The sequence below is a fragment of the Pteronotus mesoamericanus genome, unplaced genomic scaffold, assembly GCF_021234165.1.
Source record: "Pteronotus mesoamericanus isolate MK-2021 breed Mesoamerican mustached bat unplaced genomic scaffold, CSHL_Meso_final contig_2, whole genome shotgun sequence".
NCBI classification, from domain to species: domain Eukaryota; kingdom Metazoa; phylum Chordata; class Mammalia; order Chiroptera; family Mormoopidae; genus Pteronotus; species Pteronotus mesoamericanus.
Window position 1 is genome coordinate 17921987 of NW_026555084.1, and position 144179 is coordinate 18066165.

Genomic DNA, 144179 nt, shown 5'->3' on the forward strand with positions numbered 1-144179 from the left:
TGCAGCTGAACTGGAAACCAAAAGCTAATTGCCAAGTGCACCTAATCAAAGACTCCTATGGAAATACAATAAAACCCACAGTTGGGTAAAACCAATCCAAATTAGCAAAAACTGAGAATTCTTACGGAAATTGTTTCATACATTTCAAGAATACCTTGAAATCCCCCAAAGCACTGTCCCTTTAAGCAACTAATTAATGTAGAAGAATAAATAGTTTGTCTTCAACTACATGTATTTGCTTACAATGAATGTACTTTAGTTTTTAAGACACCAGTTTCCTGACAATCCCTGAGACCCTCTCAGGGGGCCCATGAGATCAAAACTATTTCCTAACGATACTAAAACGTAATTTGCCTTTCCCTGCTCTCATCCTTTCATGAGAGTTCAGTGGAGTTTTCCAGAAGCTACCTGGTGAGTGATACTTCAGCAGATTGAATGCAGAAGCAGATAGGAGAATCCAGCTTTATTCTGTTGAGCCAGGCACTTGAGAGATTTGCAAAACCATAAAAACATACCACCTTTCTCACAAAATATTTTGTTTTAAAAAGTGGTTATTTCTTATAAAATATTACTTACTGAGAGACAGGGGTCTACGGAGGATAAATGGTAATGGAGAATACAATTAAAAAAATAAAAAGCAGCAATAGCAAACTAAAAAAATTACTTCAGGTATCGTGGGATGGGTTGATTATTGTTATTTTAAAATAGATTAATATTTTACATTTTTCTCAGATTTAGTTTCAAATAAGGTGAATATTGGTAGATACAAAGAACATAAACCAAAGCTCTTTGGGGTCCTCAAAAAGTTTGAGAACCACTCTTTTAAGCAGCTCTCCTGTTGTTTACAAGATTACGCACTTTCTCTGAACACTGGTTTTATCTTACGTGACTCTTCTTGCATCACTAATCACAAAGAGCGGGCCGAGGATTCGGCGTCCGGCCCGCCCTCGAAGCGCCCAGCAGGCTCCGGCGTCGCCACGCCCGTCCCCGCAGTCCTCGCTTGCTCACCGGGGCAGCCCGTTCCACCCAGCTGGCTCAAAGGCCCGGTTCTATAGGGAGTATAATAACCGCAACCCATCACTTTTCTCATTTGATGAGCGTTTACCATTTGCCCAGCCTGTCGTTTTCATCATCTCATTAATGAGTTAATAAAACGGGCTTAGAACAGTGTCTGGACCGGAGCGAGCCCTCATTAAACGTTAGCGATGATGGTGGTGACGGCTGCCTTACCATAGTCCCCTGGGGGGTCCACTGATGTTATTCCTTGATTCCAGATGAGGAAACTGAGGCACAGGAATGTTACCCGGTCAAGTCCACACAGCTAATAAATCACAGAGCTGGGGTTCTAACCCAATTCCAAGGCTTAAGTCCATGAGGCAAACACTCCCACTGTTCTACGCTGTACGCCCGCGTTTCTTACTCTCCTGCACGGAGGAATCCATCGTTTGAGGTTCTTGTTATATGCAGGTTCTGATCCAGGAGGAGGGCTGGGGTGGGACCTGAGGCTCTGCATTTATAACAAGCCCCCGAGCAATGCCCACGTCGCTGGTCCTTGACCCCCAGTTCAGGAGAAGAGTCTCCCCTCACAGGCATTTTAAACATTTTCATCTATCTGTTCATTTTCCTCTATCTGTACTCAAATATCCTTTTCCTAATTAAAAGTATTTTTAATACTCTGGTTTGTCTTCAGATCATTTAAATCTTTCACCATGTACTAAAAGTATTTTTATCCACATCCCATTCAGCAATAGTCCCTAATCTTTGTTCAACCTGTATTTTCGCTTGTGAATTACACCCACCAGCTGAACGACTGGTATCTTGAACTGCCAGCAGGGGGCGCTGCCTGCTAAGCAATTGTTTGGGCTAAGAAGCAGAGTCTTTAACTAGAGTCCCACAATTGTGTGAACACGTGAACGGGTTATTAAAAATAGATGGTAACTGGAAAAATAAAATTGCGGTGGTGACCAGAAGTATAGTTCTCAAACATAACACAACTGAAATAGCAAGAGACATTATTAAGCATGTCAAAATGAAATAAAAATAAAAACGATTTGGTCTTGGCAGAGGCTTAATGGCAAACAAAAACTGTTGATGAAAAAAAAAGAATAAAATTCAAGACTTGTTTGATTCCAGGAAGTACTAATTCTAAAGGCAAAATATTATGGGGTATTTTATAATATTTATTAATTGCACTTTGAGGAGACCTCTGACTCATCTTCCCTGTAGGTCACCTGCATACACACATCCCCACCCCCCATCAAAGTCTCTTGAGCCACTGCATTACACATATTACACAATAAAAAAGAAAGAGGATTCATTTGTGATGGAACCTAGTAGAATTCCACTCAAAATTACATAATGTATATAATTTTTGTAAACATGCATAAAGAGATCGATGGAACCATTATTTTTATAGTAAGCAGGGCTTACTGGAAGACCCCAGGGAGGGGATGTCTGGGTTCTGGTCAATATCACAGGAGAAATAACCGTACCAGAAGCACGGGCAGTATCCAGCGTACACATTTCCACGACTCACGGGGCTGGTCCCCAACTCCCCATGGCAACTCACCACCTAGCGTTACAGTTATCGGAAAGAAAGTCTATTCTGGAGGCAGGCCAGTGCTTTGGAGCTCAAGTGCCGGAGCCAGACAGCCTGGGTTCGAATTCCAGGCCTCTCACTGACGCGTCTTGTGACCTTAAATCAGTAGCTTCATGCACGGGAATGCTTAAAACTGGTGGGAGAAGACCTTGAAATAGTCACGTGAAGCACTCAAGGACTTAATACGATTCAATTTTCCATGTAATCCCTGTGCCCACGTAACACAGGAATACAAAAGACTGCAGCAAGATTTAACGCCAGTTCAATGATCCCCAGTGTCATTTGGCGTGTATTGGCAAGGATGGCTTTTTCTAAAAAATAATGGCTAAGGCTGGTTCTGAGTAAAGAATATACCGAAGCTTGATGGGAATGGCCTGGCTCAGTAACATGACATCCTAAGGACACCCTTCCTCCCCAATCTCTATCCTGTCCCACGCAAATATAAAAGAGGACGCTCAACAGACATTAAAGATAGCGTAATATGAAAAGAAAAGGTAAACTTACAATCGCATCTAGCAGGATCTTTTCAACATTATATACACATATAAAGAGTATCTGAAATACACAGATAGAGCTATCTGGGGGGTATCGCATCTCATCGATACCCGTGCGGCCTTTTCTGAGAAACCAGAAACTCTCCTGCCTCTGAGCTATGAAACTATCCTCTGGATTCCCCTGTGATTTATAGACCCCAGAGTGTCAGGAAGGAGCCCCGAGGGCCTCGGCAACAAGTGATGTGGGGGAACATCTCGGAAAACAGGCCCCCGGCTCCACCCCACACTGCTTCCAGCACACAGACGTCCCTCTTACCCGTCGCAGGTATTGAGCTCCTGCCTAAGACTTCATAAAAGTGGGAACACCGTTGGCCATAACATTCCCTTGGCACTTGCTTTTACATCTCCAGTGGGATAGTCTTATGTAACATTACGGATGATCTTTTCTCACAGAAGCACATGCTATTTCCCCAAACAGTGGCTTCGGAGACTTGACAGGTCCTTAGTCCCGCTTCCTTGATTTTCCCACGGTTTCTAGGACGGCTTCACAGATCCTTGTTAAATGCCCGAAGAGTTCTTCAGCGAGGACGTCTGTCCTTGGCGGAGTTTATTGCACCCTAACCCACACCCCAGGTAGTTCCATCCAAGTCCAAGACCAAACAGCCTACAAATCCCCCCCGGCGACTCCCGTGACACCTGATGCCCTGTGTCACATTATCTCCCACCACAAAGACACATCCTTTGATAGCAATTAATTGTCAAATACAGTAGACACTCACAAGTAAAGTAACCACATGGGCCTGGGCGAGACTTCAACATCAGATATGGAAGAACGAAGAGCTGTGCTGTCCAATATGCAGCCACCAGCCACGTGGGACCATGGGGCTATTTCCATTTAATCATTCAAATTAAATAAAATGTAAAATTCAGCCTCCAAGTGGTCCTAACCCCATTCGAGGCGGCCGGGCGGTCAGTAGCCCCAGTGCCCAGCGACTCCGTTACTGGGCGGCGCAGCTCTGGAACACTGGCGCCAGCACACGGCGCTCCGTTGGGTAACAGTGACATGGAGACCACCGAGTTGATCATTTCACAAAGTTTCCTTTTTTTCTTTTTTTACTAAATGTATTGGGGTGGCACTGGTTAATAAAGTTATCTAGGTTTCAGGGTACAGTTGTATAATACATCATCTGTCTATTGTATTGTGTGTTCACCACCCGAAATTCATAAAGTTGTCTGAAGAACGCCAGCCTGGGAAAATGCTATGACCCCGGCTACATTAATTTGAAAATTTGTGAACCCCGAACCTCCTGTCTTACAAAGGAGAATATTAATATTCTGAATCTCCAAGACTCAGGCTCTAGCATCAGATAACTCCGAGTTTGAATCCCAGCTCTGCCACCGCATAGGGGTGTGACCGCGAGCAACTGAATCTCAGTTTCCTCATCTGATAAATGGAAAGAGAACGCCTTCGCATTGTCATGAGAACAAAATGAGATAGCCCAAGTAAAAACTTACCAAAGTGCTTTGCAAATACTCAAGTCTCAACAAATGTAAGCTCCGGTAATTATTTTTTAAGGTGCAGAGAAGTCCTAGTCTACCTTGTTTAGTCCAGCATTTCCCAAACTTACTACCATCAAACTGTTTTACAATAAGGGGGAAGACAGTTAACAGCTGCCCGCTACAAGAGGGCTACTCCCTAATCCCAGGAAGCTGTGCCTTTACCTGGCAAAGGGAACCATGGAGATGTGATTAAGATAATGACCTGGAGAGGGGGGATTATCCTGGATTACCCCGCGGGCCCAGTGCAATCACAAGGGTCCTTTATAAGAAGGAGGTGGTAGGGTCAGGGCGGGAGATGTGACGATGGAAGCAGAGGTGGAGGAGCAGAGGCTGTGCTGCTGGCTTTGCAGGCAGGGGAGGAACGTCAGTCGGGGAAAGCGGGAGCCTCCGGGAGCTAGAAAAGGCAGAGAAGTGGGTTCTCCCCTAAAGCCTCCAGACAGAAAGCAGCCGGCCGACACCTTGGTTTTAGAACTGCTGACCCCCAGGACTGTAAGAGGCCTTGTGTTGCTTCCAGCTACTAAATCCACGCTATTTATTACAGCAGCAGCAGAGACAAACACAGGACACCTGAAACCAGCTCTCGGGAGGATCTGGCGGGAAGGGCTGGAGCAGCAGACACCCGGAGTCGGGGTCAGGGGGCACCTAAGTGGCCGACCACCAGCAAGTCGCACCTCTGGGTGCTTCAGTTTCTTCTGCAAAACAATGACGATCATCTCCTCTACCTACATTTTAAAATTTTTATGAGAGTAAATATTATAGACGTATTTTGTGAGACTAACTCAAACTCCTCAATTACAACTACTAAACAAAGGGGTAAAACAATGCCTAAGGAAGCTTTAGGAGAAAAATTTTAGAATTTCCTGAACTTTCAACAAGGATTTGTAATGAGGGACTGAAAGTGTTTTAACAACTTTTTGTTTTTGCTTTAATGCACTCAGCAGAAAAGCTGACCGACAAACATTGTGTACACAGGTTGACATATCTTTAACCTTCCTTCCCTTTCATCCAAACATCTTTCCTTTCAGAGAGTCAGTATATATTTTGTTCTTGGGGAATGATTTTAAACAATTTTTTTAAACTTTTTTCCTCCCAAGAATTACCATGAAGGGCAAAACCTGGAGACCACAAGGGCTGCCTCCCCCATTTGAAAAAGCCAGGCAAAGTCTGAGACTTCGGGATGGCAATTACTCTCTTTCTTAACAAGCCACCAAGCAATCAGGTTCGCCAAGAATCTCTAAACACTTGAGAGCAAGCCTTCGCCTGCGGTCCTGGGGTGTTTGATTCACGTGCGAAGATGCCGCGCCACCTGCTGGACCTGGTAGGCATAGAACCAGCTCCCGCCCGCGCTGAGCCAAGCGCATTACATCTCTACACTCAGGATGGGCCAGCCTGTGAAAAGATGAAACGCCCAAAACCTCTCAACTGGCTACTTTAAATGGGCAAATTGTATGATATGTGAATTATATATCAGTAGAAAATTTTTTTTAAAGAATGGGGAAAAAATTATTCTACAAGGGGATTGTGGCAGTGGAATTTTGATTTGACACCTAGATTTTCCTCTAAATGACGGGACATGTTGTTTAGTAAGGTCCCACAGCAAACGTAACCTACCGAATAGCTGTAGCCAAGAAAGGGTTTATTATGTCCAAAGTATGATTTTAATTGGAGCCCATCTAGATATTTCAGTCCTTTCTGCTCGCTTAGGACAATGTGCCCCCACAAACTAGCACCCACTGCCATTTCTTTTAGGGTGAAATCCACCCCTGCGAGTTCTCTGCAGGGTCTTTGGTTGATCGGGGCCTCTCATTACATTAAAACAAAATTCATAGCTGCCATTACAATTTGCATCACAACAATGTAAACAAAGAACAAATTCTCGCAAAAGAAAAAACAGATAAAAGGAAATAGCACAGTATCAACCGCAGCTGTGTTTTGGTAGGACCATGAGAGATTTTTTTTTTTCCCCCAAGAAAGCTGAAAGTTCTACCTAAGTTGACACAAGGCAGCCACCTCCTCGTGGTCCTGTCGTCCTCCTGTTTTCCAAAGGACCTTTCCACCCCTGTCCAGGGTTTATCCTGCACGCAGCCGAAACGCGAAGTCGCTACAGAGGCAAACCACCCAGGCAGGAAAAAGATGCACAACGGCACGAGGAGCGAAAAGGGCCACTCTGGCCGCGGAGCCTGCTGGAGCCCCGCTGGAGGCCTGCGCCCAAGGAACCGGGCGCCACGCACACTGCCTGAGCACCTGCCACCACACCTGGAAAAGAAAGGCTCCTCCCAGACTATCCAAAAAGTCCCCTCTCAGAGCTCACAGACTCACCTTCTAGGGACAAGGCCTAGCTCCGGCTCTCAGTCGGTGGCCATCAAGTCTGGAAACACACACAAGCGCCCAGCACACGGTTACGGACACGGAATAACAGGGCAAAAGGATCACCCGCTTCCGGACTGGGTGACCACTTTGTAAGAGACAGCAGTCCGCCTCCTTCCATCGTCTTTCCTCCCCTGGCATTAACCGCAGAAACGGGGACGGGGGGTGGGGAAGGGGGTCTGTCTTTGAGGAAGGGCCACTGAAACCCAGCCGGACCTCCTCGGCCCTTACCGTAGCGATGGACGGTCCCTCAGCGAGCACCTGCAGCCTGGAACGACACTCCATCAAACCGGACGCCAAATAACGGGGACACGACACTCAAGAAGGCGCTGCAGCAAAAGGGAGCTCCCCGAAACAGGATAACGGACGTCCAAAAAAGAGCCCAACCAGAGGACCGGAGAAAGGAAGCCTGCACAAGCGAGGTCGCGGGCGCAGAAGGAGACACCAGCCGCGCGTGCGGCCTTCCCGCAGCCTCAGCAGTGCGAGCGAGGGCCGCCGTGGGTGGCGCCGCGCGCTGACGGCCCGCAGCTGGTCCGCGGGGCCGGGCTGCTCGCTGCGCCCCGCCCGGGCGTCACCTGCAACGCGCGGAGCGTGAAAACCTGGAGGTAGAAGGAGGGGTCAGCTCCCAGGGCCTGAAGTAAACCGTGCTAACGCCTCGGATGAGAAGCAGCTGTTTTCTGGGGCGTTGTCCGTACAAGGAGGCTGAATACACAGCGGCGATGAGTTACCGAAAGGCGCCGGCGGAGACCAGCAGGCCGGTGCACGGCGCGGCCTCGGCTCGCATTTCGTTCTCCAAGGCGGCCTTCGCCGGCCTCCTCCTTGCCGACTCTCGGGCTGCTCCGGGGGCACCTCGTCCAAGCATCCTCGGCCAGGAGGCTTGTAGTGTTGTCGTTGACCTTTCTTGGTTGGTCATCTCCTCAACCAGATGGTAGCTCCTCAAAGAAAAGGACTCTCCGCCACCTTGGGCTCCCCGGGGCTGGCCCCGTACTGGCCAAGAGCAGGAAGGGGCCCGGAGCTCTCCATCCCGTGCCAAAGGGCTCAACGCATCGTTGCGCTGAAGTCTACCAACCGCAGGATCGCGGGGCTTCAATAACAGTCAGCCGCCCCCAACTTCCTTAGTAGGGCAGGATGGCAGGCTGCGAGGGACAGGCTGCGGGGTCAGACCCGCGGGGGTCCCTCTCCCAGCTCTTGTCATCTGCTAGGCGTGTGGTCTTCGGATCCACGGGCAAGTTCTTTCACGTCTCTGCCTCAATGTCATCACCTTAGCAGGGGCGTTAATCGTACCCTCTCTGGTTGTCGTGAGAACACTTAGCACAGAGGCTGGCGCTTAGGACGCACTCAATGTATCATGCTCATTACAGGCTATTCTGTACAGGTTATTATATACCCCCTTTTATTGTGCTCCGCAGATGTTGCATCCTTTACAAATTGAAAGCCAAGACCCTCCTCCAGCCAAAAGATGAGGCCTCTCTTTGTGGCGATACTTTGTTGTGGTGGCCTGGAACCGAACCGGCAGTATCTCCGAGGTATGCCTCTGTCCTTCACCCTGCCCTGGAACTGAGCAACTTCGCCGAGTCCTAGTAAGAGATCACACATCTCTCTGCTTTTATCAGAAGCCACTTAAAAGCTTGGCTACCAACTTGCTTGGTCTGGGTTCTTTTGAAAATTAAGCTGGCGGAGGTCCCTTGCAACTTGAAGTTAAAAAAAAAAAAAAAAAAAAGTCTACGGCTCAGCTTTTCCTTTGTTTTATTAGTGCCTCTGAGTTTCCAGGAGCTACCTATTGGCATGATCACTATGGGTGGTGTCCCTGTCAGGAAAAGCAGCCTGGGACCCAGCTGAGGCATATGGGGTGGCGGCTGCACTGTTGCTGGGGTCGCGGCGTGCGTGCGGAAGCCCACTTCCAAGCCCGGGACACCACCAGGCGTCAAAGGCAGCAAATTCCAAGTCCCAGCATCCTCTGTTTCCCTGTCTCCCTGCTGCCTCTTCTGTCCTCCCTTCCTACCTAGTACTATCCTTTTCGGCTTGGTCCTTCTAAGGCACAATCTCTCCCTGGTTCCATAATTTTTTCCCCCCCAATCACAGCCTCAGAACAGAGTAATCCCTCTACTGAAGGCTGCTCAGCATTCTAAGGACAAAGAAATGTGCTCTAACCTACACCAGATCCGCTGGATCAAACCACCCGGGTGATTCTGGTGCATGTGTAAGTTTCGAGGATGTAGTGTTTGCTGCATTACGGACCTCAGTCAAGATTTCAGAAACAGCTGGTTGAAAATAATTGCCTTGATTGGCTCTGGCGACCCCCCAGGAACCTATCCCACTTACATGTTATGCTCTCCTCATTTATCATTTATGGGTGTATTGGGTTTTTTTCTCCATGAGGCTGACACTTTGCTATTAGGTTTGCTAATGAGCAGCCACCATGCGCCCCTGCTGCCTGTCAGTCAGTGCAGCCAATGGATTTTCCGTGCCGCACAGAAGAGCTTAGCAGTCAAGCTCCCTCCACATTTTGTTCTCAGAAAATAAGCAAGGGGAGGGTCCAGAGGTCTCATTTGACTCTGGCGACAGCGTATTTATTTCCTACGCAAAAGAGCCAAGGCCAAAAGACAAAAAGCAGCTAAGCTCTGGAGAGAGGCGAGGATGGAAAAGGCGACGCTGGCAGCCACCTTTGCAGACTCCAACTCCAGCACCATGAACGTGTCCCTTGCTCACCTCCACTTTGCCGGGGGGTACCTGCCCTCTGACTCCAAGGACTGGCGGACCGTAGTCCCAGCTCTCTTGGTGGCTGTCTGCCTGGCGGGCTTCGTGGGGAACCTGTGTGTGACCGGCATCCTCCTTCACAGTGCTTGGAAAGGAAAGCCGTCCCTGATCCACTCCCTGATTCTGAATCTCAGTCTGGCTGACCTCTCTCTCCTGCTGTTTTCTGCACCCGTCCGGGCTACGGCGTACTCCAGGGGTGTTTGGGATCTAGGCTGGTTTGTCTGCAAATCCTCCGACTGGTTCATCCACACGTGCATGGCAGCCAAGAGCCTGACCATCGTTGCAGTGGCCAAAGGGTGTTTCATGTATGCAAGTGACCCAGCCAAGCAAGTAAGTATCCACAACCGCACCATCTGGTCAGTGCTGGTGGCCATCTGGGCTGTGGCTAGCCTGCTGTCCCTGCCAGAATGCTTCTTTAGCACCACAAGGCTTCACGCCGGTGTGGAAATGTGCCTCGTGGACATACCCGCCATGGCCGAAGAGTTCATGTCCGTGTTTGGCAAGCTCTACCCTCTTCTGGTGTTTTGCCTTCCATTCCTCTTTGCCAGCTTTTATTTCTGGAGAGCTTATGGCCAGTGTCAAAAACGAGGAACTAAGACTCAAAATCTGAGAAACCAGATGCGCTCGAAGCGGCTCACGGGGATGTTGGTGAGCATCGCCGTCACCTCTGCTGTGCTGTGGCTCCCGGGATGGATAGCGTGGCTGTGGATGTGGCATCTGAAGGCTGGGATTCCGGCCCCGCCGCAGGGTTTCATAGCCCTGTCTCAGGTCCTGATGTTTTCCATCTCTTCGGCAAATCCTCTCATTTTCCTAGTGATGTCGGAAGAGTTCAAGGAAGGCGTGAAAGGATTATGGAAATGGATGGTAACCAAAAAGCACCCGGCTGCCTTGGAGTCTCAGGAACCACCAGTTGGTAACTCAGAGGCCCTTCCTGACAACGTGCCCTCTCCAGAGTCCCCAGTATCCATTCCAGAAAAAGATAAAGCTGGCTCTCCCTCCTCCAGAAAAGAGAAAGCTGAGAGGGCAGAGATTCCTGTCCTCCCTGACGTAGAGCAGTTTTGGCATGAGAGGGACACAGCCCCTTGTGTGCAAGACAATGACCCTGTCCCCTGGGAACACGACGATCAAGAGACAGGAGACAGGGAAAAATGATTACGTCTCAAAGCAAAACAAATTGTGATTATTGTAGTTACTTGTACTGCTGTTCATCAATATGGCTGACGTCATATAAAACAAAAATTAACCACCTTAGGAATTACAAAAATTGCTTCACAGCCCACATATTCAAAATGTGTAATTTGGTAAGTAGAACACCGTGTTAGGAGCAGTGATTATGTTTCAGAATTAAAAGCAGCAGGCTGCCCAAGGAACTGTCGTGTGATGTTGTGCTGCAAGGGACTAGAAAGCTCGGCTAGTCTGTCATTGCTCTCTGTGGCCGTTTTACCGGCTGCTCTTCAGCCGTGTACATGCCGGCTGGAGGGGAGCTTCTCTGTCAAAAGCTGAATCCCTTTCCCTTTATTTAGTTTCTTCCTGAACCTGCTAGCCCTGACTTCACCTATCGAACTTTATTTCACGTAACTAGAGCTCAAAATCTACGTCCACACAATGAGGTTTTCCCCTTTAACATACTAATGAATAAATTTCAATGAGCTCTCTTCACGTGCTTAAAATAAATTTCCTTGATGAAAAGCTACACAGAATGTCGAAGACTGAAGGTTGCAGGATAAGAAACATCACCTTATTCCAATTCTGGGGTGATTTCAAACCATAGCTATTTTGGCCAAGTTTCAGTAAATTCAAACTTTGCCTTATACCAAAATCTGCTTCACTGAGCTTTTTAATGCCACTTCAGTGAGTCTTCAGTTTCTAAGTCTAAGGATTTGAGCAGCTTATCATGCGTGATGGTCTCTATTCTGACATGGAGAGAGAACTTGAAACACTACCCTCGTATCTCTTCTCAAATACAGGAGTCACTCTCCTGCAAGCAGAGATCAATCTGTTCCTCCCACTGTCCTTTCTCTCAAGATAAATTATAAGCTATGGCTAGTGAGAGAGCTATTAATTACTGAAGGCAATCATCAAATGTAATTAATTGTAAGAGGAGGATAGAAATGAACTTTCTGGTTAAGTAACATTAAAACATACTCCTACCATTTAACTTGAACCCCACTCAACTTTTAAAATGCCTGTTTTTAAGTTATAAAGACAATGGAGAGTAACATAAAGAAAAAAAGGGGGAGGGGGAAGACACAGAAAGAGAAGGAATAAAACTTCGTGTTCCCAAACATATTACCAGCATAGCTTGAGCAGGAATTTGACAGCAAGTTGAAGCACACCCCCATGGACATGATTATGATACACTTCTTCCTCTATTAAATATAATAAAGGCATTTATCCATGGTTCTCGATTACTCTGTAATGGAACCCTGAGGTATTTTTACTGAAGGATTCTCTCAGGGGAAAGAACTGTCTTTAAGGCAAGTGATGAATTATTTGAAATATAATAAAATCATTGTGGATGGAATTTTTATTTTTTTTAAAAAATGTTCAGTCGGTGGATGTTTTGGTTTTTGTTTTTACGAATGGTCATGGTTTAACACAAAAGATAGGGCTGTTTACACTTGGTTCATTAAAAATTTTATTCTAAGGTTCACATGATCAGATCAAGTACAATTTAACCTAGGTATCCAAAATATTGTTTTTGTGTTAAGACTGCATAGTTATACAAACAGATTACCTTTAAAATTGTCTGTGATGAACTATCTGAATTAAAGATTTTTATGTACATTATATGTTGTAAATGTAGATGTAAGATTCCAGTGTTCGATGTTTTAACTTATGAACAAATAAAAACTATTTCACTTCAGGTAGTTTTGGAGATATATAGTCTTGGTCTTGAGTGTTCCTTTCAAAACCATCATTTGACACAATGAGGCATTTTGAGGTCAGACCTTAAACACAAGTCTTAGGGTGAACTGACTCATTTATTTTTAAGTGTTTGCTGATCAGCAGCAGATCAAGATGCAGTACTGAAACAGTGTAGTTACAACCACCCTTCTATTAAGAACTGAATACACAAAGTCCTGACTTGGTCTCCAAAGAAATCTGCACCGAGAATCTGATCTGCAACTTATATGAGCAATCAATCCCAAATACTTTATAACAAAAGCAGGAAATCAAGTATCTCCGAACCATTTTCTTCCCACTTCTCCACTATAAGAAAGGGAATGTAGTGAAGGGGCAAACAATACTATGTGGAATTCAAAATAACAAACCATTCCAGAAATTTCCCCTTTGAAAGGCAGTCATAGTTCTGTAATAGTTGTGTTCCTCTTGTCAAACTCTTCAGTTCCACTCCTCATGAAACTTAAAAATCATTCAAAGAATTTATAAAAATGGATTTCAAAAAGGGAGAAGAGGGAAAAAGAAGAAAAAAATCCTAATTAGCAATTTTACAGGTTAAAACCTTGAAGTGATCAATTCCAGGTCACTACATACAAAATTCCCCTCAATTTTGAGGCACGTAAAATATTTAAGCTAAGTACTAAGTAACATAGATGTGAATGTGTTTGTGTATGTGGGTGATGTGTATCTGTGTGCACATAACAGATCCAGATCTGTTGGTATTCCTTTTTTTTTTTTTTTTTAGGTTTTGTTACAATCACAATGTGTGTAAGATTAACAGAGAAAACAGGTTATCCTATTGACATTTATTTTTCTAAACATTTTATTTATGTGGTGAAACTAGAAACCTATGAAGGAATAAAATAGAAGGGTCTTTTTAAACTGGGAGGTAAAGCTACAAAGAACAACCGGGAACCAAAGGTTAAGTTTCATGGTATGGTGGGCATGGCACTTTTAAAGAGTAGCTTTAAAACATTAACTGTCAATGTTAATGTAAAAGCAAAAACAAGAAAACGAAAATCAGCTTCTTGTTAAAATACAGTAAGATACTGCTAAGAAACTGAGTACCAAAATGGTTCTTTACAAATCCCACCTCTTTTGTACTGTAAATAATTTATTATAGTCAAGCCTTTCAAAAATATGTGATATCTGAGACTTAAAGTCAACTTCTTTTTGGTACCAAATTACATTTGCTGCTGCTTTTAACAGGTTTAAAAGAAGTTTTTATAAACCATGTAACATAATCATATACAATCCACATATATAAAAAGGGTTGGTTTATTGTAGTTCAAATACATAAACTGAACATTCAAACATCTTAAAATTAAACTTTAGAAACAAAAGTTTAACATTCAAACAGGAGTATAGTTTACAGGGAACACCCAGAAAGGCAATCTGTTGTCTAACCCAGAACATTGAGAGAGATCACTGAATGGCGAGCACGTTTAACCAGCAGCTCTCGTCTGGCCAGCATGTTACATGATGACCGTGGTTCCACACCTGAGAAGAAATTACTCCATAAATCTTCTCTTAGGCTAAACAAGACTTGGCCTACAATTCAGAGGGGATAATCAAAGTACATAAGTGAACAAATAAAACTAAAGTGTTCTTTACAGACAAAGGTAAAAGTATGTCCATTATAATAATCTTAACCTCTGGAAGATAAGAATTCAATTTTCAGTGTTTTCTCTTTTACCCGCTTTAAAAAACAAAAACAAAACAAAACAAACCCCAACTTAAGTTTCCTTGGAGTCTGTGGTATTTGTATCTTGCAAGTTCAAACCACAAATACTCCTATGTCTTCAAGGTATAACACTGCTAGAAAGAATGTCACCAAAAGTCACTGACTGCCACACCTCATAGAAGGATGATTTTTTAGCTTCAAGATTTTAGATTTACTAGAGACAGCCTACATTTGAGTATGTATGTCAGTCATGCCACACAAAGAAGAGCATAAATATTCCCAAAGTGTTCTGTCAGCAACTGGTCACGAACGCTTCTCCTTCTGTCCGTCAGATGGTTTTGCGATAGTTTGACTAATGCACATACATGTAAAAACCTGAAAACTGGCTCATGCAAGCATTTTGAATCAACAGATACCCCTGTGGAAGAGTGCGCAGAACTATTTTGTTGACCGTCGGGTGGGCTCTGAGGCCGTGGGAGGCGGGGGCGGCCCCCGGCGGTCCAGGTCGTCCACGTACGCCACGATCAGTTTCCGCCTCTCCTCGGGCACACAGTCTAGTACTAGATACCGTTTGTCATTCTGCAAAATTTTTTCTACATCTTTCAGGTGCTGATCAGATTCCTGGATTAGCTTTTTGGATCTGAAATAAGAAAAGAAGTCCAAGAATTACTGGCTGCTGTTCATAGGTCTTTCAGATATGAGCTGGAAATGTCCATCTACTTCCTAATTGTGTTTCCATTTTTTTTTTTAAGAAAAATTTCACTGCAGTGGTCACCTCTGTAAGTCGCCTCAGCAAAGACTCCAAGGAGTGAAAGGGCCTCAGAAGCTGCATTACCCTCCCACCCCTACTGGCGGTCCCTCCAGATCAGGGCTGAGGGTGGGTGGGTGAGTCTTGCCCGTGCTGTACCTGTTCTGTGGATGAACAGAGGACTTCAGTCTGCGGGGCTGCCAATCCCAGCATCTTTCACAAGCTTTCACTTTCACATCTTTCACTAAATTAACTATAAAAATGTAGAAAGAAGTCTTACTTCACATCTAATTTAAAAGCCCAAGCTGATGCAAAACATTAAGGATCCTGACCAAAAAATCCAATGACAAAATACCTAAAAACCACACCCTCAGCACTATCTATCCTCCCGTGCACATACCCTTCATTAAGATGTTTCAAATTTCTCTTTTATAGGAAGAAAAGCTGGAGCATGAAACAACCAGGGTTTCCTGCATTGATACTAAGCAACGTCACACTGTTCTAATGGCGAACTGTTGGGGCTAGGGCACGACTGGGCATGCTACAGCGAAATCCTGTTTTAAAGCTCTGATTTTATAATTAAAAAATTTCTTTAAAGTATGCAGCAAACTGCTTCCCTCTGAGAAAAAATGTTTTCACTGAGCTTAAACAAGATGATTTCAAGCTTGAGAATGATTCAGCAACACTGAATGGTCTTCAGAGGAGGCAAAGATAATTGATAGTGAAGGATTATTTTAAAAGTCTGTTCATGAAATACAATTCGTATATAGTTGGGGGGCGCTCCTAAAAAAGCAGTGAAGTAAAAACAAAAGTCTGTTTAAAAAAGTGGATGGGTGGGTAACACAAAGAATTGACATCTGGGCCCTTTCTTTAAAAAAAAAAAGAAAAAGAAAAAGAAAAAAAAGTAAGGTAGAGATGGGCTGGCTGTTTTTGGCCTTTGATAAAAGTTGGCTATGGCTGCTTTTTATTCTTAAAAATTAATAATGTCAACATGTGTGTGAATGCAAAGTATGCTCTGGCCATTAGAGTAAGGACTAGTAAAGACAACAACTGTCGACATGAAACATTTCATCGCACACACCTATATGTTATAAATTTGGTCTCTTTCAAAAGCGTCCTGAAGTCAGCTTTGGCAGTGATGTATTTGTCTCTGATGTATTCTTCAAACTCCCGCTGTTTTTTCTAAAGAACAAAAAACAAAACACCAAACCAGTAAGATTGGGGGGAAAAAAATCCACTAATTTAGTACCAATTATTTATAAAACCAATAATTTGTAAGTCATACTGCAAACTAAAACATTCAAAAGAAAAAGTCAATAAAGTACACTTATTTTCTAGTGATAGTTATGATAGATATAAACTCTTTGAGCTAAAAGAAGACTTTATTATCAATTCTAAACAATCAGGAAAGTTAGAAACTGATATTGGGTCTCTCAGCTACCAGTCTACCACTTTAACCCAGCCTTGTATATTCTGTGGTGCTCACATCTGAAACATCACTTAATGAGAATATTAGATCTATGGGTTTTGGACTCTACTAGAGAAACCAACCAGGAAAGGAGAATGGTGGGATAAAATGGACTGCGGTAAGTTTTACTTCTTGACGTCATTCCCTATTTCAGACCCTACCTGAGTCTGTTTCCTACACAGGAGTCAGACAGGACCAAAACAGGGTTCAGCTCACCGACCTCCCACACCCGAGGTTCCTCTATTCCCAAGGCTCAGGAGCGTGTGAGAATTAGAGGTCACACTACGGTGTTCTACACGGAGCTCTACAAGTGGAGCTCTTAAGTCAGGTGCTTTGACAGTCTGGTACCAACTGCCAGCCTAACCACGTCTATCTAGTGGATCCTGGCTATACAATAAATTAAAACTATGGCTTCAGGGAATCTCTAAAATCCCAAAGCACAGGTTTAACCCCAAAGATTAATTTTTAAAAGCTGTAAAATGGATTTTACAGAGACAGAAAGGCAGGGAAGCAGACAGAAACATCAATTTGTTGCTCTGCTTATTTATGCATTCCACTGGTTGCTTCTCGTATGTGCCCTGACTGGGGATTGAACCCATAACCTTGGTGTATCAGAACGATGTTCTAACCAATTGGCCAGGGTCACAAGGATTAATTTTTTTTAAAGTTTCTATTGTGCTGTCTTGTTAATATATCGTGCAAGAAAAGAAAAATATAAACTTAAAATTCAGATTTATTTCCTGTACACTTAAAAGTTATTCACACAAAACCATCAGCTTAATTTTGGTTAACATACTAGTGCTGCTGATGAAGCACCCAATTAATATTTATAAAGTGACCCAAAAAACAAAACAAAACAAAACAAACAAAAAGACAAAATCCTTTTACCCTGTCACTGGAGGAGAACTTAATGCACCGAGGATCTTCCTTAATGATTTTTTTCACTTCTTTCCATGTGGATGTCAAGGTAATCTGTGAAAAGACAAGGTAGTAAGAAACATGAATACAGCACTTTCCCTGAGGGTCAAACCGCAGCACACGTGGTACGTAAGAGCACACACGGGCCTGCAGTCTCCTGTAATGCCAAGTGCAAGTGAGCTAGTTAGGGACAGGGAAGCAGCTCTAACGAGGTTTCTTTGCGTTGGCTTGCCACAAGAGTTATTTCCACGGCCATACTCAAGGCAGCCTAAGACAATCACCTGCAAACCCTGTATCTCCAGGGGCAAAGCCATAACTTTGGAAGGAATCATCACCAAAAAAGAGCAGTTAAACAGGAGCAAAACCTGGACAACAGACTGTACACAGTGACAAACAAGGGGCTATGAACCAAAGTGAAAATGGAGCAAAAGAAGGAATTTATTAAATCTAGTATCAGGAGTGATCAGTGCTTGCACATGCTAAGGACATTCTGAATAGCAGCCACAGGAGCAGATATGAACTTGAAAACCATGAAAAGAAATAAATTTTAAATAGTAAGAATATCACCAACATTTTATTAGAAGTGCCATAACCCATGAATTCCAGTAATGGATCTAAAGACCATGACAGTAAATGTCGTATCAATGTATTGCTTTGTGGAATTAACATAGGTTCATATAGATTAAAATAGGAAAAATAAGAGACCCTTACTGCAGAAGTTTCATCCAGAAGTTGCCTAAAGTGCTCCCTCTTCTTTTTGGTAAGTGCTTCAATGTGTTCATTAAAAAGCTTCTCTTTCTCCTCTCTCTCCAGCAAGGACCCAGACTCCCAGCGGTGATCCTTCCGCAGGGTCCTCCGAGTGTCGGACCACGACACATCTGAAGAACGTACCTAGAACAGAGAACTGCATCTATCACCAGATTTATCTTTCCATACCTCAACAATAAAAGGCTTATTTGTTTAGGAATCATACATTTAATAAAAGAAGCTTCTGGTTACTTCATCTTATTTAAGCAGATAAGTAGTCAAGCAGTCACCGAAAATCCGCTCCTTTAATCCAGAAATCTTACCTCCCAGAGCTCACCTAACCTACTGAGTATGTGTTTAGAGGTGAGGAAGGATGAAGAGATGGTATCTTCCATCAACTATGGTCTCTAATCACTTTAATAGTATTTAGGTACTATATTTAACATCTTACCAACTTCTAATACAAATAAATACAAATAAAACATGAAATACATGTCTTATTGTAGCACCAACACACACACACAACCACACCCACCGCCACAATAAATCTTGAGCTCAAACTGGGACTTATCAACTACAATACATACTAGAAGTGACACTACCAAGTATAAGCAAGAATTGACACAGTGAAGACGACCAGATAACAGACAACCAGACAGATAGAGCTGGTTCCCCGACCAGAAGAAAGGTAAGCTTCACTGCTGGCAGTGGCATTGGCAGTTAAGTCACTGCTGCCAATGCTAAGAAACATGGGGGCTGAAAAGACAGAAAGGTAAGAAAAAAGAAACATAAAAACATTTATTTAACCAACATCTACGAAGCCTCTAAATACATGTCAGGTAAACACTATGCATGGCCCTGGGAATACAAAATAAGTGCTCCCTTCAAAGGGCTCGCACTGTAAGACAGGCACTGTACGCCAACAACCGCAACAACGTGCGGCAAGTGCTGCAGAGGCACACACCGAGCACAAGGGTAACAAAAGCCACTGTGAGATCAGATCTGCCCAGGTGCGCTGGGCTCAGCCTCACAGACAAGGTATTTGAGTGTGTTCTTGGAGAATGAGGACGTCTGCCGCTGTGGCAGGAAGTCTGAAAGCACTGTAGGTGGAGGGGCTGGCAGCAGCAAGACGGGGTCCTTCAAATGTAAGGATGGTTCATTAAAGGGTAGTTCCACAAGGCTAGAGCCTAATTAGGGGCGAGAGAGGACACCGAAGCAGGTACGGCAGTAAGGAGGTGGGGGAGCTAAGGAGACTGACGTCAAAATGCAGGCGGCGGCTCCGAGTGAAGAGGACCACAGCCTTCTCAAGCACCCGGCAGAACCGCAAAATCAGATCTGCCCTTTACATAGATTTCTCTGACTGCAGTAACAGTGAAATTTGGGAGACACAGAGGCAGAGAGAGATGAAGAAACAAGTCCGTCTGTCTGGAGAAGACACAGGGGAAACTGAAAACTGATCAGCAGAAGCAAGGGAAGGAATCTAAAGACCCGACAGAAGTGATACGAAGAGCCCCACTGAGAGAAAAGAAACAGAGGGAAAAATGGCAACAAAACAAGGGAAAAAACCAAGCAGACGAGCAGGGCAGTCCGGGGCATCACCGCAGGGACAACAGAGCCCCCACACTTACCCTGGGTAATGCAGACGGGCTTTTCAAGCAAGGCCCAGGTTATCGCCTGGGACCAGCACCGCCAGGCCTACTTCCCACACCACCTCCACGGGTGCGAAGCGGCCATCAACAGTGACAGCTCCAAAGCGCCAACAAAGGGCCCATTATGTTCAGCACACTTTGTTTCTTACTACGGCCTGGTAAGTTGTGTGATAATTTAGGATGGCTTCCTCAAAATCAAAATAAAAATGTAGCTCTGACACTAAAATATGAAGACTTTTCATTTTTACAAAACATTTCACTTCTGAAAATGTTAAATATCGAGGGGTTTGCCTATGCCCACAGGGCTAATACAAAGTCCTCAATTTTAAAACACTTTATAAGTAACTCACCAAATTGTATCCCTCAATTTAAAGAGTATTAAGATGTTCAGTATGAGGTCAAAAACAGATTTCTAACATCCAGTACTCGACACAAATAGAGTAAAAAAGTCCTACATACCATGTCAGACAGAAGCGCCTTGAAATTCTGGATCGCTTCTTCCCGCTTGTGCTGCTCCCTCTCTCGATCTATTTCTTTTGTTTGTTCTGATCGAGCCTTCTGAACCTCTCTTTCTCGCTCTCGAAGGCTGGCCTCAATGCGGGCTTGTCTTTCAAGCTCCTTTTCTTTTTCTGAATCTAAATTCTGTAAGTGAAATTACATTATCCTTTTTACCAACTGCATCAAAATTTTTCCATAAAATAATTAGGCTTGCCAAATACTAAATTTCAAACCTACTTTTTACCAAGAATACTGTATACTTAGACACCATACCTCATTTCCAATTCAACTACACGTGATTCCTATATTAAGAATATAAAAAAGAAAACTCCCAAACCCCCAAACAGCACCAAGTACCTTTATAATGCAATAAAGGATTTTATTATTCTACAGTTACAGTACAAGTAAACACAATGGTTACCTTGGCTATTTTTTCAATGTACTGTTTGAAAAGGTCTTCTCTCATTGATGAACTATCCACTGCTTTGTAACGTGGATCACCTTCTACTTTGTCTTTTACTTTGCTCCATCGAGACTGACTGTCCAGGTGATGATTAGATAATAGTTCAAAGAAATCTGATTTAATCTACATTTCAAAACAGAATGAAGGAAAAACAGTGAGAAATTCCTCATATCTAAATGTTTACAACTTAAAAAAAAAAAAAAGTTCACTTACCTTAAAGTGAAAATAACTTTTTAAACATACTTAGAGTAAATTTTAGTAAGAGAGTATTGGGATTGCTCTTTCATGAGAAATATAAAAAATCAACACACATATAGCCTGTCACTTAAAATATACCAAATTCAAGATAAATCATGTTCTCCAATGAAATTATTCAGATACATAAAAAATGTTTATGTTGTTTATAACAGTTGATCTCAGCACTGACATGTTTTTATAAGGAATATAAATTTACCCTCATTTTTAGCTAAGAGCCAGCTTACAAACTGATAGTAAAATCTTTTAACATAAAGCTGGTAAGAATGATTTCTTTTAAAAAGCAGATGAATAAAACTTTCATTAAAATTAATAGGGGAATTTAGAAATAGTTGAGCACAAATAGCAAGTCTCAATCACCACAAATCTGAAACTACTGTTAAAGTTGTTTTAAAAAGTTAAATTTTTATATTTTAGTTTTGAAAAAGAGCAATGTTTTTACCCTTATTTACAAGAAAATTATAGTATTTCTATGTTGGTCATAATTAATTACTAAAAAATACTGCATTCAGATTTTCTGTACTTTTTAGCCATTAAACATGTTTGCCTTTACTGTGATACAACTAAGAATGTGTTAATGAAATAACATACCTAACAACTGAAGTATCAAATTAGTAAATATTATATAAAGGTATTAAATAAGATTAATCCTTTAAGTATCAACATATACAATACTTAGAAACCCTCTCCCACAAAATATATTTATAAAGTTTTTTTTGATGGGGAAAGGGATAAATGAAGTCTTTACTGTTATGTACTTTTGAGGGCCTGTTTTAAAATTTAGTCTCATCTAAGCTATTCTGTGTTCCCCTCTGGGAAGACACCCCATTAGCCAAGTCATTTCAGCAGAGGATTCTGACCATGTCAAGAACCTCTTCTCCACATAGAGATAAAATAGCTACCTTCCCTCCTCACCAAGGGAATGAGAAATTAGAAATGCAATCAGAATTTAAAATTGTGGGCACAAAATAAATGAAGCATTCCTTCTGTCTACTCCAACCCTCTCATTTCTTCCTATAACCTCATTGCTCCTATTAGAGGATTAAAAGGGAGGTTGATGTCCTTTCTGGAAAACTCTTGACAGGTTTAAAGAAACCATTTCTACATCAGAGAATTTTTAAAAAGGCAAAGAGCTCATCAGCTGTGGAGCTACTCAGCCTGGCTCTTGACTTTGTTTGGATTACTGAGAAATACTCATAAACCCAGCATTTCCAGACAGTGATAAAGAAACTACTGGACATAGTGATGTAACAAATTTGCTGTTCATCTTGTCTACTTTGTATCTGACAAAATGAACACCAAATCCTGGATGCATGTGATAACTAGAAGACAAAATGTAAAATTCATATTAAATAAAAACATGCAAACTTTATCAAATAGGAATCTTTCTAAGCCACAGGAATTTGTATTAGCTCAAAATAATTTTCAAATATTACACATAAAGCTTATAAAGTAAAAAGTATCAAAGTTTTTAAAATGTGTGATGTATAGTCAAAGTAAACATTATATAAAACTTTTTCACCAAATATGAAAGCACCTTACCATCTAGGCCTTTTAATTTAATAGGGAGAAAGAGCCTCCTTGGTCTTATATACTGTAATAAAAATAATATTGTCCAGCAGAAAATTTGAAAGAGGAAAAAAAGCCAATTTCATAAAAGGACTAACTCCATTATGTATAACTTCAAATGTGCTGTTCCAAAAGGTAAATTATTTGAACCACAATTTTATAAAAATTTGGTTATAATAAAAAATTATGATAAAAACTTGAGGGTAGCTACTCTGGCAAACAAAACAGTCTAGTAAAAATAAACAGTTTTGGGGGCATTTTTTTATAAAATGGAAAATTACCAATGAAGGATACATGAAAATGATTGAACCCTTTAGCATGAAAATCCCCACTAAAAAAAAAAAAAAAAAAATTTCACTGAAAGTGAATGTCCTTCACAGACTTTTGATTCACCAGTTACCTTTAAACTTTTATTATGTAGCTACTGATTCAATTAGAGAATCCCAAGAACAAGGAAAGAAATTCTAACATATCAGCATGATACTGATCTTACTCTTCAATTATGCACAATTAAAATGGGATCAAAACAACAAAAAACACCAATACAGACAATATATTTCATAAGATTATACAGTGAAAGTCATGAAGAATGTAAACAAACTTCATTAACCAAACACTATATTTAAACCTTCACTTCAAAGATGTTTTATGCTTTCATGGCCTAGTTAATAACTGATTTTTGCATTCTTTAAATTGGCTGAGAAAGTTTTACTTTTTCAAAAAATGTAGTAATGGTACAAAGCCAAACTTGTAATTTAAAGAATTAAAGTTTTTCAATCAAAAGAAAATAAAGCTAAATATAACAGGTTTATTTAGATGTAATGTCTATTTAATTTCTTATTTTAATTGACACATTCTGGGCATAACTCTCATCACTCCATAAGGGAAAAAACTAAAGAAATGTTAAGTACCAGAACTGCAGGAGGCTAAAGTCACCACACAGAGAAATACCAATTCTTTCCTCACTAAGGAATCCAATAACACTTTGCATATCAGTGATTGACAGCTGTCAGACTGAACTGATTGACAGGCCACACAGCACAAAACCGTAAAGTCTATTCAGTTGTTATAAAACAGAATACATAAAATAGTTACGTTAAAAAAGTATGTAGAAAAAAAGGATTAGTTACAAATGCAAAGAGAAAAACATTTGACTTGTATAAAAGCAATCATACAAATCATACAGTATCAATCATTTATTTACTTGGTTTTCTCTAATCAAAAGTTATTACTAAAAATCAAAAGTAGCAAATAATTAACATGTTTCTGCCACAACACATAAAATGTTTAAGTAGAATGTAATTTTGCACGCTTCCTCTGAAAAGCATAATCATTTTACACACAAAAAAATGTTAATACTGAAATAGCTCCGGAAAAAAATCTACATTTGAGGCCTAATTTCAGATATTTCTGACAAAAGCTATTTCATCTAATGCTGTTGCTATTTTCAATGAAAGAGGCTTTCTTCCTAACAAAAGTAGTATTACTTCCCTAACATTTAATAGAACTTGTAACAGTTTAACTTCCTGGAACAAGAGGCAATTTTAAATGTCAAGAATGATTAGGCTTCAGAGGTTCTCCATCGCGAGCAAACAGGGACGCCACGGAGCAGGGGTGCATATCTTGGCGGCCCACACCTCCCTGGCGCTGCTGCCTCCCCTGCCCCCCGCCCGCCCCCCAGTGCTGAGCTCCTCTCCGCTCCTGACACTGCTTCCAAATGACATTTGGATCTCATTAATCTTTAATAGCTGACCTTTAATTCTGATAAGCAATAATTTATATGTAAGGTATGTTTACTAAAAGATTATAAAGTCACCAAAATGCTTTTAGAGGGCAAAAAAAGATAAAGAAGCTTTGAAACTTAAATGTTACCACCTATAAAGACTCTTGAAATCCTAGCAGACACTTCACTGGCCAGTGAACAGACAGGCCGAACAGCCAGTTCTGAGTTTCCTGGGCACCTCAGTATTATTAACATTTAAAGCAAACCTATGTACTTTAGTGAGGTTACTAAAATAAGGATTATAGAAGTAAAGTGATAGAATATATACATAAAAACAATTATAAAAGTTACCTTAGAAAGCTAATCAGTCACTGTGGTTCCTGTTATTTATGCTGACGAATAAGGTTAGAAACAGCACCAACTCAGACCCTTCCTTTCCACGCACCAACTCAGACCCTTCCTTTCCACGCTCCCATCAGTCAACACTGGAACCAAAACCATCTTACCTTCTCACCTCTGGTCTTCGAATCTTCTTTCTCTTTCTTCCTTGCAGCTGCCACAAATTCATTAAACAAGGCTTCTCGATCTTTCATCTTTTCAATTGCTTTGAATCTTGAGTCTTTAGCATGCTTGGCTGCAAATTCACTAAAAGTAGCTCTGTAACAAAATGGCAAGTGTGCTAGCTTTGGTAGAGCTATTTCTGCTTGTAGAAAGATATCGCAGTCATTTTTCCAGCAAAAATGAGTGCTAAAGAGACACTGAGTCCCAACCTCTGCTCTAACAGTGAACAATGAGCTACAGAGAGGAGTCTAAAGGCAATGTGGTTAGGGATTTGTTTACTATCAGAATGGTGGTGGGAGGGTCCACACGCCAGAGAGCAAGGGATGTATGTGCTTTAAGAGACTTAAGAGTGTATCTAGTTCTGCCCCAGGATGAGGCTGAACCCTGCTTTAGCCATGGTGGAATACCTCTTATTGAATTAGCTCTCCTTCCAGAAGCAACTATGAAGCAGGACAAAATATATAAGACAACTGATTTCAAGCAGTAGACGACAAACAAGTAAAGTAAAACTGAGGTAAGCCCCACTGCCCTCTGCATTGGGACAATTTCCCAAGGTGCAGAGGACTAGTATCCAAGCAGAGTACAATGGTCCCAATGAGCTAGAAGCAGCAAAGATCGGAGTTTGGATGCTAAAATGCTAGAGGAAGAAGCTATAGAGATGGTGCCCCTGAAGAACAGCACGTAGGCCTGATTCCCCATGAGTCCAGAGGCAAGGCCAAGCTGTACAAGAGCAGCCCTGGCTGGTATGGCTCAGTGGATTGAGTGCCAGCCCGTGAAGCAAAGGGTTGCCAGTTCGATCCCCAGTCAGGGCACATGCCTGGGATGCAGGCCAGGCCCCCGGTGGGGGGGTGCGTAAGAGGCAACCACACATTGATGTTTCTCTCCCTCTCTTTCTCCCTCCCTTCCCCTCTCTAAAAAAATAAAATCTTTTAAAAAATTGTTTAAAAAAAAAAAAAGAAAGCTGTGAAAGCATAAAAAGGCTACTACCTGTACCAAGTTGCTTCATGGTTAGAAGCAAAAGAGAGACCAAGGGAGGAGGAAAAAAAAAGAAAAAGAAAAGCTGTACAAGAGAAAAAAAGGCCTCTGCCTATACCAAGTTGCTACACAGTTAGAAGCAAAGGAGAGACACTAGAGACTGAGAAGTTCCCAGGGTGGGGTGGGGAGGACAGTATTAGGACAACAAAGATCAAAGATCCACAAAGGAGACAAAGTTGGACGGTTAAGAGAAATACCTTCCAGTTTCTGAGATCCACACTAACAAAGCATAAAATCAAACCTAAAATTACTGTCATGAGAACTGCCTGCTAAAACAAGAATTCACAGTCTTCAGAGGAAGAGACTCGAGTCTCTAACCATTATTCAGAGTTTCCAATATTCAATTAAAAATAACTACACATACAAAGAAACACTTGATCCACAGAATAAAACTTAAAAACCAAGACACTGACCCCAAGATACCCAGATGTTGTTCTAGGCAGGCAAGTAGTTTAAAACTAATTAATTACACTGAAAAAAATTCAAGAAAAATTGGTTCAAAGAACTGAAAACACAGTCCATGAACAAATAGGAAGTTTGAGCAGAGATATGGAAAATATAAAAAAGAAACTGACAGAATCACTTGATAGGTTTAACACAAAAGTAGAGATAGTAGAATAAAGCATCAATAACTAGAAGTTAGAGCAGTAATAATTATCAATCAAAAGAGAACACAGACATCAATGTATAGATCCAAAAAGCTCAGCAAACACAAAGCAGGCCAAATACAAAGATGAGATGTATGAGAGCTAATGAGGAAAGATACAAAAAAAGAAGTTTCCTTGTGAATAAAAGCATCTGCAAAACTTTCAAATATTTGGATATGTTTTTGTATTTGAAACTTTTAACTTACATAATCATTCATTCATTCATATAATAAACACTCCCATATTCAGCAAGTTTTTAGACAAAAAACAAACAAAAAAGAAACAAACAAAAAAAATCAAACAAATTAAACAGATTACAGGCTTTAATTATAAAGAAAAAAACTGGCTGGTTAACTTCAGAATTTAAAATATCAACTGAAGATTAGGAATACCATTCATAGCTAATACTTGTTATTTTTAAGTTTTGCTAATAACCAAAGTCAGAGTCTAATAATCTTTTATATGCAACTGATATTATTTGCAATATCTAATTTCATTAATTCAATAATTTAAACAACAGGATATATCACAAAGCTGCCTTGAAAATGGATATGTAAGCATAATCAAATTCTAAGGTAAAAGTGTATCCCAGGAAAGGCATCACATGTAATCCATTCAATCTGTTTTATTTTCATGATAAATTAAACACCTCACTTTATAAATTTTAGGACAGAAAAAGTAATATATGATTAAGGAAAAAAACTTTTTAAAAATGTAAAATTAAGATGTAAAAATGTGAATTCAATTATTTTACACTTATTTATATTATTTTTAATAAGTAAAATAATTGTTTTACCAGAGCAGACTAAAATGAAATTTTAGCATAAAGTTCCCACAGAAATGTTTTTATTTGACTCATCTCTTAACTCCAAAAGCACTACTATAAAAAAGACATGGTAGAAGAATCCTTTTTGTGGGGGTGGGTTGAGATGTGAGTGGGTATTTGGTGGGTGGTAAAGGATTACAAAGAATACAGTGGTTAGGAGTTAACCTGAAATTTACATTAAAAAGAAAAAAGAAAAAAGACGAAGAAGAGACAGGTACTGAAGTTAAAGTAATTCTCCCCAGTCATTCTTTCCCTTGGAAAAAATTCCAGTGCCTTATATCTACAAACTCTATTAAAGAGTTTTTGTCATAGTAGTTTTTTCCTAATTCGAAGAGAAATTTAGGTCAGCGGATAGTATTTTCTCAATTTTAAGTTATTCCTCCTTATTTTCTGCTACTTACCAAAACTGGTTCTAATCTCTAGACTAGCATTAAATGTATTGATATAGCAATACATACAGCACAATGCCCCAAATGCTAAAGGGACTTCCAGTTATGTGCCTGATGACTGTTTTCTGAAATAACCTGCGTAATTCGGATCACGCTAACAATTCTAGTTGTTCCAAGAGAACATCAGGGGGTACTGAGACACAGCAAGACTTAATCTGTTAAATCCACAAAAGGAAAACACCTTTGGAGTCTCAATTATTCCCAGATCCATAAAAGGGTTTTAATAGTTACGTTTTGTTGAATCATTTGAAAATAAGCTGTAGACACCGTGAGCCTTCATCTATAAATATTTCAGTGTGTATCTCCAGAGATAGTTTTTTTCCACCGCCACAACACTCAATAAAAGTACTAATTCTCTAATATCATGTAATAACAATCCATATTCAAATTTCCTCAACTACCTCTAAAAATGTCCTTTACAACCCAGTATCAAATACTGTCATCCATGAATTCAAGCTCACCCTTTGGACTGAGAGAAAGCCCGAGCACCACTGCAGAGTTTGAAAATCTAACACCCCTTGAAGACTTACATTCTCCATAGCCACCAATCCTCTATTGGCTTTATTTTCTGAAATCTGTATTAACGTCACAGCAGGTTTCTCTTCGTATTTCAAATATAAAGTTATAATACCAAATATACTTTCTCAAACATAGCTCCACTGACAGAAAGAACTGTTTAAACAAGATGAACTTTTGTAAAAAGTGCTACTTAACCCAGAGACTCCATGAGTCTACCATGTAGTTTCAGAAATTCTCCATGTTCTGGGGTGTTCACAGCCACTTACTACCACAACTAAGGCAAAAAAGGAAAGTAATTCTCCCAGCCTTGACTGCCTGGTGTTAACACTGGAGTCTGGTTGAAATCCCACATTCACGCAGGCAAGTTACTTAATTTGCTTGCTTTACTCTCCTTATCTGTGAAATAGGTATGATAGGGGTACAGTGGCTTTTTTAAAGATTGAATGAGATAATATATATGTGTGTACATTTATACACACAAGCACTTTAGGTGCATATGTATACCTATATCTTGAAGTGCACAAAAAATACCCAATAACTGATGCTATTACTGTTATTATGATATTAGGTACATAACTTTAAATGCCTTATTTTCTTCAGCCCACTACATATATTCAATACATATTAACAATCAAAAAAATTAGACAAAACTATAATCTAGACACTTAGAAAACTGCAAGGTCCTTTACCACTTCAATCAAAATAATATCCCTGTTCTGCAATTTACTATGTATAAAACTTTAAGACAGGGGTAGATTTTTCCATGATTTACTAGTTTCTAGAGAAGAAAACTTGTTCCCAGAGGGAAACATTTAAAACAAATGTCTCGTTCTAAAAATCAATGCCTCTCACAGAGCACTGGGGATGCTCTACGGAACACAGATTAAGAATGAAGATTAGAAAAACAGAAATCAATGATCATATCCAAACCTCCAAAAGACCTCATATATACATATGTATATACATATAAATGTATATATACACATTTATACACATATATACACACACACACACATATACATATAAAACTTTTTAACTGACCTAAGGAGAAAACACACACATATTTTCAAAGTTGGCAGTAATGAACCAACATACCTCGGATTAAATTTTGCTTCTTCCATCATTTTTTTGAAATCTTCCTTGGCTTGCATTATTTTGTTTTTCTTTTCCCTACGTTCTTCCTCTGCCCTGGTCTTTACATACTGATCAAATACCTATCATGAAAATAAACCAATTTGACAAGTTAGTCATTCATATAGGTAATTTAACTACCAAATTATGGAATCTATAAAAAAAAAATAAGTCATTATCTCTGCCCAATCTATAATAAGAAAAATAAAGGTAACTCAAGGATGTGCAGATTATCTAAAGCAAGTCTCACTTTAAAGCTCCAGCTGACAGTATTACAAAAGCATACAACCTTCTGCTTAGGCTTCCAGAACAGAAAAGAGTTAAAAGCCTCTGTAATTTTTATTTCCCCTGATTACATATTGAATACATATTTATTTTTAAAATTTCAAGCAATTTAGAAATGTTCAAGAGAAATCACAATCCTACCAAAACCATTCCAGAAAAAACATTAATATGAAATTCATATTTAAGTTTATTTCTCTGCTTCTCTTTAAGACACAATTTTCACCAAAATAACTAAGCTTTACATCTATTTTTCCCTGATTAACTTTTTTTTTTAAATTTTTATTTATTGAGAGGAAGGAGAGAGGGGAGGGGATAGAAAGAGAAGAAGAAGAAACAGAAAGCCAAACAGACAGACATTGATTTGTTGTTAACACCCATTTGTACATTCATTGGTTGATTCCTGTATTGGCCTGACCAGGGATCAAACCTGCAACCTCGGCATATCGGGATGACGCTCTAACCAAATGAGCTACCCAGCTGGGGGCTTCCCACTTAATAATTTATAGTCAAAGATAACGAAAATGCATATATATTTCCTTATTTCCTGCCTTCTAAAAACACTAATAAAATGACCGTAGAGGGATTTCTTTTCTAAAGAAACAACAAAAAGGAGATGCGACAAAGAGAAACAATAACTCTGGAAGTTGAAAAGGGAATGGACAATCAGTAAAGGATCTGGCAGACATGAGAAAGCTGACCCTAAACCAGCAGTGAAGAAAACAAAGGAATTAAACAAATTATTTCTCTTAAAGACCAAGAATTTATAAAGAAGCTACCTACTTTTATTAAAGTCACTGGATAAATGCCCTAAAAAGGAAGGAAAAAAGAAGGAAAAAATCGTAAGCCACCTCAAAATTAAGATACTGAAACGGTAAAACAAGAATAACTCAACAAATAACTCCTAGAAACTAAAACATGACAGAAGAAATTAAAATATCTAATTGAAGAGTTAGACAATAAAGGTGAAAAAAATCATCCACAAAGTTCAAACAATTGGCAGAGGTAGAAAAAATAAAAGGTAAGAAACTTTGGGGACAAGCCCAGGATGATACAAAAGTTGGAAGCAAATCAAAAAAGTAATGCAAGAAAATCTCCCAAAATTGAGAGAGATGGTGCTTCCATATTGAAAGAGCCAGCACGTGCCCAGTACAATAGGTCTTTCCATCAGGGCACATAATCACCATGAAACTTCAGAACACAAAGGACTAAGGAAAGAGGCTACACGCTTAATGAACGAACAGGTCTGTACACAAAGGAACAGGTCAAAAACACCACCAAAGCTAGAAGTGGAACAACGGCTTCAAAATCCTGAAGGAAAACATTTCCAATCTAGTCAAACAATTTCAAATTAGTATACAATAAACACATTTTTAAATATACAAGGGCCCAACTATTTATTTTCTATGCATGTTCTCTCAAGAAGCAACTGTAAGAATGGAACACATCAAAAGGGAGTAAACCAAGAAAAAAAAAAAGGCAATGTATGAAGGTAAAGTCTCCCTACACATCCTCCAAAACAAAACAAAGACAAACAAACAAAAGAAAAAACCAGCGAGAGGAAGGAAATCCCCCAAGACAACAGTAAAAAGCTGTCATCCTCAGAAATGACAGCGGTACATCAGGTGCAGAGGGAAACCAGTCCAGACTGAAGCAAGTCAGAAGGCTCTGGAATGCCTTCAGGAAGACAAAACTGGGGCAATACTCTAATATTTTTCCTAACATATCTTATAGAATTATTTGGCTCTTTAAATATGTACACACGTTTATCTTTGGAAAAGAGAAAAAATTTTTTCTTTAAAATATCTTGGGCATCTTTCCAGATCAGACTCTATGTACCCACCAATCTTCAACACCTATGCAGAAATATCTGTAATTACCTCACCAGTCCTTCTAAATACAGCGCTGCAGAAAACCATGAAGTACTTGCACGCTGATAGGAGAGAGTGAGTTGTTTCCAATCTCTTTTTCCTTCCTCAGTATATACTTCCCCCCTTATAAAAAGGTATTAAAAAGTTTCTTTTGGAAAACTTCACATCCCACACCAAGGTTAGGAATCATTCCCTGAGAAGGACATCTCATAGAAAATTAGTTCTGTTACACTTCCAAGTTCCTCCTAATTATTTATTCATACTTCTCAATACACTGGTCTTTATGCTCTCTATTTTAAGCAGTTATTTTCTTATAACATTAAGTTGTGAACAAAATGTTACAAAAGTTAAGTTTTAAAAACAATTCCTAGTTAAGCTCACTTTTATAGGCATAATCAAAAAAATATATACTACTAAAGAAGTATACTGTTTAATCCTTGAAGGAAGGCAGCTTCCGGGGTGCTGGTAATATTCCATTTTTTTCTTTTTCTTACAGCCACCTTACTGAAGTATAACTGACCTACAAAAAGCTGTACATATGTCACTTGAGGAGTTTCGAAATACATACATGCCTGTGAAAGCATCACCACAGGCTGTGACATAAGCACTCCCGTCACCTCCCGAAGGTTCCTCCTGCCCTTTTTATTACTGTGGTTGATAGGAACACTTAAGAGATACCCTCTCAGCAACATTCTTAGTATACAACACAGTACTGTCAATACAGGCAATACACTGTACAGATTTCTAGAACTTAGTCATCTTATATGACTGTCTTCACTTCCTGAGCTAGGCGATTACATGGTGTGTTCACTTTGTGAAATTTCCCATATGATTTTCCAACTTTTCTGTATGTGTATTTTTCTTGACAATTTAAGTTTATAAAATATTGGTGTGACATTGGGATACAATAGGAAAATATGTAAGTTTGGTCTGTCTGAGCTCCTGAAGTGGTCCTAAAACACCCTGTAATGTCCTAAGCTATCTGGTTTTTGTCCTGTTCCTGAAATGGATAAAGGTGAAAAAAATAGTCCTTCATTATTCATAACAAGCCCCTTCCCATCATAACTAAATTTATGTCAATGAAGGGATTTTGGGAAGCCTTTAGATAACCACAGGATGGGGGCTGGCAATGGCCATGAGGTTAGACGGATGGAACCTTCAGTCCACCCTCAACTTGTGGGAGCGGGGAGGAGCTAGAGACTGAACTTAATCAACAATGGACAATGATTTAATCAATCGTGCCTATGTAATCAAGCCTCCATAAGAATCCTCACCAAAAGGTGATTCAGAGAGCTCCTGACCTCCTGGCTAGTGAACACACCCACGTGCTGGGAGGGTGGCACACCTCAACTCTATAGGGACAGACCTTGTCCTTTGTATCTCATCATCTGCTGTTCACCCTGTACCCTTACCATATCCTTTATTACAAAATAAGCCAGTAAACAAAAGGCAACATTTCCCTGAGTTCTTACAGCAAATTAACAAACTTGAAGGGAGGGTCATGGGAACCCCTGAAACAGCTGCGTTAAACAGCAGTGTGGGTAAGCTGGTGACCTATGATGTGTCACTAGTGTCCAAAGTAGGGTCACTCTTGTAGGACTGAGCGCCTGATCTGTGAGATCTGATGCCAATTCTTGGTAAACAGTGTCAGAATTCAATTTAATTGCAGAACACTCAGCTAGTGTTGGGAGAACTGGTTGGTGTGGGAAAATAATGTACACATTGTTGTCCAAGTATTCAGTGTATAGAATAGTTTTTCCTTTTGAACAGGTCTCCATTATTTGATTCTCACATCAATATAACTCAATTTATAATTTGATACTGATAAGGTGAACAGTGGCCTAGACAAACAGTTGACAATCGTGAGTAATTACTGGTATATTGGTAACGTATTACCACACTCCAACACTGTCAATCTTAAAAAGCTCTCAATAATGTACACTATATGAAAATAGTTTTAATTGTTGAAATGTTAGCATAACCCCTCCCTATGTCAAAGCTTAACATCCTGCATGGAAATGGTCAGTTATTTTGAAAAATGCCACATACTGTAATGTGTCACAACAAATAAAAAAATTTCTGATCCCTTAAGTAAACTTTTATCAAAAACAAGAAAGATCGTAAGTTAAAATTTATGGTAACAATTATATAAAACACATCTTTTATAATGATGTGTGTGTATTATATATATATTCTACAGATAACTAAAAAAACTGAAAGATGTAATTTTACATTGAGGCATTTTCAATGAAAATTAAATTTTTTAAAATCAAAGCACAAATTTCAGATATGAGGTTATCATGTGCAAATATGTAATCTTGCACTTAATTGGCTTCTTGATTTTATACTCCCAATAGAATATTTCACACAAAGTACTGAAAAATATATGTATTACACCCAAATATCAACTCCTTCCATTTCTTACACTTGAGTTGTACAATAACAAAAGACTTCTACTTAGGCATGAGAACATTTAAGTAGAGTTTTTATATAAGATGGAACAATGTGCCCTGGCTGGTGTGGTTCAATGGACTGAGTGCCAGCCTGAGAACCAAACGGTCGCTGGTTCAATTCCCAGTGTAGGGCACATGCCTGGGTTGCAGGCCAAATCACCAGTAGGGGGCATGTGAAATGCAATTACACACTGATGCTTCTCTCCCTCTCTCTAAAAATCAATCGATCAATCTTTAAAATGAAACAGTGCTTAACACTTTCTCTTTTTAACTATAACTCTAGTAAGGAAGTAACAGCATCAGCTTACAAATGTTTCCGAACCTGCCCTGGCTGATGCAACTCAGTGGGTTGAGCACAGACCTGCGACCAAAAGGTCCTGAGAACTGAAAGGTCGCTGGTTTGATTCCCAGTCAGGGCACACGCTGGGGTTGTAGTCCTGGTCCCCGGTTGGGGCATGTGAGAGGCAACCGATTGATGTTTCTCTCCCTCCCTTTCCCTCTCTCAAAAAAAAAAAGGAAAATCTTCAAAACATTTCCAAACTTCAGAAAGATTTAAGTTCTCAATATATACTTGTAATTTCACTCAGTCAGAAACTATAACACTCAGTGCCACAAATATTCTTCAGTGAAATCATAAAAATTTTAAAGTCTTCAATGATATTTAAGTTAAGCACTGCTCTAGGAATTACACTTAGAGCAATGCATAAGACAAAGTTCCTCCCCTCACAAAATTTGTATTCTACAGAAGGGAAAGACATAATTTTAGACAATAAGAGCTATGAATGCTATGGAGATAGTAAAGAAGGCAAAGAGGTAGGTTAATCAGGAGGAAGTTGGGTCCCTGAGTGAAATGACACGCCTGCTATGCAAACACTAGGGGAAATACATTCTAGGCAGAGGGAATAGAAAGTAGCAGAATTTGCCTGACTGCCTTGTTCAACCATATCAAGGCCACTGTGGCTGGAATAAATAAACTTCAGAAAAGGGCTTCAAGAAGTATGCAGGTATTAAGTGTACGTAGAATCTGATAGGCCATATAAAGAATTTCCTTTTCTCCTAAACAAAATGGAAGTACTACACAGACTTTAAGCAAGGGAACACTGCCTAATTTACCATTTAATCTTCAAAATTAGCCTAGCTGCTGTGTGGAAGAAGAACTTGACTCTGGAGGAGCAAAACTGGAAGGGAACACGGAGATCAATCAGGGGCTACACAGACGATGACAGTTGATCATAGTGGCTTGAATTATAGTATTAGTGGGGAAAACAGTGAAGAGGTTGGATTTCGAAAAGTTTTGAGAGGTAGATTTGCTGACAGACTTGAAATGTATAGTGGGGACAGCTAAGGAATTAAGGTCAATTTACAGCCTTGTCAAAACAGGGCTATGAACTCAGGCGAGACTGCGACCATCACACACAAATCATTCGTGTTTTTCTCTTCTTTTTTATATACTGGGCTTGAAATGCCGATGATGAAAAGATATTTGGAATGTCATGTCTTTCTAAAGACATGTAAATGTAAATTTCCTCTTTTCATAAAAAGTGTCAATTAGACCTACATGCAGAATGACACAAACTGTGCACAGAATTATTCCAACAATTAAGTTAAAAACATGGAAGATGGACACTGTTGTTACCAAATGAAATTCTGTATCTCAACAGCCCTATAGCAAGTGATTCAACATACTCACCATTTCATAGGGTTCAGTGGAGAGGCAAAACAGGTAATTCAATAATTATATAAGTTGGAAGTGTGCAATGCTTTAGAGGAAGAAGCAATCACCGAGAGATGGTAGGTGTTATTGAATCATCACGAGGATAAATGGCAACAAAGCAACTCTAGCTCAGCAGAGACCCCGAAGCATCATTTTTCTAAGCTTATGGTAAAAAGACATTTTAAGAGATGCCACTCAGATATTGGACTTTGTGTGTATAGTATGTGTGAGACATAAACATGCCTTGAGTATTTTTCTATCCACAAGACACACGTGTGTCCATGCACACACACATATATTGGGTACGTACTGTCAGAAAGGCTATAAACCAAATTGTTCAATGCTGGCCCTATCTGTTAGGTAGATTTTAAGTAGTCTTTTTTCCCTTTTTATCCATCTGTGTTTTACTATTTTCCACCCCAAATTTGCATCATTTTCAAATTAATAATGCATTTGAAATGAATTTTTAAACCTTCTAAGATATAATCTCCGTGTGTACAAAGCATAAGAATAAAATGTTCATGAGGCAACAGCTATGTCCACAAGGGCAAAGATATCCAAGCACTTCTGCAGCAGCAACGCCCACACAGAGGAAGGACGACTGTGTTCTAAGATAGGACCGTGTGTTTTTTAAAGTACTGTGTTAGGAAAAGGAAAAAAGAAAAGTTTATATTGGCACATGATAAACATTTCTTAAGTAACGTTATTTTCCTTTTACCTGTTTTCTCTCTTTAGGGTTGAGAAGTAAGTACCGAGGATCAAAAACTATCTTGTGCAACTCCTTCTCCCATGTTGAAAAAGCAGACACCTTTAAAATAAAAAATGCATTGCCTTCATGATTAAGTTGGCTCTAAAAACATAAAGGTCATATAATTTTGCTTGAAATCTACAGGACATCTGCTTAAAAAGGAGACATAATAAAAACCATCCTGAAGTTTCCATCACTAATAAATGACGAGCAGTAGGAGGTGAGCAATAGCAAATTTCCACACTAATTGGCTCTGAACATTTCTATATTATATAGAAATAACACACACCTAATTACTCATTAAAATAACCACTACTGTGTGACATTTCAAGAATCAGTACATCAGAAAAAGCCTTGAAGATTTGTATTTTGATTTTCCCATGCTTGCTCCAATCTTGTGAACAATGTTGTGGTTTAAAATGGAACAACTTTACTTATTGAAATGAGTCTGTGAAATAACCAAAAGAAACCCCTTCTCAATTAAGCTTCATTAATAGTAAGATTATAAAGTATCAGTTCTCCTTTAATCAAAAGCCATTCTGAAGATATTAAAGGAAGAATCGTATATACCTTACCTATTCCGAGTACTCCGCCATTCTGCAATGTTAATATTCGTCTTACATTACTCACCAAAATTTAACGACCCAATAAATGTTAATGTTATTTGTATTTAAAGGGATAGTAAATGGCATTAAGTTAAACATGATAAAATTAGCCAAGAAAAAGGCTGTCTGAAAAGATAAAATCATTTGATAGGCTTCCCTTGTCCCCCCCCACAACATGAGCACTAACCTTAGATTTGACCTTTTAGCAAGACATATTTATATTACTTATACAAAACAGAAATATCTCCCCCAAAGATTGTTTTCTGACCCCTCTCTCTAGCAGCATGTCCTTGAACTGCTTCATTCGGGCCTCCAGAGGGACAATGGCCCTTTCTCGGGCAGCTTTAATTTCAGCTTCCATTGCAGCCTCTTTGTCTGAATCAATGTCTTTATTATCGTCTCGCCTATAAAAAATAAAATATAAGGCATCAACTGACAAAATATTAATAAGAAATCTTATTAAAATCTTAAAATAAATGGAATATTCAAGACTCACTACTGAGCAGCAAATTTTGGTCAAAAACAAATTATATTGAGGGTATCAAATGAACTCTAGGGGATGAGCAACTTTTATAATAATTAAGTTATAATAAGGTTCTAATGATGTTACAATGGCTAAATTGTAGGAAAAAAAATACATACTTTTATTCTCCTTGGCACTAGATGATACACAAAATGAACTACCTTATTTAAAAAAAATTAAAAACATCTCACATTGCAGTAAAACTCTTATGTGTTAGAATTACACAGCACAGAATATAATTTTTAGGTCTTGAGATGATATAGGAAAAACAGTACTGTCCAAAATGTTTTAATTATAAACGCATATTTTTAAACTCTAATAAAAAATTGGTGTCTTAGTCATCTCAAATATTTATTTTGAAAACAAAATTAAAATATCTACAAATTTGGCCAAGTGGTATGTGCGATATATACCTTACCTACCTGACATTTTTTTTACTCACTTTCTGGGTGGTAAGTTGAGAGTTAAGTTGAAGAACAGGTCCCAGAGAGCAACATAGGCCCAGGAGTAGTTAGGTGGAATTAGAACTGTTCATCAGTGACTAAACTATTTCTTGTTCCTCCAAAAACGCACCTCAGGGCTAAGGGCAACCCTGCTGCTGTATGGTACTCAAGTGAGATTGTGAACAGGACACTGAGTATCCTCTCAAACATCTACACTATGAAGAAGGCTCATTTATCTGAATAATCAAAAAAAATTAATTCAATAACATTTTGTGTTTGAGCAGATCTTCCTTCTTCTATATGATCTGCTAAGTATAAAAACAAAAGTGGTTCATATTACCTTCATATACTTAAGGGAATTAGGAACACAGAACATTAGAAAATTCAAAAGTGAAGGTAGCCCAGGAAATTTAAATGAAACTAAGGCTAACTGACAAGTATGATGAGAGGTAATTAAAAATGTAGGGAATGAATTAAAAAAAAATAGAAGACATAATCCGTGACCTGCAGGAACTTAGCGAGATAGTCTGTGACCTAAGATATGCACAAAACAAACAGGTAAAAGCAATTTGCCAAACAATATACCCTCTTATCATAATTTACTTAAGAACTATTTAAATAGTTAAAAGACATCCAAGAAATATAACAAAAAACAAATAACCTTTACAGAATTATACTAAATAAAAATGTCACAATACAAACTATCACTATCTATCTCAATAAAAGAAATAAAGAAAAACTAAGCCAGGAAAAACAGGCTTTTAGCTTTGTACCTAAATAGAGAAGCTCGGGCAATCCACATAAAGGACTTCTTTGACATTCTCCTGATAAAAGCAGTTAAAAACCTTACAGAGTTGTCTATAAGAACAAACAATTAAAAACAACCTACAAGTTTAACATTGTAGAACATCCAAAATTATGGTACATAAACAGAATGAATACAGTCATTTATAATAATTAAGAAAACAAATTTCTTATTCTAGATTAAAAAAAAAAAACACAAACCAAACACAAAATCAGTTGATTACAATTAAAAAAAATACTTATACACTTGGTCAAGAACTAAAAAGTCAACTGCAAAATTGAAAATAGCTATTTACTGTGGTTTCTTATGAGTGACTCTCTTTTTTAATATTTTAATTTCTGTAACATTGTGGCCAATAAAGACATTAAAAAACAACAACAAAACCCTTGTTTAGGGGCTATCTTACTGGGTTTTTCTTTCCCATAATTTAGCTGCATTCAATCTGTCCTGTGCAGATAAGAACTATGATAAACCAGTTCCTAATGTCTTCAAACTTCCTTTTTTCGCTGCTAAATAACGGTCCCATTCTCCCCACCGCACTCACACACAAACACTCTCCATCCCAGCCTTCCTCCCCCTCACAATTAGTAATGCTCATATTTTACCCAACTCCAGAGCACTGGCCACGCTAACGCCCCCACCTAATAACAGCTTCTTTCTCTCAGAATACTTTCTAAGCTCATGGGTTTACTCCTCACCAGGCAAAATGACACAGATTCAAGGACTAGGGAAGTGACAGGTATGTAAAAAGAGAGAACTATGTGCCTGTATTTATGAGCTATCTGGAATGGTAGCTGTTGGGATCTATTTTAGGAAGAAAATTTACTTTTTATAAAATCCAGGTTTAATGAATATCTGAAAATAATTTATCATCTAACTCCTAAACTGTCATTTGGATTCATAATACCTAACTGAATAACCAAATCTTCTGCAAACCTAGCAACAGAACAGAAGGGACACCATTTCTACAATCTAAAAGTAACGCTTTCAAGTATCAGGCCTAGGAGAGCAATCATCACTCCCGTCTCCTAACCACATACTCATTTACTGTCCACACTCACGGACTGACTATGACCTAATCAACTTTTAAAAGATACAATCTACCTGAATTACATAAACTGTATTACTTACTTCCGTTTTTTGGCTTTAACTGGTTCATCTTCATTAAGTTCTTCCATTAATTCATGTTCTTCTTTAACTGTAAGACAAAATTTAATTTACCTCTGTCAGAATATAAATAAGCGAACAATTGAAATATTTAAGTGTGAATCCCTTTGCTAACCAACACCAGAATACTTGCTTTAAGAGTTACTACAAAAAAGCTGCAATTCACAGTTAATTCACTTACTTGCACTCATAGAGAACTGCCACTTTTGGATGGACAACATTGTCGGGGTTGGGTGCCCTGGCAAAGAAATTTCAAGTATTAGGATGAGTAGTTATATGCATATATTACACAATCTTCTTTTAAAAAGTTACTTTTTATATAAAATCTCCATCCCATAACATGCACTCCTTTATGAGACATTAAACAGAGCATAGTAATTTGGTACCTCCTCTATTAAGCCTCCTTTTACATTAAATACTTCATTTTGAAATGATTCTTTGATGCACATTCTTATCAAATAAATGGACTGAATATTTGAAAACAGATTCGTAAAACTTTCTCAGCATGATTCAATATTGTGGTTATACAGTATTAGCAATATCATAGCTACACAACAGATACTGCTGAAGGGGAAAAGCTGGTGTCTAGTATTTTTAGTACCACATAAGCAAAGTTTGACTGATTTAGGAATCACTTGTAAGCAGAAAATGTTAGTATCACATATATACAATCCATGAAGATTTCTCAATTATTATAAATGACACGTATTAGGATTTGCTTCATTTGAAATATGTACAATATTAAGTGATTCATTTATCATGCGTCTATACCAAATGGGGGATTATCCAAACATAATCACATCAATACAAAAGCAAACTGATAAAAAATTTGTAATAAACATTATTTACAAATATTTGTCTTCATTATATACATGCTGGAATGCTGTCTGAACACAAGGTAGATTAAAGATACTCTCTTAATAAGGTTTATGTGTCTCCATGGCCTCAGGCATAAAACTTACTGTTCCTGAATTTCACCTAGTTTAAAAAAACGAATAAGCTTCTGCATTTTCATAAAATCTTGTTTTTTGTATTTTACCAAATTTAGTAAATGATAAAATATTTTAAAAATATACAGTTTTGGTTATTTCAGAAAGTAGTCACAAGAGGTGCTCAAAGGCTCACTGAGGATCCTTTTAATATTACCAGTGAGCATAGAACATCAGTGGTACCAACATATCCTATATGACATGAAATCTTGACAAAGACAAGAAGGGAAAAAAACTCCTTATATAAATATTTTACAGAACACTAATTTCATCCAAATTCTCTATTTTTTATCTCTCTCCTACTGAAGTCAAACTAGCGTAAGAGTCTAATTTCCATTCCTCAAGTTTCCTATGTTCCTTGTAAAGAGAAAGTTTTTCTAAATGACCTCACACTTTCTGTTGAAATATTAAATCAATGTTAATTTTAGAGATATACTCCTAATGTGAAACTCACTTAGTTTCCTCATTTCTTCCAATCCTCTTTTGTGAGGGGGCTCCTGAATAATTTTGTCAACATCGGCCCTTCCAATGAGGTCATCAGGTCGGTCCCACATAGAGAGCCGGGTGGTGGGGTTATAGAAGAAGACCCGCTCGTCGCCAGTCCAGACGACACACCTACGAGTCGGTTCAAATACCATTAGCGTATGTTACGGAACACATTTCACAGCTAGAGTTTACTGTCATTCTGTCAAAAGGGATGGCGGTGGTGTAGGGGAAGGACATGTTTACATTACTAATTGTTATTTATAGAGAACAAAACACGGCTTTTAGGGGAAGAGAGCCGACTGGCTAAGGTTAAAACAGCAGCATAACATTGAGAAAACCAGGAAAAGCAAAGCAATCTGTAAGCACAGTTTAAAATGTTCAGGAACTCGGTCTGGCAGACTCAAATTGAGAATGCTACATTTTCAACTCTCATAGGATACGTTTCATGGCAACAACTAATAACGCCAATTACTCAGTTCTAACACTACAAAAACGTACCACAGTGCCCAGTTACATAATGCCTCTTAATATGTCTTACCAAACCAGAATTACTCAAATGCAACCTTCTATAAAGCCTTTATATCTGATCGTATCTGGTATAAAAAATAAAGGGAAGTACTGATGGAGCTATGGCACTGTATCCCAGTACAGCTCACTGTTCCTGTTAATTACAACCAGAAACTCAAACAAAATAGAAGGGGAAAAAAAAAACCCTACACAATTATGTGAGGACTCTGTAAAGTTTAAAAAATAAAAAGAGAGAGAAAGACAGATGCATGGGGGAACAGTCATAATTAGAAAGCAACTACAAAGGTATAAACGCCCCATTTCTCCTCTGTCAAACCTCTGCCCTTAGTCACACAGTGGACCTGGCAGCAGTGTGTCAGGCAGCTGAAACTCCCGAGAAACCACCTCTTTTCTGGTGAGAAATCAAGTTAATCAACAGCTGCCGAGCCCAATGTGACCTAGACGTTGAAATTATCAAACCCCCTATTGCTGAAATAATAAGACAAAGGCTTTAAAGCACCCATTATAATTAGGCTTCATGAGAAAGAAAAACAAACTTGAATGAAATGATAAGAGCTCTCAGCACAAGAAACAGAAAATGTAAACAAAAAAAAAATAGAAATTTTAGAAATGGAAAATACAACAGAAATTAAATGTCTCCGGATTGGCCCAAGGGCAGAATGGTGGTAATACAGGAAGCTAGCAGTGAACCAGAAGACAGATCAGTACTGAGCCCCTCTGAGGACCGGGCTGAATGCACACAGCCCAGGGATAAAGTCTAAGGGACCTATGGGGCTCCATCAAAATACCTCACATACATGGCACTGGGGGCCCAGAAAGGAGGGGACACTAGGCAGTAAAAATCTGAAGACATAATGGCAAAAACAAACAAACAAACAAAAAACACCCCACAAAACAACAAAAAAACCCCTCCAAATTCAGTAAAAGACATACATATTAAAGAAGCTTAGTGAACCGCAAACAGGATGGTGCAACTGGAACTCTCATATAATGCTGAGGGAAATTTCAAAATGGTAGGACTACTTTGGAAAGCAATTGGGCAATTTCTTAGGAAGTTAAGCACATATATCAAATAATCCAGACATTACATTCCTAGTTATTTACCTTAGAGAAAAACACATGTCTACACAAAGACTTGGACAAGAATGTTCACAGCAACTGTAGTTGTAATTAATTTGGGATATATCCACTTTGGGGCTATGAGAAGTAGGCAGACATCTAGGAATGAAGGGGGGCTGAATGTCAGAAACAACCCACAGGTGCGTCAAAGGGTGAATGGGTACACTCTGGAACAGCCCAACAGCAGCACGCTACTCAACAATAAAAAGGAGCAAACCGCTGATATATTCAATAACATGGATGAGATTTCAAAATTATTATTCCTCAGTGAAAGAAATCACACAAGCCAGTCACAAAAGGCCATATATTATATGATGCCATTTACGTGGAATTCCACAATAGAGAAATCTAGACAGAAAGCAGACTAGTGCCTGATGCTGACAGGAAACGGGGGTGACTATTAACGACCCCAGGGTTTCTTTCGGGGGTCATGTAAACAGTCTGAAACGGATTATGGTGATGGCTGCACAATTCTGTGAATATAAAAAAAATCATGAAGTTGTTGTATACTTTTCAGTGAATTGTATGGGGTGTGAATTATCTCCATAAAGCTGTCATATTTTTAAAAAAGAAACTATACAGAAAAAGTATATACTGTATGATTCCTGATACAAAATTATAGAAAATCCAAAAGTAATCTATAATAGAAGTCAGAGAGATGCTTAGGGATAGGGAAAAGGGGGGAGCGGACTACAAAGGGGACACAAGAAAACTTTCGGGGGTACCGGGAACGTTTACTCTGCTGTGGCGATGAACTTTAAATAGGCACAGCTTACTCTGCTTCAATTCTACTTCAATAACAAATAAAAAAAAAGTATGCATATAATGTAATACTAAATGAAAATCTTTTGTGGAAATAGAACTGGATACCTTTTTTGTTCTGTTATGAAATCAAGCCAGAAACTAAGGCTTACGGATCCCAGAAAATACAAAATGCTCTAAGTTTGACCTCTGTCTGCCCTTAATTCTAAAAGCATGGGAATGGGGGGAGGCAAGTGCTGAGATTTTCATCCAAATACATAATGCAGAATCTTCTTTAAGAGTTTCCATTAGAACCATCCTGAGACACTTATGCCATCTTGTTACACGTTTATTGAGGAAGAAAACGAAGTCTAAACTTTCTAGTTTGATCTATACTAACAGCAGTAACTACTTTAAGATGGAGATGCTAGTCTATAACTCATGTTGTCTTCAAAACACAGAGTGTGCCAATATAGCGCTCATGGTATTAGACGTAAATGTGGAGTGTGAAGCTGTTAGGTCATTTCAGATTTAACAGAAAAACTACGGACAAAGGATTACTGCGTCGCCCAACTGACATCTGCTAATAATATGCATGATAAAGTGCCTAGGGGTAAAGCGCACTGATATGTGCAACTTTTAATGTATCCAAGAAAAAAGGACTGGGGAGATACATTTAGGGATGGGTAGATAAGAGACAAAATAAATATAATACAATATTAACTACAGAATCTAGGTGGTCAATACATGGTGTTCACTGTTCTAGAAACATTCTTTCAATGTTTCTGTATGTTTCCATTTTCTCATAATAAAATTCTGGAGTAAAAATCTACCGAAACAAAAATAACTACAGAAACACAGCTGAAAAATAAACAGTCTGTGCCACTCTTTGTAAATATAAAAGTGACTAAAAGTTCAAAGATAAATTTTTCATACATTAAAATCCAACACAGACTACAGTTAAACAAAGAATGGCCCATATAGGCAGGCCACACTTTGTATGAAAATATAAAAATAAATGCAGGTTAAATCTGTGTGGTGTAATCCTAGTAAGCAATGGGGAAAAAATTACAATTGGTCTGTGACCTTTAAAAAAAGGTAAAACCAATGCCGTGAAATGCCAAAAAATATTTCCTAACACAGGTAAGGGAAATATGAAACTTCATGTTTTACATTTAGCTTAACTTATCTCTAAAGAAAGTCATTTGAAGATATCAAGAGATATACTAATAAAAATTATATCCTCCAAATAAAGTGGCATACCCTGTCTTAGCTGAACAATCTTTTTCGCTCGAAGTTAGCACTTACCCATTTTATAAGAAATAGAAAATAATAAATTTGGAATTAAAAGTTACACTGACAAAATATTCCTTCATTGATAAAACTTGGAAAATAACTTGGACAAGTGGTTATCTTTCATATACAAGTTTTCTCTGCTATTCAAAAGCAGAACATTCCTAGGAAACCTTCGTAAGCAGAAATTGGGTAAAGCAAAGAAGCAATTACCATTCATTTTTATGGAAAAATATAAGTGTCCTCAGACCAAAAATTCAAGATATACTCAATGTCTTTATTTTGTCCACCATGAGTGAAACACTGAATTACATCCAGTTTCACGAGTCACGCCCTTTTAAACTCTCTTAGGGTCTTCTGATACTTTAGGACACATCCTGCCACGTGCACAACACAAACCAAGGTAAAGCCTAGATGCTCACAGACGCCCAGTTTGAAGCTATGTAAGCAGCCTGCTGCTGAGATGCTGACTGTATTTCCCAGGCAGAGAGCGTGGCTGGGCCATCCTAGCTGCTGGAGGTGCACCCTGTCTCTGTAAGAACTTCTGCAAATCGATCGCTGAAAGCTATTTTTGCTTTTCACCTTTTTTCTTAAAAGTGAAAATCCTCTTTGGGTTTTTTTAAGTTAGTGAAAACTTAAAACAAAGTTTAGGTCCTAAAAACAAAGTGGCATAAGATGAACTGTATTTGGATGGATTGTAAAAGCACTAAAGACATACAGTTGCTTTTGGTGGGGCAGGAGAAGGAATGTGAATGCTTCCTAAAAAAGACACAGAAAACTGTAAGCTATGAATAAAAAGATCAATAAATCTGGTCTCATTAAACTATAAAATTTATGTATGATGTCAAAAAAATCGATAGGGAGAAACTGTAATACTTGTAAAAGTCTCCCAAATATCAACCTGACTGGTAGAGTTCAGTTGGTTGGGCATCATTCCACAAAGCACAAGGTCACTGGTTTGATGCCCAGTCAGGGCACATGCCTGGGCTGTAGGTTCAGTCCCTGGTCAAGGTGCCTTCAAGAGGAACCCAATCGATATTTCTCTCTCACATTGATGTTCTCCTTCCCTTTCTCCTTCCCCTTCTGACTCTCTAAAAATAGATAAAAATATTTTTAAAAAGTCTCCCATGTATCATTAAGAAACCCAGGGATATATTCTTTGAATACAGACTGTTTTCATAACTTTGATTTTGGAATCAGGTAACTATTTTGCATAATTATTTTTTAACATGAGCCTGTGTATCAAGTTGGTGAAATAACTACAGAGAAAACAACTCTTCCAAATGCCTTTAAAACACAACTTTACCATGCAACCCTAGAATAATATACCCTAAACATAAAAATAACTGGGGGGAAAAAAAGACTTCAACTGTCTTTACCAATGACACTGTTAGTGATACTGTTGGTATTGTTATTCTGTGACTTGAGTGTGAAAAGCAAATGAACAGTTAGAATGAAAACAGATGTTAAGTTCCAGTAAAAATCTTATAGTAGACCTGAATGAAGGTAATGGCATGAACTTATGATGTATCTTTCAATGTAGTATGTGTATCTTCCATCTGGGTCTACCACAGAGGTAAAAAAAATAATGACTAGTTCAGTAGTAACAACTACCTCTAGATCCCACACTAAGGCCTGTAAGTGCCACTTCCCACAAAAAGAAACCAGGGCTCCCTGGAGAAACAGCCAACTCTAAGTCTGAAGACAGGAAATGCAGGAGATAAGCCAGGAACTTCTTGGAGCAGAAAGCAAGGAAAGTATCAAAGACAGGGCTGTAACAAAAAACAAAACAAAACAAAACAAAACAAAATGAAACAAAAAAATCCTTCAAGAGTCATCCCTAAGAGGCTTCACACCTAGCCAAAGATGAAACAAGTAAATATCAATAAGGGTATTAATTCCAATGGATAAAAACATTAAATATATTTAAATCTATGAATTTGTAACACTCAAACCAACTCATTATTCTGAAAACTGGTACATCCGTTCTTTCCTATGCAATTTGTACCTCTAAGTAACCAATGTGAGTAAGGGGAAGCCTCTCTAAGCACCCCAGGTAATAAATGGGAAAGGAATGACAGGGATACATTACCACCACTTTCAACCCTTAATGATTTAACAGATCTAGGCCAGGTTTTGCAAGTTCAGCACCACTGACACTTTGGGCCAACTTATTAATTCTTGTACGGAGCTGCCCTGTGCATGGTAGGATGTTCAGAAGTATCTCTGGCATCTCTGCCCACTAGATGTTAGATGCTATCAACACCTTCCAAGTTAAGACAAGCAAAAAATGTCTCTAGACACTACCAAACATCCACTGATGGAGGGGCTGAGAAGGGAGGGAGTGGGAATGGCAAACTTACTCCTCGATCTAAGCCACAATAATAAGCAACGGTTGCTAACAGCACACAAAGAAACACATAGATGCACCCCAAGGAAAAGGCATATCATCACTTATGAACTAGCCTTGCCAAAAGGATTAAACCTGAGTCTGATCACATCTCCTTATCTGCTTGCTAGTTTAGAGAAAATTCAGAAATAGAGGCCTCTACTAAACAGTATTATGGAGATGCAAATGTAAAATCCAGACTGTGGGACGCTATAAAACAAACATGCTTACTTTTTCTATTACAAAAATGAGGAAAAGGCAAGAAAAACAAGTTGGAGGGTAAGCTACAAAGCATCGATTTTTAACTAGTATGCTGCAAGAATTTTTAAAACATGCAATACCTGACTATTTAGTCAGGGGCGCTGACCTCTTTTCATCTGATTATCAAAAAAATAAAAAAGATAACAGACAACACAACAGCCATCTAGTGTGAATGAATCAAAATTATACCAATTTTTTTTTTGTTAGATGGGCAGAAAATATGATTTTTTTGGTGTGCTGCAGAATTTCATTAATTAGTTTATGGCATGTGTGCCATAAGGTGAAAAGGCTGAAAATCCCTACTACAGATTATAAGTCTACATATTGCAGTGTGTGGACTATAGAGAGATTAAATGAACTGTAGCAGGAACAGGAGAGAAAGCACTGACCTGGGGAGAGAAAAAAAAGGAAGAACCAAACAAAAGAGGAAAAAGTAGACTATTCAACAATTAGATAAAAAGACACAATTTTACATAGTCCTAGAAACAAATTCATATGTGCCTACATATACAAAAGCAAATTTTAAAAACGTTAAACAATAAACCATTGTTCAGGATCTAGCAGTGATTTAAGTCTGTAATTGTGAACAAGAAACTTTGATAGAGAGCACCATGAAGGAAGACACTACAACAACTGAGTTTTAGGTTTGAACACCCAAAATAAAACAAACGAAAATCAACATATTCAGTAGATAAAAATATCTATTTGACACACATTTTTTTAAAAAAGTACTCTCTATAGGACAAACCATGTAAAAAAAGGTATGGCAAATAAATATATACATACATACTTCCTAATCAAACCAAGTACATACATACCATGGAGTACCAGGAATAGGGGTAGTAGCTACTGGCTTTGCCTTCTGGGCAGCCTTTTCTTCTTCAGTCATCTCCTCTTCTTTGGGCTCCTATGGGAAATATTACTCCTATTTAATTAGTATCATAAAAGTATACCAGGATGTGCCACAAGTACAAGCATCACTGCAAACACCTCAAAATGCAACCAACATCAAGTCTGTTACTAACACAGGAAGGGAAGACTCTGAGTAGGAACCTCTAATAAAGTTCAAGTTCTTGCCCTCTAGACAAAGCCAAATGCCACAATACCAGACCCTGGCAACAGCACGTGGTCCTCTCTTACAGATTCACTAACGACTGGCTTAGAAACGGAATGGGGAATAGGGTACACAAAATTAAAGAAGACCTCTTCATTAAAGGTCATTTCTTTTTTTTGCTAACTTCCTTACTAATAAAGCATGACCATCACGGTTCCCTCACTGAACAAAAAGGAAGCTTCCACAAGGCACAGCTCTTTTAGTGCTGTATGGAAATCACTCCATGCCAGGGCAGATAAAATTCCCCAAATATGAATGTAGTTTGAACGTGTACCAGTCTGTAAGTCAGAAGGTTGAAAATCAGGTCCAAGCTCTAAGACTCTTTCTTTCTAGGGGCCCTGATTTACTATAAGAAGTAATTTAATGAAACTTAAAAGAAAAACTCAATCAGAAAGGTCAAAGAACCCTAAAATTTCAGATAATTTTTAACAATTATCTAAAACTCTTTCAGCTGGATCTTCAGTTACAAGTAAGGTGTACCCATCAACCAGTCCTGGCTCCATGGGCCCCTTTACCTCCTTGATCTCCTTTATTGGCTCTTCTTTAGGATCCTCCTCCTCTGTCTCCATTGGCAAAGGTTCTTCAGAAGGTTCTTTCATTGGCTCTTTAATCTTCTCTTCTAATTTTTCTATTTAAAAAGTTAAGATAGTATCACTCCATGTTTTTGATGTAATTTTCCAAAAACTTCCAGAGGTGAGCAATTAAGATATTCCATAACTAGAAGTTACTAACCACATAAATAAAATGTTCGTCCTTGTAATACAATTAATTTGAACATAATGTAACGCTCATCTTCAAATACCTTGCTATACCAATCAGGAAACTCCCACTAAAAAGTACTACTGCTATCAGGGGGACATAAAGTCTTTCTGCTCATTCATGTATCATTTGTACAACAGCAATCATTCATTTTGCTAAAAGGCATAATATATTAAGATACTTAGGAACAAAAACAGAGACTTTATGGCATATAAAATTACAAGTCTTCTTCACCTAAGACACCAAGGGGCCTAAAATTTTCACTTCACAATACATCTAATACACCCATTCCTCTCTGATCAGTACTATCAATCTTAATAAGGATGCCAATAATTATACAATAGAATTACACAATTCCTCATAACAATAATTGTACCTATGTATAATTTACTTTCTCCAGATGGAAAAATGATGGAACATGTAAGTAGATGAACTGGCTTTTTAAGTAAATATATATTTATCAACTCATGGGAAGAAACAATCCAACTATGTAATTAGAAAATCCCTCAACTGTGCTAATATCATAGTTTATACTATGTCCCACCAAGTCAGTAAACTATACCTTTTTCCTTTAGTTCTTGGGGTTTTTCCCAGGTTGATTCTAATGTTCTATTATTATAATAATATGTCTTCCCATCTGCTGTTTTATATTCAGTCCACTCAGAAACTGCTGTTGCCCCAGCTAAGGTAGCAGGTGAAGCTGCAATAGCAACCTGGGGATGTATCATGGGAACAATAGGAGGGGCCATTCCTGGCAAAACACCTAAAAGAAGAAAAATAAAAAGTTAGACCCAAAAATCAAACTGCAATTCAAAATAAAGCTTTAAACTATGAGCTAAATCTTTCTATTAAATACTAATAAATGAATGAACCAGTTGCAACAAAAAAGTCATATAAAAGGTGATTCAATTACTCAAATCTACTTCCCTGGCTCAGTTCTATTACCTAAATTCAATTACACTCATAAATTCAACTCAAGAAGTACCTTAAGAACAGTTAGAAATTTGGGTCATGCCTATGAACTCTTAACATAATAAATTATAAAAATCAGAGTACATTCTCTACTTATTAACAGAAATATATTTTATAAGGATTTCTCAAATTGTAATGAAATCAAGGCAATGAGCATATTTTGAGTATATTTCCTGAGGCAAAAGGATTTTCTAGTTCTAAGGTTCCTAAAAGGGTATGAATAAAATTCTCAGTTTTCAAGTAAATGACTGAGTTTACTATCATATCTACTTTTAATACTAAGTGGTTAAGTCAGATATCCCTGTAAACTCTGCAAGTCAGTTTAGTCTTTTCCTAAAAGAAAAAAAAAAGTTCCTTCTATTTTTTTAAAATGTAAGCCAGGATTTATATTTTTTTACAAGATAGCTAAAAAAGTTGGTAGTACATAAATACAATTGGTCAATTAAAATAGAGAAAACCCTCAAATCCCCTACTAGAATTTAAGTTTGGGGTGGTTATCATCACTAACTTTAAAATGTAAGTTTATACTATACACACAAATATTCACGCACATATACTCACTAGCATGCAAGCATAATCACAGCACTTTACACATGGAAATGATTTTTTTATATTTAACTTAAAAACACACATCAAAAAATAAAATTAAATGTTATGAATATGAGAATGAAGTTGTTTACACTTATTATAAAAATTAAGATATAAAGAGATCTGACCTTATTTGCTTTTGTGAACCAAAGAAGCTAATACTACAGGCAATTGGGAAAATTAAGTGTTGGCCAAATATGACAACTGCATTTATACTGCTCATTAAAAAGAAAAATATTTTAAAAACCCACTCACTTGGGCAAAAATAAATAAATAAAAGGATAAACAACAACATTCACTACCATGCCAACTTACAGACAAAACAAACTAAGATGGTTTTAAAAATTACCGGTCTTGGTGGTAGCGACTGTCTTTACATACGGGCAGCTGACTATTTGCATCATTGCTACACCTGTAAAATGGATAAGCAAGCATACGTTGGAAAGCTGCCATTGTATGTCGGCTACCACTGGGATTCAGGAAAATAATTTACCACTACAATTTAGAATGCTATTTCCAATGAAAAAGACCAAGAATGAAATGAAATTTCTTTTTGTTTGACATTTTGTGGGAAGTGGCGCCAAATCCAATGTTAACTAATTCTAAATGATAGCATCAATTACCTTTTTTTCAAACCAACTCCGATAATATTGAAGGAGTCTCAAGAGTTTAAATTCAACAAAGGAAAGCCCCTTCATTACATATACATAACAAGTTCTCATGTGGGACATTCTCTCACAGGCCATCAAACCCATGCTGCTGCTGCTGCTTAGGTACCAGTGAAAGGCAGATGCAGCATGTCACTAAGACACGTTCTCTGTGCTGCTTCTATGTAGGAACTACGTGCAGAAGCTGAGGCCTGGGGCATAACCATGCAGAAAGAGAAAAAGGTAAGATAGGACAAAAAAGGTGGGAGGGAAAGGAAGAAAAGGTATGAGATGGATCCAAATATTCCACTGTAAATAAAAGGGCAAAGATGAAGAGGAGGGTAGCATTCAACTAATGATAAAATATCCATGTTTGATGTCTGCCCTATTCAATGCCTTGGGCTAGAACACTGTGAAAGCAGGCCAATGCATTAAGAAAATTATGGCCATTTAATCTCATTAATGACTAGGTGGGCTGATTTGCTTCAGAAACCTCTCTCATTTAAGCCAGCCTAAAAGGTAGTGCTTCTACTAAAGAACGGAACCCAGGCTGGTGGCTCAGTCGGTTGGAGCATCATCCCGTATACCGGAAAGGTTTCAGATTCGATTCCTGGTCAGGGCACATACCTAGGTTGCAGGTTCTGTCTCTTGTTGATGCACGTTAAGGGAGGCAACAGACTGATGTTTCTCTTTCACATCGATGTCTGTTTGTCTGTCTGTCTATCTGTCTATCTCTCTCCACCACCTCCCTTCCTCCTCTCTCAATAAACATATCCGCAGGTAAGGATTAAAAAGAAAAAGAATGGAAATGACGTACAGTTCTTGGGATGAAGAATCATGATGCATTACAATGGTGATATAGAAAAAGGAATGAAAGGAAAAGCTGGAAACTATGATTGAGGAAATTCAAAATTAAAAAGTGAATTTAACAGAAAAATTTTAAAGGAAAAAGCTGAAGGATGAAGGAAAGAATGGGGAATTAAATTTCACTTTCTATTTATTTCAGCTAAAAATACTAAACCTAAACCAAACTGGTACCAATAAGATTAAAAATTATAAACTATTTCCCCCACTAAAGTACAAGAAATGTCTCCTAATACAGACACAAAAATTAAAATTAAATCCTGGGTTTGTACATAATGTACCTATACTCATCCGCACGCACACAAAAATACTGCCAATATTTAAAAAGTGGCTTTTTTCTTCATTACCATTTTAAATAAAGAACATTAAAGCTACACTTTCTCTTAATTCTGAGAATAAAACAAAAGGACTGAATCATAAAAGCATGTTGAGTAAAGTTATATGTATAGTTTTATTTTTCATGATGTTTAAAGAAAGCAGTGGAAAAATTCCTTTGGTTAAGGAAGTTACAGCATGTATTAAGTTTAAATTAGTACAAATGCTGCCATCTGCAGGACCCCTGGACCTACTAAGTCGGCACTAGAAATTCAATGGCTAGAATACAGGGTAGGGCAAAAGAAGTTTTATAGCTGTAATACAAGTTACACAATAATTAAAAAATACAAAAATAAGCTCTGTTTCACGTACTCACAACTGTAAACCTACTTTTGCCCCAACCTGTATTGGGTTGGCCAAAAAGTTCCTTTGGTTTTTTTCCATAGGATGGCTCCCGCAGTAGTGCTTACTTATCTTTCATTTCATTTGAAACAACTTTGTTAGACTGCATTGTGACAGCTATCACATCAGCACACATTAAAAAAAAACTTATCAAAATTGGTGAATTTTTGTGTCGGTATTTTAATATTGAAGATGGGAGAAAATAAGCGACATTTTTGGCATATTTGCTTTATTATTTCAAGAAAGGTAAAACTGCAACTGAAACACACACAAAAAAAGAAAGGTTTGTGCAGTATGTGGAGAAGGTGCTGCGACTGATCGAACATGTCAAGTGGTTTGCAAAGTTTCATGTTGGAGATTTCTTACTGGATGATGCTCCACAGTCAGGCAGACCAGTTAAAGTTGATAGTGATCAAATTGAGACATTGATTGAGAACAACCAATATTGTATCACACAGGAGCTAGCTGACATGTTCAATATATCCAAATCTAAAAGGTTATTGGTGAAAATGAAAAATCTGTCTTTCATTTTATGGAAAAAAACCCTACGAACTTTTTGGCCGACCCAATATATAAATTTTATCCTCAAAGACTGATCTCCAAAATAAACCCCCCAAAAAGAAATTTTAACTGTATGACTTAAACAGAAGAAAATAAAATCTTTTTGTTTAGGCATAACTCATTGTTATACATCAACTGGGGCAACATGGAACTCTTGTATTTGACTATCAACATATAGACCACACTGAAAGGTCATATGTGTTTCTTCTCATGCTAAAAGATAAGCTTCAGGTTTTCTCTTTGGGTGGTTATTACATGTATGTCATGAAGACTCACAAAATAACCACACACTGAAAGTTTTTAATCTTCTTTTTAAAGGGAGCATTTGTTCACTTTAGCTACAACTCTATCCTCAATATGCTGTATTAGGAAATTAGAAAGTTCCCTTTAGCATTTTGGATAATTCTTATGTCACTGACATTAAGTTTCTTAAAAATACAGGTAAGATTTTATAGTCTTAGAAGTAGAAACCCTATAATCCTAATCCAATTTACTATGCCCATTTCCACCTCTTATGCCAATACTTTACCTAATTTTTTCATGCCTTTTCTTGTGTGACTATCCCTTCCTTAATCATACCCATTAGAACCACACACAATGCTATTTCAAAAAGAATTTAAAGCTGCATCCAAAGCCCTCCTATTCACCTTAATGCCAATATAATTAATATTATATACAATGAGACACAGATCTCGTTGTACATAAAACCAAAGATATGAAAAAAGAGAGAAGCAAGTCTTTTCACTAAAGCATCTTGGAGGATTAAATTAAAGGGAAAGTGAGAAAATAAATGAACATTAATGCAAAAGATAGCTTACTATATAAATATTAATATTTCTTTCTATAAAACACTAGCTCCCTTTCCAAAGGATCCTGTTATCTCAGACAAAATTTTACACTCTATCTAACTCAAATTCTCTTCCAGCTGATCTACAAAATGTCATCAGTGCCTGCCGTCTATTAAGGTCTTTTACTTCCAAACTCCTATGCAACACCTCATTCGGTCAAATGCTCACCACCATCTGTTCTAACGCTGGATGGGGAGGGTCACAGAACAAAGACCGTAACCTTAAAATGGAGCTGTAACTGAAGGAATTTCATTGTGACAAAATTCCACTTTCTATAGAAATGAATTTTGCTGTTATGTACCTGTCACCCACTGGTCCTATTAAAAACCTCTAAAGCAAAATAAAAGTCCTTTCACAGATAACCCTCCAAATACTTCAATAATATTGATACCTCTCAATCTTCTCTCTACAGAATTAACAACCCCAGCTCCTTCACAATACTCAGAATCCAGGATCTGGCCTTAATACTGTCCTTGACCCCAAAGCAGACCAAGATTGCAAGATGTTATCAAGAATATCAAGCTATTCTGCATTATTTAGTTTTCTACAGAAAGTATGCCCAAAGAGGAATGTATCCAACTTCTTAAGTTTAATTTAGAAAAAGGGCAATCCCTATCATTAGAGAAAATGCTTTTGGTTTTCTAAACTTTATAATGAGCATTTAATTATCTAATGCTATGTCAATAACGTATAAAAGGTTTTTCTACAAAAAAACCCACTCATTCTTGAAAATTTTTGTTTCTTTCTTGTAAGGTACAGTATCTGAAAGTGTTCTTTTCAAAGTGGTCACAGGAAAAAGACAATTAGCACAATAATGGTAATTAAAATGTGTGTAAATCTAAGAAGCAAGCAGTATCACAACCCTATTCTACACAGAAACCAGTACAAGAGTGGCAATGACAGACAGTGGGAGGGAGGTAAAACTGGGAGACAAGAGGCCTAGGTTCTACTCACCTTTGCTACAAACTAGCCCTGTATACTTGACCTAATATATCAATATTTTTCAACTAGAATACTAGAATACACCATGGATTAAGGATTAAATGTGTCTGACAATGGCAAATGCATTCAAATTTGGATGCCCAACATTATCACTGCTTAATCCCTATGAGAATTATATTCTACGACCTTTCAATTCGTTCTCTAGATGTAATGATTTCCCACCCCCCCAAAAAACAAAAACAAACGACAAAAAAAAAAAACACAACCCACTGTAATTATCTAAACATTTAAATGGTGCATGTTGTACTTTACTTCACAATTGTTACAAGGGAAACTTCTAATTCTGTTATAGATAAATTTTTTTAGAGTTATGACTCACACTTCCATTTCAGTATAACATAGTTATTAAGAGCATGGCATTTGGATCTGAAATGCTCAAGCTCAAATCCCAGCACCATCACTCACGAGCTATGTGACCATGGGCAAGTAATTTAACCTGATTCTGTACCTACCTCCGAAGACAGTTGTGAAAATTAAATGAATAAATGAATTACATGTAAAGTGCTTAAAACCATGCACAATATGTAATAAATCACTCAACTTGTGTTAGCTATCAATGACTTGTGATCTCTCAACTTCATAGACTCAATCCCTTTAAAATACTGCACTCAGAACATAGTTACACAAAATAATCATTTTTCATCCTTTGAGGCCACTACCCAAAATGAGTGTAGCTTTAAATGTGGCTCTAATTTTAAGACATGTAAACAACAACAAAAAGGACATTTACCAAAACTGAAGAGAAAATACTGCAGTTAGCCATGAATCATTCAAAAACATTTCAAACAGGTGAGATTCAAGGCAAATTCCAAATGCAACAGACACATGAGAACAAACTGACAGTATGAAAACATAGCTGGAAAGACTATTATAATCTATCAGTTTACCTGGAAGTGGAATTGGCATGCCAGGAAGAGGAACACGAAACGGAGGTACCATTACTGGCGGGAAAGCAGGTATGGCTGCTGCTGGCTGAGGTACTGAATGAGGGACAGCCGGAGGTAACGTCTGGGGGTGCGGCTGGGGAACGGTTTGCACAGGTGTGGCTGTAGGAGCAGGAGTTGAAACACTAACTGTAGGCGTGGCAACTGAAACAGCAGAACTTGGAGTCTGATCTTGTGTTGTGGGTGCTGATAAAAGATAGAACAAAAATATGTATCACTCCTTCATAAACCACTTTACTCTAATCACTCATCATTCACTCATTCAGTAAGTATTTTAAGGGCCCATTCCATGCACTGCAAGAAATTTGTAACAAGGTCTCTGTCTTCAAGAAGCTTGAAAATAGTTAAATGAAATATAAAAAATAATTAAAATACGAAGTGAAATGGGATAAATGTATGGGAATGTAAATCAAGCCCCAAAGATCATTTCTGACTATGTGAGGGTGCAAAAAATTTTATGCTGTGATGGCAGACTTTGAAAGATTAGGATTTCAACAAGAAAAATGACAAAGAGGAAGGAGAAAATAAGTAATGGGAAAAGTAAGTAAAAGCAAAGAACAGGGAACAACAAGGAAACATTTAGAAAACAGAGGGCAAGCAGCCAGCCAGTAAAACACTAGGCACACCACCAGAACCAGTGAGTTATGGCTGGAGAGGCAGGCCAGAGGCACAAAGTAGAGGCCTGAACGGAAGACTGAGGTGTGTGCATTTTACTGGGTATGGAAAGGAAAGAACTTACATAAATGTAGAAAACCAGTCTAGAAAAAGGCACACCAGAATGTATTAATTCATCACATCTGTGTATGCCTTTTACTTTTTATTACATGTGCTTCGTTAGAGTTTGAATTTTTAAACTCTAAGAATGCATTCACGTGTTATTTGTATGACTTCATGAATGTAAAAGGAGTGTGAGGGAGGCTGGTTGAAGGTTTCTGTATTGAAGACTAATAACCAGTGTTCGTTTGTTGAATTAACTTGGCAAATACAGAGGAAGAAGAAAAGGAAGAACAGAGTGGAAAAATCAATTTCAACGTGTCTGGAATTGTCCAAGCAAAAAAGAACAGAGAAAAAGATACGCAATAACTAATGACTGGATAGGAACAAATGGGATCAAAAACAGCTTGGGTTTCTCTAAAATTATTTTAAAAAAGAAAAGAAATGCTCAGGTTTCCAGTATAAGAGACCAAGAGAATGAGGAATTCAGGATAATTTGGTTCTGCTAATTCATTATTTTTAAATATAAAAAATAAAACATTTCATCCCTAGTAACCGCATTTAAAATCAAATTGTGACCTAAAAACAAAATTTATATTTATAACTTTATTTAAAGTCTCAGTTCTCAAATATTACAAAACATTTTTTATTTATTCATAATCCATATAATTCCAAAACAAAACTCATTTTGGTGATTCATTGGCAAGAAATACTTCATCTTTTCCTTGTTGTAAAGAGAAATGTCAAACTCTACCTATATTGAACTAAGAATGAATTTACCAAATGAAATAAAACAGTGCTTTCCCAATATTTATGCCAATTATATTCTAAGGGAAAATGCGCTGTTTAATACAAACCACCCAGTACTCCAACTGACAACAAAATTTGTCAGTATCTTTTTTTAGTGCCTGATAATGAAAAACTCACTTAGGCTGGGGAGATGTGAGCAATTTCATACTTGTTAATAAGGGACTCACCTTGGCTAAATAGACAGCAGGGCCAAACAAGTATCTTCAGGGGCCCAGGAATGAATTGTTGGTCTAGCATAGACCTAGCCTTAGGGTACAGTATCATATTAATATAATTTTATAACAATGTGAAAAATACAAATTACATGCAACATTTGCCCAGTCCCATACATATACCATTTAGCATTTGTAATCTATTGTACTGGCTGTAAATATATCTAGTTATTCTTCCCAACTTCCCTGAGAAGTAGGATTCATCAGCATTTTTCACAAACTTGCACAGGATTAAATGAGTTTATGCTCAACTGGAGTTAAAAATATAAATATCTTAATTTTTAGTCTCATTTGCCCAGATCTATACTGCAGTTCACAGAATTACATTTTTTAAGGTTTTATGGTAATAGTATTTAGATAGAATTACCAAAATTTTGATACAAAGTACTGTAGTCAGGAAAATAAAATGAGTTATAAAGGCATCAAATTTCAAGCGGAAAGGAACACCCAAAGGGGATGGTGTAAAGTACTCACTAAACCCATTTCTCTTGCTGACACAGGATTTTCTGATTTGATAAGTGGAGATAAGTCATGAGAGGAAAAGGATAAAGGCAATAAAAGAATTAAACAAAAACTGGGAAAATGGCATCCAGCACTTTACAGTGGGTAAATTCCTAGTAACTCCATTTGCTAAAATTACTGAAACAACAGGCCTCAAAATATACCATTACTCCAGCTTCACATCTCAACTAAAAAAGACAAGTGACTATAACAGATGGAGAAATATTAAGACTGTAGCATGACAATACTTCATGACACTGAATCAAGTGAAATAAAAACAGACGCCAGGAATACTCAGAAAGACATCAAAATTGATGTTTAAAGGCAATAAAAAGAACATAATCTTGCTACTCTGTTCTTAGAATAAAGGCCTCCCAATCACTAAAGGGCAGTGTGAAAAATGACAAATGGGAATTCTGAATAGAATAGTTGACAATCACAAGATCGCGATGGGCCCGAAGGCCACCCTGATACAGAAGTGGAATGCACGTCGGCCCTGGCTGGGTAGCTCAGTTCATTAGAGCATCATCCCAATACGCCAAGGTTGTGGGTTTGATCCCCAGCCAGGGCACATACAAGATTCAACTAATGAATGTGTAAGTAGGACATCAAATCGATGTTCATCTCTACCTTCCTCTTTCTAAAATCAACACGTAAATAAAAAGAAATGAAATACACACAGGATAGTTGAAGTGTTTGGCTACCCACCTTCCTTCAAACAAGGTATTTCTCCTTCCTAAGATGGCAGGGAACAAAACATAACACAGCCTCCACACAGAACCCCACTGCTTTTGTTACTCCCCTCTCCCATTACCACCATCGGCATCCCATGAAAACTGACAGTGTTCTGCCTTGTCACGCGGGTTTTGGAAGCACTAACCTATAAAACGGCAAAGACCCTCAACGAGCTAGCTGTTGACTTCCATATCAGAGTTTACCTCAGCTACAAAAGAAAACAGACTTGTAAAGCATTTTTATCTTCCTATTAAGTACATTTTTGTCTAAAAAATATCAAGTAGGGTCTTTAAAAAACTGTCTCCATAGTACATGTACATTACGTCTTACGTTACTTCTTGTATCAATAAAGTCAAATTTGAATCCATTATGATTAAGTTTCTCACATATATTGTTTACAATGTAATTTACACTAATAACTCCCAAGTCCCTGAAGCAACTGGGGAAAAGGACACTTTTTTTTTCTTATTCCCATCTCTTTTATCCATGTAGCAAAATAATCCAAATTATAATCACCCTGTTGGGATATGTATTTTCTGTAACAGTATCAAAAACAATCAAATCAATAAAATCATTATTCAGTCCTGGCAGGATGGCTCAGTTGGTTGGAGCGTTGTCCCATGGACCGAAAGGTTGTGGGTTCGATTCCCAGTCAGGGCACATAACTAGGTCGCAGGTTTGATCCCTGGTAGGAGAGGCAACTGAATGATGTTTCTCACATCAATGTCTCTCTGTCTCTCTGTCTCTCCACCCGCTCCCTCCCTCTCTCTCTAAAATCATAATAAAAAAATACCCTTGGGTAAGGGTTAAAAAATTTTTTCTAAATCATTATTTAAATATTCTGGGGCTCAATCTCAGCCAGTAGAGTAAGTAGCAATAAACAAAAGATAGTAGTATAAATATTAATGACCATTTTTTAAGCAAAGTAATAGATTCTTCTTTCTTCATCCCTGAAATCTGTTTATCACCTCTCATCTTTTCAGAAAAGATCTAACTTTTGAGCCTCTATGACTTCATACCTGAAAACTCTCTTACCTTTCTCACTGCTTCTTTTTCAGCTTCTCATTCCATCTGCCTACCGGCTATTCTAGGACCTTTCTGCCTCTAAGTGAGATCACTGAACACTTCCTAATAAGCTTCCAATTTCAACACTACCCAAAAATTGAGCACCAAAAAAATCCTCCAGAATATTGCATTTCTACAGACTCTCTAGACCTGCCTGATTCACCCATCTGCCTGGTTCTTAAAACTCTTCATAACCTGATTTTACTCTTACTCAATTCATTAGCCAATATATACCTTCCCACCCCAAAAAGAGCTCCTAACAATCCCACAAACTACACTTACCTCATTTCCTGAACTTTATGCTGTTCCCCCTCTACTTGAAATACCTCTTACTTTTGAACCTGTTCAAATTCTATCACAAATCCTTCATGATCAACCTCAATACCCAGGCAGTCTACCCACTTCTCTCTCCATTTTCTCAAACTGTTACATCTTTGATTTTCACTATATAGTTTTGCACACTACACTCTGTTTTATATGCATTATGCTGGCCCCCTCAATTAGAAAAACTGGAAGTTCTTTAAGAGAGGGATCAAGACTTCCTCTTATTCTGAAAAGCCCACAGCACCCAGCATTCCTGTTAGCCAAGTTGAATAAATTAACTCTGCACTTCCCCAGTTTCGTTTCATGAATTGCAACTGGGCAAATAATCCCTTCTACTAATGTAAATTTCTGTTCCTCTTTAATCCAAAGTCTTATGTCAAAAAATGTTTTTAAGATAACATCAAGGATAATACATGAAACACTAGGATCACTTTGGAATGCAGGCCCTACTTATCCATTTCCCTAGTCCCTAAAACTGAAAACACATGCTGACTGGTACTCACTTGATACTGTCTGCGAAACCGAAGAGGCAGTTGTCGTGGTAGAAGTGGTAGAGGATGGGGTGGATGATGCTGCTGAAGTGGACACTGCAGGTGCTGGGCTACTGGTCGTAGGGGTGGCAGCTCCTACTGCTTGTGCTTGCACTTGAGCCTGGGCCTGGGCCTGGGCCTGGGCCTGGGCTTGGGCCTGTGCTTGCGCCTGCGCCTGCGCCTGGGCCTGGGCCTGGGCCTGGGCCTGGGCCTGAGCCTGCGCCTGGGCCTGGGCCTGGGCCTGGGCCTGAGCCTGCGCCTGGGCCTGGGCCTGGGCCTGGGCCTGGGCCTGCGCTTGCGCCTGCGCCTGGGCCTGAACCTGTGCCTGGGCTGCAAGCATAGGTGTCAGTTCTGACTGCTGAATAACCTTAACTCCATCTGGCTTGCTCCATGCAGATTCACGTGTCCGAGCATTATAATAATAAACCTGCAGAGAAAGCAAAATCACTGCTATCACAGAACCTGTCAACTATCATTAAAAAATGATAATGCAACTACATTTTGTCTTAGAAGTTACTGAAAAAAAAAATTAGAAAAAATACATCAAAATTGGCTGTTCATGTATTTCGAGACAGTAGGTAACTTTTTCCTCCTATCTCCCCTTCTAACTGCTTATAATGAACACACTGTATCTTTAACACACACATAAAAAGGAAAACTAAGATTATTTTTGTGCAAAAAGTTACATAGCAGGCCTGACTGCTAACCTTAGAAAGCCCTGATAGGCTTTTTTGCTTTTAGAAAGCAAAGCTGACCCTTAGCTGGCATCTGGAAACTTGGATTTTGGCACCACTCCCTAACTGGTAAGAACTGCTCACTGTGCCCAAACTGTTTACACAAATAATGCAGTTTATGCTCAATATCTGCTTTCCCATTGGGATTTGGGAATTTGGTATGTGCTAGGCAGATGGCACCAGTCCCCAGTGAAAACTCTTGACTCCCCAGCTCAGGTGAGCTTCTCTGGTAGAAAACCCTTCATGTATGTTGTCACAATTCCATGCTGGAGAAAATATACACACACTACATGCTTTCACAAAGTGGACTCTTGGAAGCTTGCGCTTCGTTTCCTCCAGATTTCGCCTCTTGCATCTTTTCCTCGCTGCTGGTTTTGCTTTGTATCCTTTCACTGGAATTAGTCTTAGCTGTGGGTAGAACTACCTACTGAGTCCTGTGAGTCCTCCTAGTGAACATTAAACCTAAGAGTTGTTTTGGGGGCCCATGACACATATTTAAAATACGAGCTTCCAGAATGACAAGTAAACTACATAAGCACTGCAGCCTGAGCAGAAGCCCAATCCAGTGAGCCTTTCCTGAAGTCCTAGTCCCCGCTCTGCTCACCCCAGGGCTCACCCTTATCACTGGAAGCAAGAATACTGTCACTGATCTCAATCTGCCGGAACCCTTTAAGTCTTACCTCCCTGTCACCAAAGGAGATAACAACCCAAATATATTTTCGAAAGTACCTTCCCGTCCGGAGTTTTGTTTTCCACCCAAATCTCCTCGGCAGGAGGCAGCGCTGCAGCACCAGGGGCAGCCACGGGAGGCATCCCTGGCGGGAACATCATCCCGGGAGGCGGAGGCATGGTCCCCATGGGCGGAGGCATGAAAGGCGGTCTCTGTCAGTGAGCAAGAACAGCCAGGGTCACTCGCATTTCTTTCTCCCTTCAGGTTATTACTAAATTCTACCCGAAGGAAAAGCGCTATAAGAGAAACTGAACGTGCTAGTCCATTCAAACATATTCATCTAGGACACAAAAACAAAGCTTCTCTGTAACAAAAATGGTTACTGAACAGACTGGAAAGACATACATCAACATACAGGAGTTATCTCTGAAGATGGCATTATGGGTGAATTTTGCTTTATGCTTTAACTGCAACTTTCATATACTAAGCACTAGATTACTTTCAAAAGACAGTAAGTGATTTTTGTATCTTTTTTAATACCAGGCACACCAATGCTTCCACAGTTCACTTACAATAGGAACCAACCAAAAGAGAAACATAATTTTACAAGTAACATAGGAAAAAAAAAAATCAAATATAGCTCATCCTTCCTTTTCCTACAAGAAAAAATATATTAGCTAGAAAAATATTCATAATTTTCTATTTTTCAAATAATAATGTTGCAACCTTGTGGCACAATTGCAGAGTGTCTGACTCCAAATAACAATAATGAAGCTCAGCAATGACATGGAGCATCAGTTCAATTTAGAAGACACAGTAAAATGGTTATCCATTTTACTCTTATTGGAACAGAAGAATTTAAATGGTATACATTTCATATTTCTCAAAAAAAGGCCCTGCAGCCGTTACTAATTCAATCCTCTCTGGTAATTCTTCATCGCCATTCACCAACACAGCCCAAGATCCTGAGCCACAACTCCACCGCCACGGCTTCGCCTTACCGACTGAAGCAGGCAAGTGGTCTAACATCTTAACAAGACACTTTACAGGGATGAAGAGCGGTCCTCTATAATATACAAGGAACACTAAAACTCAATTATCTAAAGCCCCTTCATCTGGCTAACAGAACTGACACTATGCTAATAATGTGAAACTGTACTTCATTTTCTTAAAAAGTATTTTCTTTCTCATACTCCAGGGTTTGTTTGTTTTTTTATTCAGTTTAGTATCCTTCAAGCATCAGCACAGACTCATGTTCTATAAAATATCCACCTCAAATATGTCTCATTCACATTAGCTGGAAATCACTTGGAGTTAATGTAAAACCACACAATTATCTATCAAGACCAAGAAAAGCATCACAACATCTGTCACATTTCCATTAGAGGATTATTTTAGTCCATTGCATTTTATATTATTCTGCAAGTAGCTTTAACTCTTAAAGGCACAAATTAGAATAGATTCATATGCAACAAGTTATACAGAGTCAACAGGTAAAAAATCTTATTTCTTATTCTAAGCTTGAAGAAAATATAAAACTTTTTAATAATCTGTTTAAGAGGATGGGGCTATAGTAGGAAGTCAATAAAATCATTAAGCGAAGTATTAAAACCTGTGTCTATTCCATAACTATTACCCTATCTGAACAGAGTTAACATCATTTAAATTGTACTTTATTATCTTTTGCTCTTTTAAAAAGTTCATTCTTGATTATCTAAGGTAATAAAAGGCAGATAATACCACTATATTTATTTGGTTTCAGAACTGTAAAGGCTGGATAAACTAAGAAAACTGAGATGCATACCTAACCCCGCCCCCGCAAAAATTACAATCTCAAAAGCAGACATTTGAGAGATGACACCTTCATGACCTAATTTCAGACAATAACTGACTTTATACTAGAAAGGGGTCTATGCCTCAGGTTAAAATACCAGAAAAGTTCTTATTTAAAGAAATCTCACAATAATCCTATTTCTAAAATTATAAAATAACCCAACTTTTTTAGGGGTGAAAAAAAATCCAAACAATGCGCTTACAAAATGTGTTTGTTGTTCTAGATTCTATCCTAGGTTTCATCTGTGGCAAAAACTGCTCAGAATATATATACATATATATTTATACTTAATGACAAAATGTATCATTGAAAAGAACAATAACTGAAGAAGTTATGAATTCAAACTTCATTCCCCATAGAGAAGATGAATTACTGAAGACAATTCTCAGAGATAAAGGCAGATTAAACTACCCTATTTAATCCTACTTTCCTATGTGGTATCTTTTTCTATCCAAATTCCCATTCTAAATTTCTACTCAAAGGGTTACCACTACTTTTGGAGCAACACGTTAATGTATGGATTACATTTTCCTATAAAGTGAAATTAAGAACACAGTTTTTAAAGCAAAATTGACATATAATATTGTCACTAACAACAACAAAGAAACCACAATGCCTACATTCTTTACCTGAAGGTGTGGGGGGCCCATCGGTGGAGGAATCCCCCCTGGAGGAGGCATCGGCGGCATGTTAGGATCGAAAGGAGGTCGTCCAAAGGGGGGCCGCGGCGGCGGGGGCGGGCCTCGCATCATACCGAAAGGCGGGGGCGGCCGCATGAGGGGCGGCGGGCCTCGCATCACTGCGTTCGGTGGGGGAGCTGGGCCTCGAAACCTCAAGGCCTGCTGCTGAGCCATCCTATGTGGAAGACAATGAATACCGTTTTCTTTCCCAAAATTACAAAAACATAGCTACTGATCTCTAATCACATCAAATTTCACAGGTCCTTAAGAGCAAGTGTCGTTGGAAAGCCATCCTTTGGCAAGCATCATGGTAAAAAGTGCCTGGGTCAGAGTGGCCAACGGACAGACCCCAACCCTGGGAGGAACCCGGGACGAAGAGGCTATCGGCAGGGTCTTAAAATCTGTCTCCCCTCAGGCTGCTTGCAGTTTGCAAGGGAAGGTGGGAAAAGGCCCTATGTGATAGGGAAATCACACAGCACCTTCACCAGGGGACCTAAATTAGTCTCTTCTAAAACAGACAGGTGGACCTCATTTGAATGAGAGGGATACAGCATCACCTATTTCACGCAAGAATGTGTAACCTCAAATTAATAATGAGGAAATATTAGACAAACAAAATAAGTATTCTATTTAAAAGGGGGGAGCAGAGTCTATATTGTTCAGAAATATAGATGTTATGCATTAAGGACAAAGGCAAGCTGTGGAAATGTTCTCCATTAAAGGAGCTAAGGAGACATGGCAATACAACATTAACTGCAGGCCAATCCTGTACTAGAGGGAAGAAATGCTATAAAACATACTGGATTAATGGACAACACTGGAATACAAACAACAGATGAAAGTACTGTATCATAGTAAACTTACAAAGTTGGTAACTACACTGTAGTTAAGCAAAAGAATATCTCTTCTTAGAAAATACACACTTAAGTATTTAAAAGTAAAGGGCCTTGGTATATGCATCTTACCCTCAAATGGTTCAGTGTAACAGAGAGCATGCATGCATGCAAATAATAAAGCAGAAGAGGTAAAATAGTAACACTAAGTGTACTACCTTTACTTTTTGTGAGTATGACATTACTTCCAAACACAAAGTTTTTACAAGGGGCGGAGGGCAGCACCTTGAGAGGTCACTATATTCTCTATCCAAAAGGAAAGGTTTTTTCTTGCTGCACCTGACCTCATCCTCTAATCTCCAGCCAAACACCCTAGTTTATTTTCTCCATGGCATTTAAGCAGATATGAAATATCACATGTTATTTATTATCTATCTCCTCTCCAAGTGCTTTCTAAAAAAATAAAAACTATTCAGTCTTAACAGTAATTACTGTGTGTCACGCAGTGCTCTAAGCTCTTTTTAAGTCATTCCATCATCGTAACAACCCTATGAGATAGATATTATCAACCTTATTTTACAGATGACACTAAAGGCATAAAGAAGTCAAATAACTTGTCCAGAGCCACCCCGCTGGTTCAGTGGAAAAGCCAGTATTCAAACAGGCAAACAGCTCTTGAACACTGCATCACAACCTCTACGTAAGCCCCTTTGGAATAGGAATCTGTCTGTCCTGCTCACCCTGACACACAGCACACAGTTAGGTCTGTGCACAGACGGCCTCAATAAATATCTGTTGAATAAACACATGAATACCTACATAGGTGATACCCACGCTACCTCACGTAGAATAGGCAGAATCTTAGAAAATTTATTTTTATTATAATTTGCCACAGTCAATCTACTGAGCACCTATCAGTCTTCCCAGTAGCTACTATAAGTCTCTCCATTACATGTGAAATTTACATTTCTGTACTCAAGAAATGATTAACAACTATGTTCCTTATGTATATTTGAAGATAATCACTCTTATATTCTCTTCTCACCAGGTACTTCCACCTCTCCTACATTTTCCACCCTCTGCTTAAGGTTATTTGAACTTTTTCTACATTTTCCACTTCACAGTTAATTTTGACACAAAAAAATCCTAGTAAAAACCCAATCTTTCTGCTAGAATAACAGGGTTGTAAACATACCTAGAACTGTATATACCAACTATATTTAAGCAAATTTGCCAATGATTCTACAAAATTAGAAAGTATTAGTTAAAGCAGAGAATGGGATATGTCAGAATAATCCTTCTTTTTCAAATTATACATACTCCCAAAAGACACATGGCTACTGTTACTGAAGAAATGTCTGATCCTTTAGTGCAGAAACAAAGTTAATCACGAAGGAAAGATATTCTGTGTCAGCTTTGAGCTAACAATGTACTTTAATCTGACATCTCATTTGAGTCTGCCTCTCCCCTTTCAAAAAATCTACAGTATTTCTTTCTTTAGAATTTCACACTTCCTAATTAACAGCTTGAAGTTAAGCATTTAGGCTCTAGAATCAAGAAAAAGTCAAATCAGGGCTCTGCCTTTTGCTGTCAGACTAGTTACATAATTTGAGCCTGAGTACACTCAGATGTAAATGAGCTGGGGAGCAGAAATAAAACCTAGCTCATATTCCTGTTCAATGAGATAATCCCTGTGAAACATTTGGGATAGTACCTGACACACAGTAAACCACTTTAACAGTCACTATTTTCAAAAACCGAGCACTGTGCTCTGCCTATAAAAGGCACTTCACTGTCAATTTGACTGGATGGCTTTCAAAAGTCTGCCACTAAAATAGTGACAAAATGCACGTCATTTCCTCTGTTGGCAATTTAAATTGCCATCTTCCGATGCCTCATGGTACAGCACCTGTGCTGAGCTGTTCATACATACTGCCTCTTCACAACCAACCAGAACCTGCAGTGAGAATTAAATGAGCTAATAAAGTACTTGTAGCAGCACCTAGCACATTAGTGCTCTCTAAGTATGGCTTTTACTACTGTTGCTATAACATTAGTATAGTAACAGTGTTAATGGTATTAATACTAGAAATAGTGTTAGCTATTATTATTACCAAAATTATTATTAGGCTCTACATATCCTGCCTCTTGGTGACCTCTCTGTAGACTCGTCTTCTTTTTTAATCAAATACTCCAAATTCGTTACCTGGAAGCCTCTGCACTTGTTTGCTCTGCCTGGAATGCTCTTCCCCAGGTCTTTATATAACTGGCTCCTTTTCATCATCAGTCTCAGTTCAAATGTCATCTCAAACTCCTTTCCCACCCCTAGCCTCTCCCAGACCCTGTCTGGCTCATTACCCAATTTGAGTTTTCAATTATGATAAATGCTATGAAGAAGTCTCTCACTTGTTTACTTTTGTATTATACCCTCTAGTACATGGTTTTACTTTAGTACACTGCTGCATCCCAGTGCCCACGATGGTAGGTGTTCAAATGTTAGTTTTAATGAACACTGGGTGCTTCCTATATACCAAGCACAGTTACATGGACACTATCTGAACTAACTCTTTTAATCCTCACAACAACACAAGGAGGTAAGTTTGGAATCAATTTTACAGAGGAAACTAGAGCACAGAAAAATAACCTGGTTAAGCTATCTAGTCAGTGATAATACCAGCGTATTTATTCCTGTTTTACAGTTTAGGACATCCATACTGCAAGTACCTTATCATAAGGTAGTAATAGGTAAACTAAGGCGCTGGGTAAAGGATCTATACAAACAGGACTCCAAAAGTTATAATGACCCTCAACCATAAAGGGACAAATGGCATTTGGATCTCTAAATAAATCGTCTATGGCATGTTACTTGCATTCCTACCACTTCCAACCTTTTTGGAAAACAGAAGACTACTTGCAAAAATAGAAACACATTTTTTTTTTTTACAAGAATAAAATGTATTTCTCTGGAGGTACCCTATCCAGATAGGCAGTCCCCCCAATAGTGAAGACAAGACTGCAAATACTTCACTAGGAGGGGCAAAATGGAAAGACGCTATTTGATATATGGGCAGCACATCCAGACTGCCAATTATTCGATGATCTTCTGTACGTCACTTCACACTTGCAGGTTGATTTCCTCATTTTACGTGGTTAGTTTAGTTCAGAATTTAGATCATTCTTAATTAGCATGGCGCTCCTTGAGGACATAGGATTTTGGCCTGGCTCAAGGCTCTACTGCCAGCACCTAAGCCAGTGCCTGTCACATAGCACACGCTCCATAAATGTGAGTAATAAGCGAACCGTCTTTAAATTGCCTATATTCATTTACTAACATATATCCACCAAACACCTTATTTGCCAGACAATGACAGGCAGGCACACCACGAAATATTTTCAGGATACACACACACTCAGGATGGATACACACACACACACCCCCACCTCCACCCAACTTCCGCCATCAAAGAGGCCACATAAACAGCCAATTTATCTTTAACCATGAAAAATACTAAAATAAAGGTTTGTATAACATGCTCTGGAAGCAACTTCCAACCCGAGGGGCTAAGTATAAAATTTTTGCAACTGCACACCTAATTTAACGTCCTATTCAAATCAGTTTTGCATCAACATCTAGACTGTTAATAAAATTGAAACTTACTGTAAAGCTGGAGAAAGATACTTCCTTAAAGACAAAGTAATGTTCCCAAATAAATCCATGTGAGATTAGTTAACCATCTCTTGAGATCAGAATCAGGAATAAATCTTCCATCCCTAATATTGAAAAACTTCAGCAATGCACTTCGATCACTCATTACCAAAGTGAAAAATACACACACACACACACACACACACACACACATCAAAGGACTGAAGATTATCTCTGAAATAAGATTCTATTCCTGCCAAAGTAAGGATTTTTGTGACAATTCAAAATCTAAGACCTTTTTTTGCCCTAAAACTTTGAAAAGCAATACCCATTTCCTAACGCTCTTTCATCTTGAGCTCTAGACAATGACAGACTGCTCACAACCTACACTGCTCTTTTTCATTTTCTAATGCTGACAACGGCACAATTCAGAATGGGAGCTAAACATCAGAAATGACATCTTTCCCACGCGGGGCGGAGGAATGTATCAAATATAAATAAAGCTTAGTACCTCTTTTTCCTCAAAAAACCACTGACTAAAGATTTTTCCAACACTTTTACTTTACCAAATCTTAATTACAAATTCCAAAGGGAATGAGACCAGAAGAAAGGGCACTGTACTCTTCAAGGGAAAGGCGTGACAGAGCCTGCGGGCTCTGGAGCCCGTCTGTCTGGGTCCAAGCCACTTCCTGGAGCTCCAATTCCTCCTCTGCGACCTTGTTCTACCTCCTCGACCTCTATCTGGCTCAGTTTCCCTAACCTGCAACGTGGGCAAGTAACTTAACTAAAGACGGCTCTGGGTTGTTACCTGCAAAACGGTAAAAGTAACTACTCGAAAGAGTGGTTGCGAGGATTAAATGAGAAAACTCTTAAGAGCTTACTGGCACTTAGAAGTACGTAAAAAAATGACCAATGCTATTGTTATTTTTCACTAATACAGAACAAGGGCTAAAAAGATTAAAGAAAGGCCACAATAAGTTAAGCAAAGCAAGCGATATGGGGAAGGAGCGGGGCAAACGTGGAGACCCCAAAGGGCCGCGGGGGCATGGAGCTGCCCCAGGAGTGGTGAGGGGTGCCGGGGAGTGTGGAGGGGCGTCCTAGAGGAAAACTGGGCCCGTGGCGACGCGCAGCCGGGGCGGCCGGGACGGAGACGGCATGCGGCCGAGGCGGGGCCCCAAGGCGGGAACGTCCGGCCCGCCGTAGGGGCCGCAGTCTGGAGGGGCGCTGGGTCCTGCAAGAACCGCTGGGAGCGCCCCGAAAACGCGAAGGAGGCCGCGGCCCTAGCCCAGCCCGGCTCTCTCATTCAAGCCACCTTCCCCTTCCCCCTTCACCAAACCCATGAGGTCCTACACCCGAGCCACCGCGGCTCCTCTACCCACCCTCCACCCCGCATTTCCGCCGCAGGCCTATCCCCGGGACTCCAGCATGCCGAGAACTAAAGAAGAGCAGCGCCCTTTACCTGAGCTCCCCCGGGTTGAATCGCTCACCGTCCCCCCCGTCCCCGCCACGCTCCGCCATTACAGAGAACCGCGTTCATCCACCCGCCGACCGGGCGTCTTCTATTGGCCAGACAGATCATCAATCTCGAACGAGAGAGGCGGAGACAGTAGAGGTCTATGAAATGAATGGTGAAGCTTTCCATCAATCCGCGAGTTGAGGGGGGTGTCTGCCTTACTATTGGTGAAAGGGCCCGCCGACTTTGAAAGCGGTATGGAGACAGCCCCTTGATTGGTCGCTCGGAGGCTTTATGGGAAATGAGACCAGCAACAAGGAACCGCCGGCGCCCTCTCGCGGTAAGTAAAGTTAGGTCCTCCCACGTACTGCCTGGCCTTCGGTAGCCACGTGTCTGCCAGCATCCAGGAAGGTCAATTGTGGAGCCATATTGGCCACATGCTGGCGATATTAGCTCAGTTAGAGACTATTTCCATTGCATGAGCCAATCAAAAATCGACCTGAGTCGCGCTATAACCAATCACAGAGTTTCTGTGGAAATGAGCTGTTTTCCAGCTTTTCAGAATCAGGAGTGTTGAACCATCACTGGATTATAGCCGTGTTATTAAATAATATATCATGAACTAAAAGAATGGCTTCTAAATTGTATAAAATAACTAGTGTCGGGCTGATAAATGTTGTAAGGTGCTGCATTGATTTGGGGAAGGCAAGCCTCTTCACAATTTAAAGTTTGAAGCATCTGTTTATCAATTTCAAAATACACCTGTCTGAAATTAGCACACCTTGATACCCAGAAGGAATTCTGAATATCAATTTCTCTTTTTATTAAAGGGCGGTGGGGGAGAGCCCTTAGGTTCTGGGGTCTCAAAGGTACAATGAAGGTGAACTCTCTCATTAAGTTGCTCAAAATATTAAAATAATAAATTTTACTCAGACCTAACTGCATACCAAGCACTATCCTAAGTACTTTCCATGTAGTATGTCTTTTAGGTCTCACAAACACTAAGAGGTAGGTAGTATGAATTGCCAGTTTATAGATGAGTCTGAGGCACGGAGAAGTTAAGTAACTTGTCCAAGTTCACACAGCTTGTAAAGGACAGAGCCTAGACTTAAACTCAAGACAGTGTGGTAGCATAGCTGCATTTCTAAACGCCATCATCCAAGAAAATTGGAAACACACATCCACACAAAAACTCATACACAAATGTTCATTGCATCATTATTCATAACAGCCAAAAAGTGGGATCAACCCCAACTGTCCAAACAACTGATGACTGGATGAAAAACGGAGCATGTGAGAGGCAACCAGTCAATGTTTCACACATTAGTGTTTCTCTCCCTCTCCTTGTCCCTCCCCACTCTCTAAAAATGCATAAATAATATCTTTAAAAAATAAGTAAATATATAAAGCAGTAAATGTGCATACATATGTATCATACATATGATTTATATATAATCATTTTATTGTTTCATTGCTATACTTTACTCACATAGGCATGCCCTTGAAAGTCAGGTATTTTGTACTCAACAGCTATATAAAAGTACCTGTAAATATATAATCTGAGCTCTACCTACAGTGAACCATTTTATTGAATCAGTGCAAAAACTGAATTAAAAAAACTCAATGTATCTTTTTTTCTTTTTACTGAGTTCTGTTTCACACACTACACAAGAAATAGTCAAGTGAGTTACCTGGCTGGTGTGGCTCAGTGGATTGAGTGCTGGCCTGCGAACCAAAGGGTCACCAGTTTGATTCCCAGCCTAGGGTTCATGCTTGGGTTGCAAGCCAGGGCCCCAGTAGGGGGCATGTGAGAGGCGGCCACACGTTGATGTTTCTCTTCTTCCCTTCCCCTCTCTAAAAAGAATAAATAAGATCTTTAAAAAAGAAAGAAATCTCTAATCAAAGCTTGATAACTCCTAAGATGCTAAAAATGAGCGTAACTGCACAGAACAGAAAAACAAATGCCATCCTTGCCCAAGTGAAAGTAATTGAATTATAGACCCTAAAACCTGTATATCAAAGTGAGGTGAAGAAACGGTATTGGCTTAAGGTTACTAATTTACTATCATCACGGCTCTAAGTCCTGGCCATGAAGTCACGCTCCAGAAGTGACTCTTGAGACATGGTTCCAATGCAGAGTCAGGCTTTTCATTTTCGTAACTACCATTTCTGAACACCTATCTTAAACCTATGGTAGACACTTTACATACACTATTTTTATTCCCCTTAACAGCCTTGCAAAGCAGACATATTGTCCCCATTTTACATATGGGGACACAGAGTGTCAGAGGTTATGTGACTGGTGCCAGGCAACATTCACTCAGTAAATAAAAGATAAAGAAAGCCAGGACTCGAGCATAGATGTGTGTCCCACCAAAGCCAGTCGGGGACCGCTAAATCCCAAGTCGTCCGCAAGTCAGCAAGATCACATAGCTAACACATCATTGTTTTCTCTGTTCTCTAGACTGCAGATACTTCAGAAAGCATCTATTTTCCTCAGTGAATCCCAGTCCCTAGTACCGTGTTCGCTACAAGGCCACACTGTCTCCTGGACTGTGCAGCTTTTTCATTCCCTTCTAGGCATGTGGTCTTTGAAACACTTGAAAAGATCTTAGAAATGGAGAATGCCTGGCCGGAGACTTGCCGGCTACCTCCCAGGCAATATGGTGGCAGTTGCTAACAGGCTCTGGAGGAAATGAGATCCAGATCCTAGTCCTGGCTCTGCTGACTGTTGCCTGTGTAATCCTGGGCAAGTAAGTTATTTGATTTCCCACAGCTTTGGCCTCTTTACTGGTGAAATAAAGAGTTTCTGGGAGATTCTATAAGTAACTATCTACCATGGTCTAGATAGCAATTAACAAGCCTCACCAATAATATTTGTTAATTGAGTTGATTTGGGACATTTTGCTAGCTGGTGCTTTACTGAAAAGGTCAAAATCATGATGATTTCCAGCTTCTGGCACATGTATATGTGAAGACGACAAGTTTCCAGCCCAGAAACTAGAACTACATAAACAATATTAATTATGAATAGTAGACATCATACTAAATCAACATATGGGATCAGAGCAGAGGATATGAGTAACTTACCTGTGCTGGGCTCCTGGTATGCTGAACACACTACATAAGCATCTCATTTATTAAGTAACATTTATTGATTATTTCTCATGTGGTAGACACTGTTTCAAGCACTTCAAATGCCTTAAAACATTTGAACCTTTATACAAAGAACCTATGGAGTAAGCATTTGTCGTTATTTCTATTTCACAGATAACAAAAGCACATTGAGTTTGAGTAAAGCGCCCCGAGTCACACAGCTAGTGAATGGTAAAGCCAGAATCGAAACCCACACTCTCAGGCTGCAGAATCCACGTTCATAACCACTATGCTCTGCCCGAAATCAGCAATTAGAGTATAAAGTCTCCCTGGGCGACTGCTACCCTGTGCAGACACCTCAGGGCAGCAGGCAATGCTTTTCCAGCATTGCAATTGCATCTACATTCTAACTCTTACTTCGTCATCCTGTGGCCTGATTATGGGATTTGGTAATTACGTAACATCAGGATGGGGCTGAGGACACTTGAAAGGAAGCAAGTGCATCTTTATGAATATATGGAGTTCAAAGACGTGTCCTCAGTAATTATGCACGTATCCAGAGGAGCAGAAGACAGGGCACTTTTATTCTTTACCCACACACATTTTTTTAACCTATAGAAATCAAATTATCCATTCAATTATGGTGCAGAAATCTGTTCTAGTCGAGACACGTTTGAGGTTGCAGGGAAAATAATTCTACTCATCTATGGGCAGGAAAGCTAGTTGCCCTGACCTTCCCAGGGACTAAACAGCTTCAAGAACCTGAGGAGCGGCCCTTCCTGGTCCATCCCTTCTCAGGGGCAGAATGTCTTCTCTTTTCCAAGTGTCTTTGCCCATTTGCTCTAGCGTCTTCTTTCTGCAAACCCACTTCCTCCTCCCGCCCAGTCTAGTCACCATGCATATAAATTCAACACCCTGGCTCAGCTCTCTGCCTAGTGGCCCAACATCACTGTCAAGTCTCTGGTTGCCTGGAGGTTCGAATTCTTCAGAAAGAAAATCTGATTGGTCACCGGCCGGCCGGCACAGTAGCTGGCGTGGATTCGTATGTCCATCCCCGCACCAGTTCTGTGTAACCAGAGCAAAGTCACAGAGTGGGGCTGACCTTTTCAGACTCTGAGTGGAGAAGGGCAACAGCATCTGTTTTCTCCAACCACACCTGGATGATTCAGCTCCTCCCCCAGATTAGCCCCTACCACTGCCCCCTCTATTCCATTACCTGGGAAGCATCCAAAGGAAGCTTCTAGAATGGCCTTCACTTAAATTCTTTCAGCTGCTTCTCATTGCCCTCTGGACATCTGGACAAAGATCAGACTTGATAACAGAAACCTCATGTTTGACCTTAGGTTGGAGAGCTGACAATGATGGCACTTAAATGCCAAAACTTACAGAAAATCTGATGGCTACAAAAGGAAAGGAAAAGAAACCCGTGACTCCATATTTTAGAAGGAAACTACCCTCAGGAGGACTTATCCAAGTTGACCAGGTTGAGGAGCCAGGTCACAAGATGCACTGGGGTACAAATAGATAGCCACTAAAAATATTGTTTTGAATAAATGTAGAAGGAGTGAGGAAAACAGAAAATCACCATCAGAACACCGCAATGATTATCGCTGCAGAAAAATATGCTGGTGCATGCTAAATTTAGTGGTGAAACTTGAAGGAGAAGCAGGATATGGCATAGGCTCAAAACACCCCCACCCCCAAACTATAAAACACTGTGGTGGTTTCAACGTATGTTCACTATTTCTTTGATATTCCTTCCTCCAAAATGTAGAACTTAATTTCTCTCTCCTTGAGTGTGAGTTTTGAGTTTCAACTGGGGTCCTGAGGCCTAATTTCCCATGTGCGGGGCTGGTGTGAGCCACACCAACAAACAATTTGCAGGCACTAGCAAGGCGTCTGAGAATTCAACTCAGTTCTGACACTATCTACCCTGCGGCCACATATTAACCCGACAAGCTCAGGGGAGGCCTGCATGGTGGCCTTACAATCTCAGAGACCTAAAGTCACTGTGGAGGATGACCTCAAATTAAAACTTAACTAAAAGCAGTTCATGGTGAGTAGTCATGTCCTAAGCGGGTACCTCCCTTGGAAGAGGTCGACCTTTACGTCACATGAACCTGTCGATTGTCTTTGCATCTATGATCGTGGTAACATGGCTTTGGAACATCAGAGTAATCCCCTCTCTCCAGACCCCTCAGGGTACTGCCTTCCCCCAGTGCACAGACTGCCGAGCCCCTCATTGTTATCTTCTCCTCCCCATATTTTATGTTCTATATTCTATGTTCTCTATTCTCTATTCTATGCATCTGTGTGCTGTGAATGGTCATTGTTAACTATCCCGTACCCACCAATGTAAAAGAAGTATGTATCTCTCTGTTTTCCTTTATACTCAATCCCAGAGATGTCCCTGCTTTGCCTTTCCTTGCCCCCCTTAACCCACCACCAATGAATTTCCCATAACCCTCCTCATGTCTCCTCTTTTGACTGTAATGTAGGAAATTACACTGCAAAACTGCTCTTCCCTGGAGCCTTTTTCTCAATCTGTTGAGAATTTGCTTTCTGGCAATTGTTGTCAGTTTGGCTCAAATCAATTCATAAAAATTCACATTTCTAGCTAATGGCAGAGACAGGACTAGAACGTCAGTTAAATTTGATTGAAAGCTCAGTCCTTAAAACTTACCAAACTCCACACCTGCAGGATGTCATTAAGCACCATGCCAGCCTCAGGACTTGGGGTGAGATAATAACTTTTTATTGCTGTAGCAACAACTCACCATTTTAGAAGTTACTTGAACTCTTCTCCATTATGCAAATATATCAGACCAGGGGTCCTGATTTTGGGTTCAGAGATAATTCATTTGCTCATTTGGCAAATCCATTTACTTGTCCATCCGGTAAACATTAAACGAACACCAACTTCATGCCAGGAACTGTCACAGTTGCTAAAGACACAAAAGTCACTGTCATGGAGTACACAGTCTAGAAGAGGAAGTAGATAAACCAAATCTTAGCCAAGACAAATGACTAGCATTTACTAAGTGATTAGTATGTGCAAGTATTTTACATGGAACTTCTCGTTTAATTCCTCATTGCAATTATAAACGGTAGCTACGAATTATCTGCACTTCACAGATGAAGTAACTGGGGGTCAGAAAGCTAAATCAAGTTTCCTAAACTCATGTCGCCTAAATGGCAGTCAGGCAGGCCCACACTGCTGCACTTACTCTGAGTCTTTATGCCGCACGGCTTGAAACTCAGACACACGGGAGCGACTGTGTTTGGAAGGAGACTCCAGTGGGGAGGTAGAAACAAAGGAATCGAACAAGGACCAGGAAAGGGTGCATTAGGGATGAAGTTTTGGAATTAACATTCGGAACTATACAACTACTGTACAGGGGAGTGGCAGGAGACAGGGCTAGAAAAAATGGATGGGGTTATATTTTATTTTACAGGTGGTAAGAAGTTATTATTTAAGGTGTTCAGCTGGGGAGTGACTGGATCAGCTTTGCTTTTTAAAATGATTTCTCCAGCTACAATGAGACTGATGCATGCAATTAGGGAAACAGTAGATAGCTATTAAGATTGACCGTGATGGGACCTTTAGCTGAGAGAATGACAGTGAGACAGGAGAAGAGGGGACAATTCAGGAGCTAAAAGATAGAATCAACAAAACTAGGTGATTGATTGGATCTAAGTGTAGAGTGGGTGGGGAGTTTTAGGCAACAAAGAAAATTTCAGTTGGGTAGCTTGGGTTAATACATAGGGATTACTTATCAGCATTACAGATCAAGTTTATAGTTATAGCCACAGGCGTATATGACTTGTTCTGCTTTTGGACTTTGATTCACGCTGTATCATATCTAAATCCCATTGCTAATAAACTCCGTATCACCAGCTACTACAGGATTATTAGAACAAAATGGAAAACGGAAGAATGTGGAAACTGAATGATTTAATCCTCATCCCAATCGCTCGCATTAGAATGCCAAAACTTCATGAACTTTGAATTAGGACATTTCTGGAACTGCCATGGAAAGTCATAAGTTCCCTTATGCAGAAAAACTTGTTAGGCCAAAGCAAATGACAAAGCAGATCGCTGTTAGTGGAATTCATTGTTAGTGAAGTGACACAGTCATTCATTCAAGAATTTTCAGAGCCCAGTAACTCCCACCTCCCACCGCGAAGGAGCTGTGGTCTAATGAAGAAGACTAAGAAGCAAAAACTGAAGAACGATTGACACAGCCTCAAACCGAGATTAGCTCAGACGCTTGGAAGGAAGCCCAGCCCCGGGCAGGCGACCCAGCCCGGTGGGCACTGGGCCCTCCCGACCCCCCCCCCCTGACCCCCCCAGGTCAGGCCGGCTCCCTAGGGGGAGCATATGATTGTGTTAGGCACAGTGTGAGGGCATTTCAGGTGGGAGGAAGCCCTGGGATGGAAGAAGGACGTTGTGACGCACCTCATCATCTTGTCCTGGAGCACGTTCTGACACTGCTTGTCGATGTACGCGAACAGCTGCGGCTGCTCCGCCGCAGGCTGCCTAGGTTTGAATCCCGGATCTGCCCTTACCAGCTATGTGATTTGGAACAATTTATTTCCAGTCTCTGTGTCACAGTTTCCCATCTTAAAATGGCAATAATAATTATATCTCTGCAAAGAATTGTTGTGAGGGTTACATGAATATAAGCCCATTTAAAATGCTTAGACCAGGACTCAGGGTAAGTGCTCAATAAACATTAGCTATTACCATTACAATAAATATAATTTTTCTTCTTATTTGGTCTCTTTCTGATGTCTTTATCTCTGCACATCGGAGTCTTTGTGTCTTATATAGCCCTCTCTTTTGCACAAAATGCTCCATTTTCTCATTGGCGAGCTAAGAAATAAATACAAACTATTAGCTTGCTGTCCAATTCACAAGGAATATTTCTGGGAAAAATAACCAGTGCAAATTAAAACTGAAAATGGCTATGATTGCATAAGGTACAATGTGGTATTGACTAAAAATGGACTGAAGATCAAATTTTGAAATGCAGAGCTGCAAAATTTGACCTAGGAAAGTGGGTCTTGGTAAAATAACAGGCATGAAAGAAACCTCACACGGTGTAAAAATCAGTAAAACCTTACGCAGAGAGACCTTTGGGATTCACATCTTCACCCTGAAATTTAAGCGAAGAATTAATTCTGTCAGAAATAATTTTAGTACATTAAAAAAATAAGAACAAACATTTTTTAAAAAATTATAGGAAATGAACACTTGAAGCCTATCTAATTTTATTAACCAATGTATCTCCAATCAATTCAATAAAATAAATAATAAAAAGGAAAATTGACCCAGAAATTTATTGGTGTTTTGGGGGACTAAGCATATATTGGGATTTATTGGAGGTTGTTGGGGTTATTGGCATTTGCTCCTGAAAATGCTGCCTCCATGAACATGTAACAATATTGGTATCATTTTGACTCAATGTTGAAGCGCCATGAAGGTCCAAAGCATCAAGGTGGGGGTAATGGATCAACGTGTGTGCATATGTGGGGGGGACTTAGAAAAACAGAAGGCAGCATGGCCTGAAAACAGGGGAGCAGCCTATAAAAGAACACCCGCCCCCCCGCCCCCCCGACTGTGAGGACTCTCATGTTATCCCAACCAATAGGCCAGAGGCAGATATGCACAGGCAGGATCAGGATCAGGCAGACTTGGTTTGAAAAAGGGTTCTACCACTCACTAGCTATGTCACCTTGCAAAAGTCACCTCCTCCTTGAGCCTCAGCGTCCTCCTCTGAGAATGAGAGCGGCAATAGCACTCACTTCCTTAGGTCATCATGAGCCCCCCTGAGGTCACGACCTTGGCTGGTGCCTGGCCTAAAGCCACCATCGTTTGCTATTGTTCCACTTTTCTAGTGTGCATGCACTCCCAGATGTTTTCATGCAGCTCGCTGACCCTCCGCTAGATGCGAAGCTTTTCCCGAGGAGGGTCTTCATATCCTATTTCCCTGCCCCCGCCCCGTTTCCAGGACCCCAGCACAATGCCATGCTTATCGTACGATCCCTGAGATTTTTAGCTGTATGTTGAGTGCATATTAAAGAGAGAGAGAGAGGGAGAGAAATGAAAGGGGAGAAAGAAAGGGAGGTGGGGGGTCAAGGCTGTTCGACATATGGGGTGCATCAAAGGATTGCCCGACAGATGGTGAGCAGGGAAGCACACCTTGGTGCTACGTACCAATTAGCTGACAGGTGGGGTCAAGACTGGCAAAAGGTGGCAAACAGTATGTTGTTTATTCCCTGAACTTGGCGGCTGCCTGAGGCCAGGCTCCCTAACACCGCTGGCCCTCCCCTCCTGGCTGAGTCAGTGCAAGTGGAGAATATGTTCTACTTCACCTTGAAGAAGCCCAGGGCCAGGCAAAGGGGAGCTTTGCTGACAGGTTTGATAACTGAGCCTTTCAAGAAAGGCTCTGAGCCACTTTGGCCTCAGCTGGCCCTCCACTTCCTCTGGTCATGTCTTCCCTGAAACTAAAATACAGCTTGGAAAGACAGCTTGGTGCCCTGACAGTCGCTGTGGCTTCCTCAGGCCATGACACGGTCTCTCTTTTATGAGCCCGTGGGGCTGTAATTCTCATCCCCTGACATTTATGGGAGGCTTCGTATTAGCAAAAGGCTTTACAGCCATTTTTATGAGGGATGCCTCCCCGAGACGTGCCAGATGCAATCACCCGGACTGCGCGGATGGGAAGCCAGCAAAGGCTCACAGGTGGATGGCCCTCCCCCGCTGGCCTGCGAGGAGCCAGCAACAGAGCCCACAGCTGCCACTGTTCCTCGGCCGTCAGAGCTGATTTTCTCGCCCTTGGAGCCTTGGCAGCTGTCTGTCTCTCCCCATCTTCTACATGCAACCCATCAGCAGGTCCTGAAGGTGCACCGCCCGAGGCGCCTCAAATCCATCCATTTCTGTGCGTCTCCACAGCATCGCCCTGGCCAGGCCCGACTCCACACAGTCCTGCCTGTGTCCTAGTCTTGTCCTGTGACCTACCTCCCATTCTCCACACGGGAGACAAAGTAATCCTCTAGATGTTTACTTATCTCCGTAATGTACACATCTTTTTTAGTTTTTAAAGATTTTATTTATTTATTTTTTGATGTTTGATGACAAACATCAATGTGTGGTTGCCTCTCGAGCGGCCCCCTACGGGGGACCTACTGGGGACATGGCCTGCGACGCAGGCATGTGTCCTGACTGGGAACCAAACCAGCAACCCTTTGGTTTGCAGTCTGGCACTCAATCCACTGAGCCACACTAGCCAAAACTGTACACACCTTTTTTAACTCTCTGATATTTCTAGAAAAAATTTTATTGCTATCCTACAGAGAATAGGTATTCTTGAAAAGAATAATCTTCTTTCAATTTTTATGGTTGATTTGAGAGAGAGAGAGAGACAGAGAGAAGTGTTGATATATTGTTCCACTTATCTACGCATTCATTGGTCGATTCTTGCATGTGCCCTGACCAGGAATCAAAGCCACAACATTGGAGCATCAGGATGACACTCCAACGAACTGAACTACCTGGCCAGAACTGAGAATGATCTGTTTAAAACAAAAACAGCAACATTTCAATAGCTTCTCCCCAATAAAGTTTATCCAGAATAAAATCCAAGCTTATTAGTGGGCTGCCTTCCCTCCACACTGCCCCAGCTCCGGCTCTGGGTTCAGGGACCCACCAAGCTCTTTTCTGCCTCCCGGTTCACACCCACTTCTCCATCTGCCTGAAAAGCCCTTGGCCCTGCCCTCAGGGCGGCTGGCTTTGTCTCACCTTTCCAGTCTCAGCTCACCTGTCACTTTCCAACCCTCCCAATCTTAAATTGCCCCCTCTCCCAGGTTACCATGTTAATTGCTTTCAGGAGTACTTTGAACAACCTTAAAATGTTTATTTGTTGACTTACATAAAGTCTTTCTTATGGTTACAATGTACGTCCCATGAGAACAGGGAGCTTGCCCATATTTTTTGCCACTGTATTTAATGCCTAGCACAACATCTGCCCAGAGGCTAAGCTAAGTTAATGTGTGTTGAAAAAATTAAACGAAGAAATGAAGCAACCTACTGGGTGAAGTCTCTCCCCTTCTCTCAATCCTCCTGCAAATCTCCATTATAATCAGTAGAGGGCAGCAAAGATCCTGCGTTACCTAACTCCCGGGAGTTATGCCCGAAAACTTAGTCCCTTTTTCGAAACAGCAGGTTCAAGGTTATCAAAAAATTCAAGGAAGTAGCCAGCCATACAAACTCGATCTCTCCTTGTGCCTGAAGTCTTCTCCGCCCCGAACCATTTACAGATTCTTTTTTTTTAATTTTTAAAAAACGTTTTAAGATTTCAGGCTCACAATGCGCCTCACAAAATAAAAACAGATGTTATATATTCTAAGCCAAAAAGAACCCCAATGGCCTGGAGCCTGTACGTCCCTGCCTGACAAGTTAGTGTAGAAAAAAAGACAGTCACAGACAGCAGCTGCTTGGGACTTAAGGATTTACGGCTCTCCCTTATGGTGTGTGGGGTGAGCAGGCACCAGCTGGGCAGCTGTTTGTGTTTTCAGAACTTGCAAGAACAAGTTGTGTCTGTCGATAGTTGTGCCTTCTGCTTGTCTCTGTCCCTGCTTATTCCATCATCTCTTTTTGTTTAAGAGTTCCCTCGCCCAGGGCAGAACTTCCACAGCATCTGCCTTTGTGGGCTCCTGCCCCGAAAATGCACACCGACCCGGGGTGACCCGCAGCGCAATCGGCATCCTCACACTCACAGAGCAACGTTTACATTCACCCTCTGCTCTGCAGGTAGGTTTACTGAGTCTTATGACCTACCTGGCCTGGGTCGGTGCTCTGTGGGTAAAGATGATCCATTTGACTGAAAGAACTGTTACTAGAATCAAAAGACAGATAAGACTGCTCAGTTTTAGCTGACATTTTGTACTAAAAAATTCTTTGTTGTGGGGGTATTCTAAGATGTTTGGCAACATCCTTGGTTTCTACTAAGAAGCAGGTAGCATCCCTTCCTTAAATTGGGGTAACCAAAAATGTTTTTAGGCATTGCTAAATGACCCCTGGGGAGGATCTAATTCCCACCCCCCCATCTTGAAGGCCACCATTTTAACAATCATGGTGGATACCTTTAGCAGTATCCTTCCAGCCTTGAGTCCGTGACTCCTTTCTCCTCTCCCACGCTTGCCTTTTGTGACCTGAGGCCCATGGACGTCGTAGATTGGACATCTGACCCAGCTTGGGCCTCTCGGCTTCTTTTTTCTGGGAACTTGAGACGAGGACTGGGGGACTGACTACATGTGTTCTTTGTGGAGCCAAAACTTGGATGCAAATTTAGGAGGTGTGGGCAGATGAATGGCAACAGGGGGGATGAGGAAGCAGTGACATCCTACTGCAAAGATAAGAATGAAATAGACTATAGAGAAACACAGAGAGCGAGCCAGAGACAGGTCACCTAGTTCTAGCACTTTCTAGTTCTAGCACTTCCTAAGGACAGGCTAAACTTCCTGCCTCATGTAGTTTAGGGCGTTCCTGTACATTTATAACTAATTCTGTTTTTTGTGCTAAAACATTTTCCCCCCCCTGTTATTGGCAAGTGCTTTCTAACTGGTACGTTCTCCATGGCCTGGAACTGAAAGTACAACCAGAAAATATCAGGGATCCAGGCAGCTGAGGGAGCAATTTCTAACCCTCAAGGCAGCTCCACCTACCTGGGCACATGGGTGCCATTCTCCTTTCTCACCCAAGGGCTTTCCTGCCTTCTCTGCAGAGGTTTTCTTCTCTTAGCCTCAGCTTGTGCCTGGCTGGCATGCCACGGCCTCAACCCTTCTTGTTGCTCATTTAGCATCAGCTTGCCTGCTAACAACAAGCCCAGGCCGGGTTTCTTGGCTCAGATTTCTGAGCAAGCGAGTCTCATTGGCTCACATGGCAAACACTGTTGGCTGCCTCAACGAACAGCCATCCATCCTGATCAGTTTTGTTCAGGTGAACAACCCCGCGTGGTGGACCGGACTTGGTTTGTAAGGTCAGTGAGATGTAAAAGGAATCTTCAGGAGGTGGTGGGTGGGGGGACAGATGCTTACGGGAAAGAGTTTAATACATTTATTCTAGATACAAGAAGGCAAAGTCTGAGGAGAAGCTAGCCGACCCCACTCCTGCCTGCTTTGGATCTGTCACGTGAGGACAGGATAGATGGAGCCGTGGTAGCCGTTTTGCAGCCATGACGTCAAGCCCAGAAACCAGACCAAAAAAAGAAAAATGACAGAAGAGGGTTACAACGTCCTGGAACTGACGAATTAACCAACCCTGGAGCCATTCACCTTTAGACTTCTTGTTACATGAGATAATTAGGTGTCCTTACAGTTTAGGCTCCTTTGACTCAGGTATCCTGTTACTTGAAGCCAAAAGGATCCTGACCGACACAGTATAGCTCATCTGCTCTGGCTGGGTCACCCAGCTCCTAGGTCACTGGCTTGGCTACCTGGCAGATTGATTGCCTTGGAGTCACGCACCTACCTGCCGTCCATGTGTTCGTTCCCCTCCCCTGACCTTGTATTATGACATATTTTAAACCTATAGGGAAGTTGAGGAAATAATACCAAGAACACTCAAATGTCCTTCAGCTAGATTCACCACTTGATAACATTCAGTTACCTATGTAACTAATAAACATTTAGTTACATGTTCTTTGTATGTGTTTCCATATATATGGGAGTACCTTTGACCGAATTATTTGAAAATAAATAAGAGATTTTACGAAGGTTCACCCCAAAGTACTTCAGCATTTATCTCTTGAGAAGAAAGGTCATTCTACTCGTAGATACAGAAAGCACATTGGTGGTCACCGGATGGGCGATGGATTGGGGAGGGTGGGAGAAAATGGTGAAAGGGATTAGGAGTACAAATTGCTAGTTACTAAAATAGTTCCCAGGATGTAAAGTACAGCATGGGAAATATAGTTAATAACATTGTAATAACTATGTCTGGTGTCAGATGGGATCACACATACAAGCTCAAGGTATGTAGATGACTAAGTACTACGTTGTACACCTAAAACTAATATTGTATTTCAACTACAATAAAAATTCATTAATTTTTAAAAAACTGAATTAACCTAGATTTCTTGAAAGAAATAAAGTAGAACATTCTCTCATATAACCAAATTGTCATTATAATAGGTTTAATTATATTATTATATAATATAAAAATCTGATTAAATTTATTTAATTTTCCCAGTAATGTCCTTTTGAGCTTTTCTTTTTTTTTTTGGGTGGGGGGGGGCTTGTTTTGACTTATTTGTGTCTTTGTTTTTGTTTTTGTCCAGGAGTCTTCAATAACCACGTGCTGTTTGAATGGTCACATCTCTACAGTCTCCTTTATTCTGAAACAGGTTCTTTTTGGGTCTTTCCTGTCATTGACTTTCAGGTCATTCTTTTCTAGGATGCCCCACAATTTGGATTTTCTGGGCTTTTTTTTTCAGAATGAGATTTAGTTGTAGATTTGTAGCAAAATCTCTACAGAGGTGATGTTGGGCCTTCCTCGGTGCATGACAAGGGCCGCATGGCACCCTCAGGGGTCCTGGAATTGGCCGTGCTGAGTCCAGTCAGCTGATTGAGGTGCTGTCTGCTAGGACTCTGCATTGGGAAGGCATTTATTTCCTGTCTATAATTAAGAGGTAATCTCTGGGATGTACTTACTAATTATAGGTACTGGGAATACGACAATAACTTGTTCCCCAACTTTTATTCAGTGTTTTGGTATCCATTAATAAACCTTGCCTGAATCAACTATTATTATTAGCGACTACACAAGTCACAATTTTCTGATTCTATCATGTCTTCTGTATTTATTAATTGGCACTCTGCTTTTTTAAGAAAAGGAGTTTTCTTCTTCTTCATGCTCACTTTTAAAATTTTCTCGAGTATCATTGTGACCTCAGATTATTCGTTACCACCAATTTTCTTTTTGATTTTCAATTTGTCTCAAATCTGGCCCCTTCCACCCGGTCTCTGGGTCCTGCCGACACAGTCCCATGAGTTTGCGAGCACCCATCTTCTCTCTCGCAGAGGAGTTCCTAAGCTCATCGTGTACTTTCCTTGACCCAGCCCTGGAATCAGCTGTTTCTCCAAGACTTGGTTCCTTTTAGGGGGAACCGGTTCTTAGAAACCAAGAACCGGGTGGTAGAAGTGCTCATTGTTAGTGGAGCTGTATTGCTTCTAGGCCCTTTCAGTGGACAGATGCAAGAAACCTGTTTTATTTTGATCCCCTGACTCCAATCCAACACCACAGGGTTCTTCCTCTTTTCTCCTCAGTCCACCATTTTTATCTCCTTCCTTCCGCAGTGAGAACCCTGGTTTTCACCAACATAAATAGCCTCATTTGCTCCTCCTCACAATACATCCAATAGTATCAGAACGACTACACCAGTACCACTATCAACACAAACCTACTAATAAAGTTCAAGACTGCAGCTTTTTCTCATCCTTAGAATATAGCCCACGAAAGGTAAAGGTCTGCTATTTAAAAACCTTTATACCTTGAAGTAGTTTCATTTGTCCCTCTTTGTATTCAATTTTAGGGTTTTCCTGTTCTTGTTGATTTAATTTTTTTTCTTTGTGGCAGCAGGCTTTTTAGCAAGTATTTTTCCAGTGTTATTGAGATATAATTGACATATAGCATGGTATAAGTTTAAGGTGTGCAGCATAATGATTTTATATATGTGTGTGTGTATCTATTTTTTATATAAATAAATAAATAAATGTTTACCACAATAAGGTTAATTAATATCCAGCACAAAAACCTGGGACGCTTAATAAATGTGGGCGTCATCTTTTTGCAGGAGCCACGCTGGTCTTCTCTACATCATCCCAATATTAGTACACGTCCTGCCGAAGTGAGCACTGATTGAATTTTTTGAAAGTGTAAAACTGCTATTTAAAAGTCAAAACAATATGGAAAGGTAACAGAAAAATTTCCTTCAGCCCTTGTACATAACCACTTTTATTAGTTTCTGGTTTATCCTTTCTTATTTGCAAAAATTAACAAATATACACACATGTGCCATGCACACATATAGCCTTATCTTGCCGCCTTTGTTTATCCAAGTGGTAGTATACTATGTATGCTCCTATTATTCAATGTTTTAGGATCCAGCTTAACCATGTTAGATTATTTAGTATCCAAGTAATCTTACACGTGCAAGTCATTTTATTTTTTACTTCACGAAAGATGTTTTTATGCAAATTAAAAAATGACATATGGCACATGACACAAACACACCCAAATCATGCCCCACCTTCCTGTGCCTTCTGTCCCCTCATCCTGGTCTCTAGTTCTTTTTAAATATATTTCATTGATTATGCTATTACAGTTGTCCCAATTTTTCCCCCTTTGCTCCTTTCCATCTTGTACCCCCATTTCCTCTAGCAGTCCCCTCCCTTAATTCACGTCCATGGGTCGTGCATATAAGTTCTTTGGCTACTCCATTTCCTATACTGTTCATAACATCCTCTGTCTATTTTGTTCCTGCCAATGTGTACGTCTTAATCCCTGCACCTTTTCCCCCATTCTCCCTCTTTCCCTTCCCAGATGATAACCCTCCAAATGATCTCCATACCTATGATTCTGCTCCTGTTCCAGTAGTTTGCTTAATTTGTTTTTTAGATTCAGTTGTTGATAGTTGTGCATTTGGTGCCATTTTAATGTTTGTAGTTTCGGTCTTCTTTTTCTTGTATCGTTCCCTTTAACATTTCATATAATAAGGGCTTGGTGATGATGAATCCTTTCGTTTTACCCTGTCTGGGAAGCACTTTATCTCCCCTTCCATTCTAAATGATAGTTTTGCTGGACAGAGTAACCTTGGATGTAGGTCCTTGCCTTTCATCACATTGAATCCTTCTTCCCAGTCCCTTCTAGCCTGCAAAGTATCTTTTGAGAAATCAGCTGACAGTCTTATGGGGACTTCTTTGTCGGTAACTCTCTACTTTTCTCTTACTTACTGCTTTTAAGATTCTCCTTTTATCTTTAAACTTTGGCATTTTAATTATGATGTGTCTTGGTGTGGTCCTCTTTGGGTCCAACTTCTTTGGGACTTTCTGTGCTACCTGGACTTGTGTATCTATTTCCTTCACCAAATTGAGGGAATTGTCTCTCATTTTTTCAATTAAGTTTTCAATTTCTTTCTCTTCCTCTTCTCCTTCTGGTATCCCTATGATTCGGCTGTTGGTACATTTGGAGATGGCCCAGAGGCTCCTTATCCTGTTCTCATTTTTTTAAATTCTTTTTTCTTCTTGCTGCTCTGGTTGAATGCTTTTTTCTTCCTTATGTTCCAGATTGTTGATTTGAATCTTGGCTTTATCCCCTGCACTGTTGGTTCCCTGCAGATTTTTCTTTATTTCACTTAATGCAGCTTTCACTTCTGCCTGGGTCTTTTTTATGTTGTTGCAGTACCAAGTGATTTCTTTGATAACCAGTGTTTTGAACTCTGCATCTGATAGGTTGCTTATCTCTGTTTCCTTTAGTTCTTTTTCTGGGTTTTTTTCCCGTTCTTTCATTTGTGACGTATTTCTTTGTCTCCTCAATTTGGCAGCCCCTCTGTGTTTGTTTCTGTGTGTTAGGCAGAGCTGTTTTGATTCCCTGTCTTAGTTGCATGGCCTGTTGTAGAAAAGGCACCAGCAAGTTGTGTGGGGATGGAGCCTTAGGTAGTTGCCAGGGCGGGGCAACCTGTTTTGCTGCTTTGTGGCTCTATGCAGGGGAGGACTCAGAGAGGAGACAATGCCACTGCCTCTGGAGATTGTCCAAGAGGAAGCTATCTCCTTGGCACTTGCCTCACTAGTCACTTCACTTTCTCCCCTTCTCCCTGTATACCCCTTGTGCCCTTCCAGCTGTTGCCCTGGTGCTGAATCCCAGAAGGGGTGGGTCTGTGTGAATCCTAAGTCTGTTGCAGGCCCTTTAAGAGAAGTCTTTTTAGAATTCCACAGTTTCTTCTACCACCCCAACTCCCACTGGTTTTTGCATCCAGAAGTCATGGGGACTTATCTGCTTAGTGCTGGAGTCCTGGGCTGGGTGGTCTGGTCTGGGCTGGGGTTGCCTTCTCCGGAGGTATCCCTCCCAATTTTTATTCACCACACGTGAATGCGGGACAACCCAGTGCACCACCTCTCCATACCTCTCCATTCTTCCTGCCTGTCTGGATGAACGTGGCTTCTTTAAATCCTTGGTTTTTGGACTTCTGTACAGCTTGGTTTTTCTGATAAATCTGGGTGAAATTTGCTTTGTAGTTTAGTAGTAATTTTTGTTGTAGCTGTGCGTGGAGGCGAAGTGTGTTTACCTACACCTCCATCTTGGCCAGAAGTCCACAAGTCTTTTATAGCACTAGTTTTTTACTATCTGACCTATTTTATTTGCTCTCTCAACTATATTTGGTATTTAGGAAGGTTTTATTTGGGTGGTTATTTTATCCTAATGCTTATATACCAATGACCTTAGTCCCCTCTCATCTTATATTTGATATTTTCTATTGGTTCCCCAACAATATTGAAATAGTTAATTATTGCATCTTTCCTCTCTCCTCCTTATCCACCAGCATCTCATTTGAATAAATATCCTTTTACCCCACCAGTAACTATAAAATAATCAGCAGGTATATTTTATTTTTTTATCTCTCTTACCATTCCTTCTTATTAATTATTGTATAATATTAAGTTTGCCTGAACATTTATTCTTCTTATAACCACTATAGTTAGTTTTCTGGTTAAACATATTTGATGCTCACTACCCATCCCCAGGCCAACATCTTTCCATTCTGGTTGTCTAAAAAAGACATTCTCTAGCAAATTCCTCAGGAAGGGCCCCTGGGAGCAATATTCTTTGGTTCTTTCATGTTCATAATTTGCGGGTTTGTTGGCTACATGTAAAGTCCTTGGTTTGTGTTTTCTTTCCTTGAATCTCCCCAATATGTTGCTCTACTTCTTCTGGAATAAAGTCCAAAGGCAATCTTATTTCCTTTCCCATTTAGATGACTCGATATTTTGACTACATACCTAAGTGATTTCTTCTTTTTCTTTTTTGTAAAGTCTAGAAATTTCTTTTAGAATATATATGGACATCGATTATTCCAGATTGACTTTCCCAGGTACTAGTGTCAAATCTCTTTATTACCAGAAAGTTTTCTTAAATGCTAGCTTTTTAAATTTAAATTACTTTTAAAGTTTCCATTGCTTTTTATTTTCTTCTTTGTGGGTCTATTTTTATATATATGTATATATGGCATATAATATAGTATATAATTGCATTATAAAATTATAGTATATAATCTATAAGTATTTTAATTTTGTTATACAAATATATATTTATTATACTATACTATTATACATAATTGTATTATAATTTATCATTATGCATTATAATTTATAATTACATAGCATAAAATATATACTGTAATATATAACTTTCAACATAATGGTAATATACACTATAATTGATCAATCAATTTTATCTATAATTAATTCTTTTTAGGTATAAAGTTAAATGAGTTTTGACAAAAATGTATAGACAATGAAGATATAGAATATCTTGGGACAACTATAATAGAACAACAATAAAATATTTAATAAAAAAGATATAGAATATTTCCATCACCCCAGAAAGATCCCTTGTGCCACTCTACAGTTATTTCCCTCCTTTAACTCCAGCAACCGCTGATCTGACTTCCATCCCTATAGCGTTCCCTTTTAGTGAATGTCGTATAAACGGAATCATAGAATGTGTAACTTTTGGAGCCAGGCTTCTTTCACTCATTCTTGTGAGCTCCTTGTGATTCAGACATCTTGTTGCACGTATCAGTAATCTGTTGCTTTTTATGGCTGAGTTGTATTCCATGTAGCACAATGAAAAGGTAAATGAATTAAATGATCAGGTACCGACTGCTGACACAGAGCAGCCATTAACCTGGACATCCACAGTGGTGGCAAATGCCGCTCAGGCCACCAGAAACGCTTCTCCGCATCTCTTGCCCTCTGTCCTGGAAACAAAGGGTGACTCTCCAAATGTGATAAAGAACGCTGGATGTCCGGCTGCCAGCACCATGGAAGGACACTGCCTCGGAGTGAGAGGAGAATTGGAGCTGTGGGAGCATTTGGGTAAGAGAAAAGACAAATTAATTAACTTGTCAAATCCGTCCTCTCAGATGTCAAGAATGCTATAGATTCTTGCATAATAAAGTATCATTTCCCAGGAGTGCTGAGCATCTATTTTCTTGCTTCCTTTGAGTTCCAGTCTGTGGACCTACAAGTATTCACAGAGTACTGCAGTATCTGCAATGGTTACACACTGCAGTCGAAGGAAATTTTGCAATATTAAACAATATTATTTTTTAATTTTTGTCATACATGGTCTAGACATAGCATGCTTGAAACATGAAGCATAATACCAATTATTTTTTGCATTAGCAATAAATGAACACTGAATGCAATAACTGCAAACAATTTGTTTATAAAGCTATTTTATGAGGTATAACTTACATTTAAAAACTAACTCAGCTTTATTTGAATATATTTGTTTCGATTTTAATGTTAATTATTATTTCTATTTTTCTCTTTAATAGATACTTTCAACTATTTTAGGATAAAAATAACTTTTTGAGACCATATAGGAAAAATAATTTGAATTTTTCAATATTTTTAACATTTATTTTAATTGCATATTTAATAAAGTATATGCAAACTTGGAACCTTTGGGATATGGTTACGTTTTATCATTTAATTGTAAAGATCATTGTGAATGAGAACAAGTTGAGATTGGAATAGGACCACAAAATATTACCATGTTTTGCCATGTATAATGCACATTGTCCAAATTTTTAAGGGAAAAATTTGGATGTGCACTACACATGGGTAGTACTAATTCTGTATCTATATAAATGTTTTTAATTCTTTTACTTATGCTTATGTGTTAAAACTGTAACTCTAGAAACCAATAATTATATCCGTATGCAAATAATACACTGGAATACAATAATCGGTTTTGTTTCTAAATATAGATAAATAACAAGGTGAATTAGAAAATTAAAACTAAAGTTTTTTTCCTGAAAGTTTGGGCCTAAAACATAGGTGTGCATTACACATGGCAAAATAGGGTAAAATGGAGCTCAGCAAGTTAAGGGCTGAAAAGAAAAAAGTAGAACATATACAAGGGGGTGAGCTGTTCAATTTTTAAAATTGCAGACAATGAAAGTAAGTACACTTCTGCAAAACATGACCGCCATACAATTCATGACAGGCATTAAAATTCTTTATTTAATGAAGATGTAATTACTGAGTAAACAATGAAAATAAGAAACAAAAGTAGTCTTAGCAAATCCACAACTTGAATAGGTCAGATGAAACGTCTGTTACTTTTTTTCTTTACTAATGAAGTTCTTTTCTGTACCAAAAAAAGACAATGAAAAACATGGTTTTTTTCATATAAAATTCACAGTTCAGAAGGAACAAATGCAATTTTGGCTTGACATTAGAAGATAAGGAAATTATAAGCAAATAGGAATATTGGTTGAGAAAAATGAAAACTTTGGATTTTTACTATTTCGTGGCAATTGGTTCTGGAAAAAGTCCGCCACACCCATCTGAAATCACTGGAATGCCTCCAGAAAAACATAAGTTGACTCAAATTATTGGGTATGAATTTTCCTTTGAATAGATATGTCAGAATCTATTTAATACCTCATATTCAAATAAAATGTTTTTCAGATGGAGAAAGAAAGTGTAGAAACTTTTTTATATTTTAAGTTGAAAGACAAAGTATTTTGTTACTATGACGACGTATTTCAGTCAGCTTTCACAATCAGCTTTGGCCGGGGAAACAACTTGTGACTGGAAATAACCTAGGTTCTTGAGTAAAAGGATATAAAATGTTACTTGCGCCAAGAAAGATAAAAATAAAAACAAGCAAGCAAAAACCCTAGCATGTACAAACACTAGATCATTAAAAACAAAAAGCCTCAAACATGAGTGAACAATCAATAGTAACTAACAAAGGAACCAGTAAACAGGTAAATACAGATACAGAATGTTCTTATGATATTCTTTGTTTTAGAATAGATAGTCTTAACAGAATAGAGATAGACATTCCATATTTAGCCAAATCCTGCGTGACAAGAAGTGCAATATTCATAGAAAACAATGGAAATATTCTTGTATAGTAGGAAAAATAATCTTCAAATTTGATGACAAAATGGTCAAGCACATAAGATGGATAATAGCTAATTGTAAAATCACATAAAAATAGAGAATTTAAAATAGTTTTTAAAATGAGAAAACAATTACACATACAATTTTAAAATGAACTAACTAGGAGAAATCATTCTACATTAGGAGGAATCATATTAAACAACTCATCATATTGTGGAAATATCAGGAGATAAAAGTTGAGGAAGTCAAAATTAATGAATATCTTATTGGTTTTACACTCATTGTAAAAGGTTGAACTGCAAAAATAACTGAATTTTTGGCATTGACTTAAAATAATAATGAGGGTAAGGTCATGATAATTGGTAAGGAACAAGCATTTTTTTTGTGAGCCATAGACAATGCATCATTTGAACTTCTTATTAAGGGATATCTTAATTGTGTCAATAAGTGATGGCATCTTTGAAACAATTCAATGATTATATAAGAGATGTATCTGGCCAAAGATGAGACATCTTGATTTTTTAAAATATCATATTTGCCACCGTAACTACTTTTGGACACTCACAGGGAATGCTGAGTAAATGCTATTAAAGCAATAAAAGTTAATTTACACCAGATAACAAGATGCACTAGAACTGTACAAGAAATAACATAATCTTTAAGTAAAGAGAACTGTGGTCTTTGACAGAAAATTATTTTTAAATTTGTCGCTGTTGATAACGTTAGCTAAGGTTTGCAGCAGCTCCAAACACTAGAATTGATATGAGTTTGGCTAGTCTGTCTTTTTCGCTAAATTGAAATAAGCTGTATGTGAAGTATGTAATAAATATGGCATTCCTGTAAAATATAAGAAAACCAGAGCAAGTATACAGAAATAGTTGTATCACTTTAAAGGAGAGTATTTACACACAAATAATTCCCAAACTAATTTCTAGTGAGTCAGTTTTGGGGTTATTGAAGATCAAGGGATAATGTCAAAAAAAGAGACATTTGAATAAATCACAGAACATACTGCTATTTTTTTTGGTCTCCCAGCCTTGAAATTTTTGAAAAAAAGAACTTAAATATTTTACGAATCTAGATATTGTTTGAGAGAAGGTGAAAATTGCAATATAAGTGATAGTGATTTATGTGATAAAGCTAGATTATTTTATAATATTTTCTATGAAAATTTATGTAGGAACCCATCAAGCAATGTGAGCTATGTATGCAAAATCCATCATCAATTTCTCGATATAAATGGCACCACAATAACTTTACTGACAATTTCAGTGGCTATTGGCTAAACAGCAAGTTTTCTCCATATTAAAATCAATTTGAAAATAAAAGTACAATGACTTCACAAAGGTCGAATGATTTGGCATTACTATCATTAGAACTCAAAAATTCTGATTACAACGTAATTAGTAATTTTGCTAAAATGAAGAAAAACAAATTTTATGTAATAAACATGTCATAATGTATGAATGATACATGCTTTTATTACTCGTCCACACATCAGCCAAACAGAACTTCCAGATATGTGCAAAAAATTAAAGATCAATCAACTTTAAAGTTTGCTGATACTCTGTCCTATAAAAATTTGTTTTGTAGATCTGATATTAAGTATTCCTACCACAATAAAATAAAATTGTTTTAAAAGGACTATAAAAGACCAGTATTCAATCCTGTTTCAAAGATAGAAGAATAAAACATATTTTATTGTATTTAACAGTTTGTTAACTTGTTTATAACTTTTAAATGTTTTGACATATTGTTCTCCATTTGTATATATTTTTGCCCTGGGCCCACAAATTTAGGGTTGTTCTGATTGAACATATGCTAATTTTATAATTAATGTTAATAGGAACTACTAATTATTAACTGCTTGTTATGTGCCGGGCACTGAGCTAGGTACTCTTTATACAGTAGCTCTAGAAAACTGAAGCTTAGGGAGGAAAGTAATTTACCCAAACACTGTCAAAGCTGAATCAAGTTGGTATTTACTGTACCCATTCTGACCTGGAACTAGCTGGTAAGGGCTGACAGAGCACAAGGGCTTTGTAAATGCACAGCTGCTTCTTGTAAACATCTGTCCCTCTACTCCAATGCATGCTGCCTGAAAATTCTGCCATGATGCACTGATTCCTGTTGGTTTTTAAGGCCTTTCCAGTTTCCAAAAGGAACCAATGGAAAAGCAAATAGCTCTGGTGGTATAGGTGGTAGCATATAAAGTCAGTAGTATTTCTCATATTTTTTCCACCAAACTAACCCTGATTACCAAGAGTGATTCTTAACCCCAGGAAGTCTGAGGACTCAGCCCCAAACATTCTGATGAATTTCTTTCAAGTTTTGCGCTGTTTCTTTAAAATCCTGCATATATTTCTCCCTCCCCTCTCTCTCTCTCTGTATCTGTATCTATAGATCTATCTATCTATATATAGATAGATATATACATCTATCTATACATCTATATAGATATATACACCTATACATCTATATAGATAGCTCTATACATATATACATCTATATAGATATATCTATAGAGAGAAAAACACACACACATACATTTGAAAATGTGGAGGAAAAACATAAAAATGATGCTTCAGAAAGATTTCATGTTACTCTTAAAAGTTCAAGGACCTAGAGTTCAAGGACGGATCCTCTGGTATTAAAGACAGGGCCATAAACTGCCATTAGTGGCCGCCTTGGTGGGGTTATTAATGCTCAGCTGCGATCAAGGCCCTATAGAAAGGGGGAAGCTGGATTTACCACTTCCCTGTTTGGTTCAGGATCTGCCCGATTTGTCTTTTATTTTCCACCTCTTCCTTAGTCATTTCTGTGGGTTTTAAAGAAAGGCAAACTCCCTGTCATTAAAAGTGTGTAAGCAAACTGAACAACTAACTTCTTGCTTAGAGAGATACGGGGGTTAGGGCATCAAGCAGTAAATGGAGAGAATTTTCTAATTTGATGGCCGATAATCTTCCTGCATTTTCTCCATCCTCTGCAAAAGTAATTTGAAGAAAAACTTACTCTATCCTCAATAAATATTTATTCAGCACTTTCTAAGTGCCAGATACTATGCTGGGCAGTGGTGCACAGGATGATTTTCTGGAAAGTTGGTGTGATAGGGAGAGATACAAACAAGTAAGTATGTCTAATATAGCCTAAGGGCTCTAGCAGGAAAAGCACAGAAGTTATGGAAGCTCAGTGGAAGAGCACCAAACGTGGAACAGTGGAGACAAATCCTGGTGGGCTTCCAGGAAGAGGTGATATCTAAACTGATGTTTGAGAAATGAGTTTGCTCAGGTCCTTCTGAAAGCCTCTGGAGTTGGGTTTAATTTCGGCTTGTTTCGGGTCCATTCTCTGTTCTACTACCTTTTGTTCATATGGACTTTTTAATTATCTATTGTAACCATGGGGGCGGTTACAATAATACAATAAGTGGTCCACCTCGTTTTAGAAAACTACCTCAGGCTCCAGGTTTTTGACATTGAAGTTACTGGGCAGATCCTAAACACAAGATTCACAGCTGTTTAACCAAGGGGAAGGGAGGGGTGTGGGCCACGCTGCCTTTGCCTCCTGGGCTGTGAACACAAAGGAGAGAAAATATTGTTAAGGGAAGAAGCAGGCTCCTCCTCACAGTAGTATGTTTTTTTGGTCGTCACGCAGTAGACAGCAGAGCCAATAGATAATCTGGTCTGCAAAACTGCCAGCTAATAAAACCAACCCCGTTGAAGTGGCTAATGAATACACAGTTTTTAACTTACTTGGATCTCATTGCTGAGAGCTGCACAGTTGCTGCTGGGTAGAAGTTTCACTAATGCAGGGATGTTGACTGGCCACTGCATCAAATATTTATGAAGTCACAGATGGGAATCTACAAAGAGTTTGCAGAGAGGTTTAGTGTCTTTCTTTGGTTCTAGGCGATGCACTTCCGCAATACAAACACAAATCCATGTATACACATCTTTAAGCTAGTGTGCGTGGTTGCTGGCCCATTTTAAACAAGTTAAATGGAGCCAGATTTCAAGAAATCCCTTTTTTCCCCTTAAACCAAAAGTAGTACATTTGCACTGTCAACATTTTTAGAAAGTACCTGTAACTCATCCAGATGTACTGTACCAGTCTTTTAAACAAAAATTCAATCATACTGTACCCAGTGTTCTGTACATTGCCCTCCTTTGCTTTTCTCATTTAACAGTGGACTCTTAATATCTTTGTACAAAATCAGATGTTTTTAGGTATTTACACAATATTCTAGTGTATCAATGTGCCATGATTTACCCAGTCTCTCACTTATTTTGGTTTTATCTAGTTTTTCACTACTATAAGTGATGTTTTTAATGAGCATCCTTAGAATTAATTATTTGTGCCCAGAGATGATATTTTCTCAGGCAAATGAATAGAGAAGGAATTGCTAGGCCAAGCTCAATCATCCCAGTTTACATTTCCACTGTCACGGTCCGAAGAGGGTGCAGGGTTATCATTTGCCGTTGGCTGTCAGCGCGCCCATCTCTGGTGAGAGGGTCTGTGAGGTCGCTACTGAGAGCTACTTCCTGGCCTAGGAGTTTGGGGGTTGGTTGGTTAGTCTATTTCTTTGTTTTTCTAACAGCCTCCTTGAAACTTGAACTTTTTTCCTCTTTAATTTAACAGCTATCTTATTTCACTAATCTCCTGTCTTTATTTAGTTACACTGGAGAGAAAGAAGGATCTCTTCAATGATAAACAGCAGCTCCTGGGCTCAATAAGGATTTATGGCTTGCTGTTTTGCATTGCTAGTGACCACAGTTATAATGCTGGGTCGGTCTATCAATACCTTTTTCCTCTTACGATACAAGGCGAGCCGTTTCCTGCAATTGAAGTCTTCTAGAATGGAGGTTCAGTGATGTATAGGAAAAAAATAGAGGATGGAGTGGTTAAGATTGCCACCTATTTGTCTTGCCAAGTTAAGCTATTGGACCAGTCCAATAAACAACAGCCATCTAAATTCATCGAGCAAGTAATCACTAAAGAAAGAATGAGCATTTATTCATTTATTTATTTATTTATTATTATTTTTGAATTACAGTTTACTTTCAATATTATTTTGTCTCAGTTTCAGAAGTACAGCCCAGTGGTTAGACAATCATATACTTTACAAAGTGTCTCCCCCAATATTTCCTGTACCCACATAGTTATTACAATATTATTGACTATATTTCCTCTGCTGTACTTTACATCCCTGTGACTATTTTGTACTACCAATTTGTACTTCTCAATCCCTTCACTTTAAAGCATGAGCATTTTAGCACACATACGCTCGTACCAAAAAAACCCCAAAAAACAAAAACAAAAAAAAAACAAGATAATTTCAGGAGAAAAAGGTCATTCTTACATAAGAAAGAACTACATTCTTGTACTGACAAACACATTGTCTTTTTTTTTTTTCTCATAAAGGATTTGGAGAAAACCTTTTGGACTGGTATCTGTCTACTGCCGAGACTTAAGAAACGCTGCCTGACACAGGCCGGTGACCAACTCTTCCAAGTGCAGCGGGATCTGACCTAGAGCTGGTCCCCCCGCCCCGGGCCAGGCAGGAGAGCCTGCCGGCCCTTCCCTTGGCCCCGTCCTGCTCGCTTGGGCCACACAGTGCTCCCAGGCAGCAATCATTTGGGTGCTGTTTTCATGATATGCACATACCAGCGAACCACCTATGTTATTATTTACCTAGTGTTTGTTCCAAGTCAACATTTTTACTTCAAAAAAAAATTTTACTTCAAGGGAAAACTCAGTATCTCAAACATAAGTGGAAAAAAACACAACCAATGTTGCTCACCATAATAAAGCAAAACAATGTTAATTAGATTCTAGATCTAGTTTACCTGCTAAAGGTTCTGAGACTGAGTCCTGCACTTTCTTGAAGGGGTGGGGGGGGCGGTCAGAGAGAGAGAGAGAGAGATGGTGAGAGATTAGCAAGTGAAAGGTGTTAAAGATATATTTTAGGGCACAAAAAGAATCGAAGGAGAGTTGAAATGGAAATAGACTCACTGGTGAGGTCATTTATTCTGATGCTCTCTTTGTGAGCTACTGCTGGAGGGGGGTGTCCCACAGTTTGGAAAATTCCAGTAAAGGAAAAAGAGAACTGGAGTTGGCCACTTGCTGCCTATAAATCCTCGGGGAAATCACTTCCCCTCTTCTGAAAACCTCAGCTTCCCCAGCTGTGAACTGAGATGATGATAATTTCTACCTAATTGGGCATAGCGTGAGGAATAAATGAGAATAGTTAAAGCATTTCATAGTCTCTAAAATGCCATACACATCCTGAAGGCTTATCCTCACTTGTGGGAGTATTTCTATTACGAGAATCATGGCTTTTCTCCACAGGCCCAGAATATACTTCCACACCAAACATCTTACTAGAACTTAAAATAAATAAGTGAATTAAAGGCTTTAAAAATGAATTACTGGCCCTGGCTGGTGTGGGTTAGTGGATTGAGTGCCAGCCTGCGAACCAAACGGTCACCAGTTCAATTCCCAGACTAGGGCACATGCCTGGCTTGCTGGCCAGGTCCCCAGTAGGGGGAGTGCAAGAGGCAACCACACAATGATGTTTCTCTCCTCTTTCTCCCTCTCTTTCACCCTCTCTTCCCCTCTCTAAAAATAAATAAATAGAATCTTTTTTAAAAATGAAATAAAAATGAGTTACTGGATCCCATATCTTGTGGGATAGGTCCTGGTAGGGCTGAACTAAGCAGTCTTAAGAATTCTAATTATTTGATCAATGACTGTAATTATCAGGAAGACAGGAAGGAAGCATGTCTGGTTTGTTCACTTCTCTGTCCCTTTTAGTTAGTTCGGTGTACGGCACATCATAGATACTCAATAAATATTGAGTAAATAAATGAATGAGTGAATAAATAAATGGCTAAATGAATGAAATGACATCCCTATATAAGACTTTGGTCTTTGTAGTCGATGTCTGTGGCTTTTGGCCAAGCAGCACTGTATTAATCATGTTGTTAATTCTCCATTTCTTAGGATGCTTTGACATCTTGGGGCTTTGTGAACCTGGGGCAGGACTGCCCTTTCCAGAGGTAGCTAATTCCTAGAAATAGCAAACAATTTGCCTGTGTGCACATCTTTAATATGCAAACTAATCAATCCCAAGTACATACTCTCCCGCCCCCATGCACCTCCATTTATCAGGCTCCTGCCGGCCTGGACACTATGTGCCTGCCCTAATCACCCCAGGGCCAGGTACCAGACAATGAGGGGCCATCTCTACATCCCAGAGCTCACTGACATTATTCAAATCATTCAAACTATCCAACCTAAACCTGCCCAGCTCTGTACACAAAGCCTTTTGCCTGTGCTTTCTCCTTCTGTCTCCTGGTGCTTCCCCACGTGGCCCTGCATGGCATGGCATGTGCCCTCTTCTTGGGATATACGGGTAACAAAGCATCTTTTTAATGGCTATCATCTCCTGATGTGTTGGCCTGGCCATACCTGAAGAAAACCAAAATCCCAGCTACATTTTAAAACAAATATCAACCCAGATAATTCACACCAACTCAACTCTCAATTCGTTATGAAAGGGGAGTTTTTCTCACCTCCGCCTCAGGGAGAATACAACTCAGGTCTAAGCCAATCAACTTACCACATCCTGATCGGCTCAGACGGTGGACACGTGACCACTTGAAATTTGCAATGAGTCTTTGCTGGGCCAATCACTCTTGATTTTTTTCTTGCTGGCTTATAAACTGGGAAGCTTTTAGGTCTGGAGTTCTGTGGACATTTTGCTAGCTAGAGGCAAAAAAGGCTGTTGAAATGGAACGAACCAGAGAAAGCAGCTCCAAGAGACAGAAGGAGTATATTCAGTTCCTGGTGTCATCCTCTAAGTGAACCCTACTCCCCGACTTTCCAGCTACCCGTGTTTAAGCCAATTTAGACTAGGTTTTCTGTACTTACAAATAAAAGAATCCCAACCTGTAGAGTCTCCTTTCCCCTTTTCTTGATGCCCCAAACCACATGGGGAGTATTTAAAGCTGTGATTTGAATTAATTCAGTTCTGTACTTAGTATGTGCCAGGCACTGTGCTGGTCCTTACCGAAACGACATCTAATAAGAGGCTCGAAGCGCTCCAGAGTGTAAGAAAGACAGACAAGCAGCCAGCCAGGGGAGGGCAGAATAAGAGCTTTCACCGAGGTTCAGGCAAAGCTGTGGGGAAGGGAAGGAGCAGGCAAATCTGCCTGGAGCGTCTTCCTCTTCAATCCTATGACAGTCACGGCCTTGATTCAGCCTGGTCCTGCAGGGTGTCTGTCCCATTTCAAGAAGCATCAACAATATTGAGTGTGAACATCTAGTGAGGGCTTCCTGAGTCTTGGTGCCCATGCTCATTCCGGGCTCTCAGCTCCTTTATAGGGCAGATATTATCAATCCCATGATAGAAAGGAAGGTTCCTCTATTCAGAGGCTTAGGGAGGATAAACAGCACTACTCAACTCCACAGCAGAAGCTGGACACCAGTGCAGCTTGTCTGACTCCAAAGGCCACGCACGTCATTGCTCCGCCACACCCCAGTATTTGCCGTGCGCTCCCTGTTTGCCAGACTCCCCCTAATAATTGTAGAAGGGGAAGGAGCTTTCCAAAAGCATTTTACAACAGAATTTGCTATAGGATTCTTCTGCCATATAGTACCTGGAAAACTTTTAACATACAAGCTATTTTGAGGATCACAGCTAGTGAATGAAATGAAGGACACCTGTGACCGTGTGCGTCCTTGCTCAGGGTCCCAAACTCTCATTTGAGATGTCTTCACCTGGCAGTCCTTGGGGAGATGGAGCAGCCAGATGCTGTGCGAAGTAGAAAAGAACCTCCTGGGTCCCCAGATCAGCATTGCCTGTGGTTGGAAGGGGCCAGGCAAGATCTCTGACTGACACCGGTCCGCGGATTGTGCCTTTGCTTCCAGCAGAATGTGTGGGACTTCTGAGAATTTCATCGCGCCTGACGGAGGCACCAGAGGCAGCCTGAGCCCCAGGCATATTGGCCTCCTTGGCAGATTTCCTTTCTAAGCTTCATGTTGGCTTGTCAACCTCATCATCCCAAACCAGTTAAACAAACAATTTATTAGACTGGCAGCCCCTCTGGATGCTACAACTTTTATTTAAGGGACTGTTGGCTTTTCCATTTTCAACTACGCTTTAATGATTTTTCTTTCCAGAGGAAAAGGGTGTATCTTCCAGCTTGGGGATGAAGTGTAATTATTATATGGATACGGACATGTAGTTTGTGTACTGGCTATGAATATTTATAGGCTCTCAGACATATCACATCAAATCTGTGTGGGGAGATAAGTATTTCATTTTGAAATCAAAGCTGGACCTCCTGTCAAGATGGCAGCGTACGCAGACATGGCTCACCTCCTCACAAAACCACATCAAATGACAGCTAAACTTTAGAACAACCATCACTTAGAACCATCAGAAATTGAGTTGAATGGAAGCCTGACAACTACAAAATTAAAGAAATCACATCCATCCAGACTGGTAGGAGGGGCAGAGACGTAGAACAGGCTGGTCCTGCATCAGCATGTGATGGATAAAAATTTGGAAGGGATATCTTGGGAGCAAGGAGTCCCAGCCCCACACTAGGCCCCCGGCCCAGTGATCCAGTGCCAGGAAGATAAGTCCCCATAACTTCTGGCTGTAAAAACCAGTGGGGATTGAGTCGATAGAAGAAACTTTTGGAATCCCAAGCAGTTCCTTTTAAAGAACCCACACACAGATTCACTTACTCCGACTCACTCCCTCTGAGCTCCAGCCTTCTTAGCAGCTTGAAAGGCACCAGTGGCATATAGGGAGGAACTGAAGTGTCTGGCATTAAGGCAATACCTGGGGGACAGCTTTCTCCCAGACAGAAAGGTAGGGAGAGGCCACCGTCCCTTTTCTGAACCCTCTCCCCACAGAGCCACAGAGCCACAGAGCCAGCAGGTGGGTGCCATATCTGAGAATCCATAAACCTAGATAACACTGTCTGACCCACTTTGGAGATCCCCTGAGACTCCATCCCACAGAACCTATGGGTCCACCCCAGTAACTTTTCCATATGAATGGCTAGTCTTGGGTCATGCTTCACAACTTCCTAACAAGCAACAGTTGGCTTCAGTGAGCCCCCAACCCCCATACCTTTTGCTAAGTGGCCCCAGGCCCGGCACTAGAGGCAGCCAGCCTAGATTCACAGCTTGGCTTCCCCTGGGAATCTCCAATCCCAGCACAAGTAGCAGCCATCTCAGATTGATTTACAGCTCATGCAGGGTGGCCCTGGGCAAATACAGATGGGGGTTGACCTTGGCCTCCACCACCCGGGAAACCCCAGAGCCTGTGTACCCATTGGACAGCTATAGACCACGTCAGAGCACCACCAACCTGCCCCTGCACAGCTGATCCTCCGTGGAGGGTGGAGGTTGGTGGTCAGTGGTCGCAACCAGTCCTTGCAGCTGACTGGCCTGGGTAAATCCCTCCCATTGACCTGCCAACCTCAGTCAAGGCTCAACTTTAAGAGGAGGGTGTACGTAGCCTACACAGAGAGTGTACCTGAAGGCTGTGCCACTGGACCCTACAAGACACCTACTATGTTAGGCCACACTAAGACAGGGAGTCATAGCAACTTTACCTAATACATAGGAACAAACGCAGGGAGGCTGCCAAAATGAGGAGACAAAGAAACATGGCCCAAATAAAAGAACAGATCAAAACTCCAGAAAAAGAACTACAAAAAATGGAGATAGGCAATCTATCAAATGCAGAGTTCAAAACACTGGTTATAAGGATGCTCAAGGAACTTAGTGAGGACCTCAGCAGCATAACAAAGATCCAGTCAGACAAGGGATACACTAATTGAAATAGAGAACAATTTATAGGCAAACAACAATAGAATGGATGAAGCTGAGGATCAAATCAATGATTTGAAACATAAGGGAGCAAAAAACAACCAATCAGAACAAGAAGAAGAAAAAAGATCCCCCCCCCCCAAAAAAAAACCCAAAATGAGGATAGTGTAAGCAGCCTCTGGGAAAAGTTTAAGATGTCCAACATTCATATCATAGGGGTGCCAGAAGGATAAGAGAAAGACCAAGAAATTGGAAATCTATTTGAAAAAAATAGTGAAAGAAAATCTCCCTAATTTGATGAAGGAAATAGACATGCAAGTTCAGGAAGCCCAGAGAGTCCCAAACAAGGTGGAGGCAAAGAGGCCCACTCTTAGACACATCATACTTAAAATGCCAAAGGTTAAAGATAAAGAGAGACTCTTAAAAACAGCAAGAAAAAAGCAGAGAGTTACCTACAAAGGAGTCCCCACAGACTGTTGGCTGATTTCTCAAAAGAAACCTTACATTCTAAAAGGGACTGGCAAGAAGTATTCGAAGTCATGAAAAGTAGGGACCTACAGCCAAGATTGCTTTTCTCAGCAAAACTATCATTTAGAATCGAAGGGCAGATAAAGAGTTTCCCAGACAAGAAAAAACTAAAGAAGTTCACCATCACTAAACCATTATTATATGAAATGTTGAAGAGACTTATTTAAGAAAAAGAAGAACATCAAAACTATGAACAATGAAATGGCAATTAATACAGATCTGTCAACAATTGAATCTAAAAAGCAAACTAAGCACGCAAGGAGAACAGAGACAGAATCATGGATATGGAAAGCATTTTGAAGGTTGCCAGATGGGAGGGGGTGTGGGGGAAGGGGTGAGGAGGTGAAGGGATTAAGAAGCACCAATAGGTAGTTACAGAATAGCCAGGGGTATGTAAAGTTCAGTATAGGAAATGGAGTAGCCAAAGAACTTGTACACGTGACCCATGGACAAGAACAACGGTGTGGGGACTGCCTGAGGGAGTGGGGGCGGGGGCTGTTGGGTGGAGGGGACAAAGAAGGAAAAAATTGCTACAACTGCAATAGCATAATCAATAAAATATGTTTAAAAAAATCAAAGCTGAATAGGATGCTTTTAAATCATTAGTTTTTTTATTATAAGTGAATACATTTATATTAAATTTGGATTGGAATCAGATATAATTCACACAATGTATAATTAGATAACTTGCTTTCTTCCCTTAGTAGTATTTCTGAAAGATCTTTCAACGATCATTTAACTTGGAGTCTTTTGAAATAGATGTAAATAGACACATTTGATTTTGTAACACATTACTGCCTCCTTTATTTCAAAATTACTATTTTAGGTTTCTTGACAACTAAGAATGGTCTTTTTTTCTATGATTGGTCAGGAAAACTGGGATTTTACTGCCCTGTTGTGTTTAATTTATTTATTTTTAATTACTTTTACTTTTTCATTTTTTATTTTGAGAGAGAGGGGAAGGGAGGAAGAAAGAGAGAGAGAGAAACCTTGAAGTGAAAGAGACATCAGTTGGCTGACTTCTGCAGGTGCCCCGACTAGGGACCAAGCATACACCCAGGCAGATGTGTGCCTTGACCGGGAATTGAACCTGCCACCTCTCAGTTTGCTGGACGACACCCAACCCACTGAGCCCCACCAGCTGGGACTGTTTTATTTTTTTAATTCATAGACCTTCTTGGAATTCGGTTTTCATTGCTGTAAAATCCTCACTCTATTGTTCACTTCTCATAAAAAATATACAAGTCTTACTAATGATAGCAATTGCCATTTGCCAGTGCTTACTCTGTTCACTAAGCTTATGTTCAAACCTTAGAACAAACCTAGGAGGCAGATTCTATTTTTTTTCTCTCCCTATATAGCTGAGGATTCTAAAGTTCAGAAGGTTCAAGATATCTTGCCCAAGAGACCTTACTCGTAAGAAAAGGAACTGGATTATCAGCTGAACCTGAAGTCAGTGCACTTATCTTGACCATTGATTCTTTCATCCCAGAAACGTGGACTGAGGGAGCCCTTTCCAGGTACCAGTCCCTGTTGTAAACACTGGAGATACAGCGAGGAACAAGACAGACCATGGCCCCAGCTTTCCCATCAAGCCTCTGTCATAAATCCGGACTCCCACCCACAGAGGCGATGGAAGGTCCCCGTCTTTGGATTCCCCATACCTGGATTCCCGGGCTGGGCTGGTTCCACTTCTGAGCGTTTCTCAGTTTGGGGCTGGGATTTCTTTCAGTGTCTACTTCAGTGTTTGCATTATTACAAGTTCTTAATAAATCTGGGCCATTGTTTGACATTTAGGCCTCCAAAAGAGAGAGGGGGAGAATTGCTTCAGATAGAAAATGCTCCATGGAAATACCCCTCTGTAAGTGTTCCTGCTTTGATTTTGCTCTTGACCTAAATTTGTTCCCCTTCGCCCTTCACTTGCAAGTGCCTGACGTAACTCTGAGGGTGAAGCAGGAGGGAGGGACACCTCATGCCCCACACTAGCATGTCTGTCCTCTCTGAGGACTAGGGCTAGACTCCCTCTGGCCAGGTCCCCCTGCTTCTGGAAACCTCCACCTTTCTAGCAGTCAGAGTCTGGCTGGCTTCCCACTCCTCTGCGTCTCCAAAAAGCAACAGGGAGGATGAAAAGAGAGTGGCGACTGTCTCAGACCTTTGCCGTCAGATTTACAGCACCTGCCTCTTGATCCTCAAAAAGTTGGGGGTCGGGGGTGAGGATGAAAAAGACCTGTCAGCCCCACCCGCTCTCTCTTGTCTTTGTCAAAACTGCTTCTTCAGCCCCAGATGCATTTGGAGCTTTCTCGCGGCAGGAAACTAAAATGCTTTTTTCCCAGACATGATAGCTTAGGTCCTCCCCAAGCAGTGGGACCTGTCTGTCTTCCATGGGAATCTTTCATCTTCGTTGACATCCCCTCCTTTCAGACCATCCTCAATAACTGATGGAGTTCTGCGTGGCACATCGGTGGCATCTGCGTGGTTGGGTCGGGGTGAGGAGGATGGCGGAGAGGAAGGTGACCTGCTGAGGTCCCTGCCTCAGCGGTGGCTTCTGCCCTCCATTTCCCCTCCTCCTTCTCCCGTGCCCATCACAGTGCCTGTGTGAGCGGCCAGTCTTAGGCCAGGTTCCCCAGACACAGAGACTAAGGTGGGAATTCTTGTGCAGGTGGTGTACTGAGGGAACGCCCTCAGACGCAACCTGTAAGTGGGAGGGGGCACAGAAGAGGGAGAGAAGGAAGACGGAGCAGGAGAAGGAGCTGGGCAAAGATGGGGTTAGGAAAAGCCTAGCCTACACCTGATCCCCCCGGGGTAGTGCTGCAAATAGGTTCTAGCTCAGAGGTGGCCTGCGAAGATAAAGAAGCTGGGCTGGTCTGCAACCCTCAGCAGCCAGCCAAATGCCACGCCATGCCCACCCCTGGGGGTGGGGGGTGGGACCACCTAGGTGTCTTCCACCAAGAGGCTCTCTGCAACCAAGGATCGGCCTTCCAAGGAGAAGACAAGTATGTGAACCAGTAGCAGCGAACACCTGCAGCAGTGGAAAAAGAGGTTCTCGTGTTCTAAGAACTGGTGCAAGGTCAGAGATGAGCTGGGAGAATGTGACGAGGCCCAGATGACACTGGGCCTTGTAGGTCAGGGGAAGGAGCCTAGACTGAGCCTGCCCACGATGGGAAACCTTACTCCAAGCGTGCAACTGTGTAAAGGAAATGCAATCTCTGCTTCATTGCACGGATCCACTCTTGAGCTTCTCCCAAATCCAGCAGAAACTTAACTTTTTCAGTATTTGTGTTTCAGTCACAGAAAATGCCAGGAGGATTTGGCCCTTTTCCTCCCCAAGATGGCCTGTGGGGGGTGGGGAGCTTACCCATGAATCCTGTGGCTGCCAGAGGAGGTGCTCAGACCTGCACACGGACCCTTGCCAGGGTCTCAGAGTCCTTCCCAGCCCCGGCAGCAGGAGCGGGCCCTTGCCCTTCTCTCTTACTTCCCTGCTGCAGACAGCTGCACCTGGTGAGCACGCCCGTCGCGTCCCTAACCCCGTTGCCTGGCCCCGCGCGGGACCTTGCTGGTGCTGCAGACCTGCAGCCTGCCCTTGAGTCCCATTCGACCTGAGCTGGGGGGTCAGCCTTGCAGTCCTCAGCTTTTCCCTGGTCAGTAAGCTTTCCAAAGACCTCTGCCACGTCCGTCCACAGAGCCCAGGGCACTTCTGGATACTTGCCATGCCACAAGGGGCCGCGGGCAGATTTTTTTGTGATTCAACTCTACTCATGTCATGCCGTCCGTCTTACCCTGATGTGGCTGTGCCACACTTGTCTGGACGGCACCCTGCAAGGCGGTCTCCTCCCAGAGTCCAAACTGGAATCAGAGAGCCACGTAATAGTCTCTTTTCGACTGACTTAACGGGGACAACAAGGCACACATGTGTTTGTTCCCTCTGGAGTGGAAGGACTTTCTCCTTCCCCCAGGAATGACATCACCAGTCACTCTTACCAGAGGCCGCAGTGGTAGATCAACTGTTTGAGACTCTTCTTTATGGGGAGAAGAATGATACATTGGTTGATATGTTCAAAGTCTTATTCCGGTTACAAATGATACACAAACGATCACTGCAGTGGCAGTGTGGACGTTGACAGGGCCAGGCATGGGAGCAGAGATGGTTGGGGGCTGCCTCCTGTGGGAGCAGCTGGCAGCCTGAACCAGGGCTGCCATGCAGTGGAGAGAGGCAGACACGTTCGGCACACACTTTGGATGTAGATTTGGCCAACAGTTCATTTAACGAGCAGTAAGCATGTGCTCTGCGCGAGACTCTGGAAAGACACAAAGATGAGGACGTGGCCCCTGCACTCAAAATGCTTACCAAATTACAGGTAAGAAAAGACGCGTAAACAACTAATCTCATGCTAGGGTAGCCCTGGAATGATCTATAAGGGAGACGAGAAGTAGGAATTACTGCAGGCAGACTTCCTAGGTTCTGTAATGCTTAATGCGTTTTGGCAGCATCATCCCCTCAACAGCTGTGTGATCTCAGGTAAGTTACTTAAATTAGGGCCTAGGCCTTAATATCCTCAGGCCCCCTGCCCCTCCAAACCGCGCGCCACCCCCCCACAGAATAATGCAATAATAGAGTCTACTTCAAGCAGTTGTGTGAGGATTCAATGAGGTTATACATATATAACCACTTTGGATATGCACTGGCTCCTAACATATATTTGTTATCATCCCACAACTTAATTTGAACACCTGTTCATCTCATGCCCTTCCTTCGCTCCCCCCTAACTGTACATATATTTCTCTGCACCGATCGGAAGGTCTCCAGACTGTGCAGCCTTCCACAACAAAGACAATGTCCAACAGGTACTAGGCTCCACTCAGCACTGCTTGCCTAGCACTTGTACAGAGGAGGGGAGCTGAGCCACACCTCTAGGGAACGTCCGATCTTATTGAAAAGGTAAGGCTTAAATGTGTGAATAAGGAACCACACAAGGCAGCATTTGACTTAGTGATTCATTCAACAAGTAATTATTGAAGGCTTAGAGAGTGAGAACAGGCTTATTCAGTCCTTGAAATGGCCCCCCAGCCCACAGAGACCTAATCGATCCATCTCATAGATAACAAAACTAAGGCACAGAGAGGGAAATAATTTACCCAAGGTCACACAGCTAGCAAATAGTCAATATTGGTTTGACTCCAAAGCATGCACTTGTGTATAAGTGTTATCAGCCAATTAATAGCTACCTACTGAGTGTCAGCTGTGTACCAAGACACTGTTGTGAGCTCAGGGTACTCAGTTGGGGCTGGTTTCAGATCGTGACATAGATGTGAAGAGGCTAGAAGTTTAAACGTGTGCCACAGAAGCTGGGAGGAACATTGGGCACTGAAGCAACACGGAGCAGCATGATTCTGAAGGTGGGACACAGATTGGCTTAGAAGCAAGGCTTTGGAGCCAGACAAGCCTGGGGTAAATTCTAGCTCCACCACTTGATTGGCTGTGTTGCCTATGGGCAAGTTTAGTTTACGTCCCCTGCCTCGGTGTCCTCATCTGATGATGGAAGGGCAAATCTAGTTTTTAAGGTAACTGAGAGCATCAAAAAATGATGTATATGAAGCTCTTTGTTAGGACCTCATACAGAGTCAATGCTTTTAAATGGTAGCTGCCCTCGTGATGTTGGATAGAACTGGGCATAAATGAGGCTGAGCATCACGGATTGCAGCATTTCCCTGTTTCTTGGCCCAACCTCTGACCCCATGAAAACTTATATAATCATTTTGTTAAACAAGCACATTTCATGGAATATCATCAGAAAAAAATTTAATTTTTGCTTCTCTGTCCCTGGGGTGTCCAACCTTTTGGCATCTCTGGGCCACACTGTAAGAAAAGTTGTCTTGGGCTACCTATTAAATACATTGTGACATGCAGTCACACACAAAAACAACCTCATAATGTTTTAAGTAAATTTATGATTTTGTCTTGGATCTCATTCATAGCCCTCCTGGGCCACATGTGACCCCTGGGCTGCGGGTTGAACACCCCAATAAATCTTCCCTGTGGGAAGAGTTCTGCCACTGGAGGAAAATTTAGGCAGATCCCATGACTTCTCTTCTTACTCTTAAGTCATTTTAATTCACCTTAATTCATAAAACATTGTCCCAGATTGGTAATGAAGATCTCCCTTCACCATGTAATGATATAGCTGAATCTAATAAGACAACGTTAAATGTTCATTGCCCCTGCCCCCTTAGACCTGAAGGTGCAACATGGGATATAATTGACCTCTATGAGTATTTCTAGCTCTCTACCTTCATCCCTAACCCCTGCAGGGCTGGGAGGACTGAGGAAGAAGAAGTAACAGGAGCAGTAAAGTCCTCAACAATGCTAATGTTAGACTTAGGAGAAGTGTGAGGTTGACTTTTTTTAATAGAGAGAGGGGAAGGAACAGAGAAAGAGGGGGAGAGAAACATTGATGTGTTAGAGAAACAGTGATTGGTTGCCTCTTCACATGCGCCCCAAGCAGGGACCAAATCTGCAACCCAAGCAGGTGCCCTGACCAGGAATTGAACCAGCAACCTTTCACTTTGCAGGATGACACCTGATCAACTGAGCCACACCAGTCAGGCCCTGACTCTCTCTTTTGAGGAGCTTTCTTGGGTTCCTTGGAGATGCCCATCAGTGCCGAACGCTCCATCACACCAGTGACGTGAATGAATTCATCCCTGTGCTGGCTCACGGCGCACGGCTCCACCTGTAGCCTCTGAGCATCTTGGATTCCACTTCAAGATTTTCCCTGCCAGGGCCCCCTCGCCCCCTCTGCTGGTTCTCTTGGTCAGAATCAAAGGTGGCTCCGCATTCACATTCTCTTACACGTGGTTCACACCTAGGAAACACTCATGTATTCTTTGCTTCATTCAACTCTAGAAGAGCAATTATTTCCCAAGTTTCAGGCTTCCATTGAGCACCACAGGCCACTCCAGCCAAACTCACACTCCTCAGGTTCCTTAGACACAGCCTACCCCTCTCCGCTGTGCACCAGAAACAGCCAAGGACTCGTCTTAAACTCTTGGAGTGTTTTTCCTTGGGCTTGGGGCAAAATACAGCCCCCACCTCTCCCCTTGGGGTGAAGAAATCCTCTTCAAAAATCCTCTAATCTCCAGCTAATGGCCCTTTTATACCCTTGAGGTGAGTGAGGGGTTTCTCAGCCACCTCCTTTGAAAATGCTTGTATCTTGTTCCAGCACCTCACTTTAGAATGCGCCTCAGCCAAAATTTCCCCTTTAATGTCCTATTACGCTTACAACTCAGTGAATGAGCTAATGACTCGTTTTCCCTTGGGGTGGGTGGGAAGGCGCCCTAAGCAGCCATTACAAGCCCTTGGTTCTTCTCCTAACCTCAGCCTGGTTTCTCCAGGTGACCTTGGAGCAGCCCCTTCATCGCTCTGGGCCTCAGCTTCTCTCAGTGAAATGGAAATCAAATCTCTGTTCTCGCCCTCTCCCCAGGGAGGTATTGTGAGGAATAATAAGGCAATGCCTATAAAGTGCTTTCAGTACTTCGGGGAAAGACATTGGCTAAATACCAAATGATAATAATAACACGGTCATCATCGCACACATTATTATTCATGGGTTGAGAGGAGAAAGTGGTTGCTGATGGTGTCTTTGCTCTGTGGGAAGGAGGACTCCAGGCCCCAGGATGTTCTATCAATAAGTCAAAGCCAATAAATACAGCGCACTGGAAGTGGAAGTTATCTAGCCGTAAAGGCTGAATGTACATGCCCATTTGTATTTGAAATGACAACAACCAACTCCATTTCTCATTTTTTTATAGTTAGTGCTCAGTGTACCGAGAATTGAGGGGAAATTGCATCCCTTTTCTGGGAGGTGGGGGAGCAAAGGGATTAATTTTGTTCACATTTCAGATTTTACCACCCAGCCCCTTTTTCTTAGCATACCTTTATTTCTATGTTTTCCTCACCCCTACTCTCCATTCCACTCATTTCTAATCAGCACTCAGGGTGTCTGTCTGGAAGGAGGAGGAGGAGCAGAGAGGGATGTGGGTGAGCCACGTGGTAAACCAGGTTCAGAGTGTGGGCAAAGGAAGAAAGGTTGTCCTTCCCCTGAAACTCTGATTCAAATTCATGCATTCCTTTGTTTGTCAAAACAAGAGTGCCGCCCTGCGTCAGGCATGGGCTAGGTGCCAGAGCAAAACCTGGAACAAGAGGCGACCCCTGCCGAAATGTCAGTCCCTGAAAATCCTGCCGAATCTTCATGGAAGGCCATGGGCGGCGGGGGCGTAACATGATTCAGAACATCACATCTCTGTCCAGCAATGCAACCAGCAGGGGCTGACCAGGTACCCCCAGCAGAAGCCTCCACCCCAAATGATCCCAGAGGGATGATTTTTCATCGCTCCCCAAATGAGTGGTGAAGGTCAGGAATTCACAAAATCGTTCCTGTTCCTGTGTGCCCACGCATCTTAAAGCACATGGCCATACATGCTGCGGACTTCAAGTCCGAAGACAAGGTTGTTGTCCAAGACAACGGCTTACCTCCTAAATTTCTCCGAGCCTCAGTTTCTTTATATGTAAATTGAGGGGGAGGAGGAACGGCTGCTCAGTGTACTTCCTAGGGGTGCTGTGAGGTGAAATAAGACCATGAAAATAACTGTTAACTGAGTTCTATTCAAGTGGAAGCTATTAATACTGACTTCTTGCTCACATTGTGCCAAACACTGTGCTAGGTGAACTACTGTAACCACACTGAAACTTCATTTCTTTAAAATGACCTTTTCACCTCTCTTTCCTTTTTACTCAAACCGGCCTCACCCGCACCCGGACCCAGCCGCCCGCTCCTCCCTGGCACGACCACGCCCTCCATCGTGAAGCCCCCAGGGCAGTGAGGCTCTGACCTGTCAGATCATCTTCCGAACAGAGCCTCCGGTCTGCTGACCCCAGGGACGGTTTCCGTGGAGCTGGAGGTCACATCTAGGCCCCAGTGCGTTTCAGCCCCAGGCGCAGAACAGTGGTGACACCAGATGAGGTGACCCGAGGCTGACCCCGGGACCAGATGTGCACTGATCGGCCGCCCCTACCCCAGTGAGGGCCCATCGGTGGCGACCATGACCCTGCCCAGGACACCGACCCCTCAGTCACCATGGAGAATGATGCCCCCTTTGACCCTCCCCCGGAAGCCGTGGGAGCCCGGCCTTCCAGCACTGGCTCGCCTGCCTCCGGGCATGGACCCCTTCCTAACACTAAACCCCCGCTTTCTTCGCTGCAAGCTCCTGTGTATATCCTGTTGGGCTGTGATGTGCGCAGGTAAATGGACCCCTCTAGCCAGCCCCCTGACCTCCGTAGCTGAGATCTGAGCTCTAAGCCTGCCAGTCTGGGCACTGGAGGACTTGCTGTTTTCTGTTTTGGAATCTGCGGGCACTGGGTGGTGGGCTGGGGTGGACGCAGGACGCCAGCTTGGTTATCTTTTCTATTTTCAAATTTTACACAGATCACATCTTTATGGTTATAAAAGTAATTTACTGGGTTTTTGCAAAAAAATAAAAAAAATTCAGACAGTAGAGAAAGCTACAAAGAAGAAATTAAAAACATAATACAATCTTAGATCTATGAATTTCAGAGGCATAGTCTTTCAAACTCTTTGCCAGGCTTTCCTTCATACAAATATTATTTTCCCAAAGACGGGGCCTTTTTCATGTATTGTTTTGCAACCCGCCCTTTTGACCTAATGATATATCCTGGACTTCATTTCAAAGGCTCTGAACAATTTGGAACTCTCTTCTTGAGACATGAAATTCCCTTTGAGTTCTGCCAGCACCCCTTAGGGTCCCTTTAATGGGGTACAGTCACTTTCAGTGGCCACAAAGAACAAGAAACTTCCCTCAGCTCAAAGCAATCCAGACTGGGTACATTTACAAGTCTTGCTTGCTGGGTTCCAAGACATTGACATCTTGTCATTTCCACCCCTCCCTTTTTCAAATTTCAAGTTGAAGTTTGATGTTAAATTAAAAATGTTGCCAGAGGCTGCCTGCAGGGCCCTCAGGCTAAAACAGTGGCAGCATCTGCCAGGGGAGACCCACAGGTCCTTCTTCGGACCACGGCAACACACAGCTGGCATCTGAGCGCAGCCAAGGAGGAGGGAAACGTGCGTGTGAAGGGAAATTCAAGGATCACTACTTTTTACAAAGCCAGCCTTGGCAAGTGCTTATCCATTTTATTTGTGACTTATGACAATGTACCAGACGGGACATTTTGTATTCAGATTTTTCCAGTGGTGGGAGGGAGGGAGCAGTTACTTGTGGGAGAAACACCGGACCCCATGAAATGTCTCAGGACTCCGGATCCATGCTGTGAAGGGGACAAGCACAGAGCTGATCAACAAATAATTCCTTTCACGAGATTGGGCTGTTTGTTGAGAGGATCAGGAGAGAAGACACAAGCAGATGGGCTCTGGAAATAGGAAAACCCTGTGCAGCCCTGACTTCAACTACATGCCTGTCTCAGCAGAGAACTGGGGAGAGCCACGTAGAACTGAAGATTGGAGTTGTCTCTAGAAAAAGGAACGGGGTAACTGGGAGACAGGAGAGGAAGACAGGCTTGCTTTTTACACTAGATCCTTTTGTGGTTGGCTTGGGGTTTTTTGTTTGTTTGTTTGTTTGATACCTCGTGCATGATTTACTTTTCAATATAACAATAAACAAACAAACAAACTCCAAGGAATCTTGGCTCCTGGGTCCCATCCTTACAGGGGTGTCCAAACTTTTGGCATCTCTGGGCCACACTGGAGAAAGAAAAGTTGTCTTGGGCCATGCATTAAATACACAAGCGCTAATGAAAACTGATGAGCAAAAAAAAGGTTTTAAATAAATTTACGACTTTGTGCTGGGCCGAAGTCATAGCGATCCTGGGCCGCAGGTTGGACACCTCTGCACCCTCTTCGGCCATGGCGGCCATTTCTTATCTCTCAACTTGTTAAACCCACTGAGTCTTTTCACCGAAAAAAACTGACGGCCTTGTCTTTTCCCACAGAGTATTTGTCCTTCAAAAATACGAAAGAAGATTCAAATGAAAGAACCGGCAAGTCTTAAATTGTTACTGTCTTTATGATCCGTATGTTGTATATTTTCTGGTCGTGGAAAAACGTGATGGCCTCAGAGGGCATATGTAGCTGTCAGTTGGTGGGACTGACTCGAGCATGAGTCTATTACTGCATGAATAGTAACGGCACTATGTTACTTTCTGTCCTTATCATCTGTAAGTCATGCTATATAAAATATAATATATTTAAGTTAATATACTACTGCCTCATTCTAGCTCATTCTCAATCCCAGCTGTGCTGCCTTGGACGAATTACTGAACCTCCCTGAGCCTCCGTGTCCTCATGTGTAGAACAGGGACTAACAGTAGGACCTGCCCCACAAGGTCGTTGTGAATTAAATAGTCGTGCATAGGGCTTACCATGTAAGTGCTCAACAAACATCAGTCTTATTATTAATATTATTTTTATTGCTACCAGCCTTGAAGAAAACAAGATGCTGAAACCGTAAGCCAACTCAGGTATACTGAGGAGGAAAGATGGCTGCGAAAGGGAATGGAAACCGGATGGAAAAATGCTCTGGCTCCCAGGGCCTGTGTATCCTACTAATCCGCATAACTCTCGTAAGCAATACCTTCCTCGGCAGCATGCTGCTCAGTGTGTCTTTATTCTGATGCCTAATTTTATTTAACTCCCCTTAACTTTACACCTTTCTCCCTCCCTCCACCCCTTGTAAGTTGTCTTGTACAAAAACAATAACGGAGACAGTCACTGTGTCCTGTGAGTGCCCCAGAGTTAGCTGCTCCTGCTCTAGACTGAAGGCAGCCCCTGGTGACGGTTACGGTAAATTACAAATGCTGGGAGAATCCATGAGGAGAAGACGAACATAAAATTGCCCATCCTTTTTTCCCTTTCTTTCAATAAATATTTTTTGAATGCCTTCTATGAGCAGCCACTCTTCTAGAACTGTTGTTCTAAACTGGAGACGATTTTGCCCCGCAGGTGACATTTGGCACCGTCTGGAGACACTGGGGAGAGCTACCGGCAACTAGTGGTTAGAGGTCATGCATGCTGCCAACCATCCTGCAAGGCAAAGACCAGCGTGCCCTCACAAAGAATTGTGCAGCTTGAAAGTCAGGAGCGCTGAGGATGAGGAACCCTGTCCCAGAGACTTGGGAAAGTCAGATCCCAAAAGAATGATCCCTGTTCTCGTAGAATATACACATGTATACATTTATATTCTAACATTCTAAACTCTAAAAATAATAAGCACATTAGAAAGTAATAGGTTCTATTGAAAAAAGAAAAAAATTGAACAAGTTCAGGAGAATCAAGAATACTGGGCCTGGGAAATAATGGACAGGATGGTCAGAAGGTGAGTAAGGCTGGAGCAAATATTTAAGGGAAGGGAAGAAGATGGACAAATAGTTCTCTGCGGGGAAAATATCTCAAGTGGGGGAAACAGCTACAATAAAGACTCTGAGTAAGAGGGGCCTGGAATGTTCATGTAACAGCAAGGAGGCCAGAGGGTGGAACAGAGCAAGCCAGGGTCGAGCGGTAGAGGATGAGGTCAGAGAGGGAGCAGAAATCTAGGTCCTGCATTGCCCTGTGGGCTGCGGAGAAGACTTTAATATTTGCCCTGAGGAAACGGTTTTGAGCGTAGACGTGACATGTTCTGACTTACATTATCCGCTGTGTTGAGAATTGACAAATGAGGGGCGAGGGTGAAAGCAGGAGGAACCCGTTTGTCAGGAGGCTATTGTAAGAGACGGTGACAACCACGGTTAGGGTGGTGGCCATGAAGACAGAATCGGACATATATGCTTTGAAGGAAGAGCTAACAGGATTCACTGAGGACTTGAAGTGAAGAATGATCCTGAGGTTCTTGTCCTGAGCAACTGGAGGAATGGAATTACAATACACTGAAATGGGGAAGGCTGGGGCTAAAGCAGATTGAATGAGGATGAGATGTCAAATCAGCGGTTGGATATACAAGTCTTAAATTCAAGAGAGAAACGAAGGCTGGAAATGGACGTGAGTGGCCAACGGAATTGGGATGGGGTTTGATGAGATGGTCAGTAGCATCCGTGAAGATGGAGAAGAGGTCCAAGCACTGAGCCTGTGGCATTGCAATTAAAAGCCAGAGGAAAAAGGAGGAACTTGCAAAAGAGATTGTGGATGGTTACCAATAAGGTAGGAGAATATCTAAATAATGTGTCATCCTGAAAGCGAAGTGGAAAAGCGTATCAAAGAGAAGGGAGGAATCAACAGGTCAAATACCTCTAATGGGCGTAGGATGCTGAGGACCATGATTAAGCACTGGATTTGGCCAAGTGGAGGTTCTTTATAAACATGAGAGAACAGTTTTGGTGGAGCTGGACTGAACTGGGTTCAAGAGCAAGTAAGAGGAGGAATTGAAGACAGGAAGCACAGACAACTTGGGGAGTTTTGAGGACAAGGAAAACAAAGACATGGGGTAGTAGTCATTGATGGGAACAAGGTCAAGAGAAAATTTTTGTAAGATGAAAACAATCTGCTGTAGAGAGCAAATAATAATAATAATAATAATATGTACATAGAACAGATTTGCTGGAGTCAGGCCTTGATGTAAGTGAGAGGAGGAAGGATTTAGTACAGAAGAAAAGGCATTGGCTTTAAATAAAAGTGTAGAAAGTTTATGTACATTAACAAGGAGGGAGGAAGGAAGAGCAGGTGGGTAAAAGTGTTGGGGGGCCCTGGCTGAGTGGCTCAGTTTGTTGGAGCACATTCCACGCACCAAAAGGTTACGGGTTTGATCCTCAGTTGAGGCACCTACAAGAGGCAACCGACCAATGTTTCTCTCTCACATCGACGTTTCGCTCTGTTTCTCTAAAATCAATAAACATATCTTTGGGTGAGGATTTTAAAAAGGAGAGGTAACTGTTCCTTTAAAAAAAAATGTTGGGAGGTTTGGGTTTGACTGCTGATTACTGCTTCAGTTTTCTCATTGATAAAAATGACTTACCAGTGGAAAATGAGGATGGAGAGAGGAACTAGAGGCTTGGGGTAGAAATGTGTGAAGTAATTGTCTAGGATTTTAAGAGGACAAATGAACTGAGGACAAGTAATATGATTGCCTGGTAGGGGCCATTTGAGTTTCAAAGACATTCTTCTAAGGGGATGTGGTTATGGGATTTCTCCAGGACATGCAGTTCCATGGATACAGGTGCGATTAAACGGAAGTATGGTTTTCATTGAGTATGAAGTGAAAGAAGAAGCAGCTGAGAATATATGAAAAGGAATCATTATAATAATTCCTCTCAGGAGTTAAGTTAATTATCTTTTAATAGTGTACATTTTCATAATGTAGGTGTAATCTTGTAATGCAAATGGGTAAAAAGCACTTTGTTGAGTCAGCCAGATCCCAAATTTGGCAAGCTTTACAGGAATTCACAGGACCAACATAGGTCTGGAGGTGTGACCTTGTGTCTTCTTCTGTCTGCTTTCCTAAACAGGTGAGACTCTCTTGTATTTTGTGTCACCCAAGGAGATGCCACCATTCCCACAGAAAAAGCAAGACTAATGTTTAGTAACCCAAGCATACAGAAATATTTCCCAAATAACTTGATCACACTTCCCTTCTCCCACTTAAATATTTTCTCTTCTTGCATTCTTGGCAGTAATCAGGAATGACTTGCCAACTTTTCTTATATTCCTTTATTAATTAATTCATTCAAGAAATCCATAATGTGTACTAACTATGAACCAGATACTGGGTATAGAATAATGGGCAACTATGGCCCTTTATCTCCCCACTATACAGCCACGTGCTAAATACGTGTGACTTCAACATGCTGTGATAAGGGATATGTGATGGGAGAGGAACAGGACCTTATATGAACACATAACACGGAGTTACAGGCACAAACTCAGTTGATGGGGAGGAGGAGGGGAGGGGAAGCTCACGGAGGGTGTCAGGAAGAAGAGATGTGGAGGCTGAGCAGGAACTGGATGAAAGGCGGGGGGGGGGGGGGGGGGACAAAAAGCATTCCAAACTCTGAGAATATGTGTGAAGGGTTGGTGCAGAGAGGGAGCAGGATGTGAGAAGTTCCATGTGCCAGGAGCGCAGGGAGGCAGGAGAAAACACATACAGATGAGGCTGGAGAGGGAGAGAATGTTAGGAAGGGCTGGCCACTTACATCAAGAATGTGGGTTTTATTTAAGGGCAGCGGGAGCACCGATGGGACTTAAACAGAGCAGTGGCATCGCTCCCTTGCACTTGGGAAGGCTCCCTCGGGCTGCCTGGTGTGAGGGAAGAGATGAGGGACAGGAGAACCAGGGGGAAGGCTGTGGCAGGCTCGGAGTGAGAGCTGACAGCGGCCCGAACTAGGAATGGGGCAATGAAGCTAGAGAGAAACGATAGATTTAGGAAATGTTTTAGTGGGTTGAATTGATAGGTCTTGGTGATTGACTGGCTTTGGAGAATCGAGGGAAAGGAAGATTCAAAGAGGATGCTCCAGATTCTGATTTTGAAAACTGGTGACTGGTGATGCCATCTGCTGAAATACAACACGCAAAGGAATACATTCGTCTTGGCAAGGCTGGGTTTGAAGTGCTCGTGCCATAGCCAAAAGAATATTCTTGGGGGCTCTTGTACGTAGGATCTGGTATTCAGGGGGGTCTGTGAGAAGGAGGGAAAGAGAGAGAGAGATGCACATTTAAGAGTTATCTGCAAATAGATAGTAATTGAAGCCTTGAGAGGGGGTAAAACCCAGTCTTCAGTGTGGATCATGAACACAGGAAGACCAAGTTAACCCCCAAGGACACCAGTGTTTAAAAGATGAGCAGAGGAAGGAACCCCCAAAGAAAGCTGAAAATAATTAGCCAGAGAAGTAGAAAGAATAAAATCGGGAGAACGTGAAATCATGCAAGTCAAAGCAAGAGAGTGCTTTTAAAAAAGGAAGGTGTGGTCAACAGGGTCAAATTCAGCCAAGAGGCCAAATAAAATGAGATCTCAGAGAGGCCCATTGAATTTGACTACGGCAGCCATGAAGGCAGAAACCGGACCGCAGTGAACTGAAGAATGACTAGGAGATGAGAAACTATAGACAACAGATGCAAATAATACTTTGAAAAAGTTTCTGTCTATGTTTAAAAAAAAAAAAAAAGGAGAACTGGGTGCAAATCTTCACATAATTACCTCTTAAAAGACACCTTGGCCTTTGGTGGCAATGTATCTCAGGGAAAACATATTCGCACGAGTGTCCAAGATAATTTCCTCAACTGTGCATCTTTTGTGACAGCATAAACTCAAAGACAGTGATTCTAACTCAGCTCCAATTTCCTCTTTCAGGACAAAATTCTGTTTCTCTAGGTCGGCACCACAAATCTATCACCTGCTAATCATTTTTGTCACTAACCTCAGAAAGCTCGCCAAATTCTCCACGTTGCTCTTTACCCACAGAAGCATCATGAAATGGAAAGCTCACATAGTAGGGACTCATTATCTAGGTGAAAGAAACTGACTAACTTCAGGGGGAAAAAAAGAGGGGGGTTCATTAGGAGGCTATGAAAGAACTCACACAAACACACAAAACTGAAGAGCCCGCAAGGACAGAAACCAGTGCATCTTGGGGCACCTTTGTGGCAGGAAGTAATAAGAATTATCTCTTGAGGGTGGCACTCTTGGGGTACAATGTGCCCTTCTTTGTAACCTGCCTTTGACCAGGAGAGAGAAGGACGCCTTGATTGACAGTCCCATCAAGAGAAGGAGTGGCTGACCCCAAGGAAAACTGAGGTGCCGGAACAGGGAATGGAGGCTGAGCATTTACCACAATCCCTAGGAGATTCAAGTCCTGCAGCACCCAGCTGCATGCGAGACCTCACGTGCTTGGGCCTTGAATAATAGTCATTCAGACCAAGATTCCCTGAAGTGTGGTTTTTTCCTCACCATCAACACTCCTTCCTCAGCTGCCATTCCTACTTGCCTCTTCGTTTCCTGTCCCCTTGTTAGGCTTAGGCATATAGACAAATCCTCATGCACTACAGCAGAACACGCTGTTGCCATCTTTCTAGCCAATCTTCCTCCTGCCTCCAAATGAGAGTGTCAAATCCCCAAATTCAGCCTGGGACATTGATGGATGGGGAATGTGAGCTCCACACCTCCCTCACCTGGCTCATTTGATTAGTGGAGACAGCTGAAATCGAAAATTCAGACCCCCAAAGTATGTTTTGAGTCTGGATGACCCCATTTGGCTGTATCCCCAAAGACAGGAACTGGAGAGTTATCAACTACCCACTTTCCTTTGCACATGTGGCAAGCTGAGAATCCTAATGCTTTTGTAGGAAATAACCTCCCACATCCACCATTATCCTAGATGACAACGGTCCTTTACGCATCGCAATCATCACTTAACTGTGTGCAAAAAAAAAATGTAAAGGTCTTTCTTATTTTAATTCACTCATGAAGAAATATTAGCTAAGCAACAAGCTTACAGGCCAATATGACTCTTCTTAAACAAGAGGCTTATTTTCGCAAAACAGACGTATTTCTGGAAAGATACATGTAAATGATTTGGGGAGTTGTTTTGTTTTGTTGTTAGATTAACTAATACCCATTTTCCCATTCGCTAATGAGTTCAGAAGGGCATTATTTCTGCCTAAACTTCTAAGACTCTAGATTCTAGAATCTAGAAGCATGATGTGACAATTAAATGTTCTGACTTTGGAAGTAACCAGTGCAAGTTTGGATTCAATGCCACTTTTCACTAGTATATTTCCTTGTGCGTGTTACTTAATGTGTTTGAATCCCATCCTCTATGCTTGTAAAACAGTTTGTCCTTGTCTTAGTGAAAGATACACAACAATGTATGGTGCTTAGCACAAGGGAAACAGCCAGTGACTTTCAGCAGTTATATTACTTTTAGCTCTTGCTTAACTTCCTGTGCTCGCCAGCTGTGCTAAACACCACTTGAAAACAATTCTTAAAAAAATTTTTTTCTATTATAAATTTTGTAATTTTATTATTCTATTGTAAAATTAGAAAATGTTTATTGTAGAAAATTTTGAAAAAGAATAAAGAAAAACACAGACAAATGACCCATCATCCCACCTCTGAAAGGCTGCCATCCTTAACATTCTAATGTTATGGATGGTGTGCCTTTTTTTGCACTCACTTATTCAAAGTACTAAAGAAAAACTGTTAATTAAAGGAATGCTGCTCATACAGATGAATCCTTTAAAAAAAATTTTAATTGAGATATAATTCATAAAATGCACCCTTTTAAATTGTACTATTCAGTGGCTTTTAGTATGTTTGCAAAGTTGTATAACAATCACTACTACCTAATTTCAGAATATTTTCATCATCCCTAAAATACTGACTAGTCATCAATCCCTATTCCTCACTCCCCCCAGCCCTTGGCAACCTCAGATCCACTTTCTATCTGTAAGGACTATTCTAGACATTTCATGTAAATGGAATCATATACTATATGGCCTTTTGTGTCTGGTTTCTCCCATTTAACAATGTTTTCAAGGTTTATCCATGTTGTAGCATGTATCAGTACTCCATTCTTTTTCATGGCTGACTAATATTCCATTTATAGGTATAACACAATTTGTTTATCCATTTATTAGTTGATGGACATGTATCAGTTGATTTCACTTTTTGGCTATTATGAATAATGCTGTTTTGAACAAGTACAAGTTTCTGGGAGGACATATGTGGTGAATCCTCTGGGAAAGCAAAAACTTTTAAAAAATTTAATACATCTTTAAAATGCTTTCCTTAAAGCAATTAAATTTATTAGTAAGTATTTCAGTCATGGAGAAAAGCACAGAGATAATATAATAAAACTGAGAACTTATCACACAAATGAATAAATCTTAATATTTTAACATACTTATCCCAGACCAAAATATTACACTGAACATGACCTTTGAACCCAACTCCCACCTCCTTTCCTCCCACCCCCGTGAAGTAAGCACTATCTTAATGCAAATTAAAAATTTAATTCTGCTATATAAGTATCCTTAACCAATATTATAGGTTTTTTAGATTTATCTGTGTTGCTACATGCTGCTTTGGTAAATTTATTAAATCTGTTGTACAAAACCCTATGATAGATTTACCCATTCTCCTACTGCTGGAGCTTTAGGTTGTTTCCTGAGTTTTGGTAATATTAACAGTGATGCAGTGAACATCCTTATGCAGGTCTTCTTGTGACTCTAGGCTGGTTGTAAGATACGCACATCTTCAACTTTAACTGATTTTGCCAAATTTCTCTCACAAGTCAGATTTTCTTATTTCAGACACACTTGTGCATGGTTCTGCTGTAGCAATATCGTTTGTGTAGCCTGTAAACTCCTTGACTGCAGAGCCTATGCGGTCCTTAGCATGGACTGAATGGGACAATTTGGTTTGAGAAAGTATCAAAAGAACACCATTTACACTGTGTTATGGCCTGAATTGTGTCCTGCAAAAGTATGAAGCCCTAATGTCTAGTACCTGTGAATGTGACCTTATTTGGAAATACAGTCTTTGCTGATGACCAAGTTAAGATGACTGTGTCCTTATTAAAAAAAAAAGAAATCTGGACACAGAAACATGCACACAGGGAAATGCCAACATGAAGGCAGAGATTAGGGTGCTGTATCTCCAACTCCAGGAATGCCAAAAACTGCCAGGAAATCACCAGAATCGAGGAGAGAAGCCTAGAACAGTCTCCCTTGCAGCCTTCAGAAGGAACCAACCCTGCTGCCACCTTGATCTGGCACTTCTAACTTCTAGAACTACAGGGCAATACATTTCTGCTGTTTAAACCACCCAGTGTCTGGGGCTTTGTTACAGCAGCCTCAGGAAGCTAATATACACGGGAATGAGTCATGTTGGCATCCAAGCCAAAGAACGTACAGGCATGGCCTGCAGATACAGGTGGTAGTGTGCGAAGGTCAGGGGACAGGGAGCGGGGCTGGGTGGAGAGGGGCGAAGGGGCAGGGAGCGGGATATCTGCAATAGTGTCAACAACTGAAAAATAAAATAACATGCATGGCAATATGCTGGAAATGTAAAAAAAAAATCAATAATCTGAGGCTAGCAGATATATGCGTTAGCATCATTTCCTTTCGTCACCCTGGATATTTCTTGTTGTTGTCATTAGTATGTTTTGTTCTGTTTTCTTCAGCACAGTGGATGGAACCTTTCAATTTCCTTTGATCTTAAAACGTTGGTGCAACCATTTATGATTAGCTGTTATTCATTATAACTGAAAGCCTTTATTTACCTTTTCCCTGCTTAATATGTAAGATTACTTTTCCAGTTTCAGTATTCAATGACGCAGGCTGCTTATAAGATACCTTCATAGGCTTAAGAGACATCCTTGATTCCAGAGAGTTCCTGGACTCAAGGGGAAACTTAGAGAAAACTTGCCTACAAAAAGCGTGTGGGAAGAAAACATTGATCAAGGACATTTTCCCCCTGCTTCTTAAGCCTAAGACATGTTGACTCAGGGAGAAAGACACATGGGCTCCTCACTAGAAGGTCAAGTGGAAAGTGCAAGAAAGAAAGAGTGAGGGGAAATTCAGACAAAGCCAGAGCTATGAGTAAAGCAATGATCAGAACCGCCTGGTTATTGTATTTCTTGAACAGCAATCAAAGAATGAAAAAAATCAGTTATGGGATTCTGTGCAACAGAGTCATAAATGAACTACATGTAGCCACATGGATAAATCTCAAAAACATGATGTTCAGGATCCTTAAATAGCAAAAACAATTTTTTAATGTGCATGAGTAAAGTAGCCATAAATTTAGCATAGCAGTTACTTCTGGGAGAATGTGCATTGCAGGAAGATGAGACTGAATTTGGAGACACTTGGAAAGTGTCAACAGCTTTGTGCTCACTAACCACCTCATAGTCAGTCTGTCAGGTGAGTTTACTGCCATGACCTCCAAGTCGTCCCAGGAGTCTCCAACAGTGGATAATTCTTATTATCTCCGTTGTACAAGTGAAGAAACTGAGGCACAGAGTAAGCAGGTGGCAGCTCCAGAGCCTTTGCTCTTAAAATCTGCCCTGGAGAGTCTTCTTCAAATGTTAGAAATACTAAATCGCTGGCGATAGTGCCACAAAGATGTGACAAGAGAACAGAGCGCATTTCAATTCTCCTCCTAGAAACTCCTTTTAAAGAGCAGGCTGCTTTTCTGGAAGGATCAGAAGCCCACTTGAACCTCAAATGTTACCCTTGGCTTCCAGGACAGCTAAGCTCTTCCATAAAGCTGGGAGCGGAGGGGTAAGTGGTAGCATTTAGCTTTGGTGACTGAACTGTGGGGGCCTTGGAACCCTTCCACCCACTTGAAAAACGGTCACCCATCTGACATTAATAGGAAAAGACCATTAAAAAGCTTTATGCTATTCTGTTCTCCTGGTTCTGGTCCCTCTTTGCCTTTGTTGCTGCTGGCATTTTATAAATTATGGATGCGCCTAGGTGCTGCCGCTCCCCCGTTTCCTCTGTAGTGCCGCGCGCTCCCCGGGCCTGCATCGCATCCTTCCTCCGAGCGACGGACCTCGCGGCCCAGACCCCACATCAGTGCAATTAGCGCGCCGCACACACAGCTCGGGTGTCAGGACCGCTTCCACTCACTGCCAGCCCCGCGCCAGCCCCTGTCACTCATGCGGAAGCTGGCCGGCGGCCGCAAGGCCACAGCGGCGGCCCTGGCAGCCGGGAGGGGATGCCCCAGGTGGAGACTCGGGTGCCCCGCTGCCAGCTGGGGTCTCGGGACAACTCTGGGGCTTGGCAGCAGCTTCAGACAACATCCGGTCACAAAGGCAGACCAGGTGGAAAGGAGGGACATTAACACCTGCCCCTTGACTGGCTACTGAGGAGGGGGTAAAAGGAAAGTGCTGGCAGGCTCCGAAGGAGCCTAGAACTGAGTGGGTTTTGGGGGGAGCACCGCGCTAGTGTTTCCCCAAGAATGCTGCTGGGACAAGTGCCGTTGGGTGGTGACAGAGAGTAACTGGGGTGGGGTACCAAGGAGCATGTCTTTATTTTAATGGTTTAGTATTTACTTTAAAGTTGATAGATATGGATATAGATACATAGATATAGATATTAATCTGTAGATATAATCTTGATCATCAAACCCACACTCTCAATTTTATGAATACTGTTGTTAAAGTAGATATACCCTTGCATCCGATTTTATTTTAGAGGAAAATTAAATTGTACCCAGGTTCTTGCTGACACAGCAAAGTTGGCAAAGAGCACATGAATGACAGAGGTTTGGAAGGCTTGCAAGAGGTCCAGGGATTCTTAGCAGTTAGAGGCCCAAGGATCCCTATGAGAGCTTGATCAAAGCAGATGGCTTACCCCACCCCTCAAAAAAATATACATACTCACAAACTTAGGGTGCAAATGCAAGGGTTTTGTGGGTGCCCTGAAGGCCATTCCTTGACCTTTAAGGGGTACATGGACCACAGATTGAGATCCTCTGAGTTATACTGGGAGCTCCTCAAAGGCAGGACCTGTGCCTTTTTTCTCCCTGTATCCCAGGCACGCAGGAGATGCTCAGAATTGTTTGCTTAAGAAATCAATGAACTGTGGTTCAAGTCCTCATTCTTTCCCCCAGAGGGCCCCCGAGAGAGCAATGGATTTGTTCGAGATCACAAACCTAAAGCAAAGACCCATGTCTCCTGATCCCCAGCTACCCCACTGAATGTTTCTGGCCCCCCCACCCACCACCTCCCACCCCACAACTTCTTCTGCCCTTGCCTGCGTCCCCTCCCAAGAGTCCAGGACTTTGGGGTTCCAGAGTTGGAAGGAAAGTAGAAAGTGAGAAGGAAAGGCAGTGAAAGATCAAAGACAATGTCAAGTTTGGCCCTGGGCCCTGCCTCCTGATGCTCCCGCCCCACCTTTCCTGAGCAACTCTGGTCAATAAAAGAGATGCAGAGAGGGCGGTGACCCTGGGGTGGCCCTCTGTGCCATTTGTCAGTGATGGCGTGGACGGAAGAGATGGGTGTATAGATTTAATTTGCTCGTAGTGTTCCACCAAAGCCTCTTTCCCAGACGGCTATGAGATGCACAAAGTTTACATAAGAGACCCGTTAATGCTTCATCTCTGGGGTTAATATTTAATTAGACAGGTTTATTTTTTTTTTAATGCCTACTATTGCCAGGGATACTGCTTCAGTGCTTGTCTTTTTCCTCTGGGATGCAGTGTTCAGACGGAATTCTGAGCCCTTCATAGTTCCCATGGAAACCCTCGTCACTGGTGACCCTAGATGGGGCACAGGGGGCAGCAAAGGCCCATGAAGACCCCTGATGTAGAAGACTTAAAAACCTCTTGTGCCCTGGCTGGTGTGGCTCAGTGGATTGAGCACCAGTCTGCGAACTGAAAGGTCACGAGTTCAATTCCCAGTCAGGGCACATGCCTGGGTTGTGGGCCAGGTCCCCAGCTGGGGGCGTGCAAGAGCCAACTCTCACACATCACTATTTCTCTCCCTCCCTTTCCCTCTCTCTAAAAAATAAATAAATTTCAAAATATATAGATTTGTTACTGAGAACAATCTAAAAAAAAAAAAACCACTTCTTGAACCTCCTCCAAGGGCTTTGTCAGAGACCACCCAGCCTCCAAACATCTGGTGTCAGGGACCTCACTATTTTGAAGGCAGCCTATCCAACTTTTGGACCATTATGATGGTGCCAGAGGCTTTCTGTAGATTAAGGTTAAATCACTAGCGTGTAGTGGTCTTGGTCCAACAACCTGTGGCCACAGAGACCAAGCCCCTTATATAAGTTTCTAGCTATCCTCCTTATTTGAGCACTACATGTGGGTATGGACTGTGCTAAGCAATTTACATACACATCTCATTTAACCCACACGCGACCACACAGTGTAGGTATCATTAGTGTTCTCAGTTTACAAAAGACCTGACCAAGGCTATACGACGAGGAAACATCACAATGGGGTTCCAACACATCCAGGTGTGTCTAACTCTTCAGCTCACGCTTTCTACTATAAAGTCCCACAGATCCTCACTGCTTTCCTGCAAGAGCCCTTGAGATGTTGAAAGGAAGCACTCCAGCCTCCCGGAGGATTCTCTTTCTAGGCTAAATATCCTCAGGCCCTCCAGCCCCCGAAGTACGTGATTTCTGCCTCCCCACCTCGAGGGCCCAACACTGGTGATTCTCCTGTACCCACGTGCCGCTGGCTCTATGCCCCACTTTAAGGGGGTGCCCATGACCCCACCCAGCACTCCTATCAGCCGATTCAGAGCACCATGGGCTGCATACCCCCCACTCAGTGAGATGGAAGGAAGTCTCTGTTAGTTCACATTTTATGTTTTGGCTTAACTCAAATCCATGTGTATTTTGTTGCATGATCTTTTCTTTTGTTAAGCCATGTTTACCAATCCTTTGCCTTTGCAATTGTGTGTTTGGAACTAGATATACTTTTATTTGCATTTCTCACTATTCGAATTCCATCTTTAAATCTGTTCCTTCATGCCAACCTCTTGAGACCTTTCAGAACTTGCTACTTACAGAATTTGTTCTCAACTCCCAGCTCTGTGCATTTCCCAGATGGGATAAGCCTGCCTTTCAGGTTTTGGAGTTGTTGGTAAACATTGAACAGAAGTGAGGAGAGAGCCCTGAAGTGAGACGTGTTTGGCTACTGCAGGGGTTTTCTGTGCCTTGCCCATGCCTTCCGTCCACCTGACTTCAGTGCAGTGGTGGACACTGGGCGCTCACAGTCAGAATCCAGTGCCTGCTAGGGAGTCTCTCTGCTATTCCGCCTCCAGCCTTTCTCCACGGCTGAGGCTCTGCATATCCTGGAAGCTGAGGACTGTTAAAGCTTCCAAGAGCAATCCTCAATCAATGGCGCATAGGAGTCAATGGATAAATGCCCAGCTTCCCATCTTACAGAGGAAAGGTTCAGCTGAGGCACAGTGTTCATGGCTCCTCAGTGGGTCCCCAGGGAGGCTGAGCTCCGCCTGCTCAGTGGTAAGCAGCTGACGAATGCACCCTTGTGTATTCGCTTTCCTCCATTGTGTCTCGGCTTCCTCCTTCTTTCAGTTAGCCTTCCTGAGGTCACCTCCCAGAGAAAGTACCTGCACACAAGTCTGTGTCTCAGTTTTTGCTCTCAGGAAACCCACATATGAAGCTGGAGGTAGCACAGAGATAGGAGATGGCCCATTCCTGTTTGATTTCAGGACATCTACTAAAAATATTTTATGTTTAAATTTTTCATTAAGAAAATAAGAGAAAATTTGGAAACTAGAGAACTGAAGGGGGAAATCTAGCCATAATGCCACCACCTTAATAAAACTACCAGCCACCATTTTTATATATTGTATTTCTTTTCAGTCTTTTTCTAGGCATATTTTAATATGAAGATAATTGCACTCTATATGCAATATTAAATCTTATATTTTCAACTTAATGTCTCCTATTCTTTCTTTCAATGTTATCAAATAGTCCTAAACCCATTCCTTTCAATAGCACTGTTTAATAATTAACTCTTTATTTGTCAGTCTCCCCAGAGGTCCCTGATGTCTTGAGGGCCGGGTCTGGGTCTCCTTTATCTTCTTCTTCATAGCACCTGCTCAGAGTCTGGCACACACTGAGTGTTCATTAAGGCTCGTTACATTGATGGGTGATTACACCACAGTTTACTTTGGCATTTTTGTGTGGCTGTACGCAAATTGTTCCCAAAATTTCAAGATCGCCATTCGTGGTGCTGTGAACATAAGGCATCGAGAACCTCGTAGAGCTTCCATCACCCCTTCCCTCCCTGCATCTATGTTCATATAAGTCATAGAACAAACTTTGGTGACCCAGCACATGTGAAAAGCAGTATAGCAAACAACTCAGAACGTGTCACCTATTCCATTGGCTCTGTACCTTACCAGCAGGAGAACTTCAACTTGGATAAACAAACCAGGCAGGTAACCCTAAACTTGCCATGCTTATTGGAAATTTCCACTAAGGTTATTCCATGCTAAGTAGTACTCCATGGGCTCCTGGAGAGGGCAGCTTTTCATTCCTTCCACTGCTCACAGGCCTGAGCTCTCTGATGTACTCACCTTCTGACGGCACCTAGTTTTCAAACAGCACCTAAACACTACACCAATGAGTAGATTATAACTCAATAATGGTAATAACAGACCAAATTTCCTTCTCACCTCTAATGTGCCAGATGCTTTACATACACCATCAATCACATGTAATTGTACAACTTTCTGGGATAGCTCCTACTACTACCTCTATGGAACAAATGTAGAAACGAAGACCCAGAGAGGTTAAGCAACTTGCCCGGGATTACACAGAAGGATATAGAGTAAAATTTGTTTCATTTTATAGAATAAAGTTATTTTTTTTTACCAGTAATTAAATAGTAACTGCCAGTATTGGGTCTATGCGTAGGTGGAAAAGTCATCTGCTTGAACTGTATGACCAAAGGAACATTAAAATATTGTCCTGACCCCAAAACTTTATCTATTACTTTATCCTGCCACAGAGGCTGGAGATGCCATCATGAACTTACTTTCTGAGTTATGGCACTGTCTGCAAAGAGTCCTTTGTGAAAGAGAAATAAAACTGCCCTAACTGGGGCAGCACATTAAGACATTTGCACCCTCTGACTTATCAACTTAAGTTACATTGTCAGATTAGATAACTTTGTGGTTCTCAACTCTGGCTACACATTATAATTATTATTTATGAAGGACTTAAAAAAAATACTCTTGCCCAGGCCTCACCCACCCCCTCTGAGATTCTGATTCAGTTGAGCTGAGGGAGGCCCAGGCACGCTTGAGAATCCCTGACCCACTTTATAAGACCTTGAAAAAAATGAGAGGTGAAATAAGTAAGGTTTGTTGAGAATGTTGATTATGATCTCAAGTAAAAAGACAACTCCCAAGTTCCATATGTAATTGGAAAATACTTAACAATAACAAAATGGGGGTGAGAAGACCCTGAAGATAAATTTTCTCTGTGTTTCTTTAGACTAACCTGTTTTGTTAGAACTTTATATTGGAGTTTTCAGCGCTTTCTTCAATCTTCTACCTAATTATTTATATCTTTTGGGGGATGGCAAATGCGATCTTAGGCTCCATGCTCAGTACAGGGTTCCAAGGCCTGGTTGGGTGTGATGTAGGAATAGTACTCGCCAAAAATTAAACTGAGATCAAGCCAAGTAATCCATTCTGCGTAGGTCTCACTATAGGAGGGGCAAGCAGAGAAATCAGAAATTTGGCTTGAAACAACAGGATGGGAACTGTGGAGTCCAGGATAGAGGTAATGGGTTTTGAATGCAAGAGAGAAATAATGGCATAGAAAGGTCTCTAAAGTACTGGCACTTTGACAAGGAAGGCTTTTATAGGCACCTGAGCTATGACCTCAGGTAGGGACAGAGCCATTGAGGCCAGTGGGGACCCTAAGTCAGGTAGAAAACTTTACCATCCTCGCAGGAAAATTAGCTTGGCATTTGAAGAAGGAATGATTTCCTCTTTTCACTTTTGGAAGATGAAGCACTGAATTCTACCATAGTGGTAGTGTTAAAAATAATTGATTTGGTTGCCTATTTTTTGCTAGAGAGTGTTCAAACTATTTATCTTATTTAATCCCCATAGTAACTCTGTAAGATAGTTACTACAATTTTCTAAATGGATATGGTCAGTTGGTACTCAACATCATTTTCATCCTCTTTTAGGTACATCTTGCTATTTTTGAGAGGCTAGAAGGCTATCGACTCAATTCCAGACTCCCTTGCAGCTAGGAATCTAGATATGAGATAAAATTCACGAAGTAGATGCACTCAGGTAAGGTCTAGATGACAGAAATTAAGTGAATGGCAATTTCCTGCTATGTTTGCTGTTTTCACCTGGCAAGAAACATATGGAGATACTAATGTCTTATCTCCAGCTTCCAGAGGCAGCTGTGGTGGCAGTGGCAGCTGGTTTCAGTGGTCCAGTATCCAGACAATTGCTGCAACAAATGATATTTTCCTGATGTCTGGATAGCAGCCAAGATGGTATGTTATGGATCTCGGCTGTTCAAGTGGTGAGCTGTTGATTACTCAATAGTGACAGAGGTCAAAGTTCTCATAATATTGTAGGAGTCATTCCTACAAGCCTAACCTACAGCCCATGACTTCAGCCCTTCCAACATTTTGTTTTTAATTCCCAATATTAAATCCCTCTGTGTTTCAAAATTCCTAGGGTGATTTCTGTTTCCTACACTGAAACTTTTTTTTTACAGATAAGGAAATAGAGTCTTAGAGCACATAAATAAACGGCCAAGGTTGCACAGCTAGAAAAAAATAGATCCAGAATTCTATATCTCATTACACAAAAAGTGCTCCAGAGTTTCAAAGAACAAGAATTCACAGGCTATATTTCTAATAGATTTGACAAAGCAAAGTACTACAAAGCCAAGTTCACATACACTCTCTTCCCACTTTTAAACATATGAGTTGCACTTCTGATTGCGGTAAGTGCTTAACTTAATTGGTTTGCATCCATGCCGGGACCTCTGGGATGCCACTTACATAACTCATCCACAGGAGTCGGTCTTGCCAATAAGTACTTGCAGAGGCCCTCACTCAATAGCCACGTTAAATACTAGGGCTCTATTCTTCTTAACTAGCTACTTGCCTCCCCTAATTCTTGGGGATCAGAGGAACTAAGAGCAAAGGAATGACAACAGCTGACACAACCTGAGCACTGGTCATGTGCCAAGCACTGCTCTGCAACTTGACATTATTTTCCAGTGTAATGCTCACAACAACCCTAGGAGGCAAGCACAGTTATTATCCACATCTTTTGCAGGAAATGGAGGCACACAGAGATGAAGTCACCTGCCCAAGGTGGTCATACAGCCAGGAAGTGGTAGATTTCTGGTTGCCCACTCCAGTGCTCTCTCATTGTAATGCTGTACTGCCTCCTGCACATACTCAGAATATTTTGTTTTAATTTTATGTACTATGCTAAACTGCAGAAATACTCCCCATAGTGAGTTTAGATATAAATAAACCAACAAAAAATTATGAATGACGGCTTCCTTCAGGATCAGCCCTCCAGCGTCTCGCCTCATCCCAGGACGCAGCCTCCCTCAGGCCTTGCCGAGACGGTGTTTCTCAGTGCTCCGAACAAGCCCGGCCAGGACATGATCCACCCACCACAGCAGTTCATGGGACTCCATCTGTTTGCTCCAATCTTTTCTGTCAACATGTTACAATCACTTTATGTACAATGGCTTCTCTTTCCAGGGGCACGCAGGGCACAGATACGTGTGGTTAGAGCACAAACCAGCAGGCGCAGAGAAAGAAATCAAAGATATTACTAGAAAATGGTTAGACCTCACCCATGGCAGTCTCATGAAAGTTTAAAATCAGAGTAAACACCAGGCTCTCTAATTAGACAGCCCTCTTCCTCCTGCCCAGCGTTTCCACCGACTCCCACTCCTCCTAGAAATAGACCTTCATGGAGGCAAGCATCTTTTTAAAATTCTGTGCTACAGAGAGCCAGACTGAGATGGTTCTGTCGAAATTACAAAACACTATTCTTTCAAATAGCTGCTGAATTATTTAGTGACTTTACACTGTCCAAATGCTGGGCTCTTTGGGTAGACAATGTCTTGGTTTCCCTCCTATCTCTTTTGTTATGACATTCAGTAAATGGAGAGATATTGCTCTTCTTAATAATTTATAAAATAATAATCCACATTAAGGATCAAGCTCCTCTGATAGGTTTGGGGTTTCAAGTCGGGTAGTCAGAGAATGAGAATCTCAAAATCCTCTCCTAGTTCAGTTAAGTGATGGCTCCTGGCACGGTCAAGCTGAACTTTTTTGTATTTGCTTCTTTCTCATGACACTGTTTTCTCCTGCCTATAACTTTTCCTTTATTTCATTATGGTTTCTTGAGCTGTGAATGGTATTTTTCTATCACTTCTTGGCATCTATCTGATTCAGTCTTACAGTGAAATAGGTCTTCTTGGAGGTAGAAAGAAGGACACTGTGTTTTTGTCATGCACCTGACATTCTGAAGTTTCCTATTTACTTTGGCAAAGTCACTTTTTCCTTGCCTGTTTTAGAAGGGAGGGAGGGAGGGAGGGAGGGAGGGAAGGAAGAGAGACGAGAGAGAGGGGGGAGAGGGAGAACGAGGGAGAAGGAAAGAGAGAGAGAGGGAGGGAGGGAAGGAGGGAGGACGAACTGCTTTAAGATGGGCATGGGTTGTGTGTGTGTTCTCTTCTCTCCAGGGTGCACATACATTCCCTCACCTTTCTGTGCAGTTCATTGCCAGGTTCATGTGAATTCTGTGACAGCAATAGACATTATGGAGATGAACAGATATCTGCTTATCCAGGACCAGACATTTCTAACAAGCTCTGCAACTTAAGAGCAGAGGCCCTGCCTTTCTCCCCTTATTGTTTCCCACAACAGAGTTCAGCACAGAACCTTTCACATCTAGCCAGTAAATATTTACTCAGCACTTAAAGCTCTCATCTGAGGATATTCCAGTGAGTAAGATCTGGAGTGTTGGTACATACACACTTGTGACATGTGTGATAAGTGCTATAAAAATGGCATGTGTGATAAGTGCTATAAAAATGGCAAAAACCCTCAGTGCTGGGGGAGCTCAGAGGAAGGAGCTGCTGACTGGCTCAGTCTGGGGAAGACAGGGGAGCCTCACAGCAGAGGTGGCAACTGAGTAAGGACTTGAAGGATGAATGGAATTTCTTAAAAGATTTTATTTATTTATTTTTAGAAAGAAGGGAAGGGAGGGAGAAAGGGAGGGAGAGAAACATCGATGTGAGAGAGAAATATTGACTGGGGACCTGGCCTGCAACCCAGGCATGTGCCCCAACCAGGAATCGAACCAGCGACCTTTTGGTCTGCGAGACAATGCCCAACCCACTGAGCCACACCAGTTGGGGCAGGATGAATGGAATGTGGCCAGAGAGAGCGGCATGTGAAAGCTATGCCAGCAGCAAAGAGTATGGCACAATGAGGAAACATGACACTGCTGAACATTTGGAACAGAGAATCCGTGCAGAGTCTGAGGACGCGGGTAGAGGCTCAGAAGACAGGTAAAGGGACTTGTGTGGCATGCTGAAGGCAACCTGGGCGTGGTGGCCAGTGGGGAGAAAGAGGCACTTTCTCTCTCCCATGGCTGTTGGATGCGTTCAAGGCATAGTCTCTTTGGACAGCAACATGGCAATATCTATCAAAAGAAAAAATGCTTGTCCCCTTGACCCAGCAATGGGTCTTTATATCTATAAGCGATGTAGCTTATAGATATAAAATTCCAAGTGCACGAGGTTACTCATTATAAGACTCTCATAAAAGCAAAAGACTGGCAAAAAAAAACCCCTCAAAAACCCTTAATTCCATCAACAGGGATTGTGGTACATCTCTAGAACAGAATACAATGTAAAAAACTTAAAAAATAAAAATAATAAAAAGTGCACACATCTTATGTACGGACAGGGCATAAGCTCCTAGATATATTAAGTGTGATTTTAAAAAAAGTGTAGAACAGTACAGTATGCAGAGTTTGCTACCATCCTGGAAAAAAGAACACAAGAAAATACGTATACATAAATACATATTTATATGCACATAGAGACACATATACACAAGTAAATATATGCTTATAATTAATGAAACATCTCTGAAAGATACACAAGAAATTGACACTAGTGTTTGGTGGGCGAGGAGAGAAGTAGAATTGGGACTTTTCACTCTATACCATTTCACCTCTTCAGTTTTCAACCATGTGAATGTACCATCTGGTTAAATAAGTTTAACACAAAACTTTAAAAAAAGAGGTACAACATAGTTGACATGTTTTTTGGGAAGGTGCGACCTGGGAGGAGCCAGAAGAAGAGACCAGAGGCACGAGGGAGGCTACTGCACCGTGCAGCCGGGAGGCGGTGAAGCCCTGAATCTGGGGAAGCGAGCACGGAGGAAGGGCGCGGGTTTCAGGTGTCGTTGGGGAGTGACGTTACCTGTACCTTAGTTTGAGCATGTACTATGTGCCATGCACTTTATACACATTGAGTCATTTAATCCCTGCTACTAGCATCAGAGAATTTCTTTGCCCCATCTTACAGATGAGGAAATAAAGCTTAGACAGGTTAAGGTAACTTATCAAGAGTCATACAGGCTGAGCAAATGGTAGAACCACGATTCAAAGCCCTACCCCTGTACCACCTGGGGGCTTTTGTGGCATCGGAGCAAGTGACCGGATCTGGCAGCCACTTGCTGCGAAGAGAAAAAGGATGGAACCTCAGAGACAGCGTGGCAGACTTCTGGTATCTTTCTAAGACCTCTGGAGCTCCTGAGGCCATGAATGGCTCTTGTCCCCTGATCTGTGCTGGAAATCAGGGTGATCCTTGAGGGGCAGATGGTTCCAGTGTCCTGAGACTGACTCTGAGACATTGGGAGGAGCCCAGGCCTAAGACCCACTGAAGCCAGAGGCTCCATAAGACACAACTCCCCCAGCCTGTCCCCGGGGTTCTGCTCACTGGTTCCTGGGGGCCTACGAGGGTGAGATAAGCTCTCCCTCCCCAGCAGCAAGTGCTAGAAAGGGGTTCCCCGGGGTGCGGGTTAGCTGCACCGGGCTCCATATCTTCCTCTCCCATCTCCCTGAGGTACCAAGTGTGTGACTATTGATTTCCTCCTGCATTTGTTTTTGTTATCCATTATTTATGGGATCATTTTCCATCCTTCGTGCATGAAGGCAAATTTTGTGTAAAAATCAATTGAGTGAGCGCCGCCGATGGCTTGTTGTGTTTTCTTGGCTTTCATCTCTGAAGCCCCAGTTCTCCGGAGAAGCAGAGCAGGATATCAGGGAGCACGCCAGAATGGGAGAGGGAGGTGGGGGATGGTGTAGGGTGCAGGGTGCAGAAGCCTGCCTTAGGAGACCTCGCCTGTCCATCACGTTGGGTCCCTGGGACAGTCACACTTTGTTGAGCTCACCTGGGAGTAGAAGCAGGGATTAATGTCTTCCTGCCTTGGTCTGACCCCCACTTCCCTTGCCCATGTGCTGGGCTGCAGAACAGCTAATGGTGCATATAGATCTATTTCAATGTAGAAATCCACAGGACTCTCCAGGATCAAGGCCTGGGGACCTGCTCTCTAGAGGCGTCACCTGAAGGCTCCAGGGAAGTCACTCTGAAGGAAGTGAAATAGTGTGATCGAGGACAGGGCTGACATTTAAAAATCATCTGCCATTATATCGAGTTGGCCGAAAAGTCTGTACGCTTTTTTTCCATTAAATAAAAGACATTTTTCATGTTCACCAATAATTTTATTGATTTGGATATTTTGAGTATGTTGGCTATCTCCCATGTGGCAGAACGTTGATTGTTTTCAATTAATGTCTCGATTTGAGCGCTATCAACTTTAATTGGTCAACCTGACCGTGGAGCCTCGTCCAGTGAGAAATCTCCAGCATGAAACTTTACAAACCACTTTGGACACGTTCAATCAGTCACAGCACCTTCTCCATACACTGCACAAATCTTTTTTTGTGTGTCTGTGTTTTGGTTGCATTTTTATCTTTTTTGAAATAATAAAGCAAAATACACCAAAAATGCTTATTTTTTTCCATCTTCAATATTAAAATGGCTGCACAAAAATTCATCAATTTTGGTAAGTTTTTTTTTTTTTTTTTTAATGCACTGATATGATGGCTGTCACAGTACAATCTAACAAAATTGTTTCAAATGAAGTCAAGGGCAACTAAGCACTACTAAAGCCATCTTACAGAAAAAAACAAACTTTCTGGCCAACCCAATACACATCAGGCTGAGTACTTAACGTATATATTTTTTTTTTTATCCTCACCCTAGGATATGTTTTTATTAATTCGAGAGAGAGAGAGAAAGAAACATCAATATGAGAGAGAAACATTCATCAGTTGTCTCCCATACGTGCCTCAACCAGGGCTCTAAGGATGTGACCTGAGCAGGAATCAAAGCCACAGATTTTTGTGTATGGGATGATTCTCCAACCAAGTAACACAGCCAGGCCCCATATATTATTATTTGAGCTTCATCACAGCTGGTGAGGTAGGAAGGGTGTAAAGAAGGACCGAGGGATTTGGTGTCAGAAAGTCCTAGTTAACACCCCCTATTTGGTCCCTTGCTAGCTGTGTGCCCTTGGGTAAGCTTTTAGCCTCTCTGTGCCATAGGTTTCTCTCTTATAAAATGGAGATAACATATTCACGCTTACCTTAAGTGAGGTCCTGCATTTAAGGCTAGGTGACGGGCTCATGGTAAGAACTCAAGAAATAAAAGTGTTCTCAACTTACATGCCACTTACACAGAGAGCCCATCCCTTTTAGCCCCAGCTGAAGTGGCTACTTCCAGCCCTGGCGGTTACTGTCCATCATGGGTGTGGCAAAAATTGCTCCTCTGTGAGTTACTGTGCGAGGCCTATCTCTCCCCACTTCCCAGTTAAAATGGAAGCTCCATGAGAGCAGGCAGCTTGCCGGACTTTGTCCAGAGTGTTCGCATGGCACGGGGTGCTCCAGAAGTGTTAGTTACTATGACATCGTTCTCGTTGCCTTGTTTTTTTTAAAGTGAGAGGGCATTATTTATTTATTTATTCTCACCTGAAGACATGCTTATCGATTTTAGAGAGAGGGGAAAGGAGGGAGAAAGAGAGGGAGACAAATATTGACACAAGAGAGAAACATCGATCTGTTGCTTCTCATACGCACCCCTGACCAGGACCAAACCTGCAACCCAGGCATGTGCCCTGACCAGAACTTGAACTCACAACCTTTTGTTTTAAGGGACGACACCCAAGCAAGTGAGCCACACCAGCAGGGCTCATTTTCCAGGTAGGGGCGGAAAGGCTAAGCCATGGGACCTGCCCCAGGTCACAGAACCAGTTAGTGGCACAGATGGTGGTCACATCCAAGTCTCTCTGACCCCAAAGCCCACCCTCTTTCCACTCGCCCACTTTCAAGGTGCCATGAGGTCAAATTCAGGTTAGTGGCTGGCTAAGCTAGACACTGGCAAGGTGTCTCCTGGGGCGCTGCTCCTCTGCTGCATCTTCTTCGCTTTTCTACCTGCTTGTGCAGTTGGTGGTGGCCATGACTGCGGCTACCTTTCTTAGCAGGTGCTTCTGATGAGTAATCAGTCCTCAAAGATAGGCCATTCTCCACATTCCAGGGCCCTGAAGCTGCCCCAGAGCCAGCCGACCCACATCCACACTGGGCTCAGGGCAGGTTTCTCTAGCGTACAACGTTGTCAAAGAGACAGGTGTCTCTGCACAGGAAGAGGCACAGAAATTCCAACTGCTCTCTTCCAGGCTGTGTCTGGAGTGGCTTTTTTTAAAAAACAAAACAAAACAAAACTTGGCATGGTTTTACCATTCTCCAAACAACAGGTTGCCGGGGCCACACAGTATTTTTTATTTACCCAGTCTTTTCTGATAAGATTCTGTCCCATGTCTCCTGTATAAGAATGAGTTGTTCTCTGTTTGAGGGGGCTTTCTAAAACCAGAAGGCACAGGCTTACTGCGGGGAGCTTCTGTGGGCCATGGAGTTTGTTACAAGTGAAAACCCACAAGTTTCTACCTCAGCATTTTCTAGGACTGAGGTATCACCCAAAGATCGCCCAAGGAGCAACAAGATTCGAAGAGCAACAGGAAAAGCATTCATGAGGCCTTGAGGAGGCTCTACAAGATCTAAGAACTGCCTAAGATTGGGACAGATCTAGGACAGGAAAGACCTAGAAAAGATCCATCCCAACCAAGGGCTGGCAAATGATGGCCTACCGGCCAAATCTGGCCCATTGCCTAAGTGTACAGGGTGGTACAGGAACACAGCCATGGCTGCTGCTGTGTGTATATACCACCCATATATTACTTGTTAAATGTAATTACTAAACATATGTACTAAAGATTTTTCTTTATTTTTTAAAATACTTTTTTATTGATTGATTTGAGAGAGAGAGGTTGATTTATTGTTCCAGTTATTTATGTATTCATTGGCTGATTCTTATAAGTGTCTTAACTGGGGATTGAACCCACAACCTTGGTAAATTGGGACGATGCTCTAAGCAACTGAGCTACCTGGCCAGGGCTTTAATTTAATCTCCTTTTAAACTTGGTCTCAACTAGGCAACAATATCTATGACATCATCAGCTTTATGTACCTGTGTGTGTCTGGGGGATGGGTGGATATAGCTACAAAAATAGACATGTTTTCCTGTGTACCCATTTAATTATCCACATGCCACCAATGGGGGAAAATCTAACACACTGTGGGTTATATTGGTTTATCCTGCTAAAATGATTCCAGTACTCAATTCCAATGGGACGGGGGAGTAGGTCTCCTCACACCAAGCAGTGCTTTGATAACAGGTAGGTGTTGTACGATTCAACTCAGTTCTGACACTACCTGGGAGTCGCATCAGATGCCACAGGTTCTGCAGTACTGCTCCTCCCCACTTCAGTCAACAGTCACAAGTCCAGTTTGTCACCTGTGCTTCTGACCAAATTATTATAGATCAGAAGTTCTCACAATCTCTTTCTTGGGTTCAATTCATTTGCAAGTGCAACTCACAGAACTCAGAGAAACATTTACTTACTAGAGTACTGGTTTATTATAAAAGGATAGAACTCAGGAACAGTCAGATGGAAGAGATGCATAGAGCGAGGTACAGGGAAAGGTATGGGGTTTCTAGGTCCTTGCCAAGTGAACCACTCTCCCCAAATCTCCATGTGTTCACCGGCTGGAATCTCTCTGAGCCCTCTCTTTTGCTGAGTTTTTATAAAGGCTTCATTACACAGGAATGACTGATTACATCATTGGTCATTCACGACTGATTCGACCTCCAGCCCCTCCTCCCTCAGGATGTCAGGAATCAGGGCAGGGCCAGGGGAAGTGTCTGAAAGTGTCAACCCTCTAATCACATGGTTGATTCCTCTAGCAACCAACCCCCATCCTTAAGGCTCAGTCCAAAAATCACCTCATTCCCATAGCAAAATACATCTTTGTCTTCATCACTTAGGAAATTCCAAGGGTTGTAGGTACACTGTGTCAGAAACAGGATGAAAATCAAATATGTATTTCTTATTACAAATCACAATGTCATACCTGCACTGCCACTAGCCACAGGTGACTTCTAAATTTAAATGAATTTAAATCAAATTATCAGTTTCTCAGTCTCATTAACCAAATGCAAGTGCTCAATAGCCACATAAAGCTAGTGGCTATGATACTGGGCAGTGCAGATATACAACCTTTCCATAATTGCAGAAAGTTTGATTGTATAGCACTAGAACTTCCTAGGATCTTTTAAAACTACTCAGCATTGTTGCCTCAGTTACCATCCACACCCCTACCCAATTCTGTGTAACTCTTCCAGCAAACTCTGAGAAGTACAGCTGTAGGGGTCAAAGCCAACATGCTTAATCCATCTTATCTCCTAACTAGAGTCTACTCCTCCATCCCCACCCCAACTCTCATCTCTCTCTCTCTCTCTCTCTCTCTCTCTCTCTATCTCTCTCATACACACGCACACACACACTCCAATGCCACCAATTTGCACCCCTTTTGTCTATACACAAGGATCCAGGGCTGCCCTCAGGGATGCAAGAGCCAGTCTAGAAGCTTCCTGGGCAACACTGACTTGGGAGTTTTCACATTCTGGGCCACAGGCTCCCAAAATGCAAAGGAAGACTGCATTAGATGAGTTATCACAAACGGGTGGTCTGCGAGCTAAATCTGGCTTACACAGGTGTTTAGTTTGGCCTACTTGATTTTTTTCTAAACTTTTCTTTGAAGGAAGGAGACAAAAAGATATCACATTTTAGAAATTTAGAATCCCAGATTCTCTTGAAAAATCAGAAGATTTGCCCTCCTGGAGCCCATTGCCCACCTGGCAGTGGCTGGCTGATGATGAATGTCTCCTGCCCCTTGTAGGACAGGTGTGTACCCTCGAATTCACCACAACGGGCACCATTCCGCAGCCCTGTGTGTGGCTCCTTGTTCTCATTTACATGACCTTATGGCATTTGAGTCTGTTACTCTGAATTGGATAATCTCAAAAGTTCCATCAGTGTTTTTCTACCTACGATTTTTAATAAGTGGGTGACTCTCCTCAGGGATAGTGTGGTGGTTCTGGGCACCCAGGAGAGAACTAGGTACTGTGTGGAGCCAGGAACAGGAATGCACTAGTTTTCAAAGACTGTTCGGTCCCTGTGATTGGAAACTTCATCTACTAACAGGGTTGAAGAGTTTGGGGCTGGCCTAATATATTCCTAAATTTAGCATCTCAAGCCTATGGCATCTTATTGCCAAGATAACACATACTTGGTCTTTAGAGATACAGTATTTAGATTTTGAAGAGGTCACAGATCACTTCGAGAATTTGATAAAAGTTGTAGACTTCTTACGTTTGGCAATATATGAATAAAGAGACATCATTTTGCATCTCGTTCCAGGAGGGCACAAAGTCTCCCTCTACTAAAGCACATCCCTGGCTCTGCCAGGAAGCCTCAGGCCTTGGTTTAGAACCCCTGATCTGGAGATTTCCAGTCAAAGTAGGAGACTGGACCCATGTGTCAGCTCCCCTCTCTCCCAAAACCAACCTTAAAGTGACCATTAAAGGATTGAAAGCATGACTCTACAGGGACAAAGAGAATGAGAAAGGACACAATTGCAAAAAGAAAAGGAAAAAAAAATTGGGGGGGAGGGCTGGGAAAGCAAAGAGGTAAAGGTAATTCATTTAATAGAATTC

General features: G+C 41.0%; 2 protein-coding genes and 1 non-coding gene across 8 annotated transcripts; 1 reads left to right on the forward strand and 2 right to left on the reverse strand.

Annotated features, from left to right (window-relative positions):
• Nucleotides 1-9657: 9657 nt before the first annotated feature.
• Nucleotides 9658-10929, forward strand: GPR151 (G protein-coupled receptor 151). The gene has a single exon (XM_054567936.1). It carries the CDS (start codon nt 9658-9660, stop codon nt 10927-10929), a length of 1272 nt encoding a protein of 423 aa, XP_054423911.1.
• Nucleotides 10930-13757: 2828 nt separating this feature from the next.
• Nucleotides 13758-71821, reverse strand: TCERG1 (transcription elongation regulator 1). 6 transcript variants are annotated; one of them, XM_054568230.1, is made up of 23 exons: nt 71752-71821; nt 65763-65988; nt 63359-63511; nt 61869-62322; nt 56948-57190; nt 51771-51833; nt 50424-50624; nt 49618-49730; nt 48807-48895; nt 41626-41786; nt 40364-40420; nt 40147-40213; nt 38984-39034; nt 37513-37648; nt 36610-36699; nt 29536-29654; nt 24910-25060; nt 20815-20979; nt 20355-20537; nt 18211-18390; nt 17470-17553; nt 16195-16295; nt 13758-15005 (listed from the first exon to the last, which is right to left on the reverse strand). In XM_054568230.1, the coding sequence occupies exons 1-23, from the start codon at nt 71808-71810 to the stop codon at nt 14804-14806; spliced, it is 3348 nt and encodes a 1115-aa protein (XP_054424205.1). In that variant the 5' UTR covers nt 71811-71821; the 3' UTR covers nt 13758-14803. The 6 variants fall into 6 exon arrangements, 5 of the variants coding, with proteins under 5 accessions (XP_054424205.1, XP_054424202.1, XP_054424200.1 ...); XR_008528710.1 differs by lacking the exon at nt 38984-39034 and adding an exon at nt 15273-15366 and having other exon boundaries at nt 14901-15005; XM_054568227.1 differs by lacking the exon at nt 38984-39034 and having other exon boundaries at nt 56948-57106.
• Nucleotides 71822-87653: 15832 nt separating this feature from the next.
• LOC129066797 (U6 spliceosomal RNA) lies at nt 87654-87760 on the reverse strand. The gene has a single exon (XR_008528732.1). It is a non-coding gene; the product is annotated as a U6 spliceosomal RNA (small nuclear RNA).
• Between the last annotated feature and the right edge of the window lie 56419 nt (nt 87761-144179).

Bases quoted from the DNA above. Each gene is read 5' to 3' on its own strand.
- TCERG1 (XM_054568230.1), bottom strand. From the start codon at position 71,810: ATGGCGGAGCGTGGCGGGGACGGGGGGGACGGTGAGCGATTCAACCCG. The intron at 48,896-49,617 runs GTAAAGGGGCCC...TATTTCCCATAG, and splicing joins CAATAAAGGAGATCAAGGAG to GAGCCCAAAGAAGAGGAGAT. The intron at 20,538-20,814 runs GTAACCATTGTG...TTTCACTTACAG, and splicing joins ACATTGAAAAAATAGCCAAG to AATTTAGATTCAGAAAAAGA.
- GPR151 (XM_054567936.1), top strand. From the start codon at position 9,658: ATGGAAAAGGCGACGCTGGCAGCCACCTTTGCAGACTCCAACTCCAGC.